This window comes from Acinonyx jubatus, chromosome B3 (assembly GCF_027475565.1).
Source record: "Acinonyx jubatus isolate Ajub_Pintada_27869175 chromosome B3, VMU_Ajub_asm_v1.0, whole genome shotgun sequence".
Taxonomy (NCBI): Eukaryota; Metazoa; Chordata; class Mammalia; order Carnivora; family Felidae; genus Acinonyx; species Acinonyx jubatus.
The window spans coordinates 85,887,234-86,031,412 of NC_069386.1; the positions used below are offsets into that span (position 1 = coordinate 85,887,234).

At 36.7% G+C, this 144,179-nt stretch overlaps 1 pseudogene; it reads left to right on the top strand.

The window, feature by feature from the left end:
• Positions 1 to 28,769: 28,769 nt before the first annotated feature.
• LOC113601506 (uncharacterized) lies at positions 28,770 to 114,559 on the top strand (annotated as a pseudogene).
• The last annotated feature ends 29,620 nt before the right edge of the window (positions 114,560 to 144,179 follow it).

The following is a 144,179-nucleotide window of genomic DNA, read 5'->3' on the forward strand; positions in this document are numbered from 1 at the left end:
GCAAAAAGAAATAAAAGGTATCCAAATTAGTAAGGAAGTAGTAAAACTTTCACTATTTGAAGATGATATAATGCTATATACGGAAAATCTAAGACTCCATGAGAAAATGGCTAGAAGTGATACACAAATTCAGTGAAGTCACAGGATACAAAATCAATATGCAGAAATCTGTTGCATTTCTATAGAGCAAAAATGAATCAGCAGAACAGAAATTAAGCAAACAATCCCATTTACAATTGCACTAAAAATAATAAAATACCTAGGAATAAACTTAAAGAGGTGAAAGACCTGTACTCTGAAAACTATAAAACACTGATGAAAGAAATTGAAGATGACACAAATGGAAAATATTCCATGCTCATGGATTGGGAAACAAATATGGTTAAAGTGTCCATACTACCCAAAGCAATCTACAGATTTGATGCAATCTCTATGAAAATACCAACAGCATTTTTCACAGAACTAGAAAAAAAAATCCTAAAATTTCCACAGAATCACAGAATATCCCAAAGAGCCAAAGCAATCTTGAAAAAGAAAAAAAAAATTAGATGTATTACAATCCCAGATTTCAAGAGATAATACAAAGCTGTAGTAATAAAAACAGTGTGGTAATGGCACAACCACAGACACATATATCAGTGGAACAGAATAGAGAACCCAGAAATAAAACCACAATTACATGGTCAATTAATCTTCGACAAAGAAGGAAAGAATATCCAATGGGAAAAAGAAAGTCTCTTCAACAAATCTGGCTGGCAAAAACTGGACAGCTACATGCAAAAGAATGAAATTGGGCCACTTTCTTAAAGTACACACAAAATAAACTCAAAATGGATTGAGACCTAAATGTGAGACCTGAAAATATAAAAATCCCTGAAGAGAACATAGATTTCTCTTTTTCTCTGACATCTGCCATAGCAACATTTTTCTAGATATATCTTCTGAGGTAAGGGAAACAAAAGCAAAAATAAACTTGGGTCTATATCAAAATAAAAAGTTTCTGCACAGGAAAGGAAACAATCAAGAAAACTAAAATACAATCTACTGAATGGGAGAAGAAACTTGTAAATGACATCTCTGATAAAGGGTTAGTATCTAAAATATATAAAGAACTTATACAACTCAACCAAAAAACCCCCAAATAATCCAATTAAAATGAACAGAAGAGATGAACAGACATTTCTCCAAAGAAGACATACAGATGGCCAACAGACACACAAAAACATCACTAATCATCAGGGAAATGCAAGTCAAAACCACAATGAGATATCACCTCATACCTGTCAGAATGGCCAAAATCAAAAGTAAAAGAAACAACAGGTATGGTGAGGATGGGGAGAAAAAGGAACCCCATGCACTGTTGGTGGGAATGCAAACTGGAGCAGCCACTGTGAAAAACAGTACAGAAGGGCCTCAAAAGTTGAAAATACCTCGGCAGCAGCAACTTCTTACTAGACATGTCTCAGAAGGCAAAGGAAACAAAAGCAAAAATGAACTATTGGGACCTCATCAAGATAAAAAGCCCTGCACAATGAAGGAAACAATCAACAAAACTAAAAGGCAACAGACAGAATGAAAGAAGATATTTTGCAAATGACATATCAGATAAAGGGTTAGATAAAGGTTAGAATCTATAAAGAACTTATCAAACTCAATACCCAAAAAAACAAGTAATCCAGTGGGCAAGAGACATGAACAGACCCTTCAAAAGAAGACATCCAGATGGCTTACAGACACATGAAAAGATGCTCAACATCATTCATCATCAGGGAAATACAAATCAAACCACAATGAGATACCACCTCACACCTGTCAGAACGACTCAAATTAACACCTCAGGAAATGACATATGCTGGCGAGGATGCAGAGAAAGGGGATCACTTTTGCACTGCTGGTAAGAATGTGAACTGGTACAGCCACTCTGGAAAACAGTATGGAGGTTCCTCAAAATATTAAAAATAGAGCTACCCTATGACCCAGCAATTGCACTACTAGGTATTTATCCAAAGAATACCAAAATGCTGATTCGAAGGGCACATGCACCGTAATGTTTACAGCAGCACTATCAACAATAGGCAAATTATGGAAAGAGCCCAAATATCCATCGACTGATGAATGGACAAAGAACATGTGGTGTATATATATATATATATATATATACACACACACACACACACACACACATATATACATATATATACATACATATATATACACATATATATATACATACATATCTATATATACACAGGCACACACACACGCATACATACCTACATACACACACTACAGAATATTACTTGGCAATAAAAAAGAATGAAATCTTGCCATTTGCAACAACATGGATGGAACTGGAAAGTATTATGCTAAGCTAAATAAGTCAGAGAAAAGATAAATATCATATGTTTTCACTCAAATGTGGAACTTAAGAAACAAAACACATAAACCTAGGGGAAGGGAAGGAAAAATAAGACAGAAACAGAGAGGCAAACCATAAGAGACTCTTAAATACAGAAAACAAACTGAGGTTTGCTTGAGGGGTATTGGGTAGTGGGATAGGCTAAATCAGTGATGGACATTAAGGAGGGCATTTGTTGGGATGAGCACTGGGTGTTATATGTAAGTGATGAATCACTAAATTCAACTTCTGAAACCATTATTACACTATTTGTTAACCAACTTGGATTTAAATAAAATTTCTTAAAAAATTAAAAATAGAATTACCATATGATCGAGTAATTCCATTACTGGGTATTTACCCAAAGGATATGAAAACACTAATTCAAAAAGATATATGCACCCCCTATGCTTACTACAGAATTATTTACAATAGCCAAATTATGGAAGCAACCCAAGTGTCCACTGATAGATAAATGGATAAAGAGGTGATATATATATATACACATATACATACATACATACATATATACATATACATATATATATATACATATATGTATATATAGATAGATAGATACACACACACATACCGTGGATACTAGTCAGCCATAGAAGAGAATTAAATCTTGTCATTTGCAACAACATAGATCTAGAAGATATAATGCTAAGTGAAATAAGTCAGTAAGAGAAAGACAAATACCATATGATTTCATGCAAATGTGGACTTTAAGAAACAAAACAAAGGAACAAAAGAAAAAGAGACAAACCAAGAAACAGACTCAACTACAGAGAACAAACTGATGGTTACCAGAAGACAGGTAGGTGGGTGGATGGGTGAAAATAGGTGAAAGGGATTAAAGAGTACACTTAATCACAGTGAGCACTAAGTAATGTATAGAATTGTTTAATTCTATATTGTACACCAGAAACTAATATAACACTGTATGTTAAATGTGCTGGGATTAAAATTTAAAAACAATAAAATAAAATAATAAAAATTTAAAATGAAATAAAGAAGCTTTGACCATCCATTGCTGATATTCATCACAGATACCTCTGTCACAAAGCCACCTGATGTGGTTTATCAACATGTTGTGCTACCACCACATGAGTTATTTCAGTCATTTCCCACATTAGGCTCTGTGGGGTGTGAAAGAAGATTCCCAAGTGAGGTAAGCATTGTTAAGAGAGGTGTTAAAAATAGGATTGGGAGTATACTGAGGAAGCACAGCCTATACAAGTCTTTTGTTTCAAATTTTGGAACACCAGGGACTTCTTATTTTTGTCAATTGCAATTTGTCAGTCAATTGCACCTGAATTGTCCTCTGGAACACATTCTTCTACTTTGGATTGAAATAGAGATAATGTAACATCTATTAACTAAATAGCCTATAGCACATTATACAGTTCAACTCTGTCAGCACCAATCATATTTCTTTCAAAACAAGTTATATAACTATAGTTTTTGTGTTTATAAGCCTGCACTGCCCACTTGCAATTTGGAGCACACTTTCCATTTCTGTCCACTCTGTGTCTTTGAGATTGCAATCTCTAAGACTCCAAATAAGTGCTTTTGGTTGCTTTACAGCCCCTTCTTCCCTGTCGACAGCAGTTAGGAGAGTAAAACGTCATAAGCTCCATGAGTTCATCCTTTGGATGTTACTAAATGTTCTGAGACTTTTTGATCTGTAATGTGGAGATCCAAACCTTCTCAACTCAGAGCATTATCGTAAAGATTAGATAAGACCAGTAAAGATACTATGAAAACTGTAAAATTATCTACTCATATGAGGTATTATTGATGCTGCTTTTTAATAGAAAGAAGCAATAAAAAACAGCAATGATATTTCCAAAATAACCTCCAGAGTAATGATGATAATACTGACGATGATGGCAACAAAAAAGTTAACAATAAGAAACCAAAAATATTTCTCTAGGGCTTTTTTTGTGCCAGGTTTTATACTAAGAACTTTTCATATTCTTTTTTCATGTAATCCTCACAACAATCACATGAGGTAAACACTGATGTTATCACAACTTAAAAATGAGAAAACTAAATTCTAAAGAATTAGATAGCCTTGCCAATTTCACAACTAACATAAAGTAGAACTGACATCGAAGCTCTTGGTTCTGTCTGATTCTATACACTCTATGGGTGAGGCTTAGCAAAAAATTCTAAAGCCACCAAAAAATACCTTAAAAAAATAAACATGAAAAACCTAGACTTAGGACAAAGAGAAAAAAATAAGCAGAGCTTGGCCTAAACCTTAAAGCAGATGGTATAACATTAACTGATGGCAGAAAAAGAATAGAAATATTCAACTATCTCCCTATACATGCCATCAAGAAGACTAATTGTCAAACTGGAAAAAGAAGAATAAGTATTGTCCTTAATAAGTATCATTTAGAAAACCAAAACTAAAATAGAATTGAAACTGGAAGGAGCCTCAAAAAAAAATGAAAGAAAGAAAAGAAAAGAAAACATACAGCCCAATGTTTTTGGTTTACAGATAAAAAAGCCAATGGGATTAAGTGTCTTGCTCAAAGCCACACGTAAGTCCAAGGCAATGTTTGGATAGAAGTGTCTTCCTGGCTCCGGTTTTAGTGCTCTTCCCACCTCCTGCATTTGAGGGATAATAATGAAGTGCAAGTCCCTGCATTTAAATGAATCAAATCACACAGGGTACTGAAAAACAGAATTACACAATATCTGACAGTAATTTTTGAAATCATGGGAAATAAGAAATGTATTAGAAGGTAGTATTGTGCTTAAACTGTATAGTGACAAAAATAAGCACTATTAATTCAATAAAAGGTACTGTTTACCTGGTTTGGTCACTGCACCAAAATGTTTTCTTAAGAAGTAAGGAGAGTTCAAAGTTCATTTAGCTATGTATCAGTACCTAGAGAGTTCCTTAAATTTAAGACGCTATAAAAGTGAATTGAAAATGGGTACTCCTTTACTAAAGTTAAGAACTGTATGCATCTTATTATAGATATACTTAGCTATATCACCTGCCATGATTAAAAGAATCATCAACAACTTTTAAATAGAGTTTAGCAGAAATAATTAAAAATTAATGTTGATATTTTAGTAATTCCCTATAATTGTAATAACTATATTATGGTCAAAATAATTTCCAATTTTGTAGTAAATTATTCAGCCACCACATTTTTTGATGTCCAGGGTACAAATGAATAAACCCATATTACTGCCTCATCCTGGAAACATACATAAAGCTGCCCCTGTAAGAGGTCGTTCAGTGTAAGCATCTGCCTTTTTGACTTCCTAATAGTCATAACTAAGCAGATTCTCTCTAGAATCTGCAGATATTTGCAAGAAAAGATGTTCAATGGAATTGATGTTCTCCAAAGCCAAGCTATCACCAAAACTTATTGAAATGCAGAGGGCTATACCACTGTTGGTCTTTTTTAATTGTCTAGATTCTAGATGTTATACTCTTAATGATTTCTTTAATCTGTTGTTGTCTCCAATGTATTGTATTCCAATGTGATTTTAGCAGTGGAACAATATGTCCATTTAGGCCCAGTTTTACATTTCAAACCTTATCAGTGGGGGGAAAAGCCCAGAAACAAAATAACATAATTGATGTAAGGTTCACTATTTGTTTTCTTTGTCAACAGCTTTCAGTAGATATACTGTGTCGTTATCAACAGGCAGCCAAGCATACCTGTAGATGGACTTTATTATACTTGCCTATGGAAAAGGAAAGCTATGCTTCTCTTAATTTTTAGTATGTTCAGTTGCAGGTTTCTCCCCCCAATTTCTCCCAAAAGTGAATTCTGGAATGCTATTTGGCCTCTTTTAAGTCAAACAACGGCAGTATTTACAATGGTTATTGTATGGTTATCCTCCATATTTGGTGAAAAGCCATCCAACTTTTTTGGTATTCTGTGGAAACAGACAATTTTATTTCAGACTATAAAGCATATGATTAGAGTTCTAGTATAAATATACAATTCTTCATCCTGAGGAAAGGAAAAAATTTTATCTACTTTTTTAGATTCTTCTGGCTGTCCAATAATTAAATTGATATGAGACCAATTAACAGGAGACAAGCATAAGAAAATGAAATGCACAGTCAGGCAATTAAGGCTTATATGCCATTCTGAGCTAAGAAAAGGGGTGTGGGGGACCAGGACTTCAAAGGGAAGAAAGACAATTTATAGAAAGATGGGAAGAGCAAATGTTTGGGCAACTAATGTTTGTGGTGCCATGAAAAGACAATAGGACGCAGAGAGGACTTTGAACAAACAGGCCTTGCTGAGTCGTCGTCGCCCCCCCCCCCCTTCTACTCCTAGCCCATATTCTTTATAGTTACCTCTGGTGATAGCTCTCTTCCTGGACCAGGCCATCTACCTAAATTCTTTTAGGCAGTTAAGGGGAATGTAAAAGCTCTTCTTAGTCTTTTGGGCTTTGATTGTTTTCAGCTTAAAATACTCTGCATGTCAAAGTGGTACATTCTAGGGATACACATTCTGAATCCCATTAGGTCCTTCCTCTAAAACTTCCCTGGAGGGTTCCTATATTTTAAAAGCTGTGCTGGTTGCAGTGGAGAGAATTGGGTTAGTAGTCAAGAGGTAATAGATCTGCAAAGGGAGAAGTAAACATAGAGTAGAATGAGGATAAACAAACAGAAAAGAGCAAATTGAAGCACATTTCCCTACACACTATTAAACTAGCCTCCTGATCCTAGGAATAGATCAGTCCAAAAATGTGTCTGTGCTTCATTTTTCTTATGGAAAGTATTAATATTCTCTTTTAATACATGTAAGTTAGACACTATTTGTTCTGTTTGATTTAAATAGAAGCAGGATTTTTCAGCAATAATTGCACAAGCTCCTCCTTGCTGGGCAGTTGGGGTATCCAGAGCATGACAATTTTGGAGTACAACAGAGGCTAAATTGTTAACTTCTGACTGGAGTAGTTCCAAAGTTTGCATAGTGCTGTTGAACTCATGTTTTATTACCATGGGAAAAGATTGCCTTTTCCAATTCATAATTTCCAAATTTTTGGAATAATGTCCTCAATGCTGAAAAGAACTTGGAGTGGTGATACACAATTAGATTTTCTATGGTTTCTCACCAAACACATTTATATGAAACAATTTTTTTTAAGTTTATTTATTTATTTTGAGAAGGAGCACCAGCAGAGGGAGAGGGAGAGAGAAAGAATCCTAAGCAGACTCTCTTCTGTCAGCATGGAGCCCAACAAAGGGCTAAAACCCACGAACCATGAGATCATGACCTGAGCCAAACAAAGAGTGAGATGCTCAACCAACTGGGCCACCCAGGTGGCACAATTTTTTTTTAAGTAGCCTAAGTTTGTAATTGAGCTTGCATTTAAGATAAAGTATCTTGTGACAGAAAGAGCCAGGCATCCGTCAACATCATTCTGATCACTTATGTGGGGACTTTTAATATACCTTATCACCACATAAGACAAGTGTGTTTCAAAGATAGGGTCAGAGTGGAATCTACAATTTCCCAGATCTGGGACATTCCATGACATTTGCTACTGTAACTGTTAGCATCCATACATCTATATTTTTCATGCAGTCCTGTCACTTTGAAAGAGAAAAAAAAGTTGCAAAGCATCTGATACAGGAGGCCAGCAGTCTGGCATTGGCAGCTGTAAAGCTCAGTTTTGTCACCTGGCTAAGTTAGTCCAGATTTTATGCCAACACATACATACTTGGGGTATTTGTCAGTGTAACCAGGGGAGCAACTGAGATACCCCAAGTCATAACAGTGATGGCCTGTGAACCATCCAAAATAGGTGGTGATTTGGCAAACATCTGCACTGTTTAAGGTAGTGCTAGAGTCATTTTTAATCTTGACAACTTCAAAGGTGCCATTTACAGAATCAAAACACAGAGTTTGATTGCAATATTGTCTGGTATATAAACCAGGAAAAGTCTAATGGCATGTCTGTTTTCAATACAAAAAGAAAATTTATCATCTATTGTCTTTATCTGGGCAAGAAACAATCCTTGGGCTCCTACAGATGTTTTCCTGGGCCCACATATCTTAGAAGAAGAGGTAGAGTGATGTTTTTCTATTCATGGATACCATACCCTGTTTTTCATCCATCTTCCATACTTAGTCTACCAGGTATTCATATCAGCAGGAACAAAGACTAGTTCAGATTCTTTTGTACAATCTAGATGTTGACATAACCAACAGTAAGACTGATTAGTTAATGTGGACAGGGTTTGGTAAAGTGGCACAAGGGGTGCTTAATCTGTGCTGAAAAAGTAACGGTTGTTATTTTTTTAAGTTTATTTATATATTTATTTTGAGAGAGAGAGAGAGAGAGAGAGAGAGAGAGAGAGAGAGAGAGAGAGAGAACAAGTGGAGGAGGGGCAGAGAGAAAGGGAGAGAGAGAATCCTAAGCAGACTCCTCATTATCAGTGCAGAGCCCCATGTGGGATTTGAATTCACACACCATGAATCATGACCTGAGCTGAAATCAAGAGTTGGACACTTAACTGATGGAGCCACCCAGTCACCCCAAAAGCAATGGTTATTAACAGCAAGACTCAGTTGAAAAAGATCCAGTAGTGGAAACCTAAAGAAAGGAAGTAGGTAAAATACAGACAAGAACTCTCTGGTCAGCCTTCTAATAAATGATTAATAAATGTGGGGAAAATGTTCATTAATAAGAGAAGGTAGATTTCTGCTTTTTTGTTTCTGGCTTTTGGGATTTTTTTTTTTTTAGTGTATACATATAGGGAGTCTTTTAAAAGGGCAGAAATAGGTGGAAAGCAAAGTTTCCTAATCCATGCCCTTGGGTAAAGCTTTTTACTTTTAGATGCTGGCTGCTTCTGGGTCCTGGGAATTGGCCCTGGAAATCCTTTATTTAAGGTCACTTGTAGGGATTGTCTCCCAGTTATCTTGAGAGTGATGTTCTGGGTCTATTTTGACATGGCTTGTGTGAATCCAAGAGGGCTTTTATTTTGATGATAGTGTATGTGGTTAGCAGTACTTCGTAAGTTCCTTCCCACTGAGGTGACAATGAGTACTTTCTTCTAAAGATCTTGATGTATACCAAGTCTCACTGAAAGACATGGCAAGACTTATCAGTCAATGGGGGCCATGCCTCTTTCATCTGATGGTGATATACTAGTTAATTCTTGTATATTGTCAGTCATAGTATCAAACAGCTCTCATGATGCTCACATAACCCATGAACAGGTTTAGATATGCCAGTAGGCATTAGATGATCAAACTTTATTTCAAAAAGGGTCAATCCTTGTCTCTTATTTGAAGTATCCCAGATCTTTCTAAAGACTAGAGGTAATGCTTCTGACCACTTAAGTCCAGTTTCTTGACAGAGCCTTCCTAAAGTCCTTTTTATGTCTAAAAATTTTATATTTCACTTGCCCTAATGATTGAGGATGATATGGGGTATGAAATTTTAATGAGTACCCCAGAGTTTTTGCAAGCAAGTGGTTTATCTCTGCTATAAAATGAGTTCCTTGGTCTTATTCAATCCATAAAAGAATGCCAAAATGAGGAATTATCTCAGTTATTAATTTCCTTACCACTGCTGTAGCACTGGCCTGTCTGGTCAGAGAGCATTCAGTCCATTCACTAACATGCAGACAAAAACTAAATAATGATAATAGCCTAAAGCTCAGGGCAAATCTATAAAATCCATTTGGAGTACTGCCAAGGACAGTGTGGGCCTAAGAGAACTTCCTGATGCATACTTATTTCTTCCAAAAAGTTGGTGAGATTTATAAGTAGTGCACTGAGAAATAATTTGATTAGAAATTTTGTGGATGTCAGGACAAAATAAACTGTCTTTTAGTTCCTTAACTATATACCCCATCTGGATCTATGTCCCTTTTGATGGGAGGTAAGTATGCATCAAAGAGTACGCATCAAAAGAAAAGGGGCTACAGGAGTCTGTTTGGCCCAACATATAATTCATTTGATAGTTGTCTGGCACACTTTTGTATCCATTTGTCTCTTTCAGATTGTGAGGCAACTGCCTGATAGTTAATGATAATCAGTCTGGGATAAAGGCAGGTTTAGAAACTGGGCAGAGAAAGGATAGGGTGGTTCACTTGTCAGCCCTGTCATTTCCTAAAGATACCATATCAGCCTTAGTATTGGATGAACGGTGAAGAATAGCAATTTTGTGGGCACCTAGGTGGTTTAGTTAGTTAAGCATCTGGCTTTGGCTCTGGTCATGATCTCACAGTTTGTGAGTTCAAGTCCCGAATCGGGTAAGCTCAAGCCCCACTTTGGGTGAGCTTGAGCCCCACTTTAGGTAAAAAAAACAGGAGCCCCGCTTCTCTCTCTCTCTCTCTCTCTCTCTCTCTCTCACTCCCTCCCTCTCTCTCTCTGCCCCTCGTTCGCTTGCACCCTCCCTCTCTTTCTCTCTCTCTCTCTCAAAAAAAAATAATAATTTTAGAAAGGAGCAGAATATCCCGCAATGGGGCAGCAATTATATATCAATTAGCAATAGGAGTTCCCATGGAAGTTAAGCATTCACAGGATTTCCTAATTGTGCCCAAAGCATGACAGACTCCAAAAGCATATGTGGAGCCTATGTAAATAGTGGCAGTCTTCCCTTTTGCCAACATGCAAGCTCTAGTAAGAACTATTTGTTCAGAAGCTAGGGCTGATTTTACAGTGAGCAAAGAATATGTTTCAAGTGTTTCAAGTGGGGAAACTACAGCATAACCAGTTATTACGTTTCCCTGGAAATTTCTTTTACAGGAGCCGTGGCAAAATAGAAGTAAATCTGGGTTGTCCAAAGGGGTGTCTAAGAGATCCTCTTGTGGCTTTGAAACCATTTCTATAATGCTAGGCAATCGTGTGGAATGGAGTGCGGCTCTCCAGCATCAGGAAGGGGTAGTAAAGTAGTTGGATTTAAAGTGTTACAATGATGTGCAATAATGGAAGGGTTATTCAAAAGAGCCTGTTTGAAAGTGATCCGTTGCCACATAGAGAGGTGCTATCTTATGAACTTGGAAGAGAGCAAATACAGCATGGGGAACACAGAGGTGAATGCAGGCGCATGACACAAGATCAGTGGCCTTGTCAATTAAGGTGACAGCTGTGGCTACTACACACAGGATGGGGGCATACCTGAGGCCACAGGGACTAATTGGCATGAGAAATATGCTAGACAATGTATTTGAGAGGCAAAAGTCTCTCCTAGAACACCTGTAGCAGTCTCAGTATTTTCATGGCAGTGTAGATAAAAAGATTGTCAAAATTAGGTAAGAATTGGGAGTGTTGACAATGTTAATTTCGAGGCTTCAAAGGAGGTTGATGCCTCTAAAGCCCAGATAATGGGCCCTGGGATATTACCTAGGAGGAGAGAATGCAGAGGTTTAGCAAGGTCCCTAGAAATTTATATAAATGTTTTTTCATTTGGGGAAGAGGGACTGACAGAGTTGACTCAAGACATTTTGAGGTGAGCTTTTGAGTGCCCTAAGATACCTCATGTCCTAAGTATGTACCAGGGCATTGCATCTAGTGAAATTTAGATTAGGAGGCTTTAGTGCCTTGTTTAGTGCCTTTATGAGAATGAGGGGGTCTGTAAGAGCTCCCTGTTTAATTTGATTACAGAGCAAAAATTCATTAATATATTGAACAAAAGTGGAGCCTAGGTAAAGGCTACAGAATCCAAATCAGCTTGAAAGACTTGGAAAAAGATTGAAGAAGACTCACAATATCCGTGAAGTATGTGAGTCTGCATTAACTGTCTTCTTCTAAATATAAATGCAAAAAGAAAGTGAGAATCAGGATGCAATGGGATGAAAAAGAAAGCTGAGCAGAGGTCAATTACTGTAAACCCGGCTTCTTCAGCAGGAACTTGAGGTAAGACTAGTAGCTGAATTAGGGACTAGGGGGGGCAAGGAATCGGAAGAGTTTATGGCCCTTAGGTCTTACACAGATCAAGAGATTTCATTCCCATCTGAATCAAATTTATCTTCTTTCTTTATTGGCAATATTGGAAAAGTTAGAGGGTGAGGAAGAAAAGAAAAGTACACCCTACTGCAAAAGAGTCTATTAGAAGTTCAACTCTTCAAGAGCCAAAGCATAAGAGACTCTTAAAAACTGAGAACAAACTGAGGATTGATGGAGGGGGGGGGAAGGGAGGGGAGGGTGGGTGATGGGTATTGAGGAGGGCACCTTTTGGGATGAGCACTGGGTGTTGTATGGAAACCAATTTGACAATAAACTTCATATATTGAAAAAAAAAAAAGAAGTTCAACTCTTCATTCCACATCTCTGGAGAGAGGGTATGGGACCACTGATGGTAATAGTTTATTCTTTTTCCAAGCAAGGCACACAGACTCTGCGCTCAGTAACAATCCAACATTATTTGCATGTGTAGCCCAGAGACTAATTGGGACATCTTTTAAAGAGTCAGCCTCTTCAGAGGAATTTAAATCAAGATGAGTTTCCAATAAGGAAAGTAGAAATTTAAAGTTTGGTCTCAGGGCAGCAAAATAAAAATACCTTATTCATTGGAGGTTATAGTGGCATTAAATTTACATTAAAACATCTCTACCAAAAAAGTTGCTGGCCAGGAGTTGGACAGTAGAAAGCCATGATGGGTGTTAAGAGGGCCTAAGGATATCGGGGTTGGCTGAGATATGGTCGGTGAAATGGGTTGCTCAGACATTCCAATAACTTGAATAGAATCAGAGGTGACAAGTAAACATAAATCCTGAACAGATGGTAGAGAAAGTCACACCAGTGTCAATTAAGAAATCCAGTTCCCAATGCTCTATGTTAAGTTTAATGGTGAGCTCCAGGGTGCTACTGAGGGTCAGTTAACCATGTCATTTGTGGGGGAACTGTCCCACAGGAGAACAAGAAACCTGCTGGGGGTGATGGGGTTTAGGGGGATTTTTCCTTAAACTTGCCTTTCTCTTAAGTGCAGGACAATCTTTCGTCCAATGTACTGATTTTTTACAATATCTGCAATTGTCTGCATAGAGGGAGGGATCTGAGTGGGCCTTAAGTTGCTCTCAGAGTCATGCTTTTGCCTTTCTAAAGAATCAAGCTGCAAAGCAAGAAGTCTTGCTTTTAACTTTTTATTCCTGCATTCCTGTAATTTTCAACAATTGAGTCTCTGCCTCTATTAGGGCACTGAGAGGGCTGGACCACCTAACCTGGTGGTTAGGGCTGGACCACCCAAACATGGTATTTTGAATTTGTATACATCAGGGAGAAAGTTTCCCACAAGAGCAGAAATTAAAAGGTTTCTATGTTCTGGAGCTTCCAGGCTCAATGCAGTATACCTTTAAAAAGTCTGTATAAAGTGCTCAACAAAGACCTTCAGATGTTATCTTTCTTTCTAAGTGCAAAATTCAACCTTAGACCAATTTACTTTCGGGAGGAAAGCCTCTACTATTGCTCCTATCAAACCCTGAATACCCGCCTGCAACTGAGCTATTTCCTGGTCATTTGTTGGAGGACCTGGGAGAAATTCCAGCCATCTGTTTTCTCTGTGAAGGCGTTTTTTCCCCAGGGGGCCATCTGACTTGTCTGATAACCACAGTATAATCACAGACAGGAAGAATACCTTGTAGCAGCCAGTCTAGATCCCTATGAATGGCAGTTGTGAATGGCCACTAATCTTTCTAACCCTTCTCTAAATTTGGTAGAATCTTCTGAAAGTAGGTAAAGGGCTTTATAATTTAAAAGATCTGCTGCTGTCCAGGGGACGTGAATTCTTTGTGGTGGAGGTCCAGGATACACCCACAAAGGACATTTCATAGGAATGCCTGAAGCTGGTAAAGGCTGATTGCGGAGCCCTGGAAAGTAAAAGGAATTGTAAGAGACAGCAATGCAAGCCCTACTGCCTGCCTTGGGTACTTTTGCTGAATTCACTTCCTGGCTTGTAGTAGGTACATGAGTAACCTGTATACCTCAAGCCTGGAGATCATGTCTGAGCACTGTCAGTGAATCTTGTTTACAAAAAGGGAAGTCAAAACAGGCAGCTGGGTGTTTAAGGGATTTTCTGGGGAAATTGGAAGAGTTCTAGAATCTAAGGAAATTGGCTGAGAAGATGGAGCTGGGTTTTGAGAGGGGGTTTTAGTCCAGGGGCCCAGAGATCCAAAAGATCTTCTGCAAGGTCAAGAACAGACAGCTGGGAATAATGGGCATATAACAGGTAGGAGAAAGGAATTTATGTTAGATGTGGCTTTAGTTTTTTGTTCTGAGTCTAATTTCTTCTGTTCTTTCATCTTACTGAGAGCATCCCTAAGGTTAGCCATTATGTTTCTAGTATCTTTTCTTCAATTCGATCTTCCCATAGGTATCAATAGGATAGGTATTTAGGATGAGAGCTCTTTAAACATTTTTTCAAATATGGAAGTTTTTCCAATTCAAAAGCTCAATCATTTGGCTATTGACAAGTAAGATCTTCAATGGTATATTTATTCCAATAGCAACTCCATTTAATAAGCCTTTTCATTGAAAGACCCAGAGGTAACTTTCCAGGCTTATAATAAATCTTTACTAAGGATGCAAGAGGCATCCCTGGAATGGGTGCAGAGGATGCTGCTCCCATGATCCAAAAAGTTCACTCCCAAAGATAGTCCAAGAGAGTAAAAGTCCTCCATTGCTACAGGTGGTAAGAATGGGGTAGTAAAAACAATACCTCTGTTTTGTCATGAGAACACGAGACACCTCCAGTTTCAAACTTGCTATTCTGTACCAGCAGGCAAGTTCTGTTGGAATGGGATTTCTTCCAGTACTAATAAAGCAATGAAGGTTAAGACAACAAAGCCCCTCGTGGACTGGGATCCCTTATGACAAACTCCCCTGAGAGCTGGCACAGTTGGACAAAGAGATTGCAGCTTGTGACTTCACATTTCAGAACCCCAGTCTCTTCAACTGGCCATCAGGACACATGCTGGTACATGCACCTTCCAGCTGGTGGATGAAAGGGCGGGCCTACGCCGGCCGACTCCATCCTGTTCCATGTCCTTCACCTTGACCACACCTCCTCCCCTTGAGTAACCCCCCCCTCACCTGCCTAACAGGACTCGGACCCTTCCCCAGCCAATCGGCTGAGGCCATAGCCATTACCTCACCAACTGCCCCCAGGCCCCAATAAAACCTTTGTCCTTTTGAAACTCGCTCTCTTTCCCTGGTATCTCACCGCTGCGTCGGTGCAGGTAGGGGATTGAGCTCGAGCTAGCTCGAATAAAGGCTCTTTGCTTTTGCATCGGCCTCAGCTCCCTAGTGGTCTTTGGGGATCATGAATTCTGGGCATAACAGTGGAGACCAAAAAGAATGTTCTCCCTGGTCACAAAGCCAAGCTCTCAGGACATATAACAAGAAACAGGAAAACCTCATGTAGTTTTTCTTATATGCACCTTAACAGCTTTATCTAAGCCTTGGGTCTCTCAGAGCCAAACTAATACTCAAGAAGAATGTGCTTCGGGGTTGGGAATTGTGTGCTATATTTATAATATACCTCACTGCACAAAAATTTTCTTAAGGTTGGCAGATGACCTAGTGTCAGTCTAACCCAATCTCTGACCAACTTACCCTAATACAGGAGTCTTTCGGTTAGGAAACAAGCACTTAAGTGCTTAACCTGTGTGCTCATCAATTTTGCCACTTTGGCTTCAAGATGTCCCTTAGCAATAGCCTTTACCTCATGGGCACATTAACCCACAGCAAAGTTTGTTTAAACAGATACTGGTCTGATGAGAACCATGAACTTATGTGAGGCCAGCTCAAATAGCAAGCTTGTAGGACGTATGCCTGAGTTTTGCATATGATTTCCCTCCCTATGACAAACAACGCAACAAATAAAGAGAAAGAAAAACAGTGACCATCCCTGAAGAGAAAAGGATCAATAAAAATCAAGAGTACTCATAACAAATCTTTACTGAAGTCACTACACCCAAGGAACCAGTTCCACAAATAATTTTTCCTGCTAATTTAAATTTAGAAAAGAAAAAAAGTGACTCTCGACACTCTTGCTTCCACTGGACCCTGCAGGCAGAGATCCAGGAGACTGTTATGGCGAGAATTTTTACCTTCTGCCAGCTTTTTGCTAGAGGTCCCCAGATCTCTCAGCTACAGCAGCCATTAAGGTTGATCCTGCTGACTAGGCCGACTGGAGGAGAGGAAAATTTTTCCTCTAACCTTCTTGGGTTTTCTCTGGCCTAATAATTAAGTTGATGTGAGACAGATTAACAGGAGAAGATAAATTTAATTATGTATGTACAGGGCCCCATAAGAATATAAGGCCTGTTGGTAGTCAGATGATTGAGGCTTATATGCCATTATGAGTTAAGAAGGAGAGGATAAAGGTCTGGGACTTCAAAGTGGGGGACTTCAGTCTATAGGAAGATGGGAAAAGCAAATGTTTGGTAAACAAATGTTTGCGGTGCCATGAAGAAAAAAAGAACACAAAGAGGACTTTGAACAAAGAGGCCTTGCTGAATTCCCCCCAGTTTATCAGTCCTAGCCCATATCCTTTATAGTTATCTTTGGTGAGAGCTCTCTTCCTGAACCAGGGCATCTACCCAAATTCCTTTAGACAGTTAAGAGGAAGGTAAAAACCCTTTCTGAGTCTTGTGGGCTTTCATTGTCTTCAGCTCAAAATAGCCTGCATAGCCAAAGTGGCGCGTTCTGGGGAGACTTGCTCTGAGCCCTGTCACTCCAAAAGGAAGTAGTGATAATCTTTAGTAATCTGACTTTTGTGGTTTAGTTTGGATTCTTCTATTCATTAAACATGTTCTACAGATTTTTCTTCTTCATGTCCTATGCTGCTCTTTTCAAGCCATCTATCTGTCTTAGGATATTTCTTAGTTTGGATGATCATTGCTTTTTAAGGAAACTCACCAATTTTGGCTTATGATCCCATCTAAGCTAATGTTTGACCAATTAATTTCTATCAGTTGATTTCAGGATATTGCTACATAAACTCCCAAAGCAACTATCCTCTTCCCAATCACACGCCTCACTCTGCTGCTGCTGAGGCCTAGGGTAGTTTTTATTTCAGGCCCAATACTGGGATTACAATCTGATTTTCAAAAAAAAGGGAACAAACTGACTTTTGAGTTTTTTTGTTATGGCTATTATACTGATTAAGCAATAATTAACCAACTAATGTAAAAATTGATCAAAAGGCATAAAAATAGTGTATCTTAATATCAACAAGGCATTTTTAAAAATTTTTACTTATTTGTTTTGAGACAGAGAAAGGCAGGGGGGGCGGAGGGGGGGAGGTGGGTAGACAGAGAGAGAATCCCAAACAGCACAGCCTGATGCAGGGCTCAATCTCACGAACCATGAGATCATGACCTGAGCTAACATCAAGAGTCAGAAGCTTAATCAACTGAGCCACCCAGGCACCCCAACAAAGTATTTTTTAAAAGTCTTATATAGTAACTTTAAAAAAGAAGATAGAAACATTTGGATAATAAAGCATCTAGGTAGATTCTTGCATGGTTGAATGACTCTTCCCAAATGGTGTTGATCCATGACCTCTAAGTTCTGCCACTGACCCAACTCTACTAACATGTTTAATTAATAATAATATGTAACATATATTGAACCCTTACTCTGGGCTAGGGCTAGGGACTTCAGGCATTTTGCATATTAACTGATTTACTCCTTACACAAACCCTATGAGGTAGGTACTATTACATCCTCCATTGTAAAGATGAGGAATTAAGGGTGAGAAAGGTAAGGGCACCCTTTCAAGATACACAGCTAGTGTGTAGAGCCAGGATTTTTCCCAGACTGCCTGACTCCAGAGCCCAGGCTTATTTCCACTCAGCTTCCCTGCCTCTCTAACCAATTATGCATAGATCCAGAAGTCAGTCTTGTTAAATCTGCACATAGCATAAGACCAAGCGAACTGGCTAATTTTTTGAATGACAGAATTGAGACAAGTGAAAACTAATAAGACAAAATTCAAATAGGATGAAAATGTTAAGCCTGCATTTAGATTTAGCAAAATCAATAGCATGCATATAAAAATAAGTCCTTTTGTAATAATTTATGTAAGAAAAATACTGAGTTGTCTCAGTTGACTAAAAGCTAAATATAAATCAACCATTTTCCTATAAAGAAATTTACGCTTGATGTGTTTTCAGACCAAGGGAAATAGCACTGCAGTTTTCAGTGGTCAGATCATCTCTAGAGGACCGAGTTATACTCTGATATTTCAATTTAAGAAAGATCCTTGGCCATCTGGGATGTGTTCAGAGAAGCATAACTAAGATAGTAAGAAATCTTATCAAAAGCCTGATGGTTAAATAAAATATATTATGTTTGATGACACAAAGTTTTGAGATGGACAGGGAAGAAAGATAGATAGCATTATCCACAGAAAAGAATTTAAATATTTGCTGATTACAAGATAGTCTTATGAAAGAGAAGTTATTCTGCAATGTTCCAAAAAGACAAACTAGGGTCAATGAGCCAAATTTACATAAAGCCAGTTTTCAGCATAGTACTCAAGAAAGAAGTTTCTCATAAGTAGAGTTGTCTAAAAATTAAATGGTTGACAAGTAGTGGGTAAAAGTAGTCTTTATGTATTGGACACACTTGCTAGAATATATATGAGCTTAATAAGTTGATGAATAGGATTTGCTTTAAAATAGTACGGCAAAGAAAATGTGGATGGGAGATAGCAGAAATAAGAACAAAAAAATATTTGTTTTGTTTGTTCATCATTGCTGAATACTCAGAGCTGACTCATACAATTCTTTCTACACTGCATATAATTGAAATCTTTACTTATACAAAATGAACGCATTGCCTCAGTGGGTAGTGAGGTCCCATTTTTGTATATGTTCACATTAGTCTGGATGTCCACTTGAACAGGATATTGCAGTGTATACAGAATGTTGGACTTCAGGGGTCTTTCTAAGATTCTGATTCTGGAAAGGAAGGTAGCAAAGAAGTGTGAAGTAATTCAAAGAAGATAATCCCTAGCCAGCCTCTTTTATTATTGACAGATTTTTGCTGCCACTCATCCTGTCTCTTACATGCTACCTTATTTTGCTCTCTGGATTACCTCTTGCACTTCCTGATGGTTTGGATGCTGTCAAGGCCAATTATTGCACAATAGAAATTCTCATAGTAAACCCTATAGCTAAAAGACACTAAACTGCCAAACAGCCTTCAACTGACAACTTTCTCAAACATGAAACTTTCACACACAAAAATAGATTCTTCTTTGAATAGAGAATCAAAATATTTTACCTCCCTTATAACTACTCTTTGAAATCTACTACTACATAATCACAAGAGGTCTCAAAATGGAGCTCCAGTGCTATCACATGTGAATTTGAGAGGATCACATTTGATCCACATTTGAAAGGATTTCAGAGGATCTTCCTGAAGAAGATAAATGAGTACCACATTAGCCTACTTGTGACAACCTAGATATATAAATAGGTGAAAGTGGTTAGCCAGATATTTCAGTTTCTTAGGCATTTGGCAGTATTGTACTTCCTGGTCCTCATATGGTAATGGGGTCATGTAATTCTGGCCAATAAATTGAGAGTAAAGCATTGTCAAAGCAAGACCATCCAGATCTCTCTTTTCCGACTGGCACGGCCATCAGCAATGTTCAAAAGGCAAGTGTCCCATCTGTATAGGTCCCTGAATGAAAACTATGAGCAAAGCCCCTTTGAAATCCCATGCTGGCCATATAGCTTGAGTGCAAAATAAGCCTTCATTGTTGTAAACTACTGATACTTTGGAGGTGCTTGTTACTACAAGTGGTAAGAAACTTTTAAAATGGCCCCCTGATCCCCTCCCCTTGAGTATGGGCAAGATTTGTGAATATGGTGAAATATCACCCCTATGATATGGCCAGAAGAAAGTTTGCAGATATGATTATGATCTTTAATCAGCTGACTTTGAGATAATCAAAAGGGAGCTTATCCTAGGTGAGCTTGACCTAATCAAGTGATTAGGTCCCTTAAAAGAGATAAAAAGTACAACCAGACATTTCAACTGGCTTGAAATGTCATTAATTGTCTATGGACAAGAACAGATTTAGGAGTTGAGAGCAGTCCCCAAATGACGATTAGCAAGAAAATGACTTGTAGTCACGCAGCTACAAGGAAATGATCTCTAACAACCAGTGAGCTTGGAAGAGAACCTCAAGCCTCAGATGAGATTATAGCTGCCATCTTGATTTTCAGGTTGGTGAGAGTCTGAAGAGAGAACCAAACAAACCCATACCCAGAATTCTGACCCACGGGAACTGAGAGATAATAAATTTGTATTGTTTTGTGCTGCTAAACTTGTGGTAATTTGTTACCACAATAGAAACTAACATGTCACAGCACATCTGAGTCTATCCTGGCTGATAAAAGGGAGAACTACCATGTTATGATTATTATGGTACTGGAAATATTTAGGAAAACAGAAAAATCAGATTGATGAATAACACATCTGTACCATGGAACACCAGATAGTGATTAAAATGAATGATGTAGGTCTATATGTGTTGTTATCGAACAATCTTTGACATATTTGTCCAGTGAAAACTAAGGTACAGATCATGTATACAACATGATCTCATTTGTATTTTAATGGGTATATAATTGTACATCCACAGACAATTTCTGGAAAATAAATAAAGAATTATTAACAATGACTATAGGGGGGTACCTGGGTGGCTCAGTCAGTAAAGTGTCCAAATTTGGCTCAGGTCATGATCTCATGGTTTGTGAGTTCAAGCCCCACATCTGGCTCTATGCTGACAGCCCAGAGCTTGAAGCCTGCTTCAGATTCTGTGTCTTCCTCTCTCTCTGCCCCTCCCTGCTCGCACTATGTCTGTCTGTCTGTCTTCCTGTCTCTCTCTCTCTCTCTCACTCTCTCTCTCTCAAAAATAAATTTAAATTTTTTTAATAATAAAAAAACAATGACTATATCAGAGAAGGGGAATTGGAAGCCCAAGGTAAAAGGAAGAATGACTTTTCACTGTATAAACATTTGCACTGCTTGAATTTTTATCATGTGCACACATTGCACTTCCAATTTTTGGAAAATGGATATAAATGAAAAACAAACTAATCAACCCACAGTTATTGAATATATACTGAATGCAAACCACTTTCCTAGGTACAGAGTTGCACAAAAGATGATGGAGTAGCTGTTTGTTTGGCAATGCATTGAATGAGTCAAGTTTGTAAAAGCTAATGGCAACACAGAGAATTATAATTTCTGTGTAAAACTGGGAAAACAGTCTGGCAGTTAATGAAGTCCCGAGAGGGCACAATAAGAAAGAGGATGCACAGGCTGCAAGTATGGAAAAAGCTAGGCTTTGAAGGAAGGGCACCATCTCTGACATTGCAGAGTCAAAGTTGCCATATAAAGTGCTTTGTCCTCCATCCAAGCAAGTCTGAATCTGATGAGTTAGGTGCTTCAGGAGGTAAATTAGGTTTGTAGCAGACCTTGCTTGAGGCTTGAGTTCATCTGCTTGGGCCACCTCTGTTCCATATATCTTACAGCTTCACACTTCATGAAACCTTTCCTTTTCTGCTTTAGGACCTTTTACCAAATCTGTGGGAAGCCAGGGTCTGGAAGTGCTGGGAAGTTATTATCTCTGAAGGTTACCCTCAACCAACGACAATGGAAGCCACTAGATAAACGCTCCCACCAGGCCTAAGGGAGAATTCTGGATGGTATTCTGAGTTGAACCCTCATTGCCTACAAATAGTAGAGAATTTAGAATGCAGCCTTTTTTTGGCTTTTCCTTCTCCCATCTCACTCCTCCCTCTTTTACTCCTACTTCCTGAAACCACTTCCCAAATAAATTATGTGCACTAAATCCTTATTTGAAGCTCGAGTTTTGTGGGTACCCAAACCATGAGAGTGTTTGTTAAAGAAGGGGAAAAAGCATGCAGTTTTAAATGGTTGACAATGAAAACAATAGAATAGAGAATTGCTTTTTGCAACATTATTTCTAGTGACAGCCTAAGGTAGTTTTAAATCGTCATTAAAGATGTTCACAGTGCCTCTCTGGAAGGATTCTACAGTGAAATGGACGACATTCAATCCCAGAGAAAGCCTGTTGTGTTAAATCAGGCCTGTTCTAAGAAGGCTAACCTGTAGTTGCTCCTGGCAGTAGGCATTTCAAATACTCACTAAATTCTCCTTTCTTTCATTTTACCTCGTTATGCTTCATTATGCCCCAAGTAACACAGCAAATAATTCCTTTTGGCCCTTGCTATTTACTGCTTTCCAAGTACAGAACCAAATGCTTACCATTCTCTTCCTCATTGTCTAGCCAAACTTACTGATCGCCCCTGTTAACCTCATTTTGTGCAGTCATTCTAACTCCCCTTCTGTGAATTCCTTCTTGCTGTTTACATGTACCAAAGGCTCCAGGTAAAGGGTCTCACCTCAGAAGTAAGGTACCTAAGACAAGCTTTGGAAAGACTTCAACTTGAATAACAACAACAAAGAAGAAACCTCCTTTTCCCATCTTCAAAATCCTGGCTACTACATGCAAAAGCCAGTAGAATTTGTGACCCATTTAATTCCTCAGGGGAAATTTAGGATTCTCAGATTCCTCTCCATCAGAGCAACTATTACTGTAGATTTTCCTCAGATAGACCTGATCCCTTTGTGCTACTCCTTTTGATGTAGGTATAATTAAGTTGATTGCAGCCCCAGGAGGCCACTATATCTAAGGAAAAAAACCAGTAGCAATTCAAAATGATTGCTCTAACCTCCTACTTTTCTCTCTGCCTTGCTCACCCTGAGGATGGTTGTATGGCTTCAAGGCTCTCGCTGTTAATATTAGATAAGACTTTATTCTTCTGTAAATCTTCATGAGCCTCTTCCTCTTTCTCCAGAATGGCTTTTTTGGGGGGCCCAACTGGTTTCTTTTGACAACCATCCTTCTGTCCTAAAGTTGCTCAGAACACAGAAAACCTGCCTGTCATCGTCCCCCACATTTGTTCCTCTGATCACCTCCTCTTTCATGTGTGCTTCCTCTCTGAGGCAATTTATTTTCTGAAGCTTACTAAGCAGAGGTCAACTTTATTGTAAATTATGTCCAGATCTGCAAGTTAACTAAGTAAAAGAAATTTAAGGGGAAAAAAAACCTTTAATCCTTCCTTCTAATTTTTAACTTCAGGGAAATAAAAGGACACATTGTAGTAAGTCTGGCATCACCAGATTGAAACAAAGGACTTAAGATAGTTTTTCTGAGTACATGTGAGCGGGCTAGGACTTCACGTTAATACTTCAATCCGTATTTGGAAATTTTGTGACATATTATGTGATAATTTCTGAGAGCTCAGTTGGAGACCACTCTGCACACTGTATGAAAAGAAGTAGGATACGGAAGTAATGTTTGTGAAGTGGCTCTTCCACACCAGACACTTTTCACACATGTTGGCCCTTTTGATTCCACAACAATCTACATCGTATAGATTATCAAATTTAGGATAAGTGACCTTCTCAATTTACTAATTACATTGACAGGTGAAAGAAAATCTATCCACTTTCCACTTCATCACACTGCTTTCAATAATAGACATACTTTCTCAATTGTTCTATGTGCTCACCATCATCACAGCCAGCATATGTAACTCAGCATACATAGAACACCTTCCTATTCTGTAAATGTTAGGAATATGGCTGGTTGAATAGGCAGAAAATCCAGACCTTCAACACTTGTCCTCTTTAGGGGAATGATAGGATATAATCTCTTGCTTCTTGCTAATATCCCTGTGATATAGGGAACTATTTTTCACAAACCCTATTAGAAAGCTGTGGAAGACAATGCTTGTTGCTTGGCTGTCCTAACCATTGTTTCCAATCCATTATTCCTAATCATAATCAAGTAAGTGGGCGTAGAAAATCCTTGTGGCTTAGATACATGCCAGAGTTGGCTAAGGGATTTCTGGGAAAGCTTTTCCTTCCTAATACAGATGCCACACATTTCCTCTCACCTTATTCTTTTCTTAAATATGGATATAATGATTGGAGCCAAAGTAGCCACCTTTCAACCATGAAGGAAAGACTAAGAAAATCAAGGAGATATGAGCCCTGACACTATTGAAGAGCTGAATCTACAATAGGAATAATAAACCCTCCTTTGTTTAAGCCACTGTGGTTGAGGTTTTTTTTTTATTTACAGCCGAATACATTGCTAAGTGATACAGAAATAAAATCTTTTACAGTGCAAGTTTGATTCCATTAAGTGAGAATGTATTTTATCGATTGGTATCTATATGAAAAATAATCTAGATCAGTGTTATCCAATAGGCTTTCTGTGATAAGGGAAATGTTCTACATCTGCGTTGTCAAATATGGTAGCCACACATGATTGCTGAGCACCTGAAATATGGCTGGTGCAATTGAGGAACTAAATTTATATTTTATTTAATTTTAATTAATTCAACTTCAAGTTTAAATAGCTACTGGCTAACACTGGATGGTGCAATCTAGGCATTATGAGTCATGACATGTATGTCACGTTGGTGTTTGGGATGAAAAACCGAAAACTTGCACAAACCTACCTGAGGCAACTGAATTATCTGTTATTCAGCCTGAACATGGAAAAATATACAGTGGGGTGCTTGGATAGTTCAGTCAGTTAAGCATCCAACTCTTGATTTCAGTTCAGAACATGATCTTACAGTTGTGACTTTGAGCCCCACATAGGGCTCCACACTGACAGAACAGAACCTGCTTGGGATTCTCACTCTCGCTCTCTGCCTCTCCCCAACTTGTTCTCTCTCTCCCTCTCTCTCAAAAAAAAGAAAAAAATATATATATATACACACACATAAATACAAATATACAGCTATAACCCAATAATTGTAAAAAGTAGCCAAGTATTATATTGTAGTGTTTAGCAGACTGTCTCTATTGCCAGAGAGAAATTCTTTAGCTAAAAAGTTGCTTGTAGTCTAACTAAAACACAGTTAAGGTATATGTCTTCTGGATGAGGGAAAACAGCAAATTCTGAGCCTGAAAACACAGAATGCTGTTTCATTTTTCTGACAAGCCCTCTAAAGCACTGAAACAAAGGAGTAATAATATTAAGAGACATCATAAGTTAAGTTCATTTCTTTTCATCCAAGTCATTACCTCTATAAGGACAGCAGTGAGCACAGCCTAAGCTCAGCAAAGAGTGTCTTCTGGATGCCCTAATCCACTTCATTGGCAACTCTCCCTCCCAGACTTCATACCTGTTCCTCCAGCTGTATCCATCTCCACTTTGGTGGTCTTTAGTCCCTTATTCCTACAGAATGCTGTAAGTGAATCTTTCTAGAGTCAGTACATTATGGGCTGAATTATGTCTCTTCCCAAATTCACATGTTAAAGAACTTACCCCTGATAACTCAGAATGTGACTGCATTTAGATATAGTGTGTTTAAAGAGGTACTTAAGTTTAAGTGAGGCAATGAGGGGGAGACATAACCCAATATGATTAATGCCATTAGAAAAAGAAATGTAAAAAACAAAAAAGAGGGGCTCCTGGGTGGCGCAGTCGGTTAAGCGTCCGACTTCAGCCAGGTCACGATCTCGCGGTCCAGGAGTTCGAGCCCCGCATCAGGCTCTGGGCTGATGACTCGGAGCCTGGAGCCTGTTTCTGATACTGTGTCTCCCTCTCTCTCTGCCCCTCCCCTGTTCATGCTCTGTCTCTCTCTGTCCCAAAAATAAATAAATGTTGAAAAAAAATTTAAAAAAAAACAAAAAAGAAAAAACAAAAAACAAACAAAAAAAACCAGATAACATACAGACCCAGAAGGTAACATATGAGGACACAGTAAGAAGGCAGCCATTTGCGAATCAAGGAGAGAGGCATCAAAATAAACTAAACCTGCTGACATCTTCTACTTGGCTCCTGGCCTCCAAAACTGTGAAAAAGTAAATTTCTGTTAGTTAAGCCACCTAGTCTGTGGTATTTTGTTAGAGCATCCCTAGCAAATTAATATACAGTATCTGCCAACTTTCTCACGATCTAAAAAGAGGTTCTATTTTGGGAATTTCAGGCAATGTTAGATAAGGCACGAACATGGTGGCAATCTCACGGAGGACATATGTTTCATCATTGGAATTTTAGAGGTCTGCAAAGTTCACATGTATGAAATTAGATCTTCAGTTAGTCAGATGTGTATGGGGGTAGGAGGAATGCATAGAGAGGGGATGGTAAAGAGAAATGAATCGCCTAGAAAAATCTAGAACTTAGACAGTTGAACACGAATTATTTCATACAATGGTATGTCTGAAAGAGACACTACAGATAATTTAGTTCAACACTTTCTTTGTATAGGTGACAAAACTAGGCCCGGAAAGAATAGCAGTTTGCCCAAAATCACTCAGGGGTTGGCAAAACTAGGATGGGGCCCAGGTCTCTGGTTCATGGCTCTTTCTTTGATTCCTTCCCATTTCAAGACAAGAACATACTTGTTATTTTCTTATTTTTTTTTTACTAGAATTAAATTGCAAAATGCTTATAAATCAGAACTTGTATTTAAAAAGTTACAGCGCACCTGGGTGGCTCAGTCGGTTGAGCGTCCGACTTCAGCTCAGGTCATGATCTCGCGGTCTATGAGTTTGAGCCCCACGTCGGGCTCTGCGCTGAGAGCTCAGAGCCTGGAGTCTGCTTTGGATTCTGTATCTCCTTCTCTCTCTGCCCCTCCCCTGCTCATGCTCTGTCTCTCTCTCTGTCAAAAATAAGTAAACATTTAAAAAGTTAGCTCAGTGTCTCAGTTTTAAATCCACCATTTATCAGTTTACATCCTTAGGCAATCATTTAACCTGTTGAGGACTCGGGTTTTTTTTATCTGTAAATGATGATGATAATGGCTGCCCTTTCTATGTTACAGGACTTCTTAATTACAAACAAAAACATAATGCATGAAAATATGCTTTGAATATCACAGTGCTTTATCATTTTAAGGTATAATAATATTATAGCTTATTATAGCTGAAGGTTAAAGTCCATTTTTTAGTACTCATGATGGCTTTACTCTTTAAAAAGTCCATGGTATCAAAATAGATATTTTAAAAATAACTTATTTTAAACCCAAACTGAGCACCAGAACTAGTCATCTCAAGGGCAAATATCCACGAACTCTACAAGAGGTTTCAATGGAATGGTCCCCTGCATCTGCGTTTATGCTGCTGGAAGAAAGTCATTGCCTCTGGCAAAGAAATCAGGAAATCTGTAGCTCATTTCCCCCTTGATTACAAGATGATAGATAAGTGTTCATATACAGCTGTCTTTGGGGGCTTCAGATAAACATGTACTGTAAATCCAAGCCAAATGCTTGCAAGCTATTTATAAACAAAGTCTAAAAACTCAGAAACCCCAAAATCCTACACTCAGAAACCACTCAGCCAACCTGGCCTTCCTCCATGGGAAACTGGCCACACGAACAACACTATTTTATTAGTTCCCCAGCTTCCTTATGAACAGTCTGAGAACTGAGCTCTTTATTTCCAAGTCCATTTTTGGTTCTTCACTAAAGAATTTGTACAAGAACTTAAGTGGTATGTGGACCAGGCATTTTCCAGAGAAGTCATATAGTGAGATGTGCCCTACAGAGCATCCATCTGCTGTATTTTTAATATTTCACTATTAAGTTATACATATGTATAAATGTATGCCACATATTAAAATCAATAAGAACAATAAAATCTTCCTGATAATCCACAGTTGAAATCAAAACAGCAGTTAAGAGAATTTTATCAGCTTCTGCTTCCAAGTTATTTTGCATTTAACTTCATATTTTTTAAATCACAATTCACAGGTATGAGTAGTATACGTGATAAGAGTATGAGTTGCAATATCATGATACACATTAGTTAAAATGCCTCCCCAGTAAAATTTATTCTCCGGAGGGCAGGGGCCCTTTCTGTCTTATAGGGTGCCAAAGCCACAGCATAGGGGCTAACACATAAGCCCTTAAAAGAACAATTATTGGGGCACCTGGATGGCTCAGACAGTTAATTGCCCAACTTTGGCTCAGGTCATGATCTCATGGTTCACAAGTTTGAGCCCCGTATTGAGCTCTGTGCTTACAGCTCAGAGCCTGGAGCCTGCTTCCGATTCTGTCTCCCTCTCTCTCTGCCCCTCCCCTGCTCATGCTCTGTCTCTATCTCAAGAATAAAATAAACATGAAAAAAAATTACTTAAAAAAAAGAGCAATTATTTATTTATTAAATGAATCCACTGGCCTAAAGAAATTATTGGGAACTTGTATTTTCAGAATTAATTTTTTATTAATGGCTAAACACTTCTTATACTTTTTCTTAAATTGGTCAGGAAGCTCCAATAATTAATTATATTACTCACTAAGTTATTGTCTCTCTGTTTCAAACCCTCCCTTCTATACTCTTATTTTCTGATGCCAGGCCAGGACTCTGCAAACCCTATTTCTGCATTGCAGATTGGATCCACATTAGGCCCTTCCCACCTAGGGCACTGGAGAGAGAATGCAAGTCTCAAGGAGGAGGAAGAGACTCATCTTGCAGTTCCTATAAGCATCCTATCCTCCCAGCCCAGCTTCCTCACCTCAGCAGTGAAAACGGCGGTTCCTTCCTGCAGCGGCAGTGAATCAGTTTGCAGTTCTTCCAACACTTGCAGAGTTAGCGCCACTCTCTCCCCGCACCCCCAGAGAAATCACTATCCAGAGAATGCCCTATCTTCAGAGGTACGGGTCCCAAGCCCATGGAGAACCTCTACGGAACTCAGATTCCAGGACCACCAAGCAGTACCTCCTCCTCAGAGGTCTGAATTTCAGCTCTGCAAAGTCTCCTGCTCTGAGCGTCTAAGTTGTAATAATTACAACCTCTTCCTTTTGTTCTTTCAGCAAACCTAGAGATGGTTCCTGCTCCTCAAACTTGAGCATTCCTCAAAATCACCAGGAGGGTTTGTAAGTCGCAGATCCCTGGGCCCTTCTCCCGGAGATCCTGATTCAGTATGTCTGGGGCAGGGCCTGAGAATTTGCCTTTCTAACATGTTCCCATGTTGAATTCCATTTGGATCATGTCTTTCGACTTCAATGTACTACTGAATTCCTAGCCAAAGAGAAATGGGAGGTGAAAAATCCAAGATACACATGGTGACATTAATACTTAAGCAAATTATCAGCTCTAGATGAGTGTGATAGAGTTCTGTGGGGGCTCAAGTAGCTGTTGCACTTGACCATTAGGTCAATATGTCAATGGAGATAATTACGAAGACAGCAGTATGAGCTGGATTCTTCTGAGGTCACTGACTTGCTTTTAAAAAAAGAGAAAAAAGACCCTTAGGTCTTTAAACTCTCATTTCAAGTCTGTCATAGAAGTAAAAAGTTTCTATGGCAGCCCTAAAAGAATCTCTTATGTCTTTTATCCATAAGACCAATATTGCTGAAAAACAAATACAAAATTTAATTTTTTGATTTACAGGATTCACAACCAGTTAATGTCTCCCTTGAAAGTTATGATGCTGGAGGTCAGTGGACAAATAGGAGCATCTATTTTCACTTAGATGAAACTTAGAATTTTGAAAACTCAAGTAATTCTGAACCTCTTTTGCCAGTGTAAGAAGCTTGCTCTGCTATGATCTGGGAAGCCTTCCCTTGCTTAAAAACATTATATTAACCTCACCAGAACAGCTGTCCAGGCAGGATGCCCATGTTTCTAGGGCTTATCCCCTCAAGGGGGAAATCCATTATCCCAACAACTTATTGTCATTAGACTCATAACTAGAGTCAGATCTCTGCATGGAGAAGGGGGACATCCTTATTTAATTTAGTCTATTTGGTAATCACAAGGTCAGTATAAGAGGAAGGCAGGACGGTCAGAGTCAGAGAGAGAAAGAAGAAAATACAATGAATGACGACATCAGAAATCAGAAAGAGAGAGATTGAGAGAGAAGAAAAGAAAGTAAGAGAGACAAAGAGAGAAAGATTTGAAGATGCTATCTGTTGGTTTTGAAGATAGAGGAAGGGGCTTTCAAACTAAGAAATGCAGGTGTCCTAAAAAAGCTGAAAAAAAACCCAAGGAAATGGATTTCCCCCTAAAGTCCCCAGAAGGAATGTAGCCATGCCAACACCTAATTTTAGGACTTCTGACCACTATGACTATAAAATAATAGATTTGTATTGTTGTAAGACACCAACTTTGTGGTAATTTGTTATAGAAGCAATAAGAAAGGAATACACTGGTCCTTACATTGTTGACATTATGCTGATTGGATCTGATGAGCAAAAAATAGCAAGTTCTTTACCTTTATAAAACACATGTGAATCAGAGATTTGGAGATAAATCTCATAAAAATTCAGGGCCCATCACCTCATAATGTTTTAGGCAATTTTAAGACCTAACTGTAGTACTTATTACCTCAGCTGGGATATTTAGATATTTAGGACAGAGTATTCTCTAATATTGATCTCTTTTGAAGTGACTTGGTTTCCACAGTCTCTTCAATAAAAATACATTTGCCTTATTTCCTGCTTTCATAGAACTTGACATTTTATCGTCAGAATTTTATTTTTAGTATCAAAATGATATATTCGAACACAGATTCAAGACGTTTCAAAATTTTGAGCTTAGAAACTGTCACCAAAAATAATAACTATATTTTTATAATGCTAAGTTTAAAACATAAGGTAAATTAATAATGTAGATATTAAATTTATAGATATAATATTATAGATGTAGCTTTCACACTAAGAAATAAAAGAGATCCAAAGTGCTGCACTTTAAAAATAAATGTCTTAATGTACACCTCCATTTGCTAAGCTTTTGTAAAAGTGTTTTTGTTAAGAACAAAAAATGCATGGCAATATAAAATCAAAATTATAATTACTTGCTAAACATATAATATGTACTAAACCCTCTAAGATGCATTCTATTAAATGTAAAGTTGGGGGCGCCTGGGTGGCTCAGTCGGTTAAGCGTCCGACTCTTGGTTTCTGCTCAGGTCACAATTTCATGGTTCATATGACAGAGCCCTGCATTGGTTTCTACACCGGCAGCATGGAGCCTGCTTGGGATTCTCTCTCCCTCTCTCTCTGCCCCTCCACCACTCGTGCTGCCTCTGTGTCTCTCAGAATAATTAAACAAACTTAAAAAACAATGTGAAGTTGGAAAGGTCATAGCTTTCACCCTTTAAAAGCAATCTGGAGCTTATATAAGGTATCAAAATGCTAAAAGTCACATAATAATAAATAACCACAGTGTAAAAAAAAATACCTTGTAATGACATTACTTGCCAAAAGATTTGAATAGTAATGTAAAGGAAGCTAAAGAGATCATTACATTTGGAGGAACTGAGACTTGAGCAGAATTTTCAAGGAAAGAAAGGTGAAGAAAAGAGGCAGAGTATTCTAGACAAGTGGAATGTTGAACAACTAGCTTGAATTCTCATAAGACAAAGGACAATTTGTAATACTTCATTTTAAAGATGGGAGTTTGAGTCTCAAAAAAGGTTGTATCTCTGAAATGTCAAGATGTGTTCCTAAAAGGCTTCAAAGATTCAAGGATCCTCAAGTCTACAAGGTTCAGAGATGTCCAGTGCAACAATTTCTACATTCAGGTAGTAACACATGAATTGACTATAACATCTGTAGAAAAACCAAAATCTAAATCAGCAAGGATGCATTAAAGATACTTATGTTCCCTAAACTTAATGGATAGCCATTGTGTTTTACATTTTTTAAAGAGAGAAAGCACAACAGTGGGAAAAGCTAACCCAAAGCTAGGAGACTGAACTATGTGATTTCTAAGCCCCACCAGCTCTAACATCCAATGGAAATGTGAAAGTTTTGTAGGTGCTAGGCTAAGATAAAAACAGTTAAGCAGAACAATATTCTTCCAATTCTAATCCCAATGCCGTATTTAGGTTAACTTCTGTCTTAAAACTAATTAAAATCACTGGCTCTTTTAGGACAAGTTGATCTGCATGTCTGACTCATTTTCTTGTAGTGGTAGAAATGGAAAGAAACACAAAGGAACTCCGTTCTGAGTCCACATGGCCCCATCTGTATGCAAATCACCAAACGGAATGCAAAACACTGAACACCAATAATGTCAGAGTTATTAAAGCAAGTAATTTCCTTTTCCTGACACCATTTTCATGAACCTTGTCAAAACAGTCTTTTGCAAGTAACTTAAGGTCTAAAAGGCTTTTCCAAGAAAATAGCCTCCCACGTTAATGCAAATTCCTTCCAGTTTTCAGCAGAGAAGAGCTCACGGGGAGAATCTCTCATGGGAACAGTAACCATACAAGTGATCTTTACTCACTCACTTCTGAAACTTCACCTCCTGAGAACTTTTTCACTGCCATTACCATTACTTTGCCAGGACCTCAAGGATACACCATTCCCCTTTTTAAATTCTGGCCCAGATTTCAATTCAAACAAAAGCTCTCTTCCTTATCTTCTTTAGGGCATATTAAACTGCTATTTTGAAACGGGCTTTCCATAAAAATTGAAAGAAAACAATCAAAAGGAAAAACTCAAAAGGCACAGCCTACTTTTTGAAGTGTACATTTCTTCTCCTGAACTAGCTAATTCATTAATTTATTCATCACCTGTGCCTACTCCATTCTATTCCTGTTGGAAGCACAAAAATCACCTTTGAACCTCAGGTTTACCTCTTCTTTCTGTTCCATTCTTGGTCACCTTTACTCCCAAATCATGGTGTGATGTCAGAGTGTTAGCTACTCAGACCTTCTGAGGAAATGAATGGGTTTGATGTGTAGTGCAACTTTCATATTCTATTAAGAGCCCAGAGGCAAAGACTGGGAGCTTAATTCTCTATCCTTCATTCCCCAGCGACTGGAGCTCCTTCCTCATAACTCCATTATTTTAGTCTTTTTGATTTTGCAGCCAAAACAAAGCACCACCACCACCACCAATAACAACAACAACAACAAAATCCCTCAGGAAATAACTACAATTATACAAGGTAACTTTTTAAAGTTTCATTGATTTTAAAAATTGGGGAACAGTCACCCCTCCTTTCCCACTGCATCCCAAGGCAAGCAGTGTGCCTCCCAGCCCCTCCTAGAAGTCCTGCATGTTTTCTCAGTCATCACTGCCATGCTGCACAGATATTGCCAAAGGTGCAAGCTTCTCTTAAACTTAAGACTCAAACATTCATTGTAGTTACTAACCCTTCCTCCAGTCTGATGTTGGGAATGACATGTGACATTAATCTCCTCTTCCCTCTAGGGCTTGCCAAAGATCAAAAAAATCTTTTGACTGTAAATGGCTTTCAGCATTGATACATCCTGAAACCATCTGTGTACATCAGGAAAGAAGGAAAGCTCGCTTGCTTCTGAGGAAAAAAAAATCATGTTTTTCACGCTTGAGGCCTTACTCCTGAGAATGAAATTGGAAAACACCATTTCAAAAGGCACATTCAAAGACAGGGACAATCTGTGAAGGCAAAAATATAGCTGCTAGAAACAAGTAAACAATTCTATACTTTGGATCTTTGAAAACAAGATAAAAGTACTTTACAAAAAAACAAAATCTAAGAAACTCAGAAAGAAGTTAGTTGTGAACCTGATATGCTGATACTCTTTTCATAAGAGGAAGCTACTGCTTTGTTGTTTTTTTTTTAGGTTGCCTTGACTATTATAAAAGAAGCAGTATTTTTAGTTTTTTTCCTTTATAATATACTGATAGGAGCATCATAATATACTGCTAAGAACTTTGTAATATACTGATAGGAATATTTCCTTTACGATATACATTGAAAGCAATTTCCCATTGCCTAAAGAATAAAGGCCAAAGCTTGTCATGACTTGGTCTCAGCTCAACTTTCTGGTCATATCTCCCCATAATCCCATAGGCATCCTTTGTTCCAGCAATACTGAATATTAGTAATTTCTCACATTTGTCACATTCTCTCAGGTTTCTGCATATATATCCCTTGCTACTTTTGGAATGCTCGCCTCTCTCACCCCGCTGTCTAGTTAACTTCTATTCCTGCTTCAAGACTCAATATAAGTGTCCTCTACTAGAAGTCTCTGATTCCCAAAGGGTGAAAAAGGTCCCTCTCTGTTCATATTGTCTTCTGCATTCATTATGTTAATGTCCAGGGTGGGTGAATTTAGGTGAGGGAGTCCTCTAATGGCATAATGATTTTAATCCATTTTCCCTCATGGACTGAATTTATAGAAAGATTTTTAAAAACTGTATCCACAGTAGGTATTTGAAAAATATGAACACCCAAGAATAGCTTTGTAAAGAAGATATAATTTCAAAGCATTAAATAATAAATTTCATGTATGTTTTAAATTATACTAAGGTTTATATTCTTCCATGTGTTTGAAACAATCCATTTTATTTATTTGTAATTATTGATTTATAAGTACATAGAGACTTCACACTGTTGGAAACAACAGTTCCCAGTTTAAATTTTTATAGCTTCCAAAACATATAAGCTAACATTTAAATGAATCCAATGGTGAATCAAATTTATACAAGTAATCATAATCTTATATATATTATAAATGTTTGTACACTGTACTTTTTTAAACAAGGCATCTCTGTATAATCAATTACAACTAAATAATATCACCACAAAAAAGCTTCAGGAATGACTGGAGTAGCATTAAAATGGACATACGTCTTCTCTCAAGTGTATTTTGAGCAAGGGTCAGAAGAAGAAGAGGATATGAATTTTTATGGAAGATACTAAGTAATAAATACTGCACAACAGTGTGTCTGTATGATCTTCTGTAGATGAGCGTTTGGTGAATTATATATGTCACTGAATTTTGCTTTGCTAAAGTAAAGAAATATAATACTTTTGTTTTGCTGAAGTAGAAGTTAGACACCAAGAAGTAGTAGGAGAGGAATCCAAATGTGAGTGGAGGGGCTGGGAAAAACATGTGGGCTTGGGGGGAGTGAGATTCTAGATGACAGTTGAAGACATTTTTAAATTCAGAGTAAAGGCCTATTTGGTTGAATTAAGCAACTGACAGTCCCCATGGCTTCTAAGAAAAAAAACAGATAAAGATAATTTTTCTAAATGTGAGAAGCAGTGTGGGGAAAGAGAGAGGTTAATAAGGGATTGTTTAGAATAAAGTCCTAATGGAGACAGAAGGGAAGAAGAAAGAGAAGACCTGAGAAATAAGGAAATGGCCAAGGATAGTTCCATAGCTCCACTTGAAGAAGCTCAGGAATCTACTGGTCAGCAACACTAAAAATAGGTCAAAGGGAAGGAAAGCACCTACAACATGTACCTTCAATATTTTAAAATGTCAATCTTCCTCAGAGTAGTATATGAATTTATTCCAGATCAAATAAACTCCCAAAAGAAATTTGGGGAAGGGGGTGTAGAGAGAAGAGAGGTGATGTGACAAAGTGATTCTAATGATTAGCTGGAATATAAATGGACAGAAATAGCTAACAAAAATGTCTAAGAAATAGTGAGAGGGAAGTTTTTTTCTAATTACTAGAGGTTTTTATAAATGCTAAAATAATAAGAATTAAAAGCAGTGTGCTATCCATCATAAGAACTGGTAGATATGATTACACAAAAGAAGAGAAAGCCTAGAAATAATCCACAGTGTATGTAAAAACTCAGTGTATGATTAGGTGGTATTTCAAATCATTAGAGATAGATAAATTATTCAGCAAGCGGTACTGGAATCATTGGTTAACTATTTTACAATAAAAAGTGAGATTCCTTCCCTATATCATATACTGAAATGAATCCCAGTTGGATTAAAAAGCTAAATGTAAAACACACACATACACACATACATACACACAAACATAAGAATATACAGATTAAATTATTTTTGTTTGAAAAGAGAGACAACAAATTTGAGAAAATTTTAGCTAAACTGACTAAAATAGAAAAGACTCAAATTACTAGAATCAGAAATAAAAGCAGACATTACAATCAACTTAAAAGAAATGAAAAGGCGGGGCACCTGGGTGGCATCTGACTGTTGATTTCAGCTACAGAGCCTGCTTGAGATTCTCTCTCTCTCTCTCTCTCTCTCTCTCTCTCTCTCTCTCTCTCAAAATAAGTAAACTTAAAAAAAGAAATGAAAAGGATTATAAAGGAATACCATGGGCAACTGTATGGCATAAATTAGATAACTTAGATGAAAATGATAAATTTCTAGAAAGACACAAACTGTCAAAACTGATTCAAGAAAAATAGATATTATAAATAAACCTGTAACAAGTAAAGAGATTGATTAGTAAACAAAAAGTTATCTACAAATAAAAGCCAGTCTCAGATGGCTGCTGAATTTTACTAAACATTTAAAGAAAAATGAATATTAATACTTCATAAAGTCTTCTAAAAATTAGAAGCAGAGAAAGTACTGTCCAACTCATTTTATGACACCAGAATTACCCTGGTATCAAAACCAGACAAAGATGTCATCTGAAAAACAATTAATGTAATACAGTCTATCAATATAACAAAAAACAAAAACCACATGGTCATCTCAATAGAAAGTAGAAAAGAATTTGATTAAACTCAATACACTTTCATGATGGATACATTCAACAAACTAGAAATAGAAGGGAACTTCCACAACCTGATAAAAGGCATCTATAAAAAAAAATAATAATAATAATAAACAAAACCTACAGCTAACATAATTCTTAATGGTGAAAAACTGGACATTTTCCTTCTAAGATGAAGAACAAGATAAGACAAGCACCTGGCTGAATCAGTCAGTACAGTATGCAACTCTTGATATTGGGGCTGTAAGTTCGAGCCCCACATTGGGTGTAGAGATTACTTAAAAATAAAATCTTAAACCTACAAGGTAAGAATGTCTACTTTCACCACTTCTATGCAACATCTAGACAGGGCAATTAGGCAAAAATAAATGAATAAATAAAATTTATTCATATTGAAAAAGAAGTAAAACTATCTCATTCACAATTAACATCATCCTGTATATAGAAAATCTAAGCAATCCACCAAAAGTTCAGCCAGTTTGCAAGATATAAAATCAATATACAAAAATCAGTCATATTTCTATATACTTGCAATGAGCAATCTGAAAATTAACTTTTAAAAAAAGAATAAAATGTTTAGGAATGAATTGAGTAAAAATACAAAACCTATGCTAAAAACTATAAAACATTATTGAAAAAATTAAAGAAGATTTAAATGAATAGAAAATCATCACATGTTCATGAATTAGAAACAGTGTTTTTTAGATGACACTATTCCTCAAATTGACCTACAGATTTAATGCAATCCCTATTAAAATGCAACTGACTCCTTTGTCAAAATTGGCAAATTGATACTAATATTAATATGGGATTTCAAGGAACCCAGAATAGCCAAAACAATTTTGAAAAAGAACAAAGTAGGAGGACTCATACTTCTCAATTTCAAATCATAGTATGGTATGGTACTAGCAGAAAACTAGACATATAGACCATTGAAATAGAATTTAGAGCCCAGAAATGAACCCATATGTCTATGGTCACCTCATTTTCAACAAGGGTAGCAAGATCATTCAATGGGGAAAGACTAGCCTTCTCAACAAAGTGTTCTAGGACATCTGGATAGCCATATGCAAAAGAATAAAGTTGGACCCTTTCCTCAAGGCATTTTCAAATATTGAATCAAGATAGATCAAAAGCCTAAATATAAGAACTCAAGCTATAAAATTATTAGAAGAAAACGTAAAGGTGAATCTTTATGGGTTAAATTTGGCAACATTTTCTGAGATATGACACCAAAAGCAGAAGCAATTTAAAAAAAACAGTAAGTTGGATTTCATCAAATTTTTAAAACTTTTGTACATCAAAGGATACTGTCACAAAAGTGAAAAGACAATCCACAGAATGCAAGACAATTTTTGTACGTCATATATCTGAAAAGAATTTAGTATCCAGAATATTGAAAGAACTCTTACAACTCAATAACAAACAACTTGATTAAAAAATGGGCAAAGAACCTGAATAGACATTTTTTTTCAAAGATATACAAATAACCACCAAATACATAAAAGGATGTTTAACATCATTAGTAATTGGGGGGATGCTAACCAAAACCACAATGAGAATCCACCTCATGCCCGGTAAGATGCCTATATATAAATTTTTAAACATGAAAAATAACAAAGTGCTTACAAGAATGTAGAGAAATTGGAACACTTGTACATTGCTGGTGTAAATATAAAATAATGCAGCTACTGTGGAAATCAGTTTGACAGCACACCAAAAAGCTAAACATAGAATTCCCATACAACCCAGCAGTTCCACTCATAGAAATATACCAAATAATTAAAAACAGATACTCAAACAAATCCATGTGCATGATGTTCAGAGCAGCCATATTCACAATAGCCAAAAGGTAGAAACAATCCAAATATCCACCAACAGATGAGTACATTTAAAATTTTTGCTATTTCCACACAATAGAATATTATTTGGCCATAAAAAAGAATGAAGTACTGCTACATGCTACAACATGGATGAAGTTTAAAAGCATTATGTTAAATGAAAGAAGTCAACCACAAGAGACCAAATATTATAGGATTCCACTTACATGAAGTATATGCAATAGGCAAATCTAAAAGTGGTTGCTTAGAACTGGGATGGAGCGGAGTCACCAGTGAAAGATAAAGGGTTTGAAGTTTTTGTTGCAGTGATAAAAATATTCTAAAATTGACTATGGTGATGGCTGCACATCTCTATGACTATATTAAAAAACACTGAATTGTATAATTAAATGGGTGAATTGTACAGTATGTGAATTATATTTCAATAAAGTTGTTTAAGAAAAAGAGAATCAAAAGAGAACTAGAGAGATAGACACCAAAATGTTAACAATAGTGAGATTATGAGCAAGCAAATACAGTTCCCAAATGGCCAGTGGCTCACATTTAGACTTTGTGAAAACTTCAAAGAAAAAATAATTTTAAGGTTACTCCAGTTATGGCCAAATGGAGTAAACGGGACTAAATTTATCTTTCTCTTGAAGCAGCAAAAAAAAAGAAATAGAAAGAAAGAAAGAAAGAAAGAAAGAAAGAAAGAAAGAAAGAAAGAAAGAAAGAAAGAAAGAAAAAAAGAAAAAAACACACGTAAAAGCCATTTTCAAGGCATCAGATATCAGATAACAAATGACAGTGATCTCCAAGGAAGCAAACAAGGTGAGCCCCAAAATTGTTCCAGTGTATTGTATTCAGTTTCCAACCATGCTGCAGGGAGGGGGAAACCAAAAAGTGCCCAACAGACTCCTTGAGTTCAGAACAAAGCAGCTAGAATTCTCAGGACAGAGTTCTAGAAAGGAGAAAACTGCATAAAAGTGAACTCAGAGGCCTACAGAGAGTCTCTCAAGTTTTCAGCTGACTACTGATCAATACATGTTCTTGCAAAGATTACCCAAGGCCAAGGAAAGAATGACTGCAAACAATTATAGGTAATGGTGCCTGGTTTTCACATGGGTCCAATAGTGCCTGCTCCCACCAACCAGACAGGAAAACCTCATGACTCACAGGGAACTGAGTATAGAGTACAGAAGGGTCTTACCTCAGTATTGGGAGATAATTAGTCCAAGACTGAGCTCTGATCCCACCTAACAAGTCTTAAAAGAATAGCTACAATATATAAAGAATATATGTTCAAAAAACTCAGTAACAAGAAAAAAATCCAATTGCAAATGGAAGGAAAAAACCTGAACAGACACTTCAATACAGAAGATATATAGAGGCCAAATAAGCACATAAAAAGATGCTCATCATCGTAAATCATTAGGAAAATGCAAATGAAAACCACAATGAGATACCACCTTACACCCACTAGGGTGGCTAAAATTTAATTTTGTTTAATGTTTATTTATTTTTGAGAGAGAGAGAAACAGAGACAGAGTGTGAGCTGGGAAGGGGCAGAGAGAGAGACAGACAGACAGAATCTGAAGCAGGCTCCAGGCTCTGAGCTGTCAGCACAGAGCCCGATGCAGGGCTCAAACCCACGAACTGTGAGATCATGACCTGAGCCGAAGTCGGATGCTCAAGTGACTGAGCCACCCAGGTGCCCCTGGAGTGGCTGAAATTTAAATAAATGACCACACCAGTCATTGGTGAGGATGTAGAAAAACTGGAACTCTCATATACTACTGGTAGGAATATAAAATGGTACAATCACTTCAGAAAACAGTTTTGTGGTTTCTTAACAGTTAAATAGACATCTACAACGAGATCCAACCATTCCTTCTAGATATCTACCCAAAAAAAAGCATATGTCCATATAGAGACTACAGGAATGTTCATAACAACTTTATCCTCTGTTATAGATAAAAACTGAAAACAATGCAAATGTAAATCAATCAGTGAATGGATGGTCACATTCTTACAATGGAATAATACTCAGCAATATAAAGGGTTACACAATTGATAAATGCAATAACATGAGTGATTCTCAAAATAATTATGCTGTGTAACAGAAGCAAGGCCAAAAAAAAAAAAAGTATACATACTGTAGGATCTCATTTATATAAAATTCTATCCAATGCTAACCAAACTATAGGAACAGAAAGTAGATTAATGGTTGCCTGGGTACAAAGCAGGAGAAGGAAAAGGAGGGGAAGAAATGAGGGGCTATACCAAAGCCCTGAGGAAATGTGGGGTGCTGATTTCACAGAAGTATACAAACGTCAAAACTTTGCCAACAATACACCTTAAATATATACACTTTATTGTATATCAATTGAACTTCAACAAAGCTATTTGAAAAAAAAAAGAACATACCAAGACAAAGTTCATTATTTCCTATTATACACTGTAATTCATATTTTATACCTTGCATTTTACCTACTTTCTTCCTAAATGAGAAATAAGTTGCAAAAAAGAAATCATGGCCATTTGTAATAAAGAAACCTTAGGAATTAGTTAATATACCGCCCTCTTTTTCAGCTGAGAAACTTGAACCCCAGAGAGGTCAGTCCGCCCAAGGTCACATGGTTTGTAACATCTAGCAAAAGACTTCTGTTAGCATTCTTTTTATATTCCATGAGTCATTCGGTGTTTCATATCTTATGAATAAAATGTTCTCTACGAATATACAGACTATATATGTTATTACAACTACTCCTGCAGCTCATTCTAAGTTTTCATTTGGAAGGTAAGTGTATTTGCAAATGTATAAATTTTTATCTGAATTGTTTGCTTACTGAAACTGTATTTACTTAGTGACCTTAAGTTTTTAAATGAAATACATTTTTTTATATGAATGAGCTTGACATATATGTCTGGTGCCAGGAAGTTTGTAAGATAGGTCTCATAATATTTGCATTTCCTTCTTTCCATGGTTTGTGTAAAAACCATAGACTGTATCTTTACACTGGCTATATAATCAGATGTTTATATAGTATGTATATTTAAGATAGAATGTAGGTTTATTCCCAACTGTGGGCAGTTGAACTAAAAATATTTTGATGCCAGTAACATAAAAATGTATCAAGATTGCAAATAGTCTTAAAATGTAAAGTAAGGTCTTTCGAAACAATTCTTTACTATAGAAATCTAATAACCAGGATTTTCTTTAGAATACTAGTGTAGTTGTTATTCATTACAGGAATGTGGGAGACACATTCGGAGATCTATTTTTAAATAATAGGCAAGAAAACTGATGTTTTCTACTGTAGTCAGTAAATACTACAAATCTATACACTGTGTTAAACTTTTCACTCCCCACATCTGACTCCTTTTGTTCTCCTTTCTACCCCAAAAATCAAAACAAAGAAACAAAAAGCAAAACAGTGTATAATAGTCTCTCTATGTTTCCTCAATGCCCCCATTTCTCAGGGACATATATTCTAGCAGGGCAGTAGAGAGACTCTGAGTTGAAAAACTAAGAGACTCAATATTTATGGGCCAATCTATGGTTTACCCAAATCCAACGGTTTTAAGAGAAAAAAAATTCAATAAATACGCATAAATAGCCATGGTCACAACTTTCAGGTACTTAGGGAGTCATTCATAAGATATTCTGAAACATTCCCCCAATATGCTATGCTAAGCAAATATTAAATAGCAATAATGCTTTTGGTTTCCCCTTAGGCTAAAATTTTCACACATTAAGAGAATTGAGGATAATAGCATTAGGCTGCTCACAGCTTGGCCTGGCAGAGAGCATCTGCAGCACTTAGTATTTACAGTGTGCACATGACAGATTCTCCTACCTAGTGAAAACCTCAGCCTCAGTCCCTGCTAATATTTGACTCTATGTAATAGAATATAGATTTTTAAACACTGTCTTGACCCAGTTTTGAGAACCCGACCAGAGTCTGGTCATTTCCCCTTCTTAAGCAGCTAATTAAGTCCACATCCCCAACCACCTTCCAGATCAGCCGCCACACTCTGGGCTACTATACACCTGCTCTAATTGCCCATGGGCAGGCACCTACAACCAGGGCCAGCCCCTAAGTCCCAGACCTCACCATAAGTATTCAAATCAGCCAAACCTAAACCTGTTTGCCCTGCCTGGCCTTTTCCTTCCCTCAGAAACGAAGATAGAGGCACTTACCCATAGTTCCTCTCTCTCCTCCTGCCTCCTGCCTGATTGGTGCTTCCCGAGTGGCCTTGTGTTGTATGCTGTGTTCTCCCCAGAGAACTGTGAGTACAACAAACTATAAAACTCTTCCTCGTTTTTTCTTTCTTGATCTGTTCTGTCCTCCCCTATCTCAACCCAGATAATATGGTTAAAACACATGGGAAGGGGGAACCGAAAAGGGGGATGGATTATTTTCATTGCTTCTTAAAAGCAACATGTTTCTTTTGGCTAAAATTCAATTCAAACCAACAATATGTGTGCAGAGTATAAGCTCTTTATGAGACGGTAATACAATGCATGCAGCAACAATTTACAAAATATAATAAGCTACATCTGTTATGTATTGAGCACTTAATGAGTCAGACCATGTGCTTATCTCCTATTACATTATTTCATGTAATTCTGAAAAAAAAACCTAGTGAGGTAGAACTATTATATCTATATTAAGTACAGGAATCTAAGGTACAGAGAATCTTTTAAAAATTCTCTGAAATGACAGAGCTAGAAAATGGTGGAGCTGTGATTTGAACCCAGGTTTCTCTGAATCCAGAATCTAACTATTAAGCAGTAAGTGATACTACCTCCAAGCAGCTACTCAGACAAAAATATTTATAGAGTATCTATTATATGACAGACATTGTATTATGTGTTAGAGAAAAAGCCACCAAATTGATGCTCAAGATGCTTACATACTAGTGACAGGCAGGTTATTTTATCTGTAAGAACTAGGTAACTTGGTGGGTATTAGATGGATTTTATCTAGGACACTACAAAAGTAAAACCATTTACTTGATTGAATATTGTATCATAGCATACAAACAGATTTCTACTACTATTATCCTTTGCCCTCTCCCTACACACACACACACACACACACACACACACACACACACACACACACACTGCATTAAAGTTGCTCTTTGGGCTAGTTCTTCCTCTGCCCGAGGATGAAATCTCAAGAAAATCTCGTATTTTTTTTTTGACTACTCTCAAATACTAAAAATTCCTCAGGTCACTTTCAGCCGAAAGAAATTTCTCTTTCAGTATCTGAAATGTGTAGTGCAGAGCAATAACCAAACCCTGAAATATCCTTTAAAATGTCCCTACTCTGAGCCTGATGCAGCCCAGGAAGTCTGCAGTGAGGAAGGAAAGGGTGGTTGCTGGCACCTGCTTCAATTCCTCACTGTGCCCTTCTACTCCCCGCTCCCATCTGTGGCTTCTGACCCCCAGGGAGTGGGGAGAACAGGTGTGGAGGGCTGTTCTCTGAGGTTAGTAGATGTTCACACTCACAAGGTACTTCTGTGGGTTTCTCAGAAACTCACCATGCCCCACCCCTTACCGGAAGCCTCCCATTGCATATCCCAGGACAGAAGTGATACCTATGTTTCCACCAGCCTCTTCCAAACCCAACCTCAGCCCTGAGGCTCTGGTGATCCACCGCACACAGACTATCTTGTTGAAAGCTTACCAGCAGCCACCCACCACTACCACCATCTGTAACCCCCTTCCAGACTTGCTCTAATGGTGTTTTCTTCTGCATGGTCCTCAGGGTAACACCACCACCCCTGCTATTGGTAGAAGTACAGTTTTCCCACACACATAACCCAGTGACTTCTCATCCTTAGAGCTCGTAGACCTGAGGAAGATACCAATCCACTGGGCCCTCAACTCGTCATGTCAGGCTCTGCCTCCAACAGGCTTGGGGTAAACAGAAAGCACTTGGCCATGGGGAGCCTGGGTGGCTCAGTGGGTTAAGCTACCAACTGGATTTCGGCTCAGGTCATGATCTCATGGTTCATGAGATCGAGCTCCATATTGGGTTCTGTGCTGACAGCATGGAGCCTGGTTGGGATTCTCTCTCTCCCTCTCTCTCTCTCTCTCTCTCTCTCTCTCTCTCTCTCTCTCTGCCTTTCCCCTGCTCTGTTTTGTGTGTGCACACTCTCTCTCTCAAAATAAATAAACACTAAAAAAGAAAGAAAGCACTTGGTCATCCTCCTCCATGATGAGCGGAAGGTAGAGAGAACCTCAGGCACCCACCAATTCGTATTTTTCTACTCAGTGCTTTCATACCCTAGATGACCACATCCTTGGCATGTCTAATACAGGTGTCCTAACACTTCACTCTGGAATACGAGGATGTTCAGCAAATATAGTTTTGTTCTCAGCTTTTGAGGCCTCAGCAAAAACCAAGACAGAGTTTCTTTTAACATCCTGTTTCAGAAACACTAAAAAGAATGTTCACCAGACTAACACGTTGTGCAGCAAAAATTGTCTGTCTCTATGTGATCATTTTCTAATATTTTCCATTAGGAAAAAATACATTTGTCTTCTAATTTTGACTCTGCTCCTTAGAAATGCTTTGTGAGCCTGAATAAATCATTAGTGCTCAGAGTCTTCACCTAAAATTACAAAATTATTTAAAAGCTGTTGAAAGGTCTCTCCAAAAAAATATGGCTCTGTCACTTGAGGCTTACTTACATCAGGCTTCCAGCCCAGAAACTGGGAAGAAAACTAAACATTAGCTAGGGAGCAGCAGAAGAAATACCTTTAAATAAACCTGAACTCCTAACATCACCCTCTACCTCTCCAGGAACCATTCAAAATTCTTAACCTTCCCAATCTTGGAAGCAGGTCACCCTACTCTCGTTTGACCCTGTACCCCAGTTCTGGCCACTGAGTTTCTGCATTGTTCTCCTTGCCCAACTCCCTACCTGGTTAACCTACCTAGTAGACAAAGTCACCTAGAACTGTTCTCCTCCCAAAGACAAGGACCTGCCCTGAATTTAAGCTAAGTACAAGGACCCTCGTGCCTATTGGCAAACATCTGTGAAAATGAGTACCTCCTGATTTATTAATGCCCCGTGCTCCTGGAACCACTGTTCTTTCAGGGATGCCACCACCTCAGGATGTCCTCCCTGTTAACAGTTCCCTAGGGCAGGACACAGAGCACTGCCACTAACCCAGCCCAGGATCCTACGTATAGTATGCAAAGTATCAACATAAATGCCAAATAACTAGGCTAAAAGGATGCATCTTTCCAACATACATCATTTATAGTGTTTCTTTATCCTCCTAGTTCTAAAGAATTAATTTTCTCTAGTGTTTTAGATGGTCTCCTTATCCTGATTAAAATTTTAAAATGGCATTATTTCCCTCTCAGACTTTACAGCATAGGTTCTACAAACTTAAAGTGGGTATTGATGTTATTTTAAGAAATTTTCAGTGGGACAATCAATAAAAACAATTAAGGGGCGCCTGGGTGGCTCAGTCGGTTGAGCGACTGACTTTGGCTCAGGTTATGATCTCACAGCTCATGAGTTTGAGCCCCGTGTTGGGCTGACAGCTTGGAGCCTGGAGCTTGCTTTGGATTCTGTGTCTCCCTCTCTCTCTACTCCTAACCCACTTGCATTCTGTCTCTGTCTCTCTCAAAAATAAATAAACATTAAAAAAAATTTTAATAAATAAATAAATAAAAACAATTAAGTGCTAAGGCTCTCTAGAGTAGATATCCTAAATCCGATATTTCATCAAAACTTTTGATGATGTCCAAAGTTACATGAAAATACTTGGCAATAGGACACCTGAGTGGCTTAGTCGGTTAAGCATCTGACTCTTATAGAAAAAAAAATGTTTTTTAATGTTTATTTATTTTGAGAGAGAGAGACAGAACATGAGAGGCAGAGAGAGGGGGAGACACAGAATCTGAAGCAGGCTCCAGGCTCTGAGCTGTCAGCCAGAGCCCAACATGGGCTCACAACTGTGAGATCATGACCTGAGCCAAAGTCGGACACTTAACCAACTGAGCCACCCAGGCACCCCTTTTCTTAAAATTTTTTTTGATGTTTATTTATTTTGACAGAGAGAGAGAAAGAGAGAGTGCATGAGAGGCAGTGAGAGAGGAGACACAGAATCTGAAGCAGGTTCCAGGCTCTGAGCTGTCAGCAAAGAGCCCGAGATCAAGCATCTGACTCTTGATATCAGCTCAGGTCATGATTTCACAGTTGTGAGATAGAGCCCCACATGCACTCATTCTGCACTCAAAGAGAGGAACCTGCTTGAGATTTTCTCTCTCCCCCTCTCTCTGCCCCTACCCTGCTTGCACACGAGCTTTTCTCTCTCTCTCTCAAACTAAATAAACTTAAAAAAATATTGGCCAGTGAAATCTCAAAATTTAAGTATTTTACCATCCAAAAATGGAAAAGTCTTCATGGAAGATACAGTTAAAAGGTTCTGGAAAGAAAATCTTTAGCTCAAGGTCCTTTTTTTCTCCATTGAGTCCTCATCTGAGACCTGGTATTTGTGAGTCCACAGATGGAGACTCCATAGGTCTGGATCAATGTAATCTTTCTTAATGTTGTGAATTAAAAGTCTGTTTCCCCCCCCACACACCAAAATTCATACATTGAAGCCCTAACACTGAGTGTAATTGTATTCAGAGTAAGGAAGTAATTAAGATTAAATAAGGTCATGGGGTAAGGCCCTGATGTGATAGAATTAGTGTCCTTATAAGAAGAGACACCAGAATGAAAGGCATGTGAGGACATAAGAAGGTGGCCAACTACAAACTTGAAAAAGGACTCTCACCAGAAACTGAATTGGCTGGAACCTTGATCTTGGACTTCCAGCATCCAAAACTCTTAGAAAGTAAATTTCTGTTGTTTAAGTCACTCTATCCGTGATATTTTGTTATGGCAGTCTGAGCCAACTAATATACCTAAGAAACTATCAGTGGAGAAGAGGAAGAAAAGGCATTTTCCTCCTCTTTCTCAAAATGGGATACCAGAAATTTTCAAGTATATATAAAAAAAGTCAATACACACATTGTAGCCCTATTTATTCTTCACAATCTTGTAGGTAGGCAGAGCTAGCACTATTAATCCCATTTTACAGATGAGGTAGAATTCAACTAAGCCAAGATTAGACCTAGAACTTTTGACTCCTAGCCCAGCGTTCTTTTACTCCACCTCATGCCATTGGACTCAGAGTAGCTTTAGAGATCTTTCTGCTCCTGAGTCAGCTCGTCAATAGAAAATCTCCAGGTAGCTTAGCACTGGTTCAAGGAAAAGAAGCTAGGCTCAAAAAGTTACCTTCCTAACAAATTAGCAGAATTACCTGTTATTGGTCAGGAGAACCATTAAAGCTATAAAGTTGGGGGAGGGAGTTAAAATTAAAGTTGGAGTTATGCTCATTTTAATAATTTTAATGATTAAATTACAGTGATAATTTTCACCTTTTAACAAAAGCTTCTCTATAAAGCACAGTTCAGCTGTGACCATCTGTGACAAAAAAGAATCTTGGCCATTCCTTGCTCTGGCACACACATCAAGTTCCCCTCCTGGGAGAAAGAGCCGAGCCACAACCTGAAGTTCACTATATCCACCCTTCTGATTAATTTGGAGCAGTGGAGTGTTTAAAGAAACAGGTGCTATCTGCAGGATTCATGTCCACATCTCATTGAAAAGCCCTTCTATCGGCCCTGGTGCTATTTTTTAAATATTTGAGCTCTGAATGTTACTTGTTTAGTAAGGATTTCAGTAGCTTAGTAATTAGCACCACTATGACCTTACCATGAAAACAACATGTATTTGCAGTCTCATCTTTCTGCCGTGCCAATCAATGATTTAAAAAAGAACCTTTTGAAAAAAAAAAAAAGAACATTTTGAAAGTGAGCAAATTTTAGATTGTGTGGCATAATAGTTAGGGCTCATATTCAAAATATTTTATCCATCCATAATGTCCTTAAGTGTGTCTCTTTCCAAATAGGCAACCAAAAATTTCTTTGGCTGACCTTTGACTTCAATTTCCCCTAACAGAGAATGTTTCTCTTTGCTCCTATTTCAACTGTTCTTCAGGATGACTGCCTAATCCTAATGCTGGGAAAATTTGGTTGCTTTTAGTGTGTGGGCTTCTCAGTATCAGCAGTTGCCATATTCTCTTCGCTGGGTCTACTTTGCATTGTGCTGGAATGTGGAGGCCTATCTCTGAATTTTCATATTTCTTCAGACTGGCTGTCAAAAGCTTTTACACTGAATTTTCTCATTATGTGGCCCTCAAAACAGCCATTCTCTCTTAATTGGTCCTCAAATGGTTGTCACATTCAAAAAGAATGAAATATTTATCTGATATAGAACACAAATTTATTCAAGATAAAATAGTGTTTTATTTGTGGTAATTTCTATGTGCATCCAGAGAAAAGGGAGGTTTTTAAATCAGAAATATCAAAAATTATGGACAGCATTTAAAAAATATCTTTGGGAATGCAAACTGGTGCAGCCACTCTGGAAAACAGTATGAAAGTTCCTCAAAATATTAAAAATAGACCTACCCTATGACCCAGCAAAGGCACCACTAGGTATTTATCCAAGTGATACAGGTGTGCTGTTTCAAAGGGGCACACGCATCCCAATGTTTATAGCAGCACTATTGACAACAGCCAAAGTGTGGAAAGAGCCTAAATGTCCATTGATGGATGAATGGATAAAGAAGATGTGGTGTATATATATACATTGGAGTGTTACTTGGCAATGAAAAAGAATGAAATTTTTCCATTTGCAACTATGTGGGTGGAACTAGAGGCTATTATGCTAAGCAAAATTAGTCAGAGAAAGACAATATCATATGACTTATGAATTAAGATACAAAACAGATGAACATAAGGGAAAGGAAGCAAAAATAATATAAAAACAAGGAGGGGGACAAAACATAAAAGATTCTTAAATATAGAGAACAAAGGATTGCTGGAGGGGTTGTAGGAAGAGGGATGGGCTAAATGGTTAAGGGCCATTAAGGAATCTACTCCTGAAATCATTGTTGCACTAAATGCTAACTAACTTGGATGTTAATTAAAAAATAAATAAATTTTAAAAAATCACCAATAGCCTAATATATATTAATAGTGAGTTGGTATAGATGGATAGATGAAAATAGATTGATGTAGCTATTTCCATTGAATAAAGTGCTCTGCATCTACTTTAAATGATACTGAAGCTTCTGTTTTTTATGGTAAACTATTAACAAAATTCCTGTAAAAATTACAGTAAAGAGATACAAAAGATAGTAAACTCATAAGAGCACCAAAAAGAGAAGAGAGTCATCTGCAGACCAGAGATTTATTAAAATTTCTAGAAGATGGCAATTAGTGGATCATATTGCCAGATAAAATAAAAGCAGAGGCAAACATCCTAGCATTGAAGACACCTGGTTTCAAACTGAAAGTAGATGCTGAGCACAATGAATGGAAAAGACAAATACCTAGAAATAGAAATATACATATAAAAGTTTGTAAAACACCAAAGATAGAGACTATCCTAGAAGCTTCCAGGAAAGGGCTATGGAAACAATTTATGTAAGGTCCTTGATGTCTGATAGGTTCACTACCTGCATTCTTATAGCCATGAGATCTCATAGGGAAGCACAGTCATGCCTCAAAAATATCATTAATGGACTGGCCATTTATAAAATTAGTCCTGACTCAAATACCCACCTATCCCCCTGTCACTCTGACATCTGTCCTCATCAATCACATCACAGTCCATTTTGGCCAGTCTTTTATTGCATTTTTAATAAATATATGATAAAATAAATATTTTAATAAATGTATGGTAATTCATATATAGCATAATTGATTTTAAAGTAAATGCAAAAATCCCAAAAAAATGTTAGATTTCATCAAGTTGATGAAAGTTTTGGGTTGCTTCTTGAATCATTACCAAAGCTATTGCTAAATGAGGATTAGTAGGGTCAGATCAGTTAATAATGGATGAGGAGAAAATCAACCAGGAAAATAACAGGAAAGGATTTTCCAAGGAGAATCATTTTAAAGTAAATCAAAGAATCAAAGATAGGTTCCTGGAGGAAAGTCTTAAAATATTTCTGCAGATATTACTATCTTCATGATTAATCTGGAAAGTGAAATAAAACTTGGGAAATGCCATATCATGCTACCATTTATTTTTATCAGAAAACAGTACCTCCAAACAATCCAATGTAAATAGATTTGCATTACATGGACATTTCTGGTGCTGATTTTCGTAGGAAACAGGAGACCTCCTGTACATATATACAAACAAAAACCATAATGGTGCTAGTTTTCTCATCAGTGATAAGTGCTGAAAATAGTGAAATCATGCCTTCAAAAGTCTAATATAAAATGACTTCAAAACAATTCATGATTAGTATGTAATCAAATATGAAAGCAAAAGAATGGCATACAACAATTCTGAAGGTTTATCTTCCATATACTCTTTTGAAAAAAAGTACTCTATAAATATTTCAAAAGAGAAAGAAAAAGAGAGAAGGAGGGAGAGAAATGGATACCAAGAAAATAGAATGGATGCATAAAATTTTTGTTTTGGGTAATGAAAGACTAACTAAAGCCAACCACATTCAGAAAATATATATATATAGAATCTTGACTGAAGATATTATTAAACTTTTTCTTTAAAATATCAAAGATATATCAAGATGATAAAGAATTACAGAACAAAACTCCAAAGCTTGGGAAAGGTTTTCTCTCTGAGCAGTTGCTAGTCTAAAGGAGGTAGCTTCATTAGTCTTTTAGTCACAGGGAGGTGGTCAGAGTTCCAGGCCCACCCAACACAGGGACTTGGGACCCTAAATGGCTATACCCTGAGAATAGTGGTAAAACAAAAATAAACCAGCATTTGACTAGATGGTAGACTCCATTTTTAAATCTCAGTATCCCATGAAATCTGAGGCTGTGAGCTTGCAAGTAAAGCCTACATTGTTAGTACCCTGCTTTAGAGGAAGAAAATGTCAACCTGAATCTCATATTATTCCAGCAAACACTGTTTCAAACACAATGTCCAGCAGTTCATTAAAGCATGAAGAGAAAAAAGATCATGAAAGAGAACCAGCAGTGATAAAAAATAATCAGAATAGGGGCACCTGGGTGGCTCAGTCGGTTAAACATCTGACTTCAGCTCAGGTCATGATCTCGTGGTCCATGTCAGGTCATGATCTCACGGTCCATGGGTTCAAGCCCCAGGTTGGGTTCTGTGCTGACAGCTCAGAGCCTGGAGCCTGCTTCAGAATCTCTGTCTGCCTCTCTTTGCCCCTCCCCCACCCATGCTCCTCTCTGTCTCTCAAAAATTAATAAATGTTTTTTAAAAATTTTTTTAAATAATAATCAAAATAATGATAGGTATCAGACACAGTTAAACTATGCTCACCATTTTCATATATATACAATGGAACAACACTCAGCCATCAAAAAGATGTAATCTTACCATTTGCAATGACGTGGATAGAGCTAGAATGTATTGTGCTAAGCGAAATCAATCAGAGAAAGACAAATCCCATATGATTTCACTCATGTGGAATTTAAGAAACAAAACAGATGAACATATGGGAAGAGGGGGAAGAAAAGAGAGAGAAACAAACCACAAGAGACTCGTAATGATATAGAACAAACTGAGCGTTGATGGAAGGAAGAGGTTGGGAGATGGAATAGATGGGTGATAGGTACTAAAGAGGACACTTGTGATAAGCACTGAGTGTTGTATATAAGTGACGAATCACTGAATTCTACTCCTGAACCCAATATTGCACTGTATGTTAACTAAAATTTAAATTAAAAAAAAAACTATGCTTACCATTTTCAAGGAAAAGAAAAGTAAGCTCTAAAAATTTCAGTAGGAAACTGCCAATTACAAACAGTGACTTTACAGATTTGAAAAAGAAACAAATTGAAATTCTAGAACTGAAAATTTTCACAAACAAAATTAAGAATTTAATGAGAATTTTAACAACATATTAAAGAGTTGAAGAGACAGTGAACCGAAAATAGGTGAGAAGACACTTTCGAGAATGTAGCATGAAAGCAGCATAAAAGGTAGAAAGCATGGAACAGAATGTAAAAATACAAGAATTCTATGAGAAATTCTAAGTTCTGGCATCTAGACGAAGAAGAAAGAATGGACACTGGCAATATTTGTGGAGATTCAGGCTTACAATTCCCCCAAACTGATGAAAACACCAATCTTCAGATGTAAGAATTCCAATAAATACCACTCAGGATAAATAAAAGGAAATCCAAACCTAAACACATCATAGTTAAACTGAATAAAATAAAAAAAAATTTTTTAATCAGATAGAGCAACTTGCCTTCAAGGGAGTAAAAGACTGACAGGTGACTTCTTAACAGTAGCAGCAGAAGTCAGAAATAAACTGCTAATCTAGAATTTGTAACCATAAAAAAATAAAGACATTTCAGATGAATAAACAATTGAAAGAATTTACCTTTAGGAGACCCACAGGAATTTGCAAAGGATTTTTCCAGAAAAAAGGGAAATAATCACTGGAGAAGATCAAGGGGATCTTCAAAAAGAATAAAGAGAAAAGAAAGTCGCAAACATGTAAGTAAATCTCAATAAATATTGACTCATCAAAAATATATCTGTAGATTGGGAATAATGAAAATGTAGTCAAATGTTTTAAGCTCCTTGTACGAACCAGGAGAAGAGTAAAGTTATCAATTAATATTAGACATTGATAAGCCAAGGATACATTTTTAATTTCTGAGATGAACACTAAAGATAGGAAAAGAGCAAAACAAAGTAATGATTAAGAAAATCAGTTCCAAGTCAAGAAGTATGAAAGTCGTGAGTCCACAGAACAAAAAGATAACTTGCCTGGCCAAAGGTTCTCTACTAAGCATCTGAGGCCACCATGGTCTCCAGCTATCAGAATTGATACCAAATAAATTTGCTGGGGAAAGCAAGCATTCAAAGACTCTCTTTACATTTTTAAATACATAGGTTCTATGAGGATATGTAGAATGTCCCAATTTATTCATGGACCATTTCAACAAACTTATTATGGTAAGCATATTACATTCAAGATCGGCATTTCTTATACCCTGAAAATGAAAAGCAGATATAGGGACTCCTTAGGAGACCCTGGCAATTCTCCTCCTGATTTTAATTCCTCAGAAAGTAAAGATGGAAAATGTGAGCTGGCAGCAGCAGGAAATTAAGTTCTTTTGGAAGAGATGGAAGATTTAATGACAAAGAGTTACATGAAGAAGCAACACAGAGAAAGTCTGGTGGCAGAATTCTTCACCAAATTGCTTTGCCACACTCATAGGAGAATCAAGAAAGTTAAAGATAGTTAGCAAATGAAATTAAGAATTCAGACTGATTTGTGCATCTAACAACAGGCTTGTGACATCCCAAAGGAGCAGATTCCTATGCAGAACGACTCGTGAGGAACAGCCTCAGATTCTTTCTAGTCTGCAATATTTATTCTGGGTTTTTCTTTGTGATCACAACCAAAGATTTCAATTAATCTTTTACCACCAATTTATGTTGATCACATGACTACTTGCTTTTGTCATCAAAATCTCCTTGAACTTTGTTATGTTGGTCTTTTGTCTTATGTCAATATTCTACAGTTTCAGCTCTGTTTCCACTGTATGTGAGATGGCCTTTAAAATTTCACTGCCTAAAAATGACTGGATAATGATAAAATGCTCATCCTTTTCATCTTCTAGATTATTGAAAGTTGAATTTGAAATTGTAGTAGAATTGCACAAAAAAGACTTTGACAGGGGCGCCTGGGTGGCTCAGTCAGTTGAGCGTCTGACTTCGGCTCAGGTCATGATCTTGTAGTCCGTGAGTTCGAGCCCCGCGTCGGGCTCTGTGCTGACAGCTCGGAGCCTGGAGCCTGTTTCGGATTCTGTGTCTCCCTCTCTCTCTCTGACCCTCCCCCGTTCATGCTCTGTTTCCCTCTGTCTCAAAAATAAATAAACATTAAAAAAAAAAGTCTTTGACAAGAAATAATACAAAAAACATACACAATTATTTTTCATATAGCTATTTTCCTAGAAGAGATATTTCTAACATATTTTCATTGTGCACTTCTAAGACAGTAATTTTTTGAGAGAGTCATGCTTTGCATTACATATTTTTTAATGTTTTATAGTTTTTACCAGGAATGGAGGGAAAAAAAGCAAATTTGTGAGTCACTTTTGTAATAGGATGATTACTTGTCAAAGTGAGATTTTGGGTTTAATTATAGTTTTAGTGCACATTAGTCAAATTAAAGTCATTTTTATGAAGTGACAGATGTTTTTATGAGGTGACAATTTTAGAAAAACAATCCATACGTTGCCAAGTTAACTTTGACAAGTTAAATAAATAAAACCCCAATTCACTAGTTGGAAATAATTTAGATGTAAACAGGTATTTACTTCCCTGCCTGGCATCTATCTATGTTTAGAACATCTGACCCAAATAAAAATGGTTCATCACTAAGTGACTACAAAAATCTCACTTTAAATGAACAGGAACTTTGAGTAAAGTAGTCTAGCAGTGTACATTTTTCTTCGGAACAATGGTTTTAAGAGCTTATTTGTAAAGGCTAAAGCCTGAGCCCTTTGGGGAATTTTCCAGACACTGTTAACTTTCTTTTAACAGTTAATAGTGATCCCCAGATATAATTATTTACATTTCAATGAAAAAAATACAGTAATATTAGAGATTCTTCTCTAGAAGCTTTTGAATATAAATTTCTATAAACTCAAAAAAATAAAATTCTTTGTAATTTTACATTAAAAGAAATTTAAGGGTGTTTTTTTCCCTTGAGGGTGTTAAAAAAATCCTTTTAAGTTGTAGCATTGAATAAGAACAGTCTGAGGAATTGCAGCGTCTTTGTTTTTAAAAGTAATTCGTAAAACTTGTTCATACATGAAAACTTCTATTTATTCCACATTCTATTTATGCTGTAATACCCTCTTAAAAGCTGAGTTTTAAGAAACTTGGTGTTTGGCTAGTTATTTCCAGACATATTTAATATCCTATATTTTTAGAGTTTTTAAATATAGACATTTCAGTAATTAGTTGTGCTTACTTGTACATTCTCAAGTTTTATAACCTGTTTTCATTTGTGATTTCATAAATAAAATTTAATATTTCATAGCATACTTAAGTTTAATAGAACTCATCATTTTAAATCTAAGAAAAAAGTGACATTCCTGCAAGCAACAACATCTAAAACATGAATAATTACATATAAGGTGAAAGGTTTTTCTTTTTTACTTTTCATCTTAAATATTAATACCTTGTTTGGCACTATATAAGTTTACTTGAATTGATATACTTTGCATTTATATTAATTCTTATTTTATATAAAATTTTATAATAAGATAATTAGCACTTAAAAATAAAGTCAAAAAGGAGAAAAAAAGAAATACAGAACAAGTAGAATAAAGAAAGCACATTAAAACACTAGCTTAAAATTTAATATATCAGTAATTACATTTAATATAAATGGGCTAACTGTTCCAATTAAAATGTAAAAAGTAGCATATCAGAGAGAGACATATTAAATATATACATATATAAAAGAATTATCTAAAACATATAGCACATGGTTGAAAGTAAAAAGAATTTAAAAAGATATGTTATGAAAACAAAAGGTTATATTAATAGTAGACAAAATAGGCTTTAAGGCAAAAAGCATCACTAGTCATAAAAATGGCCATTCACATTTTAAAAGTTTCAATCCACCAGGAAAAAATAGCAATATTAAATTTCCTAAAAACTAATAACATAATTCTAATAACTCTAATAACATAAACTCTAAGTTTAGAAAGCAAAGCATTAAAGGATGATAAGGAGAAATAGATAAATTCATAATAATATTCTGAACATAACAATCTTTTCAATACTTGATAGCTCAGAGACAAAAGCCATATAGGCTCTAAAACAAACCTTAACACTTTCAAAATACTGAAGTAATATAGAGTGTATTCTCTAATCAGCAGAATTTATCAAAGCTATATATTTCTACAAGCAACAATACAGATTGTGCTAGTAGCCAAGATGGAATAACACAGACCAGATTCATCTTCATATCATAAACAACCAAAAAATCAGACAAAATAAATGAAATGGCAATCTTCACACACTGGAAAAAAAGCAGGACAGGACTATGATCCACAAAAGGAGAGTAACAAGCAAGATGAGCATTACTATTGCCCAAGTTATACCTGGGAGTTACCAGGCTGCAGAAGGGAGCTGTGAGGGGAGGGACTCCACATTGAGCCAGCAAGTCTTGCTAAGTTGAGGAGACAGAGAAAAAAGCTCAGTAAAATCAAGACAACCAGAATTTGTAGATCAGGGTACAGAAGAGGGGGGAGCTACACAAAAAGAGAGCTCTAGAAATCTGCAGAGGGGTCCTTTTGAGTCTGTGGCTGAGGAAAAACCCCAGGAAGCAAGTAGTTGGAACAACTTCCTAAGCATACCAAGCTAGGAATAGTTTGTGTTCCTACCAGGCAGAGTGGAAAGACTTTATAATAGATGAGGCATCAGATAAAATTTTCAGAGGTTTATTATCTAGGTGGGGTAATACCAGTCATAGATTAAAAGCCTAATAAAATTAAAAGCAAACTTCTAAACATTTCAACTGAAATTAAAAGCAAACTTCTAAACATTTCAACTGATACAAGGTAACTGTATTGCACATCAAAATAAAATCCAGTACTATTAAAAGGAAAACAAAATCCAACACCAGAAATGTACAATTTACAATGTCTGGCATCCAATAAAAAATTATCAGATATGCAAAAAGCAGGGAACTATAACTTTTAATAAGAGGAAATACCAGTCAATAGAAAAAGACTTAAAAACAGAGATAATAGAACAAGTGGACAAAGATGTTAAAATGCTTCATATTCCAAAAAGGGAGAGAAAATGTGAGCATGCTGAGGAGAGAAATGGAAGATATAAAAAAGAACCAAACCAAACTTTAAGAGATGAAAAATATATCTGATCGAATATAGTAACTAGATGGAATAACAATAATAACAATAACTGGATGGAATTAATATCATATTAGATACTGCAAAAGAAAAGACCAACATATTTGAGGACAGAGCCATAGAAACTATCCAAAATGAACACGGAGAAAAAAAAAATTAAAATCAGTGATCTGGGGGTACCTGACTGGCTTAGTAAGTAGGGCATGTGACTCTTGATCTTGGGGCTGTAAGTTCAAGCCCCACGTTAGGTACAGAGATTACTTAAAAATAATATATATATTTTTAAAAAACTCAGTGATCTGTGGAACAATATTCTAATATGTATGTAACTGCAATATAAGATGAAGGGCAGTGAAAAGAAAAGAAAACAAAACAATGATCTCATTTAATTTGATGAAAAACTGTAGAAACCCACAGATCCAAGCTCATTGAATGCCAACCAAAAGAAATATGAGGAAAGAAATACCACAGCATATCAAAATCAAATTGTAAAATACCCATTGATAAAAATCCTAAAATCAGCTAGAAGAAAGACTCACTATGCATAAAGGAACAAAGATTGAAATGACAGCATACTTACCAAAAACTATCTGAACCTATGAACTTATCAAAAACTATCTGAATGAAGAGACATTAAAATATCAAAAGGGGGAAAAAAATTCATCACCAGAATTTTTCACCCAGAAAAGAAGTCTTATAAAAATAAAGGCAAATACTTTTCAGAAAAGTAACTCTTGAGAGAATTTATCCCTAGCACTTGCCCTGTCAGAAGTGTTAAAGAAAGTTCTTTAAGCAAAAGGAAAATTAGGAAAATTTAACTCTACACAAAGGAATAAAGAGTGCCAAATGATAAATATAAGTAAATAAAAATATACTTTATCTCATTTTTAAATACCTTTAAAAGGTCATGGACACTTTAAAGCAAAAATAATAACACTGGATTGTATGGTTTATAGCCTTTATAACTATAATAGTACAACAAATGGGAAGGAATAAATAGAAGTATATTTTTGTAAGGGTCTTACAGTAGACAGGAAATGTTGTAACAGTATTTGAAAGTAAACTGTAATAAATTAAAGACATATATTGTAATCTCTAGAGCAAGCATTGGAATATAAAAATAAAGATTTATCTAAGAGACTGATATTCTAAAAATTTTTTAAAAATTCAACGAATCCAAAGGAAAGATTAGACACCAGAAAAAATGAACAAAAAATCAGAAAAGACAAATAGAAAACAAGTAGCAAAGTGGTAATTTTTAAAACCAGCCCTCTAACTAGTTATATTAAATGTAAGTGTTCTAAATACTGAATTGAAAGGAAAATATTGTTCAACTGGCTAGAAAATTAAGCCTTAACTATATGATATATATGTGTGAAGCCAATTTAAATATAGAGATGATAATAGATTCAAATAACAAGGATGGGTGCCTTTGTGGCTCAGTTGGTTGAGCATCTAACTCTTGATTTTGGCTCAGGTCATGATCTCAGGGTTGTGGGATCGAACCCTGCATTGGGCTCTGCACTGAGCATGGAGCCTGTTTAAGATTCCCTCTCTCCCTCTGCCCCTCTCCCCCACTCATGAGCTTTCTCTCTAAAAATAAAATAATAAAAATAAATAAATAAAATTACAAGGATGGAAAAAATATTACATGCAAAAATTAGTCATAAGAAAAGTGGCATGACTATACTAATATCAGAAAAGTAGACTTCAGAAAAGAAAGTAATACCAGGGATAAAGCAATACTTTTCATATTATAACAGAATGGAATAGTCCTAAATGTTTATGCATCTAATAACAGAGCTTATGAAACAAAAATAGATAGAACTTCCAGAAAACAGAGATAAATCCAAATTAAAATAGTAAATTTCATTAGTCATCTCTCAATTATAGTAAAATAAATGGCAAATGAGCAAAGATGTAGAAGATTTGAATGTTACTATGAACCAACTTGACCTAATTAATATTTATAGAAAAATACACCCATAAATAACAGATTAACATTCTGTTTAATTGCATATGCTTTAACAATAAAAAATAAAAATAAACAATATTATTTACCATAATGTCTTAAAAATATTAGAAGACTGAAACCATACAAAGTATTTTTCTGACAGAATTAAACTAGAAATTTTAATAATGCAATTTCTGGAAATCTCCAAGTATTTAGATATTAAACAAAATATTTATAAGTAAGCTATGAGTCAAAGGGAACCCACAAAAAAAAAACAGTTCATTTTGAATTGAATGAAAAACTTAAAAATACAAAATACCCAAATTTGTGGAACATACTGAATTGTTTAGAGGGAGAAAATACGTGCTTATGTTAGAAAACAAGAATGATTTAAAACCCATGATATAAGATTTCATGTTAATAGATTTCACTAATATGTGGAATTTAAGAAACAAAATAAATGAACATATGGGAAAGAAAAAAGAGAGAGAGAGAAGCAAACCCTAAAAGACTCACAACTATAGAGAACAAACTGAGGGTTGATGGAAGGAGGAAGGTGGGGGATGGACTAAATGGGTGAGAAGTATTATGGAGGGCACTTGTGATGAGCACTGGATGTTATATATAAGTGATGAATCACTAAACTCTACACCTGAAACCAATTTTACCATATATGTTGACTAGAATTTAAGTAAAAACTTGAAAAGAAAAAAATATATTGCAACTAAAAAAAATCACATTAATAAACTATTAAAAGAAGAGCAAATTACATCCTAAGCAAGCAGAAGGAAAGGCGTGTAAGAAATATAACAACAGATATCAATGAATTACAAAACAAAAACGCTAGAGAAAATTAATGAAGAAAAAGCAATGATTCTAGAAAGTAAGCTCTTCAAGATGTGATTCTGGAAGTGGATCCCTCACTGGTCAGACAACAGCCAGGCCCCAGGGTGATTAGAATTGTATGGTGATAACCCCTCAGTTGTGCTGTCATATCTAGGACTAGGACTTTCTCTTGGGCTACATTCAGGTGGGACACAGGTGGAAGAGGAAGCATATTTGAGATTTCAGTTGTTCTGGCAGTTGGACCTTTTTCACTCATTTGTATTTTCTTATTTTTCTATGCTGTTTTTCTAACATAACTCACTTTTTTAACTAAGACAAAAACCATCCTGATCTCTCCTGTGAATTAATAGTGATCAACATTTCTGAACCATAAACAGAACATATGGATCTGACTTCAGGTATCATTTCAGGAGAAAAAGACCACCTGAAAAATAGAGGTATCAAAAAATGGCACCATCAGAACACTTAGGTGATTGATAGAGTTAGTTAATGAGACAAAATGTTGACAACTGGTACTATTCAAAATATTTTTTTGTAATGCACATATAACTTCCTTTGATATAACTACCACTACACACCCCCACTTTTTTTGCTTTTTCAAAAAAAGTATATTGAGCCTGAAGAATTTTTTGCACATAATTCTTTCAATTAAGTTAAATTACTAGAAGGTAGGTATTTTCTCTTAGCTTGATAATTTCCCTGCAAGAATCCTCCATAGCAATTTGCTTAGTATTTGTTGCTTATGCTTCTGTATACAGGCACAGATAGCTGAAAGGAAGGAGTATCAAAGGAACTGTAGAATCATGAGTATTTCCTTTCACTATGATTCCAACTTTCCTATTAAATGTCTCATGAGAATTATTCTAGATTATACATTTCAGAGGTAGAACTTTTTGGGAAAACTAGGAGTAATACCTCAGGACTTGGTATCTCTGTGTGTCCTCTGGAAAGAGTGTTCTGAGCATATTCATGGCCCCTATGGCCATGTTGAGATTGTCCTTCTTTTATACTGTCAATAATCCTCCCCACCAAAAATAACTGAGGGGAAGAACGGGCCCAAATTTATCAGACAGACGTCCAGCATATAGCAGTCCTCACTCAGCAGCATGGCCCACCCATACGCAACTTGCCTTCAAAAATACCAGCCAGCATACACCCTCATTTTGCCCCTGTTAGTATGCTGGAAGACCTCAATGATCATGATTTACTCAAGCTAAGCCTAACTCTTTTAATAAAGAAAAAAAAATGGGCCTGGCTAAAGGGAAAGAATAAAAGCTCCCACAAGAAATCATTACAATTTAAATTCCAACTGGATCTTTATAGATCTCAAGTGAAAACATAAAAAGAACTATAAAGAGGAGGGGGAAAGGCAGCCTTGGACAGAGCATGGCAAATTGGAAAAGAAGTCTGAAACATGGATTCCCTAAAGACAATTTGCTTAATTATTTCCATGGGCATCCACTAACATTCAGTAGGTATTGATTGACTTTACTGTTAATTAGACTAAATGACCTTGAGCATTTCTATACAATCAGTTACATTCTATAGAGCCTTTATTTTCAGTGATATCTGATAGCATTTCAGCTCTTATCTTACATGCTAGAAGAGATTTTCTTGCAATATTTAAAGGATGCAAGAGATTTAAAGTATACTTAAATATCTGTGAAAAAGGAATAAATGAAGAAAATCAAGTATAAATTATTATATAATTTCTTCTAATTTTAAAATTCTATAAGCCTGTATTCTGCTACTATACAATTCATTATAGCTATATGTGGACTTTAATATCAATTTTGTAAATAAGCTTGAAGAAGAACAAAGTCTATGCTGTTCCAGAAAAAAAAATCATCTGAATAAATGAAGTTATAAGGAAATAACTAATTAACTGATAATTAAGGGAACCTAATATATGGAGACTATTTCTAATAATTAGACCTGGGCTCCTGAAATGAGCTGAAATGAAATGGGCTGCTAAGCCACCCATCACTGGAAACTCTGAGATAGAAGGTAGGTGATCAATGGAGCTAGCAAGGGGATTCCTGCACTGGAGAGGAGGTTGTGCTTGGTGATTCCACACGTCCCTTTCAGACACAACTCTTCTATCATGCACTTGCATTTCTAGTCACGGTAATGTGGAAATGAAGATGGAATATGGCCCTTAGGCAAGGAAGAACTCTGTGTCTGACTTCCTTTGTATAGAATACTGGGTGGTGGTAGGATCTGCTCTTGTGATGGGATAAATCCAGGGAGCCTAACATGCAGATCTCTTTCTGCTACCTAAAACAGACTGTTAAATGCAATGACCACCATGCAAAAACCTGCTCAAGAGTTTCTTTCTGCTCAAGAGCTGAAATACAAACTCTGTGGATGGAGGACCTAAAAACACCAACTCCCTCTCTGAGAGGCCTCCATGTAGAAACCCAAATGGATTTTATTATTATTGCTTGTGGTAACTAACTGTTCTCTACAACTGGCTTCTTGGGGTTAATTTGGAAAGCGGAGAAGGTGGGAGAGCTGGAACCAGTACAACTGGAGTCTCAGTATGGGACAACATGAGGGATGAAGCAGGCTGAGGAAAGCATCCAGGGCTGCCACACAGGGTTGTTCATTTAGGCACTTATACAGGGACTCCATATTCAAGAGGCAAAATTCACCTCATAGACAGCTTTGCCATTTTGAACTATTGTCAAATTTTGATTATAACATTATTGATTCAAAACATGGGCATTTTTTCTATTTATTATGACAGTTTTCTAACATATAGCAGGTCTGTATCTTGTTCAAATGAAATCAGTATGTTGTCACCATTCTTCTCTAACAATGAACAAATGAGTTCAATAATCAAAAGGCCTTGTTGGTCAAACATCTAAAATAACCTGTGTTTTTACAAAAAGAATTACACTTCTGCCTAGTGTACTGATAGATATATATCTAAAGATGTGAGCAAAAAGTCCTTGGGGCACCTGTGTGGCTCAATCAGTTAAGTGTCTGACTACAGCTCAGGTCATGATCTCATGGTTTGTGGGTTCAAGCCCCAAATCGGGTTCTGTGCTGACATCTCAGAGCCTTGAGCCTGTTTCAGATTCTGTGTCTCCCTCTCTCTCTCTGCCTCTCCCCCATTCACTCTCTCTCTCTCTCTCAAAAATAAGTAAACATTTAAAAAAAAGTTTTTAAAGTCCTGTATTGGTATTAGTGTACAAGTTAAACGTAAACCTGTATAGTTCATATTATCTGTTACTCGTGTACTAGTATTTCTGAATTGTGAATGTAAGTCTACAAATACATTTAGGATTATATAAATCACTGTGTAAAGCAAATATTCATTTCCCTTTAATAATATACAAAGCCAGTGTTCCTTAGACAAATAGTAGAGATTACTATGTAATCATCCACTAATATGGCAATTGATTATTTTTTGTTATGAAAATCTGGCAGTACAAAAATTAACTACGATTAAAGTACTGCAGCCTCCTGCTACATAGATATCACTTACTGCTATATGCAAAATGTACAGAAGCCAAAATTCAATCAATAGTATCCTTGAAAAAGTCAAAAGTAATAAGAAATTCTGTGAAGAAACATGAAGTAATTTTGTTTACTAAAATTATACCATTGGTATGAAATCAATTGCAGTTTCTTGATTGACACCAACTTCTCCAACACTGAGTTACCAGAAAGAGGAGGAAGATTTCATCCACCTATAAATTTATCAGTCTGTATATGATCCAAAACTAAATTTCAAAACCAATTTTTTCCTTTATTGAATATACTAATATTGTCTTTGAAAGAAAGACTTATGATAATGAGGAATATCATGGCCTTTCATTGTTCTAGATACTTGATACTTCAAGTATAGTCCATAGACAAGCAACATCACCATTACCTGGGAGACTGTTAGACTACAGACACTTGGGTCCCACCAGACCTACTGAATTGTAATCTGCATTTTAACATGATCTCCAGATGATTTGAATACACACTACAGTTTGAGAAGTACTTTGCCAGATAACATATATAATTTGAAAATTATGATGAATGTCAATTACTACAACTTTGTAAAAATTTATGATTTATATGGACTGATGACCATAGTAAGGAATAAGACATTGTTATGATATCATTAAGTTTAAGTTGTCTTGAAAAATCAGTTATATTTCTCATTGAAGTATTACATTTCCTTGATCATCACTGAAATGCAAAGTAAAACCACAATGAGCTATCACCTCACACTTGGCAGGAGGGCTATTACAAAAAAAAACAAAGATAGTAAATGGTGAGAATATGGAGAAATTGGAACCTTTTTACACTGTTGGTGGGAAAGCAAAATGGTACAGCCAATATGAAAAACAGTATAGAGATTCCTCAAAAAATTGAAAATAGAACTACCATATGACCCAGCAATTCCACTTCTAAGTTTTTATCAAAAATTTTTTAAATTAGGATCTAGAAGAAACATTTGCACTTCCATGCACACTGCAGCATTATTCAGAATAGCCAAAATGTGAAAACAACTTAAATGCCTACTGATGGATGAATAAAGAAAATGTGGTATATGCATACAGTGGAATATTATTCAGCCAAAAAAAGAAAGAAAAAGAAAATCATTGCCATTTGAGAACATTATGCTAAGTGAAATAAGCCAGTCATAGAAGGACAAATACTGCATGATTCCACTTATATGAGGATTCTAAAATAGTCACACATCTATAAACAGAACACAGAATGGTTGCCAAGGGCCGGGGATGGGGGAGTAGGAAGTTTTTATTCAACAGGTATAAAGCTTCAGTTATGCAAGATGATTAAGTTCTAGAGATCTGCTGTACAACCTTAATTACTCTGCTGTACACGTAAAAATCTGTTAAGAAGGTACATCTCATGTTAAATGTTCTTACCATAATATTTTTAAAGTTTTACAACAGCATAATCACACTGTTCATTAAAAGTTATTATGCATAGAAGAATAAAATCTCAAAAATCAAATGTTTGTATAAAATAATATACTTTCTGAAAGACACAATACTTGAGGACATATTTAACTTTTCCAATATTAGTCACCAGTGGAGAAAATATCTTATACTTAAAAGCTATAAACTCATTATGGCCTATAATGTCACAAAAGAGATGTCACACAAGTCTAGGAACCCTTTCTATAGGAAAGGAGATATTGGAGAAAGTAAGCATTCTATCTGTCATAAATAATTTAATTTCAATGAAAGCAAGATGTATATTTTAGAAATAATTTTATATCCCAGTGGCTATTTTTCCAAAATTTTTTTAAAAATTCAAAACATCTATTATTTTATGTTTGATAATTCAATTTGTGTAAGTCCTAAAAACTGGTTTTATGTTTGTAATATTTCTTATTATTGAGAAAGACAAACTTCTTTCTCATTTGCACAAAAGGGCCAGTGGCAGCGTTGGAAGTAGCATAGCACATAGGAAACAGCACTGCGAAAGAATTAAGAGAGAGCCATGAGGCCTAATGTTAATACCTGACTTCACACCTATTAGTGGCTACGTCCACCCTCCCCTCTGTGTCTTAGTTTCCTCATCTTCAATGTGGGACTAACATCGTTTAAGTAATTATGAGATGTTATTACATAAAGCACTTAATACCTGGTGTATAACAATTGCTCAATAAATATTAGCTGCTGCTATTATCTTTAATGTAATTTATTTTTTTTATTTTAAATTTTGTTTTGAGAGAGAGAGTGTGTGTGTGTGAGTGGGGAGACATGCAGAGGGAATGAGAGAGATAATCTTAAACAGACTCCATGCACCGTGCAGAGTCCAACACGGGGCTCCATCCCACAACCATGGGATCATGACCTGAGCCGAAATCAAAAGTCAGAGGCTTAACTGACTAAGCCACCCAGGCACCTCATCTTTAGTGGAATTTAAAGTGCATATCACAGTTCTTAAATTCTAATAAGCATGCAACATATGATATCTTGTTATTGTTATTATAATTATTCCATCCCCGGAAACTGGAGGGAAATGAGCTAGGGGCAAGCAACCTTCTCATCGAAACTTTGGTGTGAACATAGCATGTCACTGATCCCAATTTTGAAAGGATGGGTTTTCTTCATTCATCTCAAGTGTCAGGAAGAAGCTTTTCTTCTTAATACTCATCTTGCCTCTACTTTCAGAAAAATCTGGTTCACTCATAATTATTCCATTAATTAAAATGTTAAATGCTTAAGATACACTGGTGAAAAATACATGATTCCTGACCTAAAGAATCACCCATTAACAGAGGTATTATTAGTATGGATAATAGCATAGCAACTAAATCATCAGTAGCTTTTTCTAACTACCACTGAAGGCTTTGAGTTCCAGAAACAGAGCGATCAAATGGAAAAAGACTAGCTCCAGGAAGAACCCCAAGGGTAGGAGTCACTAACTTCATTCTTTGATCCTTGTCCTATGGTTGGCCTTCCCTGGTACCATAACTTGTGCAAATACTTTTAGGAAAGAAAACTTAAATCTTGTTTGACAAATTGCCCTAGAAATGGTATTCTAGTGTCTTATGACATCTAGAGGGTCTATCAGGAGTGACAAAGAGGTTTTATCCAGTGGGAACATTGCTGCACTAACTCTATTGTCATATTACTATTTTCCCCCACTGAATGAGGCTTTACATCCCTGAAGCCACGCTTCAGGATTTCAATGTCCATGTCATCACTTCAGAGCCAGGGTTAAATATTTGAGCTAATGAGCTGTTTTCATTCTCCAGACAGAGTGACCTGAGGGCTTTAAGAAGAAGCTTTCTAGGTTTCATCTGCCTGAACTATTTAAACAAGGCAGCTACTGGGTATCGTGAGTACCAAAACCAGTGAACAACCATACAGAGACACACATTGGGGATCCTTTATGAGCAGACCCCTCCTAGCACCCACACCCCACACATCTCTGACATATTCCCAGAGAAGTGCCATGGGTACCCACAACCACCAACCCCAGGACTGGCATCTACCTTGGTGGACAGGTAGACAGGCTGCTCCAGAAGTCCCCTGGCAGGCATCTCAATATCACTTCAGTACACCAATTATCATTCTTTGTCTGACTAAGCCTTATATGCTTTCGTCTTTTACTTTCAATTTTTTTTCGGTGGTAAAAATAATAACATTCTGACTGCTTCATTGGTTCTACTCCTAACTGGTCTTACTTCATTCATTCTACCACTGTGTTTATTTTGCTCTTCTCACTCACCAATTATTTGTTTTTCTTAGCTCATCTTTTGGATCAGCAGGAATTACAATCAAAAGAAGCTGACTTGAAACAAGATGACACAAAGAAATGTAAAAATATTCCATGCTCATGGATTGGAAGAAAAAATATTGTTAAAATATCAATACTACCCAAAGCAATCTACACATTTAATGCAACCCCTATCAAAATACCAACAATATTTTTCACAGAACTAAAACAAACAACCATAAATTTTATATGGACCCACAAAATACCCAGAATAGCCAAAACATTCTTGAAAAAGAAAAGCAAAGCTGGAGGCATATAAAATCTGGACTTCAAGTTACATTACAAAGCTGTAGTAATCAAAACAGTATGGTAATGGCATAAAAATAGACACATAGATCAATGGAACAGAATAGAAAACGCAGAAATAAACCCACAATTATATGCTCAATTAATCTTCAACAAGTAGGAAAGAATATCTAATGGGAAAAAGACAGTCTCTTCAACAAATGGTATTGGGAAAACTGGACAGCTACATGCAAAACAATGAACTGAACCACTTTCTTACACCATACACAAAAATAAACTCAAAATTAATTAAATACCTCAACATGAAACCTGAAACCATCAATATCCTAGAAGAGAACACAAGCAGAAATGCCTCTCACATCAGCCATACCAAGATTTTTCTATGTATGTCTCCTGAGGAAAGGGAAATAAAAGCAATAATAAACTATTGGGACTACATCAAAATAAAAGGCTTCTGCACAGAAAAGGAAACAATAATAACTAAATAACTAAATAACAAATAAACAAATAAATAATAACAAAAATAACTAAAAAAGGCAACCTACTGAATGAGAGAAAATATTTGTAAATAACTTATCTAATAAAGGGTTAGTATCCAAAATATATAAAGGACTTATACACCTCAACAGAAAAAACAAACAATCCAATTTAAAAAATGGGCAAAATACATGAACAGACAATTCTCCACAAAAGAAATCCAGATTGTCAACAGACACATGAAAAGATGCTCATCACTTATAATGGGGAAATGCAAATCAAAACCACAATGAGATAGCACCTCACACCTTCTGAATGGCTACAGTCAAAAGCATAAGAAACAAGTGTTGTCAAGCATGTAGAGAGAAAGGAACACTCATGCACTGTTGGTCAGAATGCAAACTGGTGTAGCCACTCTGGAAAACAGTATGGAGTTTCCTCAAGAAGCTAAAATTTGAACTACCCTACATTCCAGTAATCACACTACTGGGTATTTACCCAAAGAATACAAAACTACTAATTCAAATGGATACATGCACCCCTAAGTTTATAAAAACATTATTTATAATAACCAAATTACAGAAACAGCTCAAATGTCCATCAATAGATGAATGGATAAAGAAGAGGTGACATATGTATATATATACATATATATATATACGTATATATATACACACACACACACACATACACACACACACAAAATGGAATATTACTCATCCACAAAAAAAGAATGAAATCTTGCCATTTGCAATGACATGGATGAAGCTAGAGAAATAGAGCTAGGTAAAATAAGTCACTCAGAGAAAGACAAATACTATATTATTTCACTCATGTGGAATTTAAGAAACAAATGAGCAAAATAAAAAAAGAGAGAAAGACAAGTCAGGAAACAGACTCTTAACTGTAGATAACAAACTGGTGGTTACCAGAGGGGAGGTCGTTGGAGGATGGGCAAAATAAGTGGTGGGGATGAAGGAGTGCACTTGTGATGAGCACTGAATGATGTATGGAATTTTTGAACAACTATATTATAACTAATATATCACTGTATGTTAACTATACTGGAAATAAAATTTAGAAAAATAATAGGGGTGCCTGGGTGGCTCAGTCAGTTGAGCATACAACTCTTGATTTCCACCCAGGTCATGATCCCAAGGTTGTGGGATCGAGTCCCCCATCGAGCATCTCCCCACCATGCTGAGCATGGAGCCTGCTTAAGATATTCTCTCTCTCTCACTCCCTCTGCCCCTCTCCCATACTTGTGCTCTCTCTAAAATAAAGTAAAAAATAAATAAATAAATAAATAAATAAATAAATAAAATAAAATAAAATAAAATAAAATAAAATAAGAATAATAAACATCAAAAAAGAAGCTGACTTGAAGGAGTGGGGATAGTGGCTAAATATAAACAGTAACGAGCCAGAAATGTGTTCTGCATATGTTACAGACTAAATGTTTGTGCTCCCCACCTCCAAGTTTATATGTGGAAGCCCCAGCCCCCAGTTGTGATGGTATTTGGAGATGGTATCTCTGGAAAGTAATTAGGATTGGAAAAGGCTATAAGGATGGGAACTCATGATGAGATTAGTACTCTTATAGGAAGAAACACCAAAGAGCTAACACTCATTCATTCATTCTCTCTCTCTCTCTCTCTCTCTCTCTCTTTCAAAAGAAAGAGAGTATTCATCAAGAAAAGGTCATGTGAAGACACAAAAAGGAGGCAGCTGCCTAAAAGCCAGGAAGAGCCCTCAACAGGAAGAAGTGAATTGTCCAGCTCCTTGATCTTGGACTCTCAGCCTCCAAAATTGTGAGAAATACGTTCCTGTTGTTTAAGCCACCCAGTCTATAGTATTTTATTATGGCAGCCCCAAATGACTAATACAGCATGGGATAGAACTGATGCTATTTATGTGAATATCATTGTAAATCTTTAGTATTCAGTTTCTCCATTAGTACTGGAGCATGTCAGGAATAATTTGCATATTTATTTATATGTAAAGTCTTACAGAATTATGAAATCTAAGCTATATTTGGAAATGCGTATAATTGACACTCTTATTAAAAGACTACATTATATCAAAAACAGAATTAACTTAAATTTTAAGCTGTGTAGTCATCATAAATTTAAGTATAAGCATGTTTCATGATGCATGAGAAGATTAACCATAAGAATCTAATACAATAAAACTTCAAAAGTAATGTGAATTTAACTAAAATTATTTTCATTCAACAAATTTAATGAAATTCCTTCAAAATGGGCATGGTTCTAGATGCTGTCTATACAAAGGTATGTGTGGAAGAATAAGAAGTCAGGTATTGAGTAAGGCATGGACCGCACACTTAATGGGCCTAATCCCTGATACCCAAAAACCCATAAAATACCCATCAGAAAAACTTCTGCAATAATTAATTTGCCTATGTCTCTTATACACATATTCACTATTGTCTCCATTTTTCAAATTCTTACTCATATATTATTTACTGTGACTTTAAATCCACAGTGTGAAATACATGTCCTTATTCCAAAAGTGAGAATTTTTATAAGTATACAGATAAGAATCAATTGGATTTTCAATGTTAATACAGCCCAGTAATATGTCTATGCAAAAAAGAAGAGGAAAAAGGCTGAGCTCAAAAGTTTTTCACTTAGATACAAAAACAGACTATTCAAAGGCTTGCAGACTGCATTCAAGACTCTGTGTTGGAGATAATGAGACATCAGCTGCTTGTCACTCATTTACAGAGTTTTATGTGGTCGAAGAAGAATGATCAAATATCCTGCCAGAGCTACTTGTGCCATCTATTTTCTATAGTGCATAATACAAATGCATACATTTCTTTTATAAACTAAATACATTTTTTATTAAATGAAATACACTTTTTGGATTTATTTAATCTCTTAATAACATCTTCTGGCAGGGAAAATGTATTTTCTCCTTCAAAGAACATTTGAGTTGAGACCTTATCCACACCTGGTTCACATTTGGAAAAAGAAAAAAAGAAAAGGTAAACTTCAACATCAACTCCACCCATATCCACAGGAGGAGAATAAAATGGAAGTGCGAGAACAGCAGCAAAATGGGTTGGGATGGACAGAAATGCTTCCTCCACCAAGAAAGGAGTGAACTAGTGTCTATGGAATCAAAAGTAGATTTGGGAGACATGATATTGGTCGTAGCTAATCTCCCATTGTGAAATATCTTAAGATTTTTCATGCCCTAAAAGTATACAGGGGAATATTACATCAATTAAAAAAAAAAAAAAAGACTGTTCTGATAGTGACTAATTTCAGGACAATTCAAAACTAAAGTGTGTGACATAAACTTTAATTTACCTGTAAAAGTCAGGAAGTAAGGTTATAAATGACTTCACTCTTCCAAAACTATTTGTTCATATGTAAAACAACATCCAAGAGCTGTAGCAGCTTTAAGATACTATTTTCCTAGTTTGCTCTCACATAGGATAACACCAAAACAAAACAAAACAAAGCAAAACCATGTGATGAACAGGTATGAAGTTCACATGCTGCTAATAAAAAAGAAAAACAGAATGAGAGCTAACATAAACCGTATAAATAATATTACTTTAATAACAGTTAAATAAATGTTATTTAAAACTATGGTTTTTTTAGAGGTAGAAACTTGCATATGGAAGAACTCAAGCCATCACCAGGTCTTTAGGAAGATGAGAGGAAGGAATGAAAAAGGGCAGAGTGTGAGGATGATTTTAACAGAAAGAGGGGGTTTTTCTCAGTCAAAACAACAGAAAATAGCAGAATGGACTAGTTCTCTTATTTATGCATAAGCACAAACTCTAGTCAGCTTTAATGATTCAACTCAAGTCACCTCCACTTTGAGACCTTCCTTGATGTTACCAGTCAGATTTACCTACTACTCCTCTCTTACCATCTCATTTAATAATGTCAGCTTCACAGGTATGTCCCCTCTCTGGATATCAACGCCTGGCAAAATTGCTGGTATGTAGTAAAGCACTTAGTAAGTAGTGCTCAGAATCAATGAATTTCTCAGAAGTTTGCTTCGATATTTCTAGACTTTTTTTCTCCTGAACACTTCCACCAGATGGTTTCAGGGACAAAAAACGGGGAAGGAAGGGAAAAAGATCCATTCCACAATAACTTAGATTGAAAATTCCTTGGGTAGGGACTTGGAATTCCTTATAGCTTCATATTCATCACAGAGCCTAGCAAAATGCCTTGTGTTCAGTAACACTAGATAGGTATTTGTGGGTTTAGCTCTCCAACAGATTAGCTCTAATGAGATGAAGGACATTTATCCTGATTACTATGGGTCTGCAAGCGGAACCTGATATTGTTGAGGTTGCTGAGATCAACCAGTCTTATATTTGAAAACCTTACCCTTAGAGCCTGACTTTGGTAATTCTTTTCTCTGTATTACCCTTTCACCTCATACATATTATATTATCTCACCGGTCAGGCCAACTTACAATTCTACAAGCTGTGGTGTTTATTTTTGTACCAGTATCCATAGGGTAGCTAGCTAGCCAGACTAGTCATTTAATAGCAGCTTATTAATGACAACCCCAGCAGGACCTAGAATCCATTCATTGGTCTTCCACCTTTTTCTGTCCCTTATTCCCTTCATATCCTCACTTCCCAATATATACAACTTGTTTTTTAAGTTTATACATTTATTTTGAGAGGGGGTTGGTCAGAGAGAGAGGGTGAGAGATAATTCCAAGCAGGCTCCCACTGTCAGTGAGGAACCTGATGCAGGGCTCAAGCTCATGGAACAGTGAGATCATGAACTGAGCTAAAACCAAGAGTCAGAGCTTAACCGACTGAGCCACCCAGGCACCCCTATATCCAAGTTCTATTCCAACGTTCAACATTATAATCACTCTGGTATATATACTCTCAGCTCTCCTGGTCTTCTGTCATTTTGTTGTACCTATTTGGCAAACCCCAATCCTGCTTAGATCTAACTTTCCATCTGCTACGCATCTGCACCTAAATAAATAACTACATGTGTATGAAGATAAACTGCATTGAATGTTCCAAATGCTGACTGGTCTCTTTTTAAATTCATAATTAATAACCTCAAGTGAGCTCATAGTTTAACCCAGGAACCCTACTGCATTTCCCCAGAATAGTCACTCCCCAACCCTTCTAGACTAATATATACCGTCTCCTACTTCTCAAATCTCTAACACCACTCCCTTCCTCGCTCTCATCAGATAATAAGATTAGATAACCTTGGCTCTTATTGAGAAAATAGAAGTGGTCAGAAGAGAACTTCTACAAAATTCTAACATGTCTACTCAACCATTGCTTCTAGCACTGCCTTTCCTTCTGGTGCCTTTATAAATGAACTGTGCCTACTTGGATCAAAGCTGATCTTTCACTTGTATACTCAATCCCATCCCCTCTTACCTACTCAAGGACATTTCTCTAGGAATTCTTTCCTCCTTCCCCTGCACTATCAAGTCTTTCCTCTCTACTTTTTCATATCCATATGTAGACAAACACCATTATTTCTTTATCTAAAATAGACACTCTCACCATCTCCATCTCTCATATCACTTTCTCCTCGAGCTACCATTTCATTGCTCTTCTACCCTTTCCAGAAAATACCTCAAAGGAGTTGTGTATACTTGCTGTTTCCAATTCATCTCCTCCCAATCTCTCTTGAACTCATTCCAAATCATACTTTTATCCCCACCATATTTTCAGCCATGACCCCCATGTTGCTAAGTCCAACCAGCCATTCTCAGTTCTCATCTTACCTGAATTATCAAAGGGTTTGACATTGTTGATTACTCCCTTCTCTGAGAAACATTTTCTTCACTTAGTTCTAGAATCAGCACATTCCTAGCTTTCCCCCTATATCCATAGCCACTTCCTCAAAATCTCCTTTGCTATTTCTTGCAAATCTTCCCAACTACTGTCCAATGGGATGTCCTAGGCTTCTTAAGCATATTGTTTCTATTTACACAAACTCTATTGGTGATATCATCTAGTTTTATGGCGTCAAATACTGTCCACAAGAACAATGACTCCCAAATTTATACCTCTTTCCCTAATCTCTTCCCTGAATACCACATCAACATGGCCTACCCTGTATCTCAACATATTCATTAGATATGTACCCAGGATCTCAAATTTAATACATCCAAAGGCAAACTCTTGGCCTTCTCCCAAGACCACCTGTTTCCAACAGTTTTCCATTTCAGTACATACAATTATTCTATCCTATCTCCTCAGGGGGAAAAATATATATCTTGTAGTTATCATTGACTCTTCACACTTCACATCTAATCTATCAGTAAATCCTCTTGATTCTGACATTAAAATTTCCCTCTTTCCCCCATCTTTTCCTCCCAAAATCCAAAGCACTGACAGAAAATACTGGAGAGAATGTGATACAACAGGAACTCTCATTCATTGCCGATGGGAATGCAAAACTACACAGACACTTTGGCAGGCAGGCTATTTCTTACAAAACTAAACAAACTTTACCATACAGTCTAGCATTCACATTCCTTGGTAGTTATCAAAAAAAGTTGAAAACTTATGTACACATAAAAATCTGTACAGAGATGTTTATAGCAGCTTTATTCATAATTGCCAAAACTTGGAAGCAGCCAAGATGCCCTTCAGTAGGTGAATGGATACATATACTGTGGTGCGTTCAGTTTGCTTTTAAAAAAGAGGGATCTCAACATAAAGAATCCCAGAGATTTAAAAGGAGGAGTCTCTTTAGAACTCCTACTTTGTTACCCTAAAATGGTTAAATCTGTCCTACTGATGTCCTGGCTGGACTGTGAGGTCTTAAGAGCAGACACCATGTATGATTATTCTTTAAATAAACATAGTTCCATGTCTGACTGCGGCCCTGCCCACCAATGCAAGTTATTCAAGACAGCACAGGGGAAGTACACAGGGGAAGTACACAGGGGAAGTGCCCCTCAGTTCTGCACCACTCCAGGGACTATCCAAAATGACAAAACGGAAGAATTCCCCTCAAAAAAACCTCCAGGAAATAACGACAGCTAACGAACTGATCAAAAACGATTTAAACAATATAACAGAAAGTGAATTTAGAATAATAGTTATAAAATTAATCGCTGGGCTTGAAAACAGTATAAAGGACAGCAGAGAATCTATTGCTACAGAGATCAAGGGACTAAGGTACAGCCAGGAGGAGCTAAAAGATGCTATTAATGAGCTGCAAAATAAAAAGGAGACGACCACAGCTCGGATTGAAGAGGCAGAGGAGAGAATAGGTGAACTAGAAGATAAAATTATGGAAAAAGAAGAAGCTGAGAAAAAGAGACAAAAAAATCCAGAAGTATTAGGGGAAAATTGGAAAACTAAGTGATGCACTAAAGAGAAATAATCTACACATAATTGGTATTCAAGAGGAGGAAGAGAGAGGGAAAGGTGCTGAAGGTGTACTTGAAGAAATAATAGTTGAGAACTGCCCTGATCTGGGGAAGGAAAAAGGCATTAAAATCCAAAAGGCACAGAGAACTCCCTTCAGACGTAACTTGAATCGATCTTCTGCATGACATATCATAGTGAAACTGGCAAAATACAAGGATAAAGAGAAAATTCTGAAAGCAGCTAGGGATAAACGTGCTCTAACATATAAAGGGAGACCTATAAGCCTCGTGACCGATCTCTCTACTGAAACTTGGCAGGCCAGAAAGGAATGGCAGGAAATCTTCAATGTGATGAACAGAAAAAATATGCAGCCGAGAATCCTTTATCCAGCAAGTCTATTAATTAGAATAGAAGGAGAGATAAAGGTCTTCCCAAACAAACAAAAACTGAAGGAATTTATCACCACTAAACCAGCCCTACAAGAGATCCTAAGGGGGATCCTGTGAGACAAAGGACCAGAGACATCGCTACAAGCATGAAACCTACAGACATCACAAGGACTTTAAACCCATATCTTTCTATAATAACACTGAATGTAAATGGACTAAATGCACCAACCAAAAGACATAGGGTATCAGAATGGATAAAAAAACAAGACCCATCTATTTGCTGTCTACAAGAGACTCATTTTAGACCTGAGGACACCTTCAGATTCAGAGTGAAGGGATGGAGAACTAGTTATCATGCCACTGGAAGTCAAAAGAGAGCTGGAGTAGCATACTTATATCAGACAAACTAGACTTTAAATTAAAGGCTGTAACAAGAGATGAAGAAGGGCATTATATAATGATTACAGGGTCGGGGCACCTGGGTGGCGCAGTCGGTTAAGCGTCCGACTTCAGCCAGGTCACGATCTCGTGGTCCGTGAGTTCGAGCCCTGCGTCAGGCTCTGGGCTGATGGCTCGGAGCCTGGAGCCTGTTTCCGATTCTGTGTCTCCCTCTCTCTCTGACCCTCCCCCATTCATGCTCTGTCTCTCTCTGTCCCAAAAATAAATAAAAAACGTTGAAAAAAAAATTAAAAAAAATAAAAAAAAATTATAATAATTACAGGGTCTATCCATCAAGAAGAACTAACAATTATAAATGTCTATGCGCTGAATACGGGAGCCCCCAAATATATAAAACAATTAATCACAAACATAAGCAACCTTATTGATAAGAGTGTAGTAATTGCAGGGAACTTTAACACCCCACTCACAGCAATGGATAGATCATCTAGACACATGGTCAATAAAGAAACAAGGGCCCCGAATGATACATTGGATCAGATGGACTTGACAGATATATTTAGAATTCTGCATCCCAAAGCAACAGAATATACTTTCTTCTCCAGTGCACATGGAACATTCTCCCAGATAGATCATATACTGGGTCACAAAACAGCCCTTCATAAGTATACAAGAATTGAGATCATACCATGCATACTTTCAGACCACAATACTATGAAGCTTCAAATCAACCACAGGAAAAAGTCTGGAAAACCTCCAAAAGCATGAGGTTAAAGAACACCCTACTAAAGAATGAATGGGTCAACCAGGCAATTCGAGAAGAAATAAAAAATATATGGAAACAAATGAAAATGAAAATACAACAATCCAAAGGCTCTGGGATGCAGCAAAGGCAGTCTTGAGAGGAAAATACATCGCAATCCAGGCCTATCTCAAGAAACAAGAAAAATCCCAAATACAAAATCTAACAGCACACCTAAAGGAAATAGAAGCAGAACAGCAAAGACACCCCAAACCCAGCAGAAGAAGAGAAATAATAAAGATCAGAGCAGAAATAAACAATATAGAATCTACAAAAAATGTAGAGCAAATCAATGAAACCAAGAGTTGGTTCTTTGAAAAAATAAACAAAATGGATAAACGTCTAGCCAGGCTTCGCAAAAACAAAAAGGGAGATGACCCAAATAGATAAAATCATGAATGAAAATGGAATTATTACAACCAATCCCTCAGAAATACAAGCAATTATCAGCGAATACTATGAAAAATTATTTGCCAACAAACTGGACAACCTGGAAGAAATGGACAAATTCCTAAACACCCACACACTTCCAAAACTCAAACAGGAGGAAATAGAAATCTTGAACACACCCATAACCAGCGAAGAAATTGAATCAGTTATCAAAAATCTCCCAACAAATAAGAGTCCAGGACCAGATGACTTCCCTGGGAAATTCTACCAGACATTTAAAGATAATACCTATCGGGGCGCCTGGGTGGCGCAATCGGTTAAGCGTCCGACTTCAGCCAGGTCACGATCTCGCGGTCTGCGAGTTCGAGCCCCGCGTCGGGCTCTGGGCTGATGGCTCAGAGCCTGGAGCCTGTTTCCGATTCTGTGTCTCCCTCTCTCTCTGCCCCTCCCCCGTTCATGCTCTGTCTCTCTCTGTCCCAAAAATAAATAAACGTTGAAAAAAAAATTAAAAAAAAAAAAAAAAGATAATACCTATCCTTCTCAAGATATTCCAAAAAATGGAAAGGGAAGGAAAACTTCCAGATTCGTTCTATGAAGCTAGCATTACTTTGATTCCTAAACCAGACAGAGATCCAGTAAAAAAGGAGAACTACAGGCCAATATCCTTGATGAATATGGATGCAAAAATTCTCAATAAGATACTAGCAAATCGAATTCAACAGCTTATAAAAAGAATTATTCACCATGATCAAGTGGGATTCATTCCTGGGATGCAGGGCTGGTTCAACATTCGCAAATCAATGTGATACATCACATTAATAAAAGAAAAGATAAGAATCATATGATCCTGTCATTCGATGCAGAAAAAGCATTTGACAAATTCAGCATCCTTTCTTAATAAAAACCCTTGAGAAAGTCGGGGTAGAAGAAACATACTTAAACATCATACAAGTCATTTATGAAAAGCCCACAGCTAATATCAACCTCAATGGTGAAAAACTGAGAGCTTTCCCCCTGAGATCAGGAACACGACAGGGATGTCCATTCTCACTGCTGTTGTTTAACATAGTGTTGGAAGTGCTAGCATCAGCAGTTAGACAACAAAAGAAAATCAAAGGCATCAAAATTGGCAAAGATGAAGTCAAGCTTTCACTTTTTGCAGTTGACATGATATAATACATGGAAAATCCGATAGACTCCACAAAAAGTCTGCTAGAACTGATACACGAATTCAGCAAAGTTTCAGGATACAAAATCAATGTACAGAAATCAGTTGCATTCTTAAACACTAATAATGAAGCAACAGAAAGACAAATAAAGAAACTGATCCCATTCACAGGTGCACCAAGAAGCATAAAATACCTAGGAATAAATCTAACCAAAGATGTACAAGATCTGTACGCTGAAAACTATAGAAAGCTTATGAAGGAAATTGAAGAAGATATAAAGAAATGGAAAAACATTCTGTGTTCATGGGTAGGGAGAATAAATATTGTCAAAATGTCAATCCTACCTACACATTCAATGCAATCCCAATCAAAATTGCACCAGTATTCTTCTCAAAGCTAGACAAGCAATCCTAAAATTCATATGGAACCACAAAAGGCCCAGAATAGCCAAAGTAATTTTGAACAAGACCAAAGCAGGAGGCATCACAATCCCAGACTTTAGCCTCTACTACAAAGCTGTCATCATCAAGACAGCATGGTATTGGCACAAAAAAGACACATAGACCAATGGAAGAGAATAGAAACCCCAGAACTAGAACCACAAAAGTATGGCCAACTAATCGTTGACAAAGCAGAAAAAAATATCCAATGGAAAAAAGACAGTCTCTTTAACAAATGGTGCTGGGAGAACTGGACAGCAACATGCAGAAGAATGAAACTAGACCACTTTCTTACACCATTCACAAAAATTACCTCAAAATGGATAAGGACCTGAATGTGAGACAGGACACCATCAAAACACTAGAGGAGAAAGCAGGAAAAGACCTCTCTGACCTCAGCCGCAGCAATTTCTTACTTGACACATCCCCAAAGGCAAGGGCATTAAAAGCAAAAATGAACTATTGGGACCTCATGAATATAAAAAGCTTCTGCACAGCAAAGGAAACAATCAACAAAACTAAAAGGCAACCAACGGAATGGGAAAAGATATTTGCAAATGACATACCGGACAAAGGGCTAGTATCCAAAATCTATAAAGAGCTCACCAAACTCCACACCCGAAAAACAAATAACCCAGTGAAGAAATGGGCAGAAAACATGAATAGACACTTCTCTAAAGAAGACATCCAGATGGCCCACAGGCACATGAAAAGATGCTCAACGTCGCTCCTCATCAGGGAAATACAAATCAAAACCACACTCAGATATCACCTCACGCCAGTCAGAGTGGCCAAAATGAACAAATCAGGAGACTATAGATGCTGGAGAGGATGTGGAGAAACGGGAACCCTCTTGCACTGTTGGTGGGAATGCAAACTGGTGCAGCCACTCTGGATAACAGTGTGGAGTTCCTCAAAAAATTAAAAATAGACCTACCCTATGACCCAGCAATAGCACTGCTAGGAATTTACCCAAGGGATACAGGAGTACTGATGCAGAGGGGCACTTGTACCCCAATGTTTATAGCAGCACTCTCAACAATAGCCAAATTGTGGAAAAAGCCTAAATGTCCATCAACTGATGAATGGATAAAGAAATTGTGGTTTATATATACAATGGAGTACTACGTGGCAACGAGAAAGAATGAAATATGGCCCTTTGTAGCAACATGGATGGAACTGGAGAGTGTTATGCTAAGTGAAATAAGCCATACAGAGAAAGACAGATACCGTATGTTTTCACTCTTTTGTGGATGCTGAGAAACTTAACAGAAACCCATGGGGGAGGGGAAGGAAAAAAAAGAAAAAAAAAGAGGTTAGAGTGGGAGAGAGCCAAAGCATAAGAGACTTTTAAAAACTGAGAACAAACTGAGGGTTGATGGGGGATGGGAGGGAGGGGAGGGTAGGTGATGGGCATTGAAGTGGGCATCTTTTGGGATGAGCACTGGGTGTTGTATGGAAACTAATTTGACAATAAATTTCATATAAAAATTAAATGAATAAATAAAATAAATATACATAGTTCCTAACACAGTACTCAGCACATGATATTTAATAAATGTTTATTAAAATACTATATTATGTTTAAGACTAATTTGTGTCATATTTTAGATGGTTCTTGTAATCAACCTGGTGTTTTAAATGCATCAAATAGGCAAATTTCTACAGAAAGTAATATTTATATTCATGGGGGGTCAACAATATCTTATTAATATACTCGGACTTACATACTACCCCACTTTCCTATGTATTACCTGATTTGTAATGATTTTTTGTTTCTTATGTATCAGTATACATATAAATATACAAATATACAAATAAATAAGAATTCTTTTAAAAAGTTAAACATTATACAGAGTTCCAAACTTAGCCTACTTGTTTCAATTACATTTTTTTCAAATTATTTAAAGAAAATATGAATGTCAACAAATAGAAAGATACTAAGCATGAAATACGTAGTATCAGTTATTTGGAAAATTTAGAAAGGGCATTGTTCTGCTTTCTTTAGGAGGTGGAAACGAGCATGCTGGAGAATGTGTTGGTGTCTACCCTGGGAGACAGGTAGGGAAGCTAAAGAGGCTTGGCAATAAATTGTACCTCCAGGAGGCTAAAGAAGTGTTGGGGGTCTGAGTTTGGCTTTTTATTTTTCTTTCTCTATCTGGCTCATTTCACTTAATATAGTGTTCTTGAGGTCTATCCATATTATCACAAATGGCAGAATTTCCTTTTTTTTTTTTAATATTTATTTTTGGGAGAGCACACGCAGTGGAGGAGCAGAGAGAGGGGTACAGAGGATCAAAAATGGGCTCTGTACTGACATACTGACAGCAGTGAACCAGATGTGGGGCTCGAAATCACAAACACGAGATCATAACCTGAGCCAAAGTTGAATGCTCAACCAACCGAGCCACCCAAGTGCCCCAGAATTTCCTTCTTTCTTACGGCTCATTTATATATATATAACCACACCTTTAAAAAAAATTTTTTAATGTTTATTTTTCGAGAGAGACAGAGACAGAATGCAAGTGGGTTAGGGGCAGAGAGAGAGGGAGACACAGAATCCGAAGCAGGCTCCAGGCTCCGAGCTGTCAGCACAGAGCCTGACGCAGGGCTCAAACTCAAGAGCTGTGAGATCATGACCTGAGCCGAAGTCGGACACTCAACCGACTGAGCCACCCAGGCACCCCTCACACCTTTTTTAATCCATTCATTCATCAATGGGTATTTAGGTTGTTTCCATATCCTGGATATTGGAAAAATCCCACAATAACTAATTCTATTGTGGTTATCATTTTGCAATATATTCATGTATCAAATCATCATGTTTCTCACTTAAAACTTACACATTAAATGTCAATTATATCTCAGTACAGCTGGGGGCATGGTGAATAAGTGCTAGAGGCTCACTGAGCAACTATAGGAGATAGAACTCCTTCCCCTACTCTGATTTGGATGCTTTGAAAAACTGCGATAGATGCTGTCATAGTGGAAGAACACTAAATACAAATGGGTGTAAGAAGTACTGTAATTAATTGAAGGTCACAATGAATTTAGAGTTGGAGTCAACTGAGATGTCATCACCACAGGAAAATAATGCTTCAAAGGGATATGAAGTTTTATAAATTTTAAAATATAAATCAGCAGGTAATTTGTTCTAGAAGTCCAATACAAAATTTCCATCAAAATAGAAAAGGAGAAAAGCTTTACCACTATAAATTCATGTATGCTGTATTTCTCCTCCACTCAATGTTTAGTCTTGCAGTTGTTGCTACCTGAGAATCCTATATTCATAAGTCCTTTAGGAAAAGGCAAAATGGTGAGGTCAGGGGGGAAAGTGTCCATGTTGCCACACTCCATGGGGACAATTACATGCATAAAGCCAAATTTGTTTGCCCAGCTGTGCTGCTGGGGAGTAGGTGGGCCTCATGTTCTCCCCTCTATTCCAAGTCAGAATGTTAAGCCCACCCCTTAGGTAAAGTTTCTTCACTTAAGACCTCAGATAGTCTTAGGCTCCCCTAAGTTTCACTTCAAAATGGAGCAAACAGAGCCACATCAGGGCCCAGGCAGGCACCATCTGTGCAGAATGGTCCAGACTACACACACAATTCAATTCCCCTAATTTGGTGCACCTTTCCTTGGCTGCAATAACTTGCCTGGTACTTATGATACTTGTTTAAAATCAACTCTCCAATTCTAGGACATCTAGGGGAATATTAGACACTAACCAACAATAAATAATCATAAAACACCCCTGGATTGTGTGGAATAAAGTCAGGTTTTAAGAAAAAGAGTCATAAACTACATCTTAAGTCTAAAAGCATTTGCTTAGGATTCTGAGAATTTTTACAAATAAATTTTTATTAAAATGTCCCTTAAAAATAAATAATCATGTCTATAATTTTTTGTATTTTGGAAATCCCAATCCATTGACATCAATAGAATTTTTTAGTTGAAAGAAAATGGAGTAAACAGTGCAAGCATAATAATGATGCATAAACCAATGGATTCTAATATTACCTTACTGACTTTGCCTTAAAATGAAATTTTTTTCATTGATATATTTGAACTTTGATTAATCACTAGCAATTGTTTGGTCAATATGGTGACACTCCTTACTTTCAAATCACCAATTCCAAATAAACAAATTTCTTTTAAATTGGGTTCATAATCATAAATTTTCTTCCCTACAAGAACTAAATTACTCAACCACAAATATTACTTGAGTATTTATTTTGTCCACATTACAGAAAAAGACAGTGTATGGGATACACAGATATTTGTAATTCTTCCTCTCAAATACTTTATAATACTGATGAGGAGATAAGTCATACACAAGAATGACAGGTATAGATATAAAAAGTCAGTATCCATGAAATGGCCCCAACAGGAAGGGCTTAGGAGAATCAAAAGTGAGAGGAATACCCATGTACAGTGGTATGAAGAAAAGTCTCCTGGAGGAAATGGACCGAGAGCTGTATAAGAGGGAGCCATGAAGAGTTTAACAAATGGAAAAACATATGCTTTCTTGAGTGTGAAGGTGATGCTAAAGAAAGGGAGATCAATGACTATCCTCTACACCAAGAGCTAGCTTTTAAATTGTTAATGGTTGTATGTAGCTTCATAATGTACTGACTTTGATTTTAATCAATTTAAATTTTATTTTAATACAATTTCTCATATAAAGAATTTCCATTCTGATCTCATCTTCCTAGATATTCTACATAGCTTCTTTCTTAGCCAGTATCCATATTTCTATAATTCCTATGACTAGAACTAATCATTCTCAAGAGTTCTCTTAATTCTGCAGGATCCTATAATCATATGATCTTTTTCAGAGTTCCCGGATGATGTTTTAGTCTCCATCTTTTTTATCTTTTATAGCCTGTTTTACTATTAGAACTATATCCAACAAGCCCCATTGTGTCTCTGTTAAACATAAACGAGAAATAGAAGACTGGAGATACCACCAAAACATAGTTTGCAGAATTTTTTTTGAAAATATGGTGATGTTATAGATGAAGATTCAATTTTGGATATAAAAATCCTAAAGCTCCCAGGATATCCTTGTCAGAACCACAAATGATCCTGTATCTAAATTTTCACAATTGGTGAGTAGAGCACACTCTGCTGGACAGAACTCTGAAATAGAGGGTAATTGTCCTTCATGGTTCCTGTTTGCCTCTTAGTCTTCCTACTCACCTCCACGTTCCCTTTGCTGTTTTAGAACCAAGCATTTTTTCCCTTTATTATTCTAACCCATTCTCTCTCTCTTTCCCTCTTTCTCTCCCTCTCTCTCTCCCTCCTGTCATACAGAACAGAAATTCTAGATATTGTTCCATGTGAGATTATGTTCCATGTGAGATGATGTGAGATTTTAGGGACCTAATATGCTGTCCCCAGTGAATATTTCCACTTTAAGAGAGGACCATAGCAAAGTCACATAAGAGGTGAGGGCTTTATTTTTAGAGAGAGATAAGGAGGTTTTCAGTGATCATAGCAGGAATTATCTTCTTAGCACACCTCTTATTTCCCCTTTAGGCAGTGAGCTGGTCTATCTCTTCTAATGAATGAGTGGTGGTAGCAGTAATAAAAATAATAGCTAATGCATTGATGTTTATTAATATTAATAGGCTAACATGCATTGCACACAGATTTTTGCATGGATTGTCATGTAATCCCCATTATTATTACCCATTTAAAGATGAAAACATTGAAACATACAGAACTGAAAAATTCTCCCAAAGACCTGGGACTCAAATAGAGAAAGCGTAAACAACTAGGCCATGACTGCTAAGAATTAGTGGCCACCGACCCACAGGAAAAAGTAACCAGCCAATGGGCACATGTGATGCATGGCTCTGGGCCTTTGTCTTTGGCCAAATCCATCAGAGGTATCCTATTCTTTTCTCTGACTTCTTGTCCCACCCTGGGCCAGGCTCTGCCTTCACACTTAGTTTTTCCAGCTGCCCGAGGCTGAACACCACTACAGTTTACCCCTCTTCCTACTTTTCTTACTCCTTTCCCTGCACCAGCTCAGCTACTCAAAAAGGAAACAAAGTAAGTGGCATAGTCCTCATGTCCTGTGAGATTCCAGGTGAGAGTTGGTTAGTCTAATTAACCATTATTGGTGCTCCAACTGCAACCACTTTAAACTTTCATACTTAACCATAACTGTTTTCTGTTACACAAGTGTTCAAAATGTGAAAGTTTCTGAAAAGTATAAACAGTGCTTTCAGAGAGCAATTTGTTTTGGAATCCAGGTTCACAGACTTTAAAGCTAGGAAAGATCTCAGGGGTCACCTGGAATTACCTCCTCACCATAGAGCCCAGGGAGCTCTAGTGACCTGGCTGCAGTTTCACAGTTAGTTCATTCCAACAATAGGACACAGATTTTCTGACTTCCCTTCAGCAAAAATTTGTTCAGCAGAAATTTATATATATTTTATATTTTTTTATATATCAGGTATTGAGGGTACAAAAGGAACATAAAATCTAGTGCTCTGTCTACTCATGTGTCTTGGTTACAGTCAGGTTGTAAACATTTTATGCTGAGAGCATCCTTGGCTGATAAAAAAAAAAAAAAAAAAAGGTGATGTCTCCAGAGTCACAGCAAGAAAGTTCATTGAAAAGAGCAATGTTTCTCTTTCCTTTAAAAGAGAGTTAGCTTTTAATATGAACTGTTGGAGCAGGCAAAGGCTTCATGAAATATTTATTCATATATTCATAAGATAATCCAAACCCCCTTATTTTATCAGTGAAACCATCAGGAATCAGTGAAGCTACCTGGTTTTATGTTCTTTCCACCATACCTGTACCTTCTACCTTCTTCTGGTTAGAAGCAAAACAAATTTTTCAAAAAGAAAGAGTATGACATCCCAAGATGCTATGCCTTCCCAATCACAGAAATTTTTTTGCAATTTCCATCTGGGGAAGAAGGATGAATCAGAAGAGAAATAGGCATAAGGACTCTGCATACCTTCCTCCAACAATTTTTTTATGTTGGTTGAGAAAGGAAAGAAATGAAAAGACAGAAACAGTTTTAAGAACCACTACCTAAGCAAATGGCAGGCGTGATACCATCTAGATGGTTTCTGCTGGCAACATTAAGTAGTTACATGATCTTTTGACCCAGCATTAGATGTTTTCTCTGAGCTGTGGAAAATCTAACACAACCCTGACTTGAAGATAAAGATTAAAGATGGAAAGGTTTTCTAGCCCCCATGGTCAATGCTGACACCCAAGGATAATAATGCTACAATGACTATTTTCTTTCTTTCTTTTTTTTTTTTTTTGAGAACAAAAACCTGCAACAGGTCAAATTCTTTTTGTGCTTTATTTTCTAAACATGCAGCTAGTCCTATATTCTGATACTGTTTTCTATATAGCATTATCACTATTTCTTGCCTCCTCCTTGAAAACTGACTATTCATTATTTGCCGGTATTTGGAGACCAAATTTCAAACAATGTGGAATGTACTCCACTGACATACATTTGACAATCCCCTGACTCTCAAAGATGCTCCACAGTGGAAACATAACTGTTACTGAGGGGTTAAAGTCAGTCTCGAGTCATTTCTCAGGCTTTGTGATATGCAGGAGAGCCTAAACGAAAGCATGAATAATGTTTTTTAATATACCAAAGGCTGACTGCCTTAAGTTGTTTTTCTCCCTGCTTGAACCAAAGCACAATAGAAGTTAAGTGTTTTATGCAATTCAAAATCCATTTCAAGACAAATGCCAACACTAAATTATGAATACTTTAAATAATGAAAATATGCATAAAAATATCACATTTTTAATGCCCACAAAAGTAGTAAATATTGGATAAAAAATAGACCCCTTCCAAACTATGAATATTCTGGAAAATAATTTAGTAATGAGTATGGAGACAGTTACTTAGCATGGAAGTGCCCGTTAGAGTGACCATATCAAAGACTGGCTTTATATTTAGATTGTGAAGATGGCTCTCTCTTGTGATTGCTTTCTTTAAAAATATCTATTGAACACCGTGTGCCAGTCACTTTCATATGAGGAGACTAGATCTAATATTTATTGAGCACCCACTATGTACCAGGAACTCTACATATTGACTTCACTAAATCCTCATGACAATTCTTTGAGCCAGATATTGGTTTGAGTCATGTGAAATTTCCATTTTCATAGGTCAAAAAGGCCGAATATTAGAAAATTCTTAGAGTCTGACCTGAATGTTAATATTTTTATTTTATACGTGGTTCACAGAAAATAATTAAGTTAAAGTTTATATACCAAATACATGGAAGTGTTGGGACTTCAAACCAGACTCTTATCACCCAACTACATTTGACTTTACCTTAAAAATTGTTATTAGGCTGAAAGGATCCCACAGCCCTCCAAACTATAAATCAACTGCCCCACTCCTATCCAAGCCAAAACACCTGAATGGTTTGTGTCTTGTCTTCAGTTTACAGATTTGATTATATTAAAATCCTAATTTCTCTACACACCTATTGCCCTTATTTCATTAGCTTCATTATGACTATAGTCATTGTATTTTCTGAACCAAACTTTGGACCATGTGATCAGAGAGAAACACAGATATTTATGAGGAAAAGGATATAAAATAATTATGATTGATTCCACTGAGAAATTCTGGAAGAATGCTCTTTACAAACACATCACTTGCACACACTGTAGTTTAACTGTTTTGTAGGTGGCTCGCACATTCTACTTGTGGCTCCCTTAGGGCAGGTTTTATTTTACTGCTATTTGTGGAACACCTGTAATTTTGTACACAAAAACACTAGAGCACTTCTAGTGGTAGACAGAGGCAATTGGGAGCATGTTGGCAAGCAGGGTGCTAGACAGTAGGACTAAGACATTCTCCTTTCTTTCAAAAACTCTGCAGAAGTACTGAGCACTCACGGGACAACTACTTATCAAGTACTTTTGATGCATAAGGTATTTTGTTAGATGATGTATAATATATGCTGTATATGACATGCATAATATCTTCTAAGAAAAGGGAAAGATCTGACCAAGTCTTGAAAGTAAATTAGGCAGAGGATAGTTAAGATCCATGGGTCTCAAACTAGCATGGGTCAATATTTCCTGAAGGGCTTGTTAAAACACAGATTGCTGGGTCCACCCCAGAGTTTCACATTCAGTAGATGTGAGGTGAGGCACAGGAATTTGCATTTCTAACAAATTCCCAAATTGTGCTCATACTGCTGATCTAGCAACCATGCTTTAAGAACCACTCATATGGACCACTGAAGATAGAGGAAGTAGAATGAGCAATACCACAGATGATGGAATCAACATAAGAAGTCTGGCCTGTCTGAAATATAAATATAGCTATTAAGCTGCTCTGACTTGCTCCATCTGAAGACAATCTACCTCACTGCAGCCTGGGGCATTCTCCTAGATGTGCACAACCTTGGCATCTGGCAGAATGAGAGACAGTTGAAATCATTCATCCATCCAAGTTAGAAGCCTTAAGCGAGTATCCAACAGGAGTCACTCCCTTACCTCCTATATTCCTATTGTTTGTCTCTGTAGAGTTCTTTATTAAGGTCAATTGAGTCTTTAGGCCTCCCTGGGGAAAAAAAAATATGTAAGGTACTCAAGGGTCTTGTTGCTTTATAAGACTTTTCAAGAACTCTTACATTGTAATTTAGCCATATAAAGCTAAAAGAAAGCTATAACTTTATTTCACAACTATTCAAAAGCTTGTTTCCAAAAATCTGTAGAAATCAAATTTTCTAATCTCCCCCCCACCTCCAGTAAAGCCAGCCTTTAATCTACTCTGTCACTTTAATCTACTGTGTTTTCCGGTGAACTTTAACTTCAAATGATACAAGACGTTTCTCTCACAATCTCTCACCAGTTACAGGCCTCTGCATATTTAAGCCTCATCTTGTGTTGTTGATTTAAACAAAGTGACAAGTCTGAGGCTTAATTAATATTTTCTAGATTGATTAATGGACCTTGATCCACACACTACAGCTCAGCTAAGACATAGTTGAGCTCATGTTTCATAAAGCACATTCAGTGAGGTAGCACTACTACATGTTATCTCTGTCTTACCAAATTGAATCCATAAAGTAAACAGAGTGACTAATGGGCAACTCTCATAATAGAGACTATATTATCTGATTCAGTGGGGAAAAAAGACCCCCGCAAATAAAACCTTACATCATCAAAAAAGAAATCCTACCTCTATGCATCTTTTTCTATCTATCTACCATCCATCTATTACCCACTCTATGAACAATGATCTTAATTCATAGAGCTCAGTTTTAATTCAGCAAGGACCAAACTAAAAAAAGTTGTCAGGTGTCAAAAAAGCAGTGGACTATCAAGGACAATAAAATGAAAGAATAAAAACAAGAAGGCAGATGACAAAAATTGCCTTACTAAAAAAAGCAAAGAGGAATTGTCATAATATATTTTAAAGGTAATAATAATAATAAAGCTATTAAAAAGTCATTTATACTTTTCCCCTTACAGAGAGACATTAAAAGTTCTGTATAAACATGGGAAAGAGCTTCAGAATTCCCTTTTCCTACAGATGAAAGGACCTACTGCCCAAGGGATTATTTGCATTTTAGAGATAGCCCCTAAGTTTTCACAGAATGTCACAGTGAAACAGAAGGAAGACCTCACTCTTCCAGGGATGTTCTGATTATTTACTTAGGATTATGTCTGCTTTTTAAAAAAATGTAATCACTTATAATGTGGAACACGTCTAAAACAGAATAACTTAGCATTAAAAATATACAGTAAGGAGCATTCTAATTAGTAACTAGAGCTATACATTTCCCCTAAAGACAAAAAAGGATTTAAAAATTTCAGGTTAGCAAAAATGACTCTTCAGTTTGGCCACATATCAGTACATATAAGCACATAATTCTTTGTCCCAAGGTATTTTCTCTTAATTTATTCTATTTATATGACCTACAATAAAGTTGAGTGCAAGCAGATAAGCAAATATATGATTTGCATTTGTGTACAATAAAATGTCAACAATTTAGAATCAACTAAATTAGACTCCCAGAAGTTAACCAGGTTGGGACTGAAGTTTGGACCATCTTTCCAAAATAATTTACTAAGCAAATCAATAGTGCAAACACAATTACAAGACACTTTTTAAGCACATTATTATATTAATTCTTCGTGTGCCAATGATACTCCCAATGGCAAACCAGCCTTATTTATTTTTACAGTTAAGCACAGAACAACCTTCACCAGCACTTGTTAGTTCTCATGCCTATGTGTTTTTAAATTACTCCATGTCTTAAGTGATTTGGGCCTCACAGACAAATCCTACACATGGTGCCTGTGTTTCCTCCCATCATTGTAGGTTTGCCCCCAACCACAACAGGAACATAAGAGCGCTAACGCCTGCTCCCATGGAAATCAGGTGGAAAACTCTGAGTCCAAAAGCAGAGGAAAAGAAGAAACTGGGAGAAGTAAGGAGTCAGACCCCAAAGCAGCCTGTCCTTCAGGAACAGCCATCCTGCACTGACCACCACCCCTCCCAAAGGCTCTCCTACTGAGCTGTGTGTTCATTTCCTAGGACTGCCATAACAAATTATTCCAAGCCACGTGTCTTTAAACAAGAGAAACTTACTCTCTCACAGTTCTGTATGTCAGAAGCCCAAAATCAAGGCTTTCCAGGGCCACATTCTAGAGGAGAAAGCCCTTCCCTTGCCTCTTGCATCCGTGCTGTGGCTCCTGGTGTTCTGTGGTTTGTGACAGCATAGCTCCAGGCCCTGCCTCTGTCTTCACGTGGCCTTCTTCTCTGTGTGTTAGCAGACTGCTTTGTAGCTGACAAAGCTCCCCCATTTGATAGTGATACTCAGTAAATGAGGTGTTAATATTTTCATTTTGCAGAAGAAGTAGCTGAATTCAGAGAGGGCTAAGATTACTTAGCTAGGTAGAAGGAGATTCGAATATTAATCAAACTCAGGTTCAAATCCTATGATATTCCTACCATACCAAGCTATTCCTCTCTTCTCTCACATACATACTGGCTAAAATATTTTCAAGACGTTTTTCCATGGTCAGTGAATTACCACTCATTACCAATATATGGAATATCAAGGATCTTCTTTTATCTAAAAGAACCAATATATTCCTGAAGTGGCTTTGGACAGGTTCTTCAGCTAACCCAGACAGTGGTTCTCAACCATAGATGCACATCAGAATCTCCTGGATGTGGGGCCAAGCCCTGTGTATGTTTAACCCAGTAATTCCGTCCAGGTGCAGCCAGAGTTGAGAACCCTGGGATATGGGATTTTAGACCTTAGTTTACTATTTGATATATTGCACACACACATGCACACAATGACTTTTCATTGTTATGGTTTTCTAAAAGCAAAAGTAGCAATCCCAACAACATCTTTTGTACAAAAAGATAACATTTTTAACCAAACTATTGTGACAATAAAGACACTAGTACAATCCTGACTGTCAGATCTACTGCTGGTCACCAGGAGCCCTGGATACTACTCAGGACATTCTCTCTTCCATAGAGTGTCTAGGCTCTAGGGTCCAATTCTGCGATGAAGATGTCCAGTGCTCCGCTAGGGAGAAGACAGACAGATGTTTTTGTCCCTGATTCTAGCTATTTCATCACTTCTGTGAATGGGTTATTTTAGTAGTTTCTGTAAGCCTAAGGGCTTTTATTCACCATGTCTATAATTACAAATCAATCCAGTTGCCCAAAAAGCAAATGTTTGTAGTATTAGTTCTGAAGAAACATTTATCCGGTGCTCTTAATAAAACAACAGTTTAACTACAGTGAGCAGTGTTCAGAGACACCTGTCCAGTAGGCATAATACCAGTTTCACAGTGTGGGTTGTCAGTGTCCATCAAAGTTATGGTATCCCATGCCAGCAAAACATTATAGAGTAACTCAGCTATAAAGTATTCAGTCATTTAAAAAAACAAAAGCAAAAAGCAAAAAACAAGAAGGTCCTGCCATTTGCAAAAATGTGGATGGACCTTGAGGGCATTATGCTAAGTGAAATAAGTCAGAGATAACAAATACATATGATCTCACTTATACGTGGGATCTAAAAAAGACAAAACTCATAGAAAAGGAGATTAGACTCATGGTTACAAAAGGTGGGGAATGGGGGAGGGGGAATTAATTGGAGGAAGGTGGTCAAAAGGTATAAATTTCCACTTATAAGATAAATAAGTACTAGGGATATAACGTACAGCATGGTGACTATAGCTAACACTGCTGTAGGCTACATGGGAACACTGTTAAGAGAGTAAGTCCTAAGAATTCTCATCACAAGGAAAAAAATTTTTGCTTTTTTTACATTCTCTTTTTATTGTATCTGTATGAGGTGACGGGTGTTAACTAAACCTACTGTGATAATCATTTCACAATACGTGTAAATCAAACCATTATGCTGCACAGCTTAAACTTACACAGTGCTGTATGTCAGTTCTATGTCAATAAAACTGGAAATTTTTTTAAATTTTTTAAAAATAAGATAAAAAAAAAAAAAGAATTTCACAAGAAGACAGGTGGCCTAAAGGCCAAGTGGTATGCTCCTGAATAGATGGATAGGAGGACAGCTACAGCAGCATTTCTTGAACTGGAGTCCATACCCTCACATCTCACCCTCACTAAAAAATTATGTACAAAAAGCTGAATGCGAAATTCAGTTCAGTTTGTACACATCAGAATTTTTCAGGGAACAATGCCTATGTAGATTTATCAGATTCTCAGAGGGGTTTGTCACTCCAAAAATGACTTGGAATCACTGTTATCAAAGAATACACAGTCTGTATGTTTTCCTATAAATTCCTTTTCTCTCAAATGAGATTTGACAGTCCTTTGTTCACTCACATGGCCTTATCCCCCAGTGTAGATCCTTGCATGACACAAGCTTTCAATAAATCTGTACAGGGTAAATGAAAGTTGAACAGGAGAGAGTGTGTGTTCACATTGGCTGAAAGGACCTGGAAGTGATGCCTTCTCTGTGGCTTTAACAATCGCCTGGCCTGAGGATAGTTGAAGACCCTGCCAAAGAGGTCTTGAATAGAAGGGGAGTAAGAAAGTGTCCAAAGGCAAGGCCCAAACTCTCCCCGGAAGTTATTTGTAAATATCTCCAGTACTTAGATAAATGAATGATCAAGGGCTCAAAGTTCCTCACCATACATCAAGATTACCATAATTTTAGTGGCATTTATATCGCTTGCCTACAGAAGTATGCCAGCCTATCAAATTATGTATGTGTGTTCGATGGCAATGGATGGCAATATTGATATACATTTTCCTCTTAAATGGACTGATCACTCATTTAGCTGTCATCTCACATCTGCCACTGAAAACAGAGAAGACAAATTGAGTCCATTTTTCAAATTCGGCAGAGTTATTTATTTTGTTAGGCATAACATATTCATCTCTGCTAGTTTTCGTATGGCAGCAAGAGAGTCAAGCCATCCAGTTGTAAAACTAATTAACAGAAACAACCTTTGAATTACTAAGTCTCATGTTGCTGACAGATTATCACAGGAGTACTGAGTTGTAAAAATTATTATTAAAATAAATCCAGGTTTTCATTTTATTATAGGAAAGGGATTTCTAACCAAAAATTCTTTTTTAACTGAGGTAAAACTGGTATATAACATTTTATTAGTTTCAGGTGTACAACATAATAATTTGATACTTGCATGCATTACAAAGTGATCACCATAGTAGTTACCATCCATCACCATTGACCCCTTCACCTTTTTTACCCATCCTTTAACCTCCTTCCCCTCTGATAACCAGCACCCCCCATTCTGTTCTCTGCATCTATGAGTTTTATTTTGTTTGGCCACTTGTTTTGTTTTTTAGATTTCACATACAAGTGAAATCATACAGTATTTGTCTTCGTCTGACATTTTCACTTAACTTTAGTGTCCCCAAGGTCTATACGTGTTGTCGCAAATTTCAAGACTCCCTTCTTTTTTTGTGGCTTAGTACTCCATTGTACGTATATACAACATCTTCTTTATCCATTCATCCACTGATAGACACTTAGGTTGTATACGTATCTTAATCAAAAATTCTTTGTTGTTATTTGGCAAGGGGAACTTGCAGTATTTTTCACTTTGTAGTTTTTCTCATGTGTCAAATAACATCAGAAAAGACGTCATTTTGGTGTTCTGCTCAGAAAAGAATAAACTCTGAATAAAAAGAAAGAAAATGATAACTTCTAAATAACCTATACCTGTTCAAGAATATAGATACCCCCATGGTGATGTGACTGGGGAAATTTTCATACAGTTAAGATTTTAAAAATGAATCTAAAGATTATCCTTGAAACATGAATTCTCACCTTCTTTCATGATTTTTTTCCTCCACCTGTTTTCCTTCCAAATGAAAACTCTATTTAGGGTTCTTCTCTTTGCATCAGAAAGCAGTTTCTACAGGAGCACCATATTGATTTCTCCTTAAAGATCAGAATCCTCTGTTGCTCAAAAACCACTAAATATGTTTACCTCAGAAAATGGAGAATGGGGTCTATTTTGTCGTCTCCATTTAAAAGCACTAAAGAGACAGACAAAACATGAACTCCCTGAAGACCACTTCAATATGTACTGCTCAGTCACGTGTATCTCTTTCAAAATGCTTTTTTTTTAGTGCCCCTTATTCTCTCCTTTCACAAAAAATGATTTTGTACAAAGCTATTATAAAGTGATTTGTTCATTGAAAAATTGCTTGAGGAACAGTATTTTATATATGCTAAGAAATAACCAGCCAAGTTACTCCACAGTCAGTTTCTAAAACACCTCCAGTCTACCAAGGGCAGAACTACAGGAAACTCAGTGAATATTATTTTTGGTACATTAATAAGCATTGTAGAGCCATGTCCAGCCCAAGGATGATTCCTGGAAATTAAGTGTATAATTTTCTTGCCCTAAAGAAACACAATTCACAGAAAGCTCTGAGATAAACATGCATCATAAACACCGGGTCCCATACCACAATTGCACAATTCAACCCACCCACCTCACCCTAATGCCAGCCCTGTGTGAACCTGCCTTTATTTAACATACTGATACTTTGTACATTGTAGTTTTCTGTGTTAATTTTGATTTTTAAAATATTGTCATCTGAGTAACTATGCTAGTGGTGACAGTAGCATAACATGCATACTTGTTAAATCGCTATGCTGTACGCCTGAAACTCATGTAACATTTTGCGTCAGCTATACTTCCATTATATATATATATAAATACAATAATATATTTGAATATAAAATAAATAATATATTTAAATAAAATTTATTTATTTATTTATTTATTTATCTATCTATCTTCATTACTGAGTTTTCTGGCCTGCCTTTAAGTCTTGCACTTAAGCAAGTACTGCACTCACCAAATGGTCCCAGCCCCAACCATGACCTCTACAGGGTCAGCCCTGAATTTCTCTGCCAGAGTGAAGGATCATGTATAATGTGGATGGTTCTTTAAAATAAAGAATAACTTCAGGGTGCCTGGGTGCCACAGTCAATTAAGTGTTCGACTCTTGATCTCAGCTCAGGTCAGGATCTCACGGTTCTTGAGTTCAAGTCCACATGGGGCTGTGCGCTGATGGCACAGAGCCTGCATGAGATTCTGTCTCTCCTTCTCTCTGCTCCTCTTCCCAGCCTTGTACTTACTCTCTCTCAAAGTAAATTTAAAAACTTAAAAATAAATAAATAAAATAAAATATAGAATAACTTCTATTGTTTTTCTTCCTACAACTGTACCAATACATATCCATTGTGTTTACTTAGGAAAAAAAAAGAAAAGAAAGTGAAAACATCCTTAGTCCCTCCACTTAGCAATAACCACTGTTAATAACCTGCTGTATATCTTTCTAGACTGATTTTTATGTTTATGTTAATATGATAGATGATATATAAAAACTGAATATTTAAAAGGCATGATTATATAACAATTTTCCAGATTAGCCATGATTTAAAAGAAATGGCATCATTTCACTTTTTACAAATTCACTAATATATTTATTTTTTTTAAATACAGTCTCTCTGTGAATGTGGAGGATTTCAGTGTCTATGTACATCAGGCTTTCCTCAGCATTACAAGCAGCTTTCAATTAAACTTTTAACAGTAAGAAGGAGTAGGCACCTAAGTTGTTACAATTAAAGTAAGACTCCTGTCCTCAAATGAAAGTATAATCAAATGGGAGATAATGTCATGTATCCGAATTCATAAATCAGAAACTGATGCAGTGCCCCAAGTAAATGCTACAAACAGCAAGTTCCAAGACTCATTTAAAAGCATAATGATAGTGCTCGCTTCGGCAGCACATATACTAAAAGCATAACGATAATCTCTCTCTCTTTCTTTCTCTCTCTCTTGTTGTCTATATCTAAATACATCTCTATTTATCCACTTATCTATCTATACACTTAATCCATAAGTGCTTAACTACAAGTGTTATCACTCCCACTAATATTCCTATCACAAGCATAGTCAATAACATTATGAATTCTGATATCAGAGAGCCCAGGTTTGACACCAAATGTGTATTTTTGGGAAAGTTACAAGAGTGCTTTAATCCTAAATGTTCACATCTGTTAAGTATCATAAAAATACCTATCTTTATGAGGTTGCTGCAAGAATTAAATAAAATAATCTTTATAAATGCTTACCATAATATGTACCATGAGTAGGCATTCTATGCACCTAAATTGTTATAATTGAAGTAAGACTTCTATCCTCAAAGGAAAGCATAAATGGGAGGAAAAACCATATATTCAAATAATAGAAATGTAGTAATGTAATGTGATAAAAAAAAATATATGGCTAAAAATAAGGGGAGTCAACCTTTGGCTCAGAATTTTAAATTCATGTTGTTAAATGGGCTTACTTTATAATCATTGTCTGTTTATGGAAGAACGCTTTAAGTATTAAGCAATATAATAGCCAAAAGAAAATTAATACAGAAAAAAAAACACATAAAATGCCTTCTTAGCTACTTTAGCTTTCCTTTTTCAATTAATTTTCCAATACTGAGAAAAAATAAAATATAAAGAGTGAAATTATACCATATAGTATACCTATTTGGCAAAGGTAATACATAAAAATCAAAACACAACCAGGAAATTATGAACAAAGCTAAGTGTTATAATAAAATAAAATCAATAAAACATAATTGATGTTTACAACATGGATTCCATTTAGGCTTGTATCAGAATTAAGTTGAAACAGTATATACTCTATAAATATTTATTTATTTGACTCTCAGAAACCCTATAAATATCTATAATGAAGGTATATAGAACAGAAAGTGTTAATCCCTAATCTGAAGTTTAAGTTACCACCAGAGAGTGCAATTAGGAAGAATTAAACTGCAACATTACAGAAGTTCCTCAAAAAAATAAAAATAGAACTATCATATGACCCAGCAATTCTACATGTGGGTATTTTCTGAAGAAAATAATAACACTAATTTGAAAAGATATATGCACCCCCATGTTCCCTGTAGTATTATTTACAATAACCAAGATATGGAAGCAACCTAAGTGTCCACTGATGAATGAATGAATGAATGAATCAATGAATGAAATGGTGGTATACCACCATTTCATTCATTCATTCATTCATTCATCAGTGGACACTTAGGTCCACTGTATGGTTCTGTGTGTGTGTGTATATATATATATATATATATATATATATATATATATATATACACACACACACACACACACACACACACACACACACACACATACACATACAGAAAGGAATATCAGTCAGCCATAAAAATAAAAAAGAAATCCTGCCATTTGTGATAACATGAATGGACCTTGGGAGCCTTATGCTAAGTGAAATAAGTCAGACAAAAAAAGAAAAATACCATGTGATCTCACTTATATGTGGAATCTAAAGAAAAAACAAAACAAAACAAAACAAACAAAAAAAAAAAAGTGAGCTCACAGATATAGACCACAGACCAGTGGTGGGGATGGGGAGTGGACAAAACAGGTGAAGGGGGCCAAAAGTTATACATTTTCAGTTATAAAATGAATAAATCATGGGGATGTAAGGTATAGTATGGTGACTATACCTAACAATACCATATTGCATATTTAAAAGTAGCTAGGAGACCGGATCTTAAATGGACTCATCACAAGAAGAAAAACTAATTATGTATGATGATGGATGTTAACTAGACTTCCTGTGTTGATCATTTTACAGTATACACAAATATTAAGTCATTATGTTGTATACTTGAAACTGAAATAATTTTATGTCAATTATACCTGATTTAAAAAAAAAATAAAAGAATCAAACTGAAATGATAAGACGTCATCTCTACCAACAACACCATCCAAGAGACTCTCAATCTCAGATTGACAGTTTCAAGTGCATCCAAAAGCCTAAGTATAAAGGTATAAATTCAAGGAAATGTGACAAAATTGTGATTCTAGCCATTTAACCTTATTAATTATGTGGTGCCTTGCGTGAAGAAAGAATGCGCTATCATAAAAGGACTGAACAGCACATTATAAAAGGGGAAATTAGAGGAACAAAATTCTAACACCATTCAGAGAATACCTTGATTATCAAAGAAGAATGTTCTGTCTCTGTATTGGTTGGAGATCTATAACAAAGAAACATGGGTCAGATTAATGTAACTTCATGTCATTCATCATCAGCCTCATTTACCCAAATCCACTTATTATGGTGCCATCATGAATATAATGAGGTTTCCCAAGTACAGTTATGGCTTCCTCCTGCTAAGAGCTCCAGTGCCTTGGGGACCCTCAGGCTCTGCCTTCTACCCACCATTTTATTTTATTTAATGTTTATTTATTATTTTTGAGAGAGAGATAGAGACAGAGACAGAGTGTGAGAGGAGTATGGCAAAGAGAGAGGGAGACACAGAATCTGAAGCGGGCTTCAAGGCTCCAAGCTGTCAACACAGAGCCCGATGCAGGGCTTGAACTCATGAACTGTGAGATCATGAATGACTTCAGCCTAAGTTGGATGTTTTAACCAAATGAGCCACCCAGGTGCCCCATCTGCCTACCATTTTAAACATACCCTTTGCATTATATATCTCTGCTTTTAATTTCATTCCTTCAAACTATGTTTCTGTCACTCTTCCCAGACCCTCTATAATCATCTTTCCATTCAGTTTTATCTTGAGTTCCATTTTTCTTATTCCTTTTGTCCAAAAAATAACCCATATCTGAATTATCCAAAGTTGTATGATTTCATTACCTAATGATGCCCTTTGATTTGTGTAATATCCCAGCCATTTTTCAGAACTTGATAGATTGTAATGTACTGTCACTTTCAGAACATGTGGAATAATTATCTATAATGATGGCAGTTTTGTCCATCTCCAAATTGTTCTTATATGAGTAGTTCCAGACTAGATAAAATTAATGGAGATACGATTGAAGGAATCAAGGAGTCTCTTAGCATCTACATTGGATTTTGTCATAACAGAAAAGCAAGATAGTATTCAAAGACTATTAAATTGTGTCAAAAGGATACAAGCATCAAACTGAAGAGTCTAGCACTGGTGAAAGGAGAGATAATTTGAACATCCATGATAATAACAACTTCAATATTAAAACATCAAAGCTATTATTATGAATACATAATCCTTAAAAAACCCACTTCTGTCCTTTAGGATGTACTAAGAAACGTGTCATTTTGTAAATGAGTAAAGAATCTAACCTTTTATATATAGACTATACTCAGGATAACCAAGTTGATGAAAGGAGTTTACTCTTTTAGAATTATCCGAGCTAATAAATTAAGAAGGAATGACAAACTTCTGCCTCCAAACATAATAAAGTAAAAAGGATTTGATTTTCCCTTCTAACATAAACAAGCAGATTAACTATATAAAATAGTAATTTTTAGATATTAGACAATAGATAGTGAAGAGTAGTTATCTTTAAGAGTGAAGAAACAAATGAGGTTAGCCCTACCATTGCCTCCAGGTCACTGCCTAATTGTTCAGGTCCTGCAGGGAGGGAGAATCCAGATAAAGCCCTACAGCCTTTATGAGTTGAAGAGATAGTGATCAGAGTCCAGAGAAGCCAAGGCAGTTACAGCTTCTGAGGCACAGTCATAGAGAAAGAAGCTACAGAGAGAGAGAAACTCAGAAATATACAGAGTGATCCAATTCCCTTGAATCTAAACACACACACACACACACACACACACACACGAACATACATACATACATACATACACACATATATATATGAATAAGAAGATGAGGGTGGTAAAAGAACCAATGGAAAGTAACAAACCAAAATTCACTAGGGCCAGGAATTGTTTATATTCCCACCATCCACAGTGGAAAGACCTCACAATACATTGGCATCAGATAAAATTCTCTTGAGGGTATTACATTAACTAGTGAAGTGAAAATAATCCTAGACTAAACACTGCTCTTGACCCATTCTAACCAACTTAAAATCAAGCCAAAGAAAGGCCAAATAGATTACAAATAACTGCATGTCAGAAAAAAAAGTCCAACACTTCCTAAAGGGATGAAATAATGTCTAGGACTCCAGAATGTAAAATTCACAATGTTTAGCATCCAATCAAAAATTATGAGGCAAGCAAAGAAGCAGAAACATCTGAGCAATAACCAGGGGAAAAAAAAATCAACCAACTGAAATAGTCATAAATGACAGAAATGATGGAATTAACTGATAAAAGTCTTAAAACCCTTACTATATATTCTAAATGTTCCAGAAGGTAGAGAGAAACATGCATATTATGGAGACATAAATGTAAGATATAAAATACAGCCAAATAGAAATTTTAGAGATTACAAAAAAATCTCTACAATAAAAACTACAGTGTAAGAGACTGATAATATATTAGATATTGCAGAAGAAAAGACTGGTAAACTTGAAAAGATAGAAATAGGAATTACCCAAAATAAATCACAGAGTACAAACAGACTGGAAATAAAATAACACAGCCAAAATGACATGTGGAGAAACATCAGGCATTCTAAACTTTATCTAATTGTAGTTCTAAAAGGAATAGGGCATCAGAAAAGAATATTTTAAAAAACATTATCTGGAAAATTTCCAAAATTGATTAAAACTATATATCATAGGGAAATAATTGTCCCTGGGTCTCTCACATTCCTACATTACAACCAGAGATGCTATCTTTGTTCTGAATTGTTTTGAAAGATGTTTGCATAGCAAACAACCTTAGAAGATAGACTGTCTCCCTCTAGACAAAAAGGTAGGTTTGCTTACAGTCTTAGAAGGTAGAGATATTACCACTCTCTAGTGCAAAGCAAAGGCATGCTTCCTGCTCATTATAAAGATTTGGGTTACCTAAGCTTAGGGACCTTGTCTATAACACTACTTACTTGAACATTCAGATGTCTCCTGGACTGCATCACATCACCAGTGTGAGAACTGGAACTAAGGAGAATGCTCATACTCTACCTAATACCTGTGCTGTGAATAATAAAGTACTCTTTGGAACTCTACTAGTTTGCAAGTTGGGTAAGGTCTATAAAATAAAGTAAATTTTTAAAGTGCTGAAAGCAAAAAACAAAAAAAGCAAAAAACAACAAAACAAAACAAAAAACAGGAAAAATATCTTTCAAAAGGAAAGACAAAACAAACACTTCCAACAAACAAAAGTTGATGGGTTTCATTGCCAGCAGACATGCACTACAAGAAATATTGACAAAATTATTTAGGCTAAAGGAGAAGAATGCTATTTAGAAATTTAAATCTACAAAAAGAAATACAGAGAATCTGAAATGCTAAGTATGTGAGCAAATATTTTCAAAATTTATTTGTCATTTTTAGTCACCTTAAAAGACAACTGACTCTTAAAAGCAAAGTTAATAACAACGTACTGTGGAGTTTACAGCATATGTAGAAGTAAAATGTAAGACAATAATAGTACGAGAGAGATGAGGGAGTAAATGGAAATATACTCTTGTGAGGTTCTTTATATTGAGGGCATAACAATATTTGAAGGTTGGCTATGCTAAGATAAAGATATACATTGTATACCCTAGATCAACCACAGGAAAAATAAACAAGCAGCATAACTGAGACAATGGTAAAGAAAAAAAGAATCATTTAAAATATTCAGTTCAAATGAGGGCATAAAAAGGGGGGAAATGAACAAAAACCAGATGGGACAAATAAAAAAATTACAAATTGGTAGATATATACTCATTGTATTAATAATTATATTAATTTTAAGTGGCCTGAACACTCTAATCAAAATGCAAAGATTGTCAGATTGCATGAAAATAGAAGTCAACTATATGTTGGTCATAAGAAATATACGTTAGGGGTACCTGGGGGGCTCAGTTGGTTGAGCCTCTGACTCTTGATTTTGGTTCCGGTTACGATCTAAGGGTTGGTGGGATCGAGCCCCAAGTGAGGCTCTCCTTGATGACAGCAGAAGCCTGCTTGGGATTCTCTCTCTCCCTCTCTCTCTGCCCTTCCCCAACTCATATTCATTCTCTCTCTCTCTTTCTCTCTCAAAATAAATAAACAAAACAAAAAGAAATATAAAAAAGTTAAACATAGAAAATTTAAGGCCAAAGTATGAAAAAAGATGTATCAGGAAAACACTAGCATGGTTACATCAATATCAGAAAATTTCAACACAAGAAATATTCCCAACAACAATTATATGTCAACAAATCTGACAACCTAGAAGACATGGATAAATTCCTAGAAACATACAATCTACCAAGACTATCACATAAAGAAATAGAAAATCTGAATAGACTGATTACTAGTCAAGAGATTAAATTGGTAATCAAAAACATCTCAACAAACAGAAAGCCAGGACAAGATGGATTCACTAATGAGTTCTACCAAACATTTAAAGAAAAACTAACACCAATCCTCAAACTTCCCAAAAAACAGAACCAGGAGGAATATTTCCAAACTCATTTTATGCGGTCAGAATTACTCTCATACCTGAGCCAGACAAGGACACCACAAGAGAAGAAAATTTCAGGCCAATATCCCCGATAAACATAATCCAAAAATCTTCACCAGGTAAAAACAAACCCAGGTCCACAATACATTGAAAGAGGAAGTCCTGCTCTGGGACCGGTGCCCCCTCGGCCCAGTGGCTATAGTAGCAGCCCTCCTGGCCACACTGGGTGGGGCCCAGTTTCCAGTGGCTGCACAGAGGCTAGGACTCTGACCTCATGCACTAGAAGGCTGTGCTGATCATGTGGCGAAATGCTGTGCCTAGGGGCATGGGTGGTCGTGAGCAGCGGCAAACTTGCATCTACACCAGCAAGCCCAGGAGGCGGCAGGTCAACTCCACCAAGAGCTCTGCCAAACCAGGCTCCTAGCCGGTGCTGGCAAGGTCATGAGGCTTGGGAGCTGGTGGTCAAGGAGCTGGACCTGGCCAGGCTGCACTCGGTGCATGTTTTCTGTCAGGGGATGCTCCAGGAAGAGCCTCGATTGGACGTCTTAAATCAACAATGCAGGGATCTTCCATTGCTCGTATATGAAGACCAAAGATGAGTTTGAGACACAGTTTGCAGTGAACCATCTGGGGCACTTCCTACTCACAAATCTTCTCCTTGGATTCCTCAAAAGGTCAGCTCCAAGAAGAATTGTGGTAGTTTTTTCCAAACCTTATAAATATGGAGACATCAACTACGAAGACTTGAAATGTCAACAAAACTAAATAAAAACTTTGTTGGGGTGCCTGGGTGGCTGAAGTCAGTTAAGCATCGGTCAGTTTCAGTTTCAGCCCAATCAGGCTCTCTGCCGTGATTGCAAAGCCCATTTGGGACCTCTGTCTCTCTCTCTCTGCCCCTCCCCTCTTTTTTCTCTCTCTCTCTCCCTCTCTCCCAAAAATAAATGAACATTAAAAAAAAAAAAAAAAAAAACACCTTTTCTTACAGTTGGAACAAACTGGCTAACATTTTTTTTTTTTTTTTTTTTTTTTAGCCAGAGAACTAGCCCATGGTTTAGAAGGCACAGATATTACTGTCAACATATTACACCCTGGTATTTCACAGACTAATCTCAGTAGATACATATATATTCCACTGTTGGTCAAAACACTTTTGACTTTGGTGTCATGGGCTTTTTTCAAAACCCCAGTAGAAAGTGCCCAGACTTCAGCTTAATATTTAGCCTCTTCACCTGAGACAGAAGTTGTGTCCAGGAAAGTACTTTGGAAATTGTAAACAGGAAGAATTATTGCCCAAAGCTATGGATGAATCTGTTACAGGAAAACTCTGGGATATCAGTGATGGTTGGCATATTAAAATAGGAGCAAGGAGTGAAAGAGAGCCATTTGTAAAACTGAATGCTCATTATATCTGTAATCAGAAATGGTGTGGCTTGAGTACTTGCTATTTGAAAACACAATTTTGGTTTTATAGTAGTACTGCTGAGAGCTACATAAGTTACTTAAAAGTTATTTTTTGGAGAACATAAAATTTTCAGAAAAGTTTTAAAGATATAATAAGCATAATGGATAGTATAATGAGCAATATAAATGTAATATACTTTATAAATTATAATTGAGCAAGCATGGACTACAAATATTAAAGAATCCAGTGACTTAAAGTAAACATCTTGAGAAGTTTTTCAAATATCTTTTGAGTTTCATGGCAAAAGTGTTAAATATTTTTATTGCGGTGCCAGTTTTTGTGTGAAAATAATATGCCTGTTTTGTGCACAATTCTTACTTAGAATAAATTTAAGAATGCAAACCACCAATAGAGTAAACGCATCCTACACCAAGAAGGATTTGTTCCAGGGATGCAAGGATGGTACAACATTTGAAAATCAACCAATGTGATACACCACATTAACAAAATGAAGGATAAAAATCATGAGGATCTCGTATTGAGGAGGGCACCTTTTGGGATGAGCACTGGGTGTTGTATGGAAACCAATTTGACAATAAATTTCATATATTAAAAAAAATAAAATAAAATAAAATAAAATTTTTAGACCTTAAAAAAAAAATCATGAGGATCTCAACAGATGTGGGAAAAGCATGTGACAAAATTCAAGAGCCATTTATGATAAAAACTCTCAATAAAGTGGGTATAAAGGGAACATACCTCAACATAATAAAGGCCATACATGACAAGTCTACAGCTAAATCATACTCAATGGTGAAAAGCCAAAAGCTTTTCCTATCTGATCAGGAACAAGACAAAAATGCCCACTCTCCCCACTTTTATTCAACATGGTATTGGAAGTCCTAGCCATGGCAATTAAGCAGAAAAAGAAATAAAAGGTACCCAAATTGAAAAGGAAGATGAAAATTGTCACTCTTTGAAGATGGCATGATATTATATATAGAAAAGCCTAAAGACCACCAAAAAAACTGTTAGAACTAATAAATTTCGCAAAGTTTTAGGGTACAAGGTAAAATACAAAAACCCGTTGCATTTCTGTACAATACTAATGGATTGACCTATATGTGAAGCAAATGGGACTTTTCAACATTGCTGGTGAATATGCAAAATGCTACATTCACTTAGAAAAGATCTGTAAGTTTCTTACAAAGTTATACATATGCTAACCATAAAATTCAGGAATCCCACTAATGTGCATTTACATTTACCCAAGAGAAATAAAAACATGTTAATGATAAACACTTCCTTAGGTTTTTTTTAGAACTGATAACCTGTCGCTCCTCTTTCATATTAAAATAGGAAGGGGTTTTTAGACATACATATTTCAGTACTTAAGAAAATGAAATTGGGGCGCCTGGGTGGCTCAGTCGGTTGGGCGTCCGACTTCGGCTCAGGTCCTGATCTTGCGGTCCGTGAGTTCGAGCCCCGCATCAGGCTCTGTGCTGACAGCTCAGAGCCTGGAGCCTGTTTCAGATTCTGTGTCTCCCTCTCTCTCTGACCTTCCCCCATTCATGCTCTGTCTCTCTCTGTCTCAATAATGAATAAACGTTAAAAAAAAAAATGAAAAAAAAAAATAAATTAATTTATGTCTGGAATTTGCTTCAAAATAACCCAGGATGGGTAAAACAAACTCACCCATGGGTTTAATACGGTTTTAATTGGATGAGATGTATATGGGGGTTCATTATAGAATTCTTTCTACCTTTCTATGTGGTTTTTGAAAGAAAAAAAAAGTCCAAGAGAGAAATTCATAAATTACTTCCTCTTTAATTTAGAAACCAAAATAATGCCAATTTAAATGTCCTTGATCTTTGAGTAGCAAGTGCCAAGGATTATAAATGTTAAGGGAGTATTACTATTAGTTTGGAGCAGTTGAATTCCCCTCCTCAACTTCTTGAAATGGGGAGTAGGCTCTGTAAATGTCACTCAGGCTCAAAGATCTGAGAAACTATATTCATTCACCTCTACATTTTATCTTTATTCCAAAATTTTGACAGTCACATTAGTGGAGAACATACTTCTGATGTTAAGGCAAGTATAATTTTTTTGCAGGATAACAACACATTCTCTATGGACTGTCTAATGTAAACTGATTCTAGTCGGCATAACTATTTCATCAGAAAGTAGAAGTACAGGGGCACCTGGGTGGCTCAGTCAGTTAAGCATCTGACTTCGGCTCAGGTCATGATCTTGTGGTTCATGAGTTCAAGCCCGGTGTTGGGCTTTGTGCTGACAGCTCAGAGCTTGGATCCTGCTTCGGATTCTGTGTCTCCCTTTCTCTCTGTTCCTTCCCCACCCGCACACTGTCTCTCTCTCTCTCTCTCTCTCTCTCAAAAATAAAGAATTAAAAAAAATTTTTTTAAGAAAGTAGAAGTCCAGTTTAGCACACTTAAAATTCAAATCGTAAAGACACGAGCTCAAAAGGACCCAGAACTCATGATTATAATTGTACCAAAATAGGCAGGAGCAGCTACAAACATAGGAGTCCATCCAATGCAGTTTTTCATACAACAATGAGTTTCAAATCAGCTGGATTTAGAACACACAATCATTAAGTTGGTGCACTATTCTGTACACAAGTACCAAGAACCCTAGAAGTCGCTTTCAGGAGAATCTCAACTAAAGTTGAAAAAACTCATTTGTAGGTGGCAGCAGACATTTGCTCATGGTCTAAAAGATGAGGATGACATATTGTAGGACCTGTCATACTGAAGAGTCTAGAACAAACTACTCTAAAGGCAGTACTAGTAAATAAAAATTCTTATTACCAATTAATATTTTTAACCAGTGCTCCCAGGACACTTCATTTTAATCATTTTATAGCTAAGCTGTTTAAATTCCACAAAAATTTAGACATAATAACCACTGCTTCCTTTTTTATTGCTTTTTTTAGCCATAGCAGTAACTGGGTTTTTTTTACTGTACTTATTTCGCTTCATATTTTTTAGCTTTTTATTCAATTTCCAGTCAGTTAACTCATAGTATAATATTAGTTTCAGGTGTACAATTTAGTGATTCAATACCTCCAGACAACACCCAGAGCTCATGACAAGTGCACTCCTTGATCCCCATCACCTGTTTAACTCATCTCCCCACTCACATGCCTTCAGATAACCATCAGTTTGTTCTCTATAGTTAAGAGTCTGTTTCTTGGTTTGCCTTTCTCTCTCTTTTTTCCCCTTTGCTCATTTTTTTTGTTTGTTTCTTAAATTCCACATATGAGGGATATCATATGTATTTGCTTTTCTCTTACTTCACTTAGCACAATACTCTCTAGCTCCATCCACGTCACTGCAAATGGCAAGATTTCATTCTTTTGATGGCTGAGTAATATTCCATTGTGTGTGTGTGTGTGTGTGTGTGTGTGTGTGTGTTTGTGTGTGCGCCATATCTTCTTTATCCATTCATCAGCTGATGGACATTTGGACTCTTTCCATTATTTGGCTATTATTGATAATGCCATTATGAACATCAAGATGCATGTATCCCTTTAAATTAGTATTTTTATATCCTTTGGGTAAATACCTAGTGGTACAATTGCTGGATCATGATGTAGTACTATTTTTAATTTTTTGAGGAACCTCTATACTGTTTTCCAGAGTGGCTGCACCACTTTGCATTCCCACCAACAGTGTAAGAGGGTTCCCCTTTCTCCACAACCTCACCAACATCTCTTGTTTCCCGTGTTGCTAATTTTAGCCATTCTGACAGGTGTGAGGTGATATTTCATTGTAGTTTTGATGTGTATGGCCCTGATAATGAGGGATGTTGAGCATCTTTTCAGATGTCTGTTGGACATCTGTATATCTTCTTTGGAAAAATACCTTTTCATATCTCTTCCCATTTTTTACTGGATTATTTGTTTTTGGCTGTTGAGTTTGGTAAGTTCTTTTTAGATTTTGGATACTAACCCTTCATATGTCATTTGCAAATATCTTCTCCTTTCCGTAGTTACCTTTAAGTTTTGTAGCTTATTTCCTTCACTGTGCAGAAGCTTTTTATTTGCTGAAGTCCCAATAGTTTATTTTTTTGTTTCCCTTGCCTCAGGAGACATATCTAATAAGAAGCTACTTCAACTGATGTCAAAGAAGTTAGGATTCTAGGATTTTAATGGTTTTCCTCTAAGATTTTACTGGTTCCCTGTCTCATATTTAGGTCTTTAATTCATTTTGAACTTATTTTTGTGTATGGTATAAGAAAGTGGTCTGGTTTGTTTCCCTGTTGCTTCAAGTTTTCCCAAAGCTGTTTGTTGGAGAGACTCTTTTTTCCCATTGGATATTCTTTCCTGCTGTGTCAAAGATTAGTTGATAATATAGTTGTGTGTCGATTTCTGGGTTTTCTATTCTGTTCCATTGTTCTATGAGTCTGTTTTTTTATGCCAGTACCATACTGTGTTGATGATTACAGCTTTGTAATATAACTTGAGCTCCAGAATTATGATGCCTCCAGCTTTTTTTTTTTCAAGGTTGCTGTGGCTATAAGGGTTTTTTTTTTTCTGATTCCACACAAATTTTAGGATTGCTTGTTCTAGCTCTGTGAAAAATGCTGTTGGTATTTTAATAGGGATTGCATTTAATATATAGATTGTTTTGGGTAGTATAGACATTTTAATAATATTTGTTCTTCCAATCCATGAGCATGAATGTTTTTCCATTTTTTTGTGTGTCATCTTCAGTTTTTTTCATCATTTTATAGTTTTCAAAATACAGGTCTTTCACCTTTTTAGATTTATTCCTGGGTATCTTATGGGTTTGATGTAATTAAATGGGATTGCTTCCTTGATTTTTCTTTCTGCTGCTTCATTATTGGTATATAAAAATGTAACAGATTTCTGTATGTTAGTTTTTTTGAAAATTTACTAAATTCATGCATCAGTTCTACCAATTTTTTGGTGGAGTCTTTCCTTTTTTAAATTGTTTAATGCATGTAAATGCATACAAACCCCATACAAGGCATGGCAGGTACTCTTCTGCAAGTTGGTAGACACTGAAACTTCATTACCTATTTTGTAGACAGTACATTAGACATAAAAGATACCTCAGTAATTATCTCCCTAATGAAGGAGGGGGGGAATGGCACTAGTTGTTTCCCTTAAAAAACTAAAACTAATGTGTACTTTCATGAAATGTATTGCATGATTTGAAATAATAGCCTCTCCTTGGGTAGGACTAAGAGTTTATATTGTCCAAGTACCAACTTGCTAGAAAAATTAAAGGCTGAGGCTCTAAAACAAGGCTAGGACTTAAAAATTGGATAGTCAGTACTTAAAATACAGTATTTCACTACCTAATAAATTCTCAGTTGCGAGGACTGTTTACCCAGTTCATTGATTAATCATGGAGGCCTTCTGTCCCTGTTCTTCTATTTCATTATCCACAAGAATCTTTAATGAACAAAGAAGTAAAAAGAAATGAAACAGTCATCACCAGGTGAAGGTCATAGGTTAATGCTGGAGGATACAGAATTAATGGGGCCTATTAAGGACTAAAAATTTCCTGTCCTTGAATTTGTTACCCATGTTTTCCCTGACCACAATATCATGGACAATTGAGAATTGCTTACGTTAAAAAAAAAAAAAAAAAAAAAAAAAAAAAAAAAAAAAAAAAAAAAAAAGGAAAACTTAACCAAAAATTTATCTGAGCCAACACAGGATACAATATTTTAAAATTATACTCTAATTTTTTTTTAAGAACCAAAACCCCTGACCAGACATTTCTTTTTTTTTTTTTTAATTTACATCCAAATTAGTTAGCATATAATGAAACAATGATTTCAGGAGTAGATTCCTTAATTCCCCTTACCCACTTAGCCCATCCCCCCTCCCACAACCCCTCCAGCAACCCTCAGTTTGTTCTCCATATTTATGAATCTCTTCTGTTTTGTCCCCATCCCTGTTTTTATATTATTTTTGTTTCCCTTCCCTTATGTTCATCTGTTTTGTCTCTTAAAGTCCTCATATGGGTGAAGTCATATATTTGTCTTTCTCTGAAGTCATATGATTTTTGTCTTTCTCTAATTTCACTTAGCATAATACCCTCCAGTTCCATCCACATCATTGCAAATGGCAAGATTTCATTCTTTTTGATTGCCGAGTAATACTCCATTGTATATATATACCATATCTTCTTTATCCATTCATCCATCGATGGACATTTGGGCTCTTTCCATACTTTGGCTATTGTTGATAGTGCTGCTATAAACATGGGGTGGGGGGCATGTGTCCCTTCGAAACAGCACACCTGTATCCCGTGGATAAATGCCTAGCAGTGAAATTGTTGGGTCATAGGGTAGTTCTATTTTTAGTTTTTTGAGGAACCCCCAAACTGTTTTCCAGAGTGGCTGCACCAGCTTGCATTCCCACTGACCAGACATTTCTGCTAATGATAAGCCTTTACTCTCCTGTGATTTTGTTTGTTGCAGAACTCATAACCTGCCATTTCCTTTAGTTAGAAGAAAACAGCTGAGGATGGATGGCAGCATCTACTGTGAGCACCACATTTTCCTCTCCCACCATGGTTGACCACATTCCAGTTAGAAAAGCTCTTTCCAGTCCTATTATGTTCAACAAGCATAATAGGGGTAAGTTTGTTCTTCTGGCAAAACATTCAAGATATATTGTCTTTTACTTTAACCTTGTCCACTGTCTGCCATCCTTAAAGGCAAAACACCTGGACAGCTGCATGTACCCTCTACATTCTGCATCTTATAGGACCTGACCTTTTCTATGCAACTCTTCAGGCTGCCAGATGACCTTTAATATTCAGTAAATTTTCCCTTATTTTGAAAGTTTATGCTGGCTTCTTTTCTGGCACCTTCACTTTGGCATAGCTAATGTAGAAATGTGTACGTTTTGTGTGAATGCCCTTGAAATCCAGCTGGTAAAAATATATATATCAGTTTATAAATAAAACTTCTGCTAGTTTTCATTTTCCTTTGTGTGAAATTTTCTCTAGGAGGAGGTAGTTGAGTCTAGCTGAGTAAAAACCCAAGAACAAAATGTACACAGTTCTCTGTTCTAATGAAAGTATTTTAAATGGGTAATAAGGCATGAGAAGAGAAAAAATATATATAACACAGGTCACTGAACCAAATGATCAAGTAAGGAGTTCTCTCCAAATAGTCAACACCCAGCATGCACTTATGGGGTTGTCAGGCAACGGGGATTTCAGCTTAAACAAGTTTAAATTCGGTGAAACCGTATGAAACTCAAAGCTGTAACAATATCAATTCTACCGTGAAGAAAATTACATTTTTACAAGACTGAAGTTCTTGTTCAGCTAAGTTGTAGTCAATGTCTCGAATTCCTGGTTGCTTTCATAACCTAAAAGATAAATAGGAATTATAACTGAAAAATTTTAAAAGATGTGTACTTTAAACATACTAGATTTGAAATTATGCCTCTGTTGAGTATGCCTTGAATTTACAGATGAATTCATCCTTGATTTCGTGGCCCAGTCTACAACTATACCATCAGTCACAGATTATCTTATCCGATCATTTGGACTGTTACTCTTTTTCTGTATTAGAGAATCCCAATTATCCTTTAAATATTATTTATTTTTTCCAGGATAGCAAAGTGTTAGAGACTGGACATCCTGAAGACTGGTGTAGCACAGACCATTTGTGGCCAACAAGGTAAAAGCCTTTTGAATGTGAATGGCCTATAATTTTCCAGTAACTTTTCACTGACTCAAAGGAACAAAGCAAAATTTCACCAAAATAGTTGACCCAAAGCACGAAGAAATATCTGGGTTTCTGAAATTATTAGCCACAGCACGATCAATAGTTTCTCATCTCGTGTCTTCCCTCTTTTCTTGGGGTCCTAACTAGACTACCATCTATGCTTCCTACTCTAGTATCATCTAAACTTCCATCACTCATTGACATTCCTGTCACTCATTATTACCAATCTCCTAGGAACCCAATTTGGTTTGAGCATTCTCCCTAACCAGACCTTCCAAGCTGTCTCTATCACATCAAATGATATCATATCACATCATATCATATCTGTCATATCAAGTGTATGTGGCATCATTCTCCAGAACAGAGAGAACAAAAAGCCCTAAGTGACTAGAAAACCAATTTAAAAGGCCTCATCTGGGTTGACTCTCTCACTCTGATTGTCCAATTACGAAATAATTCCTGTTCAACTGATATACAGAGTAACCCCTTCCTTTTAAGGAATGCAATAAAAATAATTTCGAGTTCTCACTTTTTGAGCTGCAGAAACTAGGTCCAGAATATCTGAAAGTAAGTCTGGTCATGATTCTAGGCCAGGGATTGGCAGAGTTTCTGTAAAGAATAAGACACTAAATATTTTTTTTTTATTTTTTTTAATGTTTTATTTATTTTTGAGACAGAGAGAGACACAGCATGAATGGGGGAGGGTCAGAGAGAGGGGGAGACACAGAATCTGAAGCAGGCTCCAGGCTCTGAGCTGTCAGCACAGAGCCCGACGCAGGGCTCGAACTCACGGACCACGAGATCAGGACCTGAGCCGAAGTCTGATGCTTAACCGACTGAGCCACCCAGGCGCCCCAAGACAGTAAATATTTTAAGCTATGTGAGTCAAATACAGTGCCCATCAAACTATTCTTTGGGGGTATTATCTGTAATCTTTTAGAAATAGGAAAATCATTCCAAGCTCATGGGCCACACAAAATGGGCCAGTGGCTGTTTATTGGCCCATGGTCCAAAAAAGTTTGCTTACCCTGTTCTAAGCATTGCTCTTCTAATGCTTACCAACTGTTATGGACTGAATTGTGTCCCTCCTATATTGATATGTTGAAGCCCTAATCTCCACTGTGACTGTATTTGGAGATAAGGTCTTTAGGAGGTTATTAAGGATAAGGGTGGGGTCCTAAGTCAAAAGGACTGGTGGCCTTATAAAAAGAGGAAGGCAGTAATCTCTCTCTCTCTCTCTCTCTCTCTCTCTCTCTCTCTCTCTCATTCTCATGCATATACTTTGAGGAAAGACACCATAAGCACACAGCAAGATAAGGTGGCTACATACAAGACAAGAGAAGAGGCTGCAGAGTGAAGACTACCTCACCAAAACCTAGATCTTAGACTTCCCAACCTCTAGAAATGTAAGAAATAAGTTTATGTTGTTTAAGCCACTCAGTCTATGGCATTTTGTTATGGCAGCCCAAGCAGACTGAGACACCTGCTAATCACACTACAAATCAACCACATTCTTCTAGGAAGCTACAACAAGCAAGATTCTTCATTCAGCTTGAATGTGTATCAAGAGATTAAAGAAATAGATTATCGGCTACAGTTATAAAGCAGACAAAATAAGGCCCAAATTTTTCAAGGTCACTTCCTACCTCAGATTCAAAACTTATGCAAAAATCTAATGTTCCATTATCTCTTTAAATAGGCTAGAGAACTCTTTATCATATGTGTATGGGGATGGAAATTAATTACTCAGATCCTCTTTAAAGGGAAGATTTGATGCCCAGTTGCGGGACATGCAGTCAACAGAGTGCGCCCAGGGCCAGCTCCCTCAGGATCGGCCTCAGCTGGGAGAGCTGCTTCTCCCCAGATCACACCCTTCCCAGGGCAACTCACATCCAGAAGCTGAGCAAGGCATGTGTATAAATGTCAGGCCATTTTGCCCCAATGTGAACAATCCTGCTACATCCCCATTGCTTTCACATCTTGAACCCAAACTCCATCTCAAGGTCTGCTTCTGGAGAGTGACAACTTGTGACAAAGACCTAAACTCTATGTATGACAACTGAATTAATTATTCAATATGCTATCCCAAATTAGTGAATATCATTTTTCCAATTGCAAATCAACAAGATAATTTCCAAGTTCACAACTACATGCAATTTTTTATAGGTTATTTCAGTCAACATCTTACATTTTGAATCTTTCTCATAACAAAATTGTTGAAGAATAGTAGAAACTAATTGTGATCTTATTCCTATGTCTTGGGAGATTTCTTGCCCCTTTAAAGTCCTGTTTGAGTTTCAAGTATATGGCAAAGCCATAACATTTTTAACTCCTCTAAGTTAGTTTGAAGATTTTTCAGTACAAAAGAGAATTATTTTAATGATATCTCAGTGTGTCAGTATCCCTCCATCAATCAGTCCAGTCCACTCTCCTCTTATGGACTCTTCTAAAACAAAAAGCCTTTTTTGTTTGTTTGTTTGTTTGTTTGTTTGTTTTATAGTGAATTGGGCTTAAATGCAAGGCCAGTCCACTCTCTTCTTATGGACTCTTCTAAAACAAAAAGCCTTTTTTGTTTGTTTGTTTGTTTGTTTGTTTGTTTTATAGTGAATTGGGCTTAAATGCAAGGCCAGAGGATCACATTGAAGGACATTATAATAAACAGTCCTATGAAACTTGTCAGTATGTCTGCTGTAAGGGTATTTTTGAGGATGTTCATCATGGAATTGAGCAGTGTCAACAGCATGAGGCCATTCAGGAGAAATGTATTTCTTGTCTCAGAATCAAGAATTGTTGTGCTTATCCTAAGCAATTCATTTGCTCGTATGCTACATGAATCACGCAGAATTCATCCTTGAGAAAGTAGTCTGCCTGTACTATCAGTAGTTAACTATATCAGTAGTTAACTATACCAGTAGTTAAACTGATATAAACTGCTTCATAGCCCCACTCTGCTGCTCTATACCCTTGGATGCATTAAATTTTCTGTACCTCAGTTTCTTCATCTGTAGAATGATGATAAGAATAGTACCTGTCTCACGGGGTGATATCAAAAACTAAACTGAATTATACATACACAATACCCAAAGCACAGAAAAATAACTCAAAAAATATTATTTCCCTTTTAAATTGGTATACTTAAGGCTCCTACATCATGGGGTCTATTTTGTGTTTTCTGCTCATTTCCCAATTCTTCTCGCAATTGGTTTTTCATTTTGCCTCAACTTTCTGAATGTTCTCTTTTGAAAATGTGTAATATTCATCATTCGTTTCTGATCATGAAATTAATAAATCTGCAATGTTTAAATGTGACAGCATGGACAGACCTGGAAGGCATTATGCTAAAAGAAATAAATCAGACAGAAAAAGATAAAACTGTATCATCTCACTTATAAGTGGAATCTAGAAAAGCCAAACTCCTAGAAACAGAGGGTTGAATGGTGGCTAGGGAGCAGGGGGTAATGGGTAGATGTTGGTCAAAGGGTACAAACTTGCAGTTAGAAAATGAGTAAGTTCTGGAGATTTAACGCACACCATTGTGATTATAGTCAATAATACTGTATTATATATTTCAAAGTTGCTAAGAGACTAGATATTAAATTTTCTTGCAATGAAATGAAATGATAATTAGGTGACATGTTAAAGGTGTTAACCAATGCTACAGTGTTAATCATACTGCAACATATATATGCATCAAATTAATACACTGTATACCTTAAACTTACATAATGCTATACATCAAATATATCTCAGGCTTTTAAATAATAAAAGGCTTATAAAATACAGAAATCTATAGTATTATTGATACTAAACACCATTTAGTGAGCACCTGGTAAATGCTAAGCTTCACATATATTAACTACTTCCACCTTCACAAAAACATTTTATTCCCTTTACATATGAGGAAATTAAGACTTCAAGTAACAGTACCATTAAGCCAGGATCTCACAGCTAGCACATGAGATTTGAACCCACACCTTACAACATCACCATCCTGAGATAGCTACTAGAAACATCCTATATATTTTCTTGACCTACAGATGTTCTTTGCATATGTATGTGTGTACTTTAATGGAAATACTTAATGTAATTTTACATTTATTTTTTCCATTAATTAGTATTTGAAATAGAGGTTTTAATAATTATGTAATATTTCACTTTATGTTCATGCCAAAATGTGCTTAAGCTAAATACCTCATTGTCTTTTGCCAATTTTTTTTTTATAAAACTTTAACAAACATTCTTAGACATGGAGATTTATGGTCCTCTCCCAATTACTTACCTAATATAAACTCTTACAAGTGAAATTACTGAGTTAAAATATATGAGCATTTTAAGGCCATTATTCATAATTCCGAAATGTCTTAAACATTGATCACTTTAGTCTTACACTAAAGTCCAAAGAGGTTATTATCATATCCAAGGTCAAATTAAAAGGAAATCTTTTAAATTCTATTGGACTTTTATTGGAATTTCATTAAACTGATAGACTAAATTAGAAGAAAGAAATATCTTTTCAACCAAGAATATGGTATGCCTAGGGTGTCTGGGTGGTTCAGTGGATTAAGCGTCTGACTTCAGCTCAGGTCATGATCTCACCATTCATGAGTTCAAGCCCCATGTCGGGCTCTGCGCTGACAACTCAGAGCCTGGAGCCTGCTTTGGATTCTGTGTCTCCATTTCTCTCTGCCCCTCCCCGGCTTGCACTCTGTCTCTCTCTCTCTCAAAAATATCTCTCTCTCTCAAAAATAAATAAACATTAAAAAAATTTTTTTAATATGGTAATTCAGTAGTTTTATAGTTTTTTTCATATATATCTAGGCATTTGGGATAAAATTTATTTCTAGATATTTTATAATTTCTATTACTTTGCAAGTGATTGTTTTCCATTATATATCTACTTTTCTATTGTATAAAGGAAAGCTTTTTAGTTACAATTTACTTTTTTCATTAACATTTGACTTGTAGCAGACAATCTTAATTATTTCTCATATTAGTACAATTCACTGTTTACTTGATTTTCATGGATATTCTGCATGAAGGTCTGAAGATTAGAAGAGAAGCAAATGCTATTATCCAGGTGATAATTCCGCCCCCCTTCCCTGCCCTTGGATTTAGTTTGTTCATAGTTCCCCAGAGCAGTAGTACACACAGGTGGAGGGAGCATTGCAGTCAACCTCATCAAGGAAAAGATTTTATCGCTGACATTGCTTATGATTTCAGACTCAACACAATAATAAAAAGCAGATACCCTTATTCCCTGAATCCTGCACAAACCTTGCTACCTCAGTCTCTTGTTTGTCATAGCTCTAGCGGGGCCCTGAGTGGGCTTCACACAGGAGTACACCAGTAGAGGATCATTCCGGGTTCTCACAGGAAAGAGGAGACATCTAATGGCCAAGAGTAAATCAGGACATAATGAATTTATGAAATGACCCTAATATTTTTCACATGTGAAAACTATTTGTAAGGTGTTTTAGTCTTTAGAAAGACTGGTTAGGTCAAAGAGAAGGACCATGGGTGTCATCAAGGTTAAGATGTTCTATTATTTTTAAGACCAATATTAGGGTATTGTTCATATGTTTTCCCAGTATCATATCTTTACTGACTTATCTTTGCTTCATAAACCATGTACACAAGTTTTGGAATATCTGTGTTCTCTGGGTGTGTGTACTCCTTAAAAAATGCATACTGTATTTCTAATTCCATGCCCTTGTCAGAGGAAACCCTAAAGCACAATGTCTCATACACATGCCTGCCCCAAGTGCACAGCCTGAGTCAGGAGTGCTGAGCTCTAGCTTTTGCTCTGCTACTACCAGCTTGATACATGACCTCAGGAAATTCATTTGATGCCTCAGCCTTGTTTCCCATCCTTAAAGGGGAAAATTCAAGTGACATTACTCCAAGACTCCCATCACTTTATGATAATCAAAACTCCAAATGGGCAACTTTTAGCTTCTCGAAGACATATTACCCGGCTTGTGATTTACTTATGTTTTTTCCTTTCTTTCTGCCACAATGAACCATGACATTTGTTAAAACTCAGCCACAAAAAGCAAAGTCCTGAAAAGCATAGACTATGACTTAAGAATGCCTTATCTATCCTTTTCCAAGTTTCTCATCAGACACTCCAACTGCTTGGAGCCTTCTGGATGACTTGGTATGATAAGAAGTGGCCTGGTGTCTGCTGTGTTCTCTTCCACTGCGTTGTCACTTACAGAACTATGACAGCAATAATATATCCCAGGGCTTGGCTTCTACATTGGGAAGTGTATATGAAAATAAATAGAAAATTAAATGAAAATTTTAGTGTTTTTAAGTTTATAGTGATTCATTATTTAAAACTTAAAATAAACCCATAGCAAAGCTGATCTACTCAGAATGACAAAAAGTAATCATATAAACTTCCATTTTTTCCGTATCCTACCATGACATCTACACTCCTGCTGCATTGTCCTGCCATAGAAAATACAAAGGAGATATAGGTCTCCTCATTGGATTATTAGTTAATATATCCTCCATGAATTACAGAAAGGGCATATTAATATCATAGTCAGAAAATGAAGACCTGAATCATCCATGCCGAGATGTGAATATAGTTTATGGCTATTTGCCTCTTCAGGTCACCCCTCATGGAGAATTTTTTAGAAATGATAAGATGGCTATGCATTTTTAGAGTTTACTTACCGGAGCTATAAGTTATCTTATGATATACTAAACCATTATTATTTTATGCCACTGTTATTTGTATTTGAATAAGTCAGTTAACCTCCTGTTCTTTCACATGGTGATTAAAACGTTGAAGCTGCACATTATATTAAGAGAGGGGAACATCAAGCTGCCAAGCTGGGCCCTGCCCCCTTTTCTCTGCACTGAGGCAATGCTGGGCAGTGATGAAGACCTTCTGGGTTCAAACACTCCACCCATGAAACACTGGGCAACTCGCTGAACCCTCTCTGTGCCTCTGATATAGGAAATGAGGATAGTGGTACTGACTTTATAAGGTAGTAGTAAGGCCTTAATGTGTTATGGCCTGTAAGGCTTCAGCACCATGCCTGGTACCTTGCACACATTATGTAAGTATTCACTGCTACTTTCATTGACTACGCTCTAGCAGCACTTGGCTTTTTTAATTCTTCAAATGTGATGAACTCTCTTTTGCCCTTATGACTCTACCCAGGGACTGCCTTTCGTAGCACTTACCACAGTGAGTAATCATATATGTATTTGTGTAGCTATTTGTTTTAGGCCTGCCTTCCCCTCAGGTGTAACTTCCATGAGGTCGGTAACTATTTTGTCTCCCACTGCAAGCCTAGGGATAGGTCAGTGCTCACCATGGATACTCAATAGATGTATATTAAACACTAAGTGAACACGTAATAAGCCCCAGAGAAGAAAAAGTATCAAAGTAATTTTTAAAAACCATCATCCCTATGATGGCTTTGTTAAGGCTCTGTGTTTCAAGTCCATGCCTTATCTGCTCTATCATATTACAACATCAAATCTCAATTTAGCTGAAAACCTTGGGAGTACGCTTTTACGTATTTCCTTTCAAAGTGCTTCTTCATAAACCATACCGCAAAAGTTAATCACATCCTTTACAGAACTACATAAATGTATGATAGGATCTCTGAGATTACTTCATTTATTTCTTCTTTGAAATTGCGGATACTATGAATGAAAATCTAATCAAACTGAATCAGTCAATAGTAAACACAGCGTCCCCAGAACAAAACTTCTTAGCAGATGATGCAGGACTTTGAAATTCCCTATTTGTCCCGTTAGGAAGTAGAGACAAAACTACAATAGGCCCAGTGCACCCTCATAATATTGCTATTTTGGTTTAGGGAATGCAGTTTGTAATGAGAATGTACTTGCAGAGCAAGAAAATGACGTTCTGTGGGGAGTATGTATTTGATTTTTCACATTACTAGTATATTATTAGTGTTTTCCTAGAAGGAGATTAGTACCCTCAGAAAGCAATGACCAGATGGCTAACATTATAAAAAGCACTTTGAACTGCTTTGGGAGAAGGTTTTATATAACAGTATTATTCAAATCACCATTCAAAATACATTTAGAGGGTCTTATAAACCTTCAGGCCACAAAGAAAGCAAGTAAGTTTGACAAAGGCTCTGCTGGAAGTTGAGTCAGCAGCTTCAAGGTGCATCACAACACCTGTCTTTTATTCATTTCATTCAAATATACAACCTAATCATCCCTTTTCATTTAGGTTCTTACCTTATGACCTTGCTTCTCACAGTGTGGTCTCCAGACCAGCAGCATCCACATCCCCTGGGAGCCTTTTAGAAATGCAGACTAGAAGTCCATATCTCAATGTTCTGAGTCAAAATCTGCATTTACCAAGATCCCCAGGTGATTTGTATGCACATTAAATTCTGAGAGGCACTGCTGTAAATAGTTTTACTAAAAGCAATGAAAATTAAATGGAGAATTTCAGTGCAAAAAAGAAATGCAGTGCATATGAAAAAGGTATTTGTTAAAGTGCAGGAGATGGTGATATGGCAGCTGGGGACAGTGAAGTCTGAAAGGCTGAACCACCAGCTCTGCCTCTCACTGGCTGTGTGCATCAAACACTTGTCCCCAACTCATACCCTGCGGACCCACATTTTTAACTCCAGCCATCGCTGTGGTAACCAGCATTGCACATCTGTAACCTGACAACACCTGACTTCGGCTGCTCTAGGTAGCTATGTCTTTCCACCCTGGGCTTCTCTGCTGCCCCCAGGAGACATGCCTTTGAGAACCTACTAGGTCATTCTGAAATGAATCATCTACACCCTTTGAAGTGAGAGTTCCCCCCCCCCCCATACGGCAAACCATGACTGACCTTGAACATCAGCTACAGTCAATTCTGAAGTGGATTCTACAAGGTGTTCCCAGCAGAATAAGCTCCCAATAGCAAACAGCAGTGGCTAACTATTTATAGGAACTGTGGCTTTCTTCTAACCACCAGGACATGCAAAGAGGATGAGATGGCACTCCTATAATTATGTTACATTATATACAACTCCATCTTGCTAGCAGACTCACTCTAGAGATTCTCTCTCCTTAGCTGGCTCAGAAGAACTGTCTATGTTGGGAGGCCCACATGGCAAAGAGTTGAGGGTAGCCTCTAAGAATTGAGCTGGCCTCCAGCTAACAGAAAGTTAGTTACTAGCACCCTCAATCATACAGCTGCAAGGAAATCATTCTGTCAACAAATCAGGTGAGCTTGAAAGAAGATTCTTTCCCAGGTCAGCATCTATATGAGAACACAGCCTGGCTGATAGATCCTGCTCATCTATGCCACTATCCTGACTACAGAAACTGTTAGATAATAAAAATGTTTTAAGCCTCTAAGTGTATTGTAATTTCTTATGCAGCCATAGAAACTAATATACCTTCCATTAGACTGCAAAGTTCATGAGGTTATTGTCTGATATATCCAATGCCTAGGTGAGTATGTGACACATAACACTTGTTCAATAAATATGTTACATGTTATACAAACATATATCTCCAGGTTTCTGAACAGAACTCACAGTATTTATATCTAAATACTTATATCCTGCCGTCATTAATACAGTACTGGAGGCAATAACCATATATTAAATCACTATTAGCAGACTGCATGTGTACAGATTATAATACAAACAAAATATGCAATCAAAAAGGAAATAAACACAGAAATAATTTTTACTTTTAATACTCCTAAGTGTCTGACCAAGATTTGTCCCAATATATTTAATGCTCCAGGCTTCAATCACGCAAAGACAAACCTGTTAACATACATCTCCTTTCAGGCTTTTTTTATATGCCTTTTAAAAAACAGTTGAAAGCATATTATACATAAAATTGCTACCTAGTTTATTTCACTTAACATCCTATCGTAAGCATGTTTTATCATCATTATTAAGTGAGCCATTCTCAAAGACACATTTGAAACATTTGGCTTTGCATGGTTTCAACAATGTTCTCCCAGCATTCTCTGCCTGGTATCGTCTCATATAAATAGCCCATTGCTCTGAACAGGTGTGACACAGCTGGCCTCTGTGCTGGAATAGCCAACTCTTTCCAGATATCCTAATTTCAGTCATGTCTCCTCCCCTCATCAGAGGGACTGGCTCAGAAACCCCAACAAGTTGAAGAAAACATCGTAACACTCCACTTTATAATAAACTCAAATCCTCTTCTAACCTAAAATTCCTTGCAAAGGCCTGTTACAACTACTGCAACCAACTCATTGATGCTAAGTTGTTATATATGTATATGAACACTGGAAATTTGGCCATGGACATTTACCTCCTGGATGAATTTTTCATTTTCTCACTTCATTGCCTTAATCTCACTCATTATGGAGTTCCCATACAGATGCCATACAAAACATGTGCCAATAACTTAGCTGGAGTTGAGCTCAAAACCCCTTGTTTGTATTACTATCTCATTATTTAATGCCCTCTTAGAGGCCTACTGACACAAAGTGATTAATATGCAAGGAATAAAAGTAACTAAGACACAAAGACCTATTTCCTATTGGAAAACAATTAGCATCAGCTGGTATTTGGATTGTCGACTCTAATTTCTCACTTTTCTTAAGGATCTGTAACAGAGAATATTTGCTCTCTTACTGAAGATCAGCTGAAAGAGAAATCATCCAACCTTCTTCAGGAATAAAATTTCATGGCTGCTGTTGTTGTTTCTTTGGTTCTAAATGGCCATGAATGTCTTCTCTCAAATATCTCAGGATGGGGGTGGAGACAACAGCAGTTGGTTAGTTGGCTGGGTTTGCTTTTATTAAAACCCATTCCTCTTATTTGATTTCCCACCAACACTGAGAACAGCTAATATACTTTAAAATGGTAATCAAGTCAGTCATTTCCAAGCCTGGTTGAATCCAATTATTCATCTAGTCTACACATGCAACCACACAGCTGAGTGAGTATGAAGAAAAACACATAATTGTGCTGACTGATCTCACTTTAAATTCATAACCACCAGTTTCCCAACAAAGCTGACCCTTCTATTTGAGCACTAGATCTCATGCCATCTCTTCTGTTCCAAGTATAGCACTCCCATAATCTTTCCTCCCTCCTACATCATTAATTTTTCCCATCTGTACTCGTCATGCAGTATTTCTATCTTTTTTAAAAAGCACTCATGATCCTACTTTCCCTCTCCACCTGTCACCCCACCCAACAACTTGCAACAGAGGAATATACTTGCTCTATTCAATTTCCTTCTTCCTGCTTTCATGTAAACCCAGATTATGTTTTTGCAGATTGCTCCCTCAAAATTTTTCTTGCCAAACTCTCCAATGATATTTACAATGGGAATCACTTTGACTTCCAGGACACCACACTTCCCAAATGCTTCTTCTCAGTCTTTTGGCTGCTTCCTCCTTTTAAGGCTGGAGTGCTCCCAGGCTTACTTGCCCGGAAATTCCCTTTCCTGTTATCTCTCTATATCTATCTACACCTACCTATCATGATTCCTATTCAAGTCGGAATAAGGTAGGTTATGCTGTGGTAACAACCGCAGCCTCACAAATGTCAGTAGCTTAATAAACTTTCTTATTCATATTACCCATTGATTGCAGTCTGCCTGGGAGTCTGCTCCACATTGTCCTCTCTTTGGGACACTAGTTGATAAAGCAGCTACCATTGGAGCATTTCCAGTTGCTGTGGCAAATTGTACATTGACTGTTATAGCTTCAATCCAGAAGTAACACATATCACCCATACTTCGACTCTATTTCAATTGGTCAGAGAAAGTCATATGATCACAATGAGGAGAAAAATACTAGTCTAACATAAAGCCATATTAGAAGGGGAAATGGAAATATTTGTAAACAGTACTGATGAATACAAAAACTCCCAGGTTTATATCTTCTGCATAGGCTTTCCCCTAAACTCAAGATTCATATATCTGACTTTGGTCAACATTTCCACTTAGACATCTAACTGAAATTTCAAACTAAGCATCCTCAAAACCAGGCTCCTAATTTTCTCCCCACTTCAAATCAAACATTCCCCTCTTGTAGTTTTTCCATTTCAGTTCATGGCAACTCCATGAACTCCACAAACTATGTAAGTTCCCTAAGGGTTTGTTGCTATATCACCGACATCAAACACAATGTGTGGCAGAAAAAGTAGGTTGAACAAATGAATTCATGAATAAATCTTGTGTTTTTTATCTCAGCTCTCTCTGATTTCTTTACCTTCTTTTAAAAGTAGTGAAATAGGGACGCCTGGGTGGCTCAGTTTGTTGAGCATCTGACCCTTGATTTCAGCTCAGGTCATGATTCCAGGGTAGTGACATCAAGCCCCACGTCAGGCTCTACAATGAGCATGGAACCTGCTTGGGATTCTCTCTCTCTCTCTCTCTCTCTCTCTCTCTCTCTCCCCCCCATCTTCCCATCTCCCCAGTACACATAAGCTCGCTCTCTCTCTCTCTCAAATAAAAATAAAATAAAATAGGTGAAATAAAGTGAAAACATCACTCAAAAAAAGAGTTTTGATTCATTGAATACTGTGGCTCTTGAGCACTACCATAGCTCTTGAACATCCAGGAACTATTACTATATTCAAATATTATGTTGAGTTCCCTCCTTTCCTTCCCCTACAATTAGTCTACAGTAGAGATTAATGCTATACTAGAAGTTCTCTGGCATTCTGGTAGCCTTATAACTGAGCTTAAGCCTTTTTTACCTGTATCCCCCTCCCTTTTCATTCTATACGCCCATTCCCTTCTTTATATATATATATATATATATATATATATATATATATATATATGTGTGTGTATATATATGTATGTACGTATATGTGTGTATATATATGTATATATGTGTGTGTATATATACATGTATACATGTATGCATATATACATATATACATGTATATACAAAAAGGTGTGTATGTATACACACACACACACACACACACACACACACACATATATATATATATGCACATATACACTTTTCAGGGGGTCAGAGAATGTGTCACACTTTTTTCACAGGTTATCCTGTGATACTTATTAGACATTTCCAAGGCTACTAACTACAAGGTAGATTTTTCCTATTTCAGAGCTAACTGTATTTACTTTTGCACTTAATTTATTTTTTTCTCATCAAGACTCTCAAGTCCTCTTTTCCTTACTCATTAGACAAATGCCATTCCAGGTGTTGAAGTTTGCTTCCTAAAGCCTGATTTTTTAATAAACTGTTTGCAATTTATGTCACTTTCTGGTTGTGACAAACCAGGTGAGATAATCGTCAGCTATAAACTGACAGTTGCAAACCCAGAGGACCTTAACTTGAGAGTCTAAATAAGGAAATATAGCAGCTCAAACTAAAGGTGCTATTCCTAAATATATATCTAGGTGTTTGCTTCTCTTTTTTAAAGTAATACTGGATTATATCTAAATTCTATCCCTAATAGTATCTTCTTCACATGTTTCTTGTGGTGATCACATTAGTAAATATATGTAAAGTGCTTAGTATAGTACCTGGCATGTAGTCAATTCAAGTTAAGTATGTGTTTCTGTTATTGTCATTTTCATTAAGATTAATGATAATTTAATCATATAGGTGAATATACTCTCTTAAATTATAATCTGAAGTACAGTACGTACATGCTATTATTATCTACATTTTAAATCTTTGGTTGATTAAAAAACAGTAAGATGTAAGTAAATTAAATTCACAGTAAAACTATGATTAAACATGTTAGGAAACCCAGATATATCAGAGCAGCATGAGAGACAGGAAAATAAGTAGGTGCCAAGGACCACACAGATCCAGTAATTCTCTTCTGTGTTGGAGCTCATAATAGAAGAAAAGCCCAGGAGAGGGAAAGCTGAGTCACCTAATAAGAAGCAGCACAAAAAAGTTGTTCCACCTGAGCAGGAGAGAGTCAGAAGCAGCAGTATGGGCCCTCAAACTAACTCGCTGAACAACCTAAAGGCAGTCATAGAGCAGTATGTTACTCAAATGTGAATAGAGATGACAACCAAAATTTCTTAGTTACCATAGTATGGAAGCATTCATTTTTTCAGTGTCAGTGAATCAGAAAGTATGAATTTTCCCTTCGATGTGTCTCAATACATGATCCAGCCATAACTGGAGAAAGTTCTGATTCCCTTTAGGCTGGGAATGTAGCCAATTCATTTACCCATACTGCATTGTGACTGTCCCAACACAGGCCTCCAGGAGACAATGTCTCTTCATTTTAACTGAGTTCGCGAGTTCTGCCTATTCCTCAATATTCATATCTTCTCTCTTCATTCATTCTCCCTGGAAATCTTTCCAGGCCAAGAAGAATTATTCGAAGTGCAGTTCTCCCACTGGCCCATATATAATAGAAGAATACATTATGACTATGATAGGCAGAGAGACTTGGTTCAAAGGTCATACACAAGCTCTTGCTTCCTGAAAAGCTAGAGGAAAATGGACTACAATGCTGAGAATGAATAGGCAGAAACAAAAAAGGCAGCACTTGAAGGAAGATATGATTCTAAAAATAGTTTTTAAAAAGAAGCAAGAATCCTTGGCACCTTTTTTTATATAGAACCACATATGCAATTCATATAATGACCAAAATTCCTATTCAGATCTGAGGTGGAACTTTTGTCACTTTCCTACACTTTACAGTGTTTTTGATGTACATTTTACTGCATTTTGCCTAAAATTAGACCCTTGGATAAGATGCTAGCTATTGCCACTATCATCCATAATCAGTGGGTATAACCTTTCTTTGTGTCATGGATTTCTCTGAGATGCTTATGAAAGGTACAGACTTCCAAGCACATACATTAATTAGCTTAGGCTTTGTTGATGATTAATATCAAGGATTTCTTCCACAGAAGTCTTCTGGGTGAAGACAGCCCCTCACAGCTCTCCCACCACAAATCCTAGGTCAATTAGATTAGTCTGATCATCAAGTAGGTTTTTATGAAACAGTAACTATATTTAAAGCCAAATATCAACAATTCAGGGAAATTTTCTTTGCCTTCTTTGTATGGAAACACTCTGTACAGAGACAACTTTTATCTACCACACATTACTGATATTTTAATTTGTAGGCTTGATCACCAAACAACTCCATTCAAGCATTTTATTGATTTTACTATTATTGCATTGCTTTACACAATATTTAATAGTTATAGTCATCAGGACACTGCACATTTTAACCAACTCTTCCTTATAACATTCCTGAGAGGCAGAGAAGCTTATTATCTCTTTATGGGTAATCAAGCCAGAAAAGAACATTTAAATACCCTTCCCAGTGTGGTAGTAAAAGTTGATATCAATGCTAAATTGATGGCTCCCTATCCTAGACTAATCAAACTATACCTTTCTCCTTCATGAAAGTTAGTAGTATTTCCAAATTTGCTGATATGGAGAATGATTTAGTATTGTCAACTAATACAAAGCATCTGTATAGCATCTAAAAAAAATTATTTGTGAACAAAAATCCTCACTGAGCCTAAAAATTGATGTCCCAGATTTACAATATTAAATTCACACTAACTTCCTCCATTGTACCATAAATAATCTATTGATGTCAGTTTCATTGTCATTTTTGTAATTGTCATTAGTTGGTTCATGTTTTAAGATCAGAGTGTCACCTAGTGGTGCACTTTTCTGCTTGGCATCAAATTTCAACAGGCACAAGTACATTCATCGATTATTCATTATGATTGCAACATCATGAATGAAAACGCTGACTGCCACTACTTCCCTAAGCCTATGTATAGGAAATCAAATCCTTGGGAATTTGTAATCTCATATTTTGATAGTATATAACACAAATGTTGGGGGCTTTTTTTTATTCAAATGTAACTAACATACAACCATATATTAGTTTCATGTGTACAACATAGTGATTCAACACTTACATACATTGTGAAATAATCACCACCATAAGTCTAGTTACCACTTGTCACCATACAGAGTTAACACAATTATTATTGACTGTATTCTCTACGGTATACATTATATCTCCATGACTTATTTTATAACTGGAAGTTTGTACTTCTTGATCCCTTTCACCAATTTTGCCCCCAGCCTCCTCCCTCGTGGCAACCATCACTCTGTTCTCTGTATCTGTAAGTCTGCATTTGGTTTGGGTTTTTTGTTTGTTTGTTTGCTTTGTTTTCTAGATTCCACTTATAAGTGAAATTATGCAGTTATTTGTCTTCCTCTGTCTGACTTATTTCACTTAGCATAATACCTTCAAGGCCCATTCATGTTGTTGCAAATGGCAAGATTTCATTCTTTTTTCATGGCTGAGTACTATCCCATTGGTTGTGGGGGGGGGAGGGTACCAGATCTTCTTTATACATTCACCTATTGATGAACACTAAGATTATTTTTGTATTTTGGCTATTGTAAATAATGCTGCAAAAAAACATGAATGTGCATATCTTTTTGAATTAGTGTATTTGTTTTCTTCTGATGGATACCCACAAGTGGAATTGCTGAATCATATCGTAGCTCTATTTTTAATTTTTTGAGGAACCTCTGTACTGTTTTCCATTGTGGTTGTACCAATTTACACTCATTTAACAGTGCACACAGGCTCCCTTTTCTACTCAGCCTCTCCAATTCTTGTCTTTTTGATAATAGTAACAGCTGAGAGGTGGTACCTCACTATGGTTTTGATTTGCAGGTCCCTAATGATTAGTGAAATGGAGCATCATTTCACATGCCTGTTGGTCATCTGTTGGTCATCTTTGGAAAAATGTCTATTCAGATCATCTGCTTGTATTTTAATCAGATTGTTTGTTTTTTTGTTATTGAGTTATATGAACTCTTTAGATATGCTAAATATTAACCCCTTGTCAGAGATATCATTTGCAAATATCATTTTCCATTCAGTAGGTTTCCTTTTTATCTTGATATTTTCCTTCACTGTGCAGAAGTTTTTTAGTTCAATGTAGTCCTATTCACTTATTTTTGCTTTTGTTGCCCTTGCCTTTGGAGTAAGATTCAAAAAACAGGACTATGATGGATATCAAGGAACTTGCCACCTTTTTTTCTATTAGGAGTTTTATTGTTCGAGATCTCACATTCAAGTTTTTAATCCATTTTGAGTTGATTTTTATATATGGTGTAAGATAGTAGCCCAACGTCATTCTTTTGCATGTCGCTGTCCAGTTTTCCCAACACCATTTATTGATGAGACTATCCCTCTTTGCCTTTTATTACAGTCTTATTTTATTTTGGGTGATATGAGTAGAGTTACTCCAATTCTCTTTTTGTTTCCATTTATATGGGATATCTTTTCCAATCTCTTCAATTTCCGTCTGGGTATGTCCTTACTTCTGAAGTGAGTCTTCTGTGGCCAACATATAGATGAGTTTTGTTGGGTTTTTTTTAGTCCATTCAGTCCATTTTCCAATTTTGATTGGAGATTTTAGTCTATTTACATTTACAGTAATTACTGATATGTGCTTATTGCCATTTTATTAATTTTTTTCTGGCTGTTTATGTAGTTCCTCTCTGTTCCTTTCCTCTCCTGATGTCTACCTTTGTGGTTTGATAACTTTCTTTAGTGCTATGTTTAGATTACTTTCTCATTTTCTTTTGTGTATTTACTGTAAATTTTTGCTGTGGTTACTGTGAGGTTCACATATAATATCACATATATAATGGTCAATTTTAACTGATAGCAATTTAAATTTGAATACATTCCAAAACTCTAACTTTTTATTCCTCCACCATGTTTTATACATTTGATGTCATATTTTACATCTTTTTAAGTATCTTTTAACTAATTATTGTAGTTTTAGTAATTTTACTATTTTTGTCTTTTAACCTTCATAGTAACTTTATAAGTGATTAATCTACTACTTTTATTCCATATTTACCTTTTCCAGTGATAATTTTATTTTGGTATGTTTTCTTGTCATTATTTAGTATCATTTCTTTTCACCTTAAAGAGGTTTAATGGTGATGAACTTCTTTATCTCTTGTTTATCTACAAAATTCTTCCTTCCATTCTCTATAAACTTGCTGGTGTAAGTATTCTTGGTCGAAAGCTTTTTCCTTTCAGTACTTTGAATATATCATGCCACTACTTTCTGGCCTTGAAAGTTTCTGTTGAAAATCTGCTGACTTTCAAGCCTTATAGGGCTTCCCTTGTATGTAACAAGTTTTATGTTTGTTTGCAGCTTTGAAGATTATCTTTAACTTCTGACATTTCATTACATGTGTCTTTTGTTGGAACTCTTTGGGTTCATATTATTTGGAACTCTCTGGGCTTCCAGAACCTGGATGCTTGTTTTCATCCCCAGATTAGGGAAGTTTTCAGCCATTATTTCTTCAAATAAGTTTTCTGTCCCTTTGTCTCTCTCTTCTCCCTCTGGGATCCCTATAATGCGGATGTATTCCTGCTTGATGTTGTCCCATGTCCTTAAGGTACTCCAATTTCTTTAATTCTTTTCTTTTTGCCGTTCTGTCTGGGTAAGTTCTATTATTTTGTTTTCCAGCTTGATGATTCATTCTTCTGCTTCATCTACATCTAGTCATCTATTGAACTCTTCTAGAATATTTGCCAGTTTAGTTATTATATTCTTCAACTCTATGACTTCTATTTGGTACTTTCTTATATTTTCTATTTTTTTGTTGAAGTTCTCACTGTATGCACACATTCTTCTCCCTAGTTTGGAAAGCATCTACATGACCTTTACTTTGAATTCTCTATCAGGTAGACTACTTACTTCTGTTTCATAAGGTCTTTCTCTGACATTTTATCTTATTCTTTATTTGGAACATATTCCTCTACTCTTCCTTTTGCCTGATTCTCTGTATTCATTTCTATGTGTTAGGCAAAATACTTTCCTCTCTGAGTCTTGAAAAAGTGGCCTTATGTAGGAGATGACCTGTGGGGTTGAGAAGTGCAATCTTCACTGCCCACTGGAGCCAAGTGCTCCAGGGCCTCCCCTGTGTGGGTTGCATGTGCCTTCCAGCTCCTGGGGTGTCACAATCACAGCCTGGAAGGGGTAGGGTGCCTCGCCAGCTGTGACATGGCTGCAGCACAAGGGGTAGAGAGCTCCCGCCTGTGCTAGCAGGTTAAAGGGAGATTGCCAAATGGCACCTGCCAGCATTGGCATTAGCAAGGTAGCATGAGATGGCAAAAATGGCACCTAACAGTGCTTCCATGCCTGGAGAGAGTCCCAACAGATTCCTGCCTCTCTTTAGCACCCACTTTAAGATTAGTAAGTGAGTCAACTTCACACATGGTTTGGCATTTTTAGACTGCTGATTTTGCACTGGACCTAGGGTGACTTAGTCTGCATGGGAGCTCTGTCAGAGTAGGTTCTCTATTCCCTCAAGTTCTATGGTCTCCTGGACATCACCTCCATTGGTTTTACATTTTGGTGGCTTATCTCTCCAGTGCAGGACCCAAGAGTCGGGGTCCCTTATGTGTGCAGAAACCCCTTGCTCCTCAGAGAAAAATTCCATATTTTTAAGATCCCTCCCAGTTGTGGGTCACCATGTGGGCAAGGGGGTTTCTGCCTCTCCTACCCATCTCAATGCAGCCCTTTTATCCTTTGTTGTGGAGGATATTTTTCAAGATTTTCTTCATTTTCCATCTATTTTTCAAGATTTTCTTCAGAGGAAATTATTCCATATGTAGCTGTAAATCTGTTGTGGCCATGGGAAGAGGTGGCTTCAGGTTCTTCCTATGCCAACCATCTCTGCAGGGTTTCACAAAAATGTTGTTGACAGATCAGAAGCTTACTGTTAATATTTACTGACAATGAAAGTTCTAAAATGAGATGTAAAAATGAGACGCTTCTTCCAAAAGAATCAGGAAATATGAAAGACATGCTAATAATATGATAATGCCCATCCCAAGACAATAACTCAAGAATTAACTACCTGCAAATAATCATCTGTGTAAGCAGTACCTTGCCTTTAAGGTTCTTAAAAATGCAAGCATAGAGATGAGGGAGCTAATCATACTAATTAACTCACTGTGCCTTGTAACAAATTAATTTTAAGTAAAGGAATAGGCAACTAGAGAAAAAGGCCAAAATCTCAATTAGTTAATCTGAATAGAACATAAATACTCTCAGAACTCATTTGCCCTTTAGAATGAAAGAGTAGAACTGGGATGTTGGGAGCAGCAATAACTCCTCACTAACAACCTAGAATTGCCATTTATGGCACCATTTTTAAGTTCTGTGCTCTGATGGGAGTGTTTACTATATTTGGGTACCAGTGTGTGACAAGTTGATGTAAACTATCCATAACCACCCCAACCTCAGTGAACTAATATAACCTAAAACTTTGACAAGTCCTTTCTATTAGCCTACATTCTGCTTAAAAAAGTGTTTCTAACCAGAAAACTTTGTAGAATAGGTCATAATCAAGACTGTCAGCATTGATTTCTAGTCATAAATTGTGGGAAAAAGACTTCTGCATAACTGATATCATTTTACAAAGCCTATATCATATCACCATTCCAATAAATGCTGATACTATTTTCAACGTTTAGGAAGTATAAAATGAGATTCATTCCTTACTCCCAGAGGATCTAGTTCTTATATCCAAACATTCCCTTCTCAAAATCTGCAACCTCTTCTTTCACAGGTATGAGCCCCCATGTATTCAAAGATACACAGGTGTAATTGCCTTTTCTTGATGCTACTACGGATCTTTCCAGCAACATGTTTAATGTAGCCTTCCTTTCACAAAGTTATTTAAAGGATATTCTACTTACAGTGCTTCTGTTCTGACTCATACACCTTTAAATTTCTGTCATAACCCACCACTAACACCCCACATTCATTTTTAAAACTCAGACTTTCTAGGGGCACCTGGGTGGCTCAGTCAGTTGAGCATCTGACTTCAGCTCAGGTAATTATATCACAGTTCATGAGTTTGAGCCCCACATCAGGTTCTGTGTTTACAGCTACAGAGGATGGAGCCTGCTTCAGATTCTGTGTCTTCCTCTCTTTCTCTACCTCTCCCTCGCTCTCTCGCTCTCTCACTCTCTCTCAAAAACAAAACAAAAATAAACATTAAGAAAATAATTTCAGACTTTCCAAACCATTTTTCTTCTGAAATTCCTCAAGGTCATCAATGACTTCACCAAATCTAGTAGCTTTTTCTTGACCTTCACTTTCCTTTCTTGACTTTCACTTTCCAAGACTGTACTTAGTATTATTGACTATCACCTCCTTCTCAAAATAGTTCCTCCTCTTGAATTTCAAGACACTGTATTTCTCTGATTTTCCTTCTCCCTTTACAATTCCAGAGATACACATTTTATATCTGAATGCTATCTACTTCTATTATGTGAATGAGTACACTAGTATTGATCACAATGAAATATTTCTTTCTTTAGTAAAAGGACATGAGATGTTACAAGAGCTACAGGATGCCCAGGAAGAGACACAACATACTTTTTGGTCAATTACACCTTTCCTTGTGTGATCTCTGTAAGACACACCCTATTCTGAGGAGCTGGATGTGTGGTTTAAATGGAAACATGGAGATGTAGAGGACATACGAAATGTCTGGCCTTGTGAGAATATATGGGCATATTCAAAATCCCTCTTGAGCCACCAACAGACCTACTAACAAGTATGGCCTTGGTTAGAGTACATTGATTCATAGCCTCTTTCAATAACTTAAATTATTTGTTTTTAACATTATCATCTACTGTGTCTAAGATTTCTACTCAATAGACTTTTTAGTGTGTAAATTTTAAACTGTGACACCATAAGGAAATGCTCTGATAGTTTTTTCAATTATCAGGCATCAGTTTGACCAAAATTGCATACTCCAACCATGTTCTTAATATTATTACAATTATAAATGATCTCTTATTTATAACCAGAGGAAGGTACTTTTTTAAAAGCAGTAAGAGAAAGCATGTTGAAAGCATCAGTTTGATTTTGCTTGATCCTTTGAGCCAGGTATTCCCAGGACCCAAACTCAGAGGAACTTTAAATGAAATGAGTGATCTGAGTATCAAAACATGATATTCTTCACAGTACACGGAAGACTCTGTTCAGGATTGTTTAGTTGTGTTTTATTTTTTAGTAATTAGGAATACTTTAGCTTTAAAATGGTAATCCTGAAGAATCCCTGTGAATCCTGTGAAGGATTCAAAGGAGGCCCATAAGAGGTCACTTCAATTGAAAGGGGACAGCTCTACTGTTCATCTAACATCAAGGAAAAAGGAAAGCAGTACATATTCTAAACCCACTTCGCTCTTTCCCTGCATCCCTCTCGTCTCCTGGCCCCTTTTAAACTGATTAGTTGATACCACTCACTTCCTGTATCTTTGTATATCAGCTTATTATTTGCCCTGTAATAACTTGTATAATACTTTGAGTTAAACACTTACAGTTTCATTTGGAGAATGGGGTATGAGCCGAAAATAAAAACTGAAATTCCTTTTCTTCCACAAACATGTATATAATTATAATAATTGCGATTACTTCTAAATGCTTATTCTATATCACGCATTGTGTAAAACATTTTGTAGATATTATCACATATGATCTTTACATCCATTCTTTGTGGTATTAATATCCTGAATTGATTGACAAGAAAACTGAGACTTAGGTAAAGGAACTTGCTTAGAAAGTAGCAGAGCCAAGATTACAATCTACATCTGTTTCACACTAAAAGAACATTCTTTTCACAACTAAATTAACCTAGTTTTTAATCATATCTTTAATGTATGAATACTATACATTGAAGTGAATACTTTTTCTTGGGCACTAATCCAGATAGAGAATTTTAAATGCTCAACAGTCCAGGTTTTGTATCCCAGCATGTTAAGAACCTAGGAAAAGGCTGTTGGAGGGGAGGTGGATGGGGGAGAGTGGGCTAAATGGGTGATGGGTATTAAGGAGGGCACTTGTGATGAGCACTCGGTGATATACATAAGTGATGAATTACTAAATTCTACACCTGAAACTAATATTACACTATATGTTATCTATCTAGAATTTAAATAAAAACTTGAAAAAAAACCAAAAAATAAAAGACTTCAAAAGGCAAAAAGAAAAAAAAAAAAGAATCCAGGAGAAAACTTAGGACCACTACAAAAGACAACTGAGGACAAACCTACAGCTTACTTCTCCCCTTTAGTGGACAGTGATCACCACTGTTTATTATAAGATGTGAGTTCCCATGGTAATTGAAAAGGCTGAATTGGGAGAGATTGGGAAGTGCTATTATATTGTAGAGAGACATTTCACATATATAACTTTCTGAGAAAGCTTATGCTTGTAAGCAGGACTTGAAATGTGTTGCCTACTCCCATAATGTCATGAACACCATGAGTTAAATGCATCTTTTACAATCCTAAAGACCAGATCAGCCTCCATCTTCAATTCCAGAGTGTCCCACTAATGCCAGTAAAAAGAAGAAAATCAATTTATATTTTGTTTAGGTTAAACTTGTTTCTAAATGAGTCTTTTCAAGTAAATCTCAAGTTGACTCTCTCTCTCTCTCTGCACACACACACACACACGATTTTTAAGCATAATGAGGTCATCTTTTCTCAAATGTGCACATCTCTGTCACAAGCTAGCCTACCAGAAGACTTGAGAACCTATCTTAGTAGATTATATTATTATTAAGGTTGACCTTTTCTGTGGAGTTTAATGAACTGAAAATTGCATTTTAACCTTGGCTGATATGTTACCAGATATCAGTCATCATTTCTTTAATCTATCCCAACTAGACTATAAATTAAGTGGATCCAAAGTCTAATGTATTAGGCCAGGAGAGGGGTGAAAATAGACCCTTCCTGAATTCATCTTAAGATGGCAGTGGCAATAAGAATTACAACTGATTGGCAGCCACAGTCCCACAATCAAGTGGGAGCTTAAAGTTGTTGTTAACTTGAACATAGTATAAGCAGGTACTCAAAGTCTGGTAAGGACTACCACACACCAGTCATGATGCCAACAGTGTGAAATTATACCTCAAACAAGTCTATTCTTAAGCTTAAAACTTACCTTTTACAATGTACTATTATTCCATGTTACAATTTCAAATATAAAAATTTTGCACCTATCTCTCTTAATTGATTATTTTTATTTTAAACAGAATCTATTCACTGCATAGAATTTCATATGCTAGAAAAAGTAAATATCCCCAATAATTTTATGTAACTAAGCGTCTCTACCATGCCTCCTTTGTTACATCCACACCAATTTTTCCTGTTTTCCTTTCCTTTCCAGGCATTCTTCAGTTTATAAAAGATTTTCTAGTGCATAAACTTCTGACCTCTGCATTCCCCACACAGTTCCTAAGACATTGCAGGTGAGATATTTGTGTAGACTGAAGCAACCTGTATGCAATGTTGGGATGGTAAGTTCAATCAATGCTGCAAAATAGCTGATCAGTTCCGAGAGAAGGAAAGTAATTAATTTAACAAATCATGGGGCGCCTGGGTGCCTCAGTCGGTTGAGCGCCTGACTTTGGCTCAGGTCATGATCTCACAGCTCTGTGGGTTCGAGCCCCACATCAGGCTCTGTGCTGACGGCTCAGAGCCTGGAGCCTGCTTCGGATTCTGTGTCTCCATCTCTCTGCCCCTAACCCACTTGCATTCTGTCTCTGTCTCTCTTAAAAATAAACATTAAAAAAAAAAAATTTTTTTTAAACAAATCAAACACATGTCCCACTCTAGACACTGTGCAAGGTGTTCCACTGACTTAATAACAGACAGAAGCCAGCCTCTGACCTCAAGGAGCTTAGAGTCCTAGGGTAGGAATAAAACACGTGTGCAAATGACTCTAAGTAGTGTTCTTTGGTTTTAAGCCAAAAAGGCAAACTAACCCTTTTTTATCAAAAAAAAGTCTATAAAACATGTTTGCTCAAATACAGTCATCATTTTTACTTATTGACTTTAGAGAAAAGTAACAAGTTTACATATATCTATACCTGTATCTATATCTCTATCTATGTATGAAAAAGAGATAGGTAGAGATAAATTTTACAATTTTTCAAGATGTCACTTTTTTAAAAAGCACTTCTTTTTTTTTTACCCCCTCTCCTTGCCCCATGTGATGAGCCCAAGCTGTGAGCCTGGCAGGAAGGCTAGAAGGCAGTCTAGTGACAGCCAAGGTCCACACAAGCAGACACGCAGAGCAGGATGGGAGCCCACTAAGGTCAGAAGATTGGGAAATTTAGTAAATAAGTAAATATATGGAGGATAATGGAGGCCAAGCCTTTCATTGTCAGAGAAGGTACAAATATGAAAAGGGGGAAGCAGGAATAATCCCTACAGTATTAGATTGGAATTGAAGGTATCAGGGGACACACAGTTTTTAATTTATATCTAGAAATAAAGAGAAACCTATAGAGTTGTAAATGTGTGTATATGTGTGTAGGGGGTACATATATGTATGCATATATATAATATATATGGGCACATGTGTGTATATATATATATACACTTGTATAGGTTTCCTCCCTCTGTCCACTAAGAGGGACTAGGATCAACAACATCTGAGCCACAATAAAGTACACAAAGCATAGATTTGACTTTTAAATGTCACTCCTCCATTAAAACAAACAAACAATTTGAGATCCAAAATAAATAATGATTGTAATCAGTTATAACTCATTGAATAAAATGTAATCCTCTGAGTATACACTAATATAAATACATGCATATGCACAGACACACAAACTTACATACTATAGAATGCCAACTAGTAAACAGTGAAATTAGAAAATTAATTGATTATTTGTGCACCATTTGCCCACTATTAGAGTAATAATTATTTCTGGCAAGACACATCAATAGATGTTAAAACTGGTAGATATTTAAATGTGGGATGGGTGTCTCTCCACAGAATATCTTATTACAAAGGGAAAGACACCTTTACAGTGGAAAAACCTGGAAGACATCATCTTTACTAAAGGATCAAAAGTTAACAAGAGCAATAAGACAAGTAGACAAGCAACTGTCACCAGATAAGATAAAATGAGAACACAGCATCACTTCTGTGAAATTCTGGCCCAAAATTTTGGGTTTTATCATAAAGAAATATCAAATACGCCCAAATTGGCTTATAATCTTCTAAACTCTTCAAGATCATAGAAAGTCAGAGAAAGACTGAAGAACTGTTCTCAAATGGTTGAAGATTTGAGAAACATGACAAGTAGATGTAAAATACAGTCTTTGATCGTATCACATTGTCATAAGGGAAATTAAAATGGAGTTTCTGGGTGAAGGATATACTTGAGCCATTTATACTATTTAACTTTTACTATAAGTTTGAAATTGTTTCAAAATAAAAATTATGAAAAGAAGCAAAGCACTTGCTGTAAGGGCAGTATAAGCAAAGTGAGGTGGGATTCAGAAGATAGAGAATCACATCTCTGTAATAACAGAGACCAGGTCTATCTTCATTATTACTGTATCATGAGGGCCCAACCTAGTCTTTCACACAATAAGCATTCAATTGGCATGCATTCAATGAATTCATTGGCTAAGCAAGCAGAAGAAGGGGAGGTGTCAGTCAGGAAAAGATTTATAAAGAGACAGATGAAAACAAGGGCCATTCTAAACATGGTAATAGCATAAGTAAGGTCATAAAGGAGAGAAAACATGAAGCAGCAGGTGGCTAGAGCAGAAAAAATGTTCAGAAACACAGGAGGGATGATGGTTGGAAAGGTAATACTACATGATAGATGACCTACACTGTCAGGATGAGGTAAAAAATGGATCCTGGATTAAGAAGGGAATTGTAAATCTTGTTAGCCATTTGTAAACCATGTTGGTTTAACCTTTCTTCTTCTATCTGTCCTCTGACAGACATGCAAATGCCCAGTAGTAGATCCAAAGAAATAACAATGATGGTTAATCTACCAGTTAAATAACAAAATCCCTTGGTTCTTCAGCTACATCTCCCAGAGAATTCCACAGGATTATGTTCCACAGAACCCTATATTAGTAAGTGTTTCGAGATGGAATAACTAAAATTAAGTTAAATTAATCAAATTTCTCTCCTAAGTGACGCCACATGGGGATGCTCCAGAGGAAGAAAAAAAATCAACGTGTCCAAGTTGCTCTCAGTACCCTTCCCTATACCACCCCCACCTACCAGAAGAGTCTAAAGGAACTGTAAGAACACACTCTACGACATGCTATTTACGTTGTTGAACAGATAGAAAGAGACTAATGCCCCAGTGTTTTTGAATAGCCAGCTCAACCCTACAAGGCATGAGCATTTTGAGTGAAACCAGAGATGAAATGATTAAACCAAAATGATGGCAGAAGAGCAGGGCCCTGTACATCATAAGTTGCCTACTTCTTTCTATGTAAACAGTCACACACAGAGATTATAAGACTATAGAAATTCTAGGCCTTCCAAGGGCTCTCATAAGCAGACCTCTTTGTGGCATATGTTCTAGATCTGGCCTGGTTACCATGGATATCAGAAGGGTTGGAGAAAGCATGCAAGAAAGGAGTTATTCATGGATGAGTAAGGATAGTGCCTATGGGAGTTGGAGAGTAAAAGGGGAAGAAAAGAAATGAGTAGAAAAAGATTGAGAGGCCAATTTGACAGACCTGTACTCCATCTAGCAACATTGACGGAACACCTTCTTCCTTGAGTGTTCACATTCAAGGTCTGGTGACTTTCGGTGACAGAGATGCAAACAACCAGCCCAGAAGGGAGAATGACTGATGATTTCCGTGAAATTGAAATTCAGCGGCGTGTGAAGTATGCACAGCACCTCTTCAATGACTGTATTGGACAATTACCAAGTTGAAAGATACATAAGTACTGTGTAAACTTTGCAAATATTCAAGGAAGCAATAACTCTTCTCTGAATAACTGTGGTTCTTCCTAACATGAGAGGAAGGAAGGAGGCTGCAAGAAGTGGTAGCAGCAGAAAGCAAGAGATAAATGAAGGAAAGAAAGAGTCAGGAGGCCCTTAAGATTTTCCCTCTAGGTAGAAAGGAGGGAAGATGTGAAATGGAGAAGTAAGGGAGCAGGCATCATGTATGCAATAAATTTTTTGAAAGGCCTAAGATGCCTGCCCCTCAGGGATTCTCAAGCTTCAGTGTGCTCAGGAGTCCCCTGGGCAGCAGTTTGTTAAGAATACAGTTTCCATGCAAATCAAAACTACAATGAGATAGCACCTGTCAGAATATCTAAAATCAACAACACAGTGAACAACAGATGTTGGCAAGGATGTGGAGAAAGAAGAACCCTATTGCACGGTTGGTGGAAATGCAAACTGGTACAGCCCCTCTGGAAAACAGTATGAAGTTTCCTTAAAAAGTTAAAAATAGAACTACCCTACAATCCAATAATCACACGCTGGGTATTTACCCAAAGAATGCAAAAGCACTAATTCAAAGAGACAAAATCACCCCTATGTTTACTGCAGCATTATTTACAATAGCCAAATTATGGAAGCAGCCCAAGTGTCCACTGATTGATGAATGGATAAAGAAGATGTAGTGTGTAGTGTGTGTGTGTGTATTCAGCCATAATATTATTCAGCCATAAAAAGAATGAAATCTTGCCATTGGCAGCAACATGGATGGAGCCAGAGAGTATACTGCTAAGTGAAATAAGTCAGTCGGAGAAAGATAAATACCCTATGATTTCACTCATATGTGGAATTTAAGAAACAAATAAGCAAAGAGAGAGAAAGAGAGAGAGAAACCAAGAAACATACTCTTAATTACAGTGAACAAACCAATGGTTACCAGAAAGGAGGTGGGTACGGGGATGGGTGAAATACGTGATGGGGACTAAGGAGTACACATGCTATGATGAGCACCTGGTGATGTATGGAATTGCTGAATCACTATATTGTACACCTGAAACTAATACCAAACTAGGTTAACTAACTGTAATTAAAAACTTGTTTAAAAAAAAAAACAAAAAATAAATATAAATTTTAACCAAAAAATGCATTTTCCAGGGTTCCACCTTCTCAAAGGTTATGACTCGTTAGGTTTAGGTGTAGTACTCAGAAATCCAACTAATAAAAACACCTTCAAGTGACTGTGATGTAGAGGTCCATGGGCCATATTGTTAGAAACCCTGGGCTCTGGTGATCTAGTAAAAGTTATTTGGCTTAAGGAGTTCCTGAAACTAAAATGAGTCATCTTTGAATGAGCCAAAACTGATATAAGCAGGCTCCTAGTTCAGGTGACCAGTAGAGGAATAAAATATAATCTTGTCATCTATGCATGGGCCCATGTCAAGGTATTACTTATTAATAGCATATATGTAAGGGTGTGTATGTCCAGGGAGAAAGTCCACTTCAGTTAGGGGAAGTTTGGGAAGAGAAAGGAAGGAATATAATATTGTTTAGGTCCTGATGGTATACAGTCAAATACATGTAAATTCATGCATAATCCATCCTAACTGCAAAGAAACTGAGCCCAAATGAATTCTTAAAATGAAGGCCTCTTTGTTAATGGGTCAGTTACAGTGTCCCCCTCACAGCCATGTGCTGGAGACAGTGAAGTACTGTGATTAAAAAGCCCAGAATGGCAGGAGGTCGGCCTGGCTTCAGCTTGGTTCTGAAGCTTTCTTCTGTGTAACTCTGGGCAAACTGAACAACTTTGCCATCTGTAAAATGAATACCAACCCCTCCTCAGAGTTGGTGAAATGGTTAACCCAGTAATGTATGTGAGGTGCTTAGCTCGGGGTAAGACAATGGTAAGCACTCAACATTAAATTAATAGAACATTGGGACTGATATTCCCACTCTTTCAGTCTTTTGCTGAAAAAGTAAAATTAGTTCTCCAGCAGAAGAGAAATTAAATGAAGACTGATCCTGAAACCAGGAATTGCCTCCTCAATTAATCATTCATGCACCATCACTAATTCTTTGGAAGTTTTTCACAGCAATGGAAACTAGTTTGTGGCTTTATCCAAGCTATTTTCATTCTTTATTAAGAATTTTTAAATTTAGGGGCATCTAGGTGGCTCAGTCGGTTAAGCATCCAGCTTTGGTTTGAGTCATCATCTCACGGTTCGTGAGTTCAAACCCCACATCGGGCTCTGTGCTGACAGCTCAGAGCCTGAAGCCTACTTCATACTCTCTGTTTCCCTCCCTCCCTCTCTCTCTCTCTCTCTCTCTCTCTCTCTCTCGCTCTCTCTTTGCCCCTCCCCTGCTCTTGCTCTTTCTCTCAAAAAATAAACATTAAAAAACATTTTTTAAAGAATTTTAAAGTTTAAACATGATTTGGCTTAATTCCTGACACAACAAATGAAGAAATCCATGTCCAGAGAACTTGTGATTTCCCCCCCAAATCATACACGTGATTTCAGTACAGCCCTCTCAATGCAAGGACCTTCATTCACACTGTTCACTTACGCACTTTCTCCTATAGACAAGCCTTGTCCTAAGTGCCTATTGACAAGCACACTGAACTGAAAACTAGAAAACTGGGTTCAAGAACACCTCTTTCCCTTACTACCTTGAACAAAACATCTTTCTTCCTGAGCATCAGTTTCTATGGATATAAAATGGAGATAACACTATCCCTCTCAGAGACAGTTATAAAAAATCAAATGATAGCACAGAGAGCATGAAGCCTGCTTAAGATTCCCTCTCTCTCTGCCCCCTCCCCTGCTCACACACTCTCTCTGTCCCAAAAAAAAAAAAAAAAAAAAAAAAAAAAAAGACACTTTAAATTCTCATGGAGAAGGGCTTTTGAAAGTTGCCCAGGAGAAAATATTCATACTCAAAGCCATACTCAGTTTCAGTTTATATACAACTCATTTGTTCAAATGAATTTCAGAAGATTCATTTACTGTCACACACAAAAATCCATCAATACATTTATCAAACTAAATCTTCTAATCCTATGAACAGAATGGGGACTTTGAACAGAGTAAAGCCAGAGCCCAGTCAGGCATTTTACTCTGCTTACAACACGGAACACATATCTTCCTGCTGTAAAGGCAAGACCCTCCCCAAGCTTCGTGCCATTACTTAAGTGGAACGTGTGGGCAGAAGCAAGGGCAGTGGACCAGAGGGCAGGACCGTAGGGTGCTCCTCCAGGAACAAACTGCCCCCAGCCTTGACTGAGCAGCAGAACAGAGTCAAGGCAGCAGCCAACTACAAATCACTTGTAGTCCACCCAGAAATCGCCTGGTCTGAAGGAAGCTGGAGGATGTGGGAATAGGCAGCGACTAAAGCTGGCTGTTCACTGAAGCAGAGAGCAGCAAGGGGTCTGAGGGCTAGGGGAAGGAGAACTGAATCCTCTGATGGCAAGGGCATGACCTTTCAAATGACCTCCTTTTTGCACTGTTGAGACTTAGAAACAAGAGCATTCATGGGGGAACACACACAAAGTGCTTGAAATTCTGTGGGAGAGGGGCACAGAGGCACTATTAAACGCGAAAGTATTAGTTGTTGTGGTGCCCAAGAACAAACTTGGTAGTCCTTTTTTTCTAACTGATATTTTTAATAATCCCTTTACCCACAAGCAACTCAGGGATGATATTAGATTTTCTGTGTTTCCAGGGGTTGCTAGGCAACGTTTCTAGGCAGCTGGAGATATTTCCATAGTAAGCAAGTCATGTTCTACCACAAAGGCCATGGTTTGAAAAATACATTTTTCATCTATCATCTATAAACCCAGTGTTTTAATACTAGGGGCCTTTTATCATAGCTAAAATGAGATTCAGCATTTGATAATAGTAACTACAGAG